The 144,179-nt window shown below is 39.0% G+C and overlaps 1 non-coding gene across 1 annotated transcript; it reads left to right on the top strand.

The window, feature by feature from the left end:
* On the top strand, nucleotides 106,244–106,316 carry TRNAC-GCA. The gene has a single exon. It is a non-coding gene; the product is annotated as a tRNA-Cys (tRNA).

Raw genomic sequence — 144,179 nt, 5'->3', positions numbered from 1 at the left:
ATGGCCAGCTGACCCTGGGTTGTCTTTTGAACCAAGTTTCCAATGTTAAATTAATTTTATCAAATTTATGAAGTTTAACTTGAGTTTCTAAGTGTATGCTTATACAGAAAGTCAGAATTCCTGACTTTAATGGGATTTTCATAATGATCTATTTGGTATCACCAAATATACACAGAGCTATGGAGAATTTAGCCTGGGAATTTAGATTATAAAGGGATCAACTTGGAAACTAATATTTGACCCAGATTGAACAAAGGCTATATGATGCCTTAAACTTCCATAGGCCATTTCTATCTTACTGCCAAGATAGAAAGATGCCAAGATGGGCAAACATGCTAAAAATGAACTGTTTTTAAATTCAGTTTAGTTCTGAAGTGTAAGGTAGTCCAGATGAGAGTGGGTTCAAATGACTCAACCTAATGTCCCTTTACTAGTGGTGGCAGGAACATGCGATCCATCAAGGATCGTGGCACTTTATAATGGGAGATGATATTAATTTCTATTTATAAACTCAAAGTATACATTTTTCCTCTGATAGAGAGAGTAAACATTCAAGATACAAGCAGAGAACACAGTAAGCTACAGAAAATAAAGAGAACACCCAAGTTAGAGAGACATATACAGAACTATAGTGCTTTTCAGAAATGCAGATTACCTGGTTAAACTGGCAGCTAGATTTTGCAGAGTATATTGTTAAGGAGCAAAGCTTCCTTACAAATCAGTGGGTAAGAGATGGTGTTTTGAGAGAGTGTGTGCAAAGATGAAACCCCAAAGAAATTCTAATCCCTACACTGACCAAGGGAGAAGGGGATGGTGACCCACTCCAGTATTCATGCCTGGGAAACCCCGTGGACAGAGGAGCAAGGCAGGTTATTGTCCATGAGACTGAAGAGTCGGACATGACTGAGCAACAAACACACTGACCGGGGGGGGGGGGGGGTGCGGTGGGGAAGACAAAGTGTTTAGAGAACAGGACCCACCAGAGAACATCTGTGTTTGGAAGAAGGGGTGACATCCTGCTTGGGTACTGCAGGGGTTGGCAGCACAGCTTATCCTGCGGGGGCTACAGAGAGGTGCAAGTTTTGCACAGTGTGTGATGATGTGGTTGGTCTGAGACACGTTCACTGGACAAAGTAGAGGAGAGCTCCAGGACCCGGTCAAGCTCTCCAGAAAGTGATCAGTGGAGACGCGATGATGATGAAAGTCAGGAGCAGGTAACAGAAACCACACAATGATGAGCTCTTCAAGAGAAAGCCAAGAAATTAGCAGAATTCCAGGGGTGGCAAACGAAGGAGAGCTCAAGTGGCAGGCTGAGAAGCGGCGTGAAAGGTAAGGAATGCGGAACAAGAGGGAATAAAAGAGTCCAGGTAAGATCATCTAGGCTGCTCTAAGGCATCAAGTTCTGCAAGGATTACAAATATTTATAATCTGGCCTGGAATAGACTAGAAAATATTAATTTGAAGTAGCAAGTTAAAGGCGATTTGCAAAGTGATTTCATTGCAGTGGTAGAGTCAGTTGCCAAACAGTATTGGTGAAAAAAGGGAACTGCCAAAGGCAAGATTTCATGGAGTTAATGACAAGATGATTAAATTTAGCTACAACTTTTTAGCCCTCTTCCTGAGGTCCTCTCTGATGACATAGTTTAGTTTAGGTTTTGAGAGGTAGTATACACAGAAGAACCATACAAAAAAGATCTTAACAACCCAGATAACTACGATGGTGTGATCACTCACCTAGAGCCAGTCATAGAGTGCAAAGTCAAAGTGGGCCTTAGGAGCACCACTACGAACAAAGCTAGTGGATGTGATGGAATTCCAGTTGAGCTATTTCAAATCCTAAAAGATGATGCTGGGAAAGGGCTGCATTCAATATGTCAGCAAATTTGGAAAACTCAGCAGTGGCCATAGGACTGGAAAAGGTCAGTTTTCATTCCAGTCCCAAAGAAGGGCGATGCCAAAGAATGCTCAAACTACCGCACAATTGCACTCATCTTACATGCTAGCAGTGACTTCCTTGTCACAGGGCTTCCCTCGTAGCTTAGTCAGTAAAGAATTCGCCTGCAATGCAGGAGACCTGAGTTCGATTCCAGGGTTGGGAAGATCCCCTGGAAAAGGAAATGGCAACCCACTCCAGTATTCTTGCCTGGAGAATCCCATTGACAGAGAAGCCTGGCAGGCTACAGTCCATGGGATTGCAAGATTCAGACACAGCTTAGTGACATGCTAGCAAGGTAATGCTCAAAATTCTCCAAATGAGGCTTCAACAGTATGTGAAATGACAACTCCCAGATGTTCAAGCTGGATTTAGAAAACGCAGAAGAACCAGAGATCAAATTTACAACATCCTTTGGATCATAGAAAAAGCAAGAGAATTCCAGAAAAAAAGCCTTTGTGTGGATCATGACAAACTATTGGAACACTCTTAAAGAGATGGGATACCAGACCCCTTACCTGCGTCCTGAGAAATCTGTATGAAGGTCAAGAAGCAAGAGTTAGAACTGTACATGGAACAATGGACTGTGTCCAAATTGGGAAAGGAGTATGTCAAGGCTGTATATTGTCACCCTGCTTATTTAACTTACATGCAGAGTACATCATACGAAATGCCGGACTGGATGAAGGACAAGCTGGAATCAAGATTGCTGGGAGAAATATCAATAATTTTAGATATGCAGATGACACCACCCTTACGGCGGAAAGCAGAGAGGAACTAAAGAGCCTCTTGATGAAAGTGAAAGAGGAGAGTGAAAAATATGGCTTAACATTCGACATTCAAAAGACATGTTATCCAGTTGCAACACTTCATGGCAAATAGATGGGGAAACAATGGAAACAGTGACAGAATTTATTTTCTTGGGCTCCAAAATCACTGCATATGGTGACTGCAGCCATGAAATTAAAAGATGCTTGCTCTTCAGAAGAAAAGCAAAGACAAGCCTAGACAGTGTATTCAAAAGCAGCGACATTACTTTGCTGACAAATGTCCGTATTGTCAAAGCTATGGTTTTTCCAGTAGTCATGTATGGTTGTGAGAGTTGGACCGTAAAGAAGGCTGGGTGCCGAAGAATTGATTCTTTTGAACTGTAGTGTAGAGAAGACTCTGGAGAGTCTCTTGGACTGCAAGGAGTTCAAACCAGTCAATCTTAAAGGAAATCAGTCCTGAATATTCATTGGCAGGACTGATGTTGAAGCTGAAGCTGAAGCTGTAATACTCTGGCTTCCTGATGTGAACAGGATTGAGCAACTGAGCACACACACAAAGGATATGAAGGAACTAGATTTCAAGGTTTTTAACTCTTGATATATCTGTATAATAACATACAATAATGTATTTGGAATATGTACAATTACATGTTGAGTTTTACTAGAAAACTGTCTCATGTAGGGAAAATTATATTAGAAAGTAAAAAATGTAAATAATATAACTATGCTACCAGTGGGCTCCCCAGGTGGCTCAGTGGTAAAGAATCCACCTGTTCCTGCAAGGAGACTCAGGAGATGCAGTTTTGATCCCTGGGTTGGGAAGATTCCCCTGGAGGAGGAAATGGCAACTCACTCCAGTATTCTTGCTTGGAATGGAGCCAGGCGGGCCACAGTCCATGGGGTCGCAGAAGAGTCAGACATGACTGAGCAACTGAGCGTGAGTATATGCACACACACACAGCACCAATACTTGGTGTTCAGTTTGGGAGGACCATATACATATATGCAATTTCAAAGGAAATGGTTTTGTGGCACTTTTAACAAGACTGAGGAAATATTTGTTGAATAACTTAGTACTTAAATAGCCTCCATGAAGTACACTGTAACACATCTTATATTTAAATATTCTGGAATCCACATAAGTTTAAAAGTATAATGTTGCTTCCAATGGTGAGGTTAAGTGATTGTTTACTCAGGTTTGAACTAGGATACCTAACCCCCCATTTCAGGATATTAGTTTTACTTGTTGCTTTTGAGTTTTCTCAGATAAGAATCTTTTATCAATCAATTTATGAAGAAGTTTAGCCCTATCATTCATTATGCTCCGCAAAATCCTCTTTGACATACTTCTATTTTCTGATACTGTAAATAAGGCAGAGTTGAATAATTTGCTCTTTTGGCACTTTAGCAAAGGGATATAGTATTTCATTACAAAAGTCATAGCTTCTTCTCAAACACGGGTGAGAAAGTCTTTTTTAGGGCAGAATTCAGTTCAGTTCAGTCACTCAGTTGTGTCCAAAGCTTTGTGACCCCAAGAACTGCAGCACGTCAGGCTTGTCTGTCCATCACCAACTCCTGGAGCCTACTCAAATGCATGCCTATCAAATTGGTGATGCCACCCAAGGATCTCATCCTCTATTGCCCTCTTCTCCTCCTGCCTTCAATCTGTCCCAGCATCAGAGTCTTTTCTAATGAGTCAGTTCTTTGCATCAGGTGACCAGAGTATTGGAGCTTCAGCATCAGACCTGCCAATGAATATTCAGGGTTGATTTCCTTTAGGAGTGACTGATTTGATCTTCTTGCAGTCCAGTTCAGTTCAGTCCAGTCGCTCAGTCATGTCTGACTCTGCGACCCCATGGGCTGCATCACGCCAGGCCTCCCTGTCCATCACCAACTCCCAGAGTTTACCCAAACTCATGTTCATTGAGTCAGTGATGCCATCCAACCATCTTACCTTCTGTCGTCCCCTTCTCCTCCCGCCTTCAATCTTTCCCAACATCAGGGTTTTTTCGAGTGAGTCAGCTCTTCGCATCATGTGGCCAAAGTATTAGAGTCCAATGGGCTCTCAAAAGTCTTCTCCAACACCATAGTTCAAAAGAATCAATGCTTCAGTTCTTAGCTTTCTTTATGGTCCAACTCTGACATCCATACATGACTACTGGAAAAAACATAGCTTTGAATAGATGGACCTAATAGACAAAGTAATGTTTCTGTTTTTTAATATGCTGTCTGGGTTGTTCATCACTTTCTTCCAAGGAGCATCTTTTAATTTCATGGCTGCTGTCACCATATGCAGTGATTTTGGGGCCCAAGAAAATAAAGTCTGTCACTGTTTCCATGTTTCCCCATCTATTTGCCATGAAATGATGGGGCTGGATGCCATGATCTTCATTTTTTGAATGTTGAGTTTTAAGCCAGATTTTTCACTCCCCTTTTCAATTTAATCAGGAGGCTTTTTAGTGCCTCTCTGCTTTCTGCCATAAGGGTGATTCTTGGTTCACATCCTGTTGAAGCCTCCTTTGGGAGAATTTTGAGCATTACCTTGCTACCATGTGAGATGAATGAAATTGTGTGGTAGCTTGAACATTCTTTGGCATTGCGTTGCCTTTCTTTGGAATGAATTGGTATGAATATTGACCTTTTTCAGTCCTGTGGACACTGCTGAGTTTTCCAAATTTGATGACATTTTGAGTGCAGCACTTTCACAACATCTTCTTTCAGAATTTGAACTAGCTCAGTTGGAATTCCATCACCTCCACTTGCTTTGTTCGTAGTGATGCTTCCTAAGGCCCACTTGCCTGTGCACTCCAGGTTGTCTGGCTCTAGGTGAGTAATCACGCAATCGTGGTTATCTGGCTCATTAAGTTTTTTTGTGTAGTTCTTCTGTGTATTTTGCCACTTCCTGTTAATATCTTCTGCTTCTGCTAGGTCCATACCACTTCTGTCCTTTATTGTGCTCATTTTTGCATGAAATATTCCATTGGTATCTTCAACTTTCTTGAAGAGATCTATAATCTTTCCCATTCTACTCTTTTCTTCAATTTCTTTGCATTGGTCCCTTAGGAAAGCTTTCTTAAAATCTTCCCTTGCTATTCTTTGGAATTCTGCATTCAGATGGGTATATCTTTAAATAATTTCTCGTTTCTCAGCTATTTGTAAGGCCTCCTCAGACAATCATTTTGCCTTTTTGCATTTATTTTCTTGGGACGGTTTTGAGTACCATCCTGTACAATGTCACGAACCTCTGTCCATAGTTCTTCAGGCACTCTGTCTATTAGATCTAATTCCTTGAATCTATTTGTCACTTCCACTGTAGAATCATAAGGGATTTGATTTAGGTCACATGTGAATGGTCTAGTGGTTTTCCCTACTTTCTTCATCTTAAGTCTGAATTTTGCAATAAGGAGGTCATAATCTGAGCCACAGTCAGCTCTCCCAGTCTTGTTTTTGCCAACTGTATAAAGCTTCTCCTTCTTCTACTGCAAAGAATACAATCAATCTGATTTTGGTATTGACCATCTGGTGATATCCATATGTAGAGTTGTCTCTTGTGTTGTTGGAAGAGGGTGTTTGCTATGATCAGTGCATTCTCTTGGCAAAACTCTATTAGCCTTTGACCTGCTTCATTTTGTATTCCAAGGCTAGACTTGTCTGTTACTCTAGGTATGTCTTGACTTCCTAGTTTTGCATTCCAGTCCCCTATGATGAAAAGGACATCACTTTTTTGGGTGTTATTTCTAGAAGTTCTTGTAGAACTGTTTGACTTCAGCTTCTTTGGCATTAGTAGTTGGGGCATAGACTTGGATTACTGTGATAATGAATGAACAGAGATCATTCTGTCATTTTTGAGATTGCACTGAAGTACGGCATTTTGGACTCTTTTCTTGACTATGAGGGCTACTCCATTTCTTCTAAGGGATTCTTGTCCACAGTAGTAAACATAATGGTCACCTGAATTAAATTCACTCATTCCGGTCCATTTTAGTTCACTGATTCCTAAAATGTCAATGTTTACTCTTGCCATCTCCTGCTTGACCACTTCCAATTTACCATGATTCATGGACCTAACATTCCAGGTTCTGATGCAGTATTGCTCTTTACAGCGCTGGACTTTACTTCCATCACCAGTCGTATCCACAACTGGGTGTTGTTTTCACTTTGGCTCCATCTCTTTCTTTCTGGAGTTATTTCTCCACTCTTCTCCAATAGGGCAGAATTATTTTTTTTCCTCAAATCATGATTTGCTGTATTTATCAGAATTGACATAATTCTCATGTTTAAGTTGTAGGGAGAAAAATCAAAAGAATTATACAGTGGGAAAATAGATTTGAATCCTGAAAATATTCTTTAGTCTTTTTTTTCTGTAATAATTTAACGCTTTCATTTAATTAAAAGCCAATTCAAACTTGGTGATAACAGGTACATGTTTTCCTGGATTTTGTGCTAATTTATACAATTAATTTTGTTTATTTTGCTCCATAGGGTGCAGGATGTTGAGATTTTATTATTTATATAGATAACAGTTGAACAATTGATACTTATGGTCTTTTGTTCCTTCTTCATTTTTTGTGCTATCACATATACTATCCGGAATTTCTGTTTTTTGCCAAGTATAGTCCAATATATATTATTGGGGAGAAAAAACAAACAATAAAATAAACAAACAAAATAAAGCTAACTATCCCTGTGCTCACTATTGTGAAAAGAAAATGTTTTACTCTATAATCTTGGTGGGAAGAATAGCCAGTGTATTGCCAAGTACATTTATTTGTATATTTTATTTTCCAAATGGTTCTGTCAACTGCAGACATGATGCACTTAAATGATCATGTGTCAAGAGTGCACTGAAAAATGTTGCCATGATAATCCATGTGCAACTTGCCAAGAGTTTTGTGTTTCACCTTAGAACCAATAGGAAGTCACTGATAGTATTTTATGCAGGAGCAAGTCATATTTATCCATGTATTCCTGAAAGATATGTCTACTAGCAGTACTTAAAACTGGCTAAAATGGTGAGAATGTCTTCAGTAGTATTATTACCCTGATAAAGTTTTACCTTGCTTTGTTGAAAAAGGATGTAAGGTACTTTAAGGGAAAACATAATTTGATCATTAAAAAATAAAATTAAATGATCTAGAGGAGAGGAAAAAAATAACAGTACAGAAAAAAATCAGAAATTAAGCGAAAAAAGATACTATAATGTTCTATACCCTTGGTAGAAGTAAGCTGCAATTTGATTCTAAGTTTTCCAAACAATGTGAAATAGAAAACACAGTCAGCTTCATGTGTCATCCTGCGTGAGATAAAAACAAACCAGTTGTTTAGGAGAAATACAGGTCTTTGAGATGGGAAACTAGATGGGCATTTCTCTCATAGGTTTTCAGAGAGAGGTCTCAGCATGGTGTATGAAACAGCTTTCTCAACACAAACATTTATATTTTATGTACAATGGGCCTGCCTTTGCCTACAAAAAAGACAAACTTCTTATATCAAAGCTCAAAGTGATTATAATTTTTAGCTGAAAAATAATCCAGTGCTCTACCTTGGCCCTAAAAACAACTTAGAAAAGTATAGTAAGGAATTAACTCATCAATAAAGCAAATATCAAGCACCTTACTTAAGGAAATTTCCAGATAGCTCAGTGGGTAAAGAGCCCACCTGCAATACAGGGGACATAAGAGATGCAGGTTCAGTCCCTGGAAGAGGAAATAGCAACCCACTCCAGTATTCTTGCCTGAAAAATCCCATGGACAGAGGAGTCTGGCAGATTACAGTCCAAAGAGCAGTAAAGAGTTGAACATGATTGAATGACTAACCACACACATAAGCACCTACTTTACACCCAGTTTTGACCTGGTCACTAAAGATTCAGTGAGGAACAAGACAATATTTATGTGTAGACTGTTGGGGATGAAGACTAGTTAAAAGACAATTGCTGTCCTGAGGGATGCGTATAAGAATGAGGGAAGTAAAGTAGAAAGTAAAACAAAAAAAGGTGAGCTCCAGCTGAAACCTATGAGAACATGGCTTCCAAGGGGGAAGTGGCATCTGTGTAGCATCCTGAAGAAACTAAGAAGGGACTAGAGAAATGGGAATCAATGAAATCGCCACAATCACAAGGAACAAAGAAGTGGACAACTTTTTTCAAATGAAATAAAAATTTTAATCACAGTACCTAGAAGAGAGAAATCTTAACATATTCTTAAGTAAAAACAATTTTAAACAACTGTTCAGAGAATAACCGTTGCTTAAGATGTTCTTATTATTCAGTCACTCGGTCGTGTCTGACTCTTTGCAACCCCATGGACTGCAGCATGCCAGACTTCCCTGTTCATCACCAACTCCCAGAGCCTGCTCAAACTCATGTCCATTGAGTTGGTGATGCCATCCAATCATCTCATCCTTTGTTGTCCACTTGCCTTCCTATCTTCAATCATTCCCAGCATCAGGGGCTTTTCCAATGACTTAGTTCTTCACATCAGGTGGCCAAAGTATTGGAGTTTCAATACAGCATCCTACCAATGAATACTCAGGGCTAATTTCCTTTAGGATGGACAGGTTTGATCTTCTTGCAGTCCAAGGGACTCTCAAGAGTCTTCTCTAAAACCACAGTTCAAAAGCATCAGTTCTTCAGCACTCAGCTTTCTTTGTGGTCCAACTTTCACATTCATATATGACTACTGGAAAAGCGATAGTTTGAAAGAGACAGACCTTTGATGGCAAAGTTATGTCTCTCCTTTTTAACATGCTGTCTAGGTTGGTCACCACTTTCTTCCAACGAGCAAGCATCTCTTAATTTCATGGCTCCAGTCACCTTATGAAGTGATTATGGAGCCCAAGAAAATAAAGTCTGTTACTGTTTCCATTGTTTCTCCATCTATTTGCCATGAAGTGATGGGACCGGATGCCATAATCTTCATTTTTTGAATGTTGAGTTTTAAGCCAGCTTTTTCACTCTCCTCTTTCATTTTCATCAAGAGGCTCTTTAGTTTCCCTTAACTTTCTGCCACAAGGATGATATCATCTGCATATCTGAAGTTATTGACATTTCTCCCGGCAATCTTGATTCCAGCTTGTGCTTCATCCAGCCCGGCATTTTGCATGATGTATTTTGCATATAAGTTAAGTAAGCAGGCTGAAATATACAGCTTGATGTACTCCTTTCCCAATTTGGAAACAGTCCATTGTTCCATGTCTGGTTCTAACTGTTGCTTCTTGACCTGCATACACATTTCTTAGGAGGCAGGTTGGGTGGTCCACTATTCCCATCTCTAAAAATTTTCCATAGTTTGTTATGATGCACACAGTCAAAGGCTTTGGCATAGTCAATAAAGCATAAGTAGAAGTTCTTCTGGAATTCTCTTGCTTTTTTAATTATCCAACAGATGTTGACAATTTGATCTCTGGTTCCTCTGCCTTTTCTAAATCCAACTTGCGCATCTGAGAGATTTCATTTCACATACTGTTGAAGCTCTGTGTGGAGAAGTTTTGAGCGTTACTTTGCTAGCATGTAAGGTGAGTGCAAATGTGTGGTAGTTTGAACATCCTTTGGCATTGACTTTCTTTGGGATTTGAATGAATACTGACCCTTTTCAGTCCTGTGGACACTGCTGAGACTTCCAAATTTGATGACATTTTGAGTGTAGCACTTCAACAGCATCATCTTTTAGGATTTGAAACAGCACAGTTAGAATTTTATCACCTCCACTTGCTTTGTCTGTACTGATGCTTCTTGAGGCCCACTGGACTTCACACTCTAAGATGTCTGGTTCTAGGTGAGTGAACATACCATCATGGTTATCTGGCTCATTAAAATCTTTTTTATATAGTTCTTCTTTGTATTTTGCCACCTCTTCTTAATATCCTCTGCTTTTATTAGGTCCATACCATTTCTGTCCTTTATTTCGCCCGGCTTTGCATGAAATAATCCCTTGGTATCTTTAATTTTCTTGAAAAGATCTCTAGTTTTTCCCATTCTACTGTTTTCCTCTATTTCTTTGCATCAATTGCTTAGGAAGGCTTTCTTATCTCTCCTTGCTATTTTTTGGAACTCTCCATTCAAATGGGTATATCTTTCCTTTTCTCCTTTGCCTTTCATTTCTCTTCATTTTTCAGGTATTTGTAAGGCCTCCTCAGGCAAACATTTTGCCTTTTGAAAACCAGAATCACACAAAAGTAACCAAACTGATCATGTGGACCACAGCTTTGTCTAACTCAATGAAATTATGAGCCATGTGATGAAGGGCCACCCAAGATGGATGGGTCATAGTGGAGAGTTCTGACAAAACATACTCCACTGGACAAGACAATGGCAAACCACTTCAGTATTCTTGCCTTGAGAACCCCATGAACAGTATGAAAAGGCAAAATGATAGGATACAGAAAGAGGAACTCCCCAGGTTGGTAGGTGCCCAATATGCTACTGGAGAGGAGTGGAGAAATAACCCCAGAAAGGATGAAGAGACAGAGCCAGAGCAAAAACAACCCCCAGTTGTGGATGTGTCTGGTGATGGAAGTTAAGTTCAAGGCTGTAAAGAACAATATTGCATCGGAACCTGGACTGTTAAGTCTATGAATCAAGGTAAATTGGAAGCGGTCAAACAGGAGATGGCAAGAGTAAACATTGACATTTTAGGAATCAGTGAACTAAAATGGATCAGAATGAGTGAATTTAACACAGATGACCATTATGTTTCTACTGTGGACAAGAATCCCTTAGAAGAAATGGAGTAGCCCTCATAGTCAAGAAAAGAGTCCAAAATGCGGTACTTCAGTGCAATCTCAAAAGTGACAGAATGATCTCTGTTTGTTTCCAAGGCAAACCATTCAGTATCACAGTAATCCAAGTCTATGCCCCAAATACTAATGCTGAAGAAGCTGAAGTGGAACAGTTCTATGAAGATCTACAAGACCTTCTAGAACTAACACCAATAAAAAAATGATGTCCTTTTCATCGTACGGGATTGGAATGCCAAAAGAGGAAGTCAAGAGATACTGGAGTAACTGGCATGTTTGGCTTTGAAGTACAAAATAAAGCAGGGCAAAGGCTAATAGAGTTTTTCCAAGAGAATGCACTGGTCATAGCAAACACCCTCTTCCAACAATACAAGAGACGACTCTGCACATGGACATCACCAGATGGTTAATACCAAAATCAGATTAATTATATTCTTTGCAGCTGAAGGAGAAGCTCTATACAGTCAGCAAAAACAAGACTGGGAGCTGACTGTGGCTCAGATTATGAACTCCTTATTGCAAAATTCAGACTTAAATTGATTAATATAGTTAATGTCATTTACCTGTAATATTGCTTTTTTTTCCTCATTAATATCTTTATTTATTTTTTTTACAACTTAATTTTTTTTTAATTTCAAAACTTTAACAAATATGATCACTCTCAAAATACAAGAATGAAATTTCCTCATGTATCCACGTTTCAAATCTTTTGAAAAGATTATACCCTAAATATATTTTTTTAATTTTAAAATCTTTAATTCTTACATGTGTTCCCAAACATGAACCCCCCTCCCACCTCCCTCCCCATAACATCTCTCTGGGTCATCCCCATGCACCAGCCCCAAGCACGCTGTATCCTGCATCAGACATTGACTGGCGATTTGATTCTTACATGATGGTATACATGTTAGAATGCCATTCTCCCAAATCATCCCATCCTCTCCCTCTCCCTCTGAGTCCAAAAGTCCGTTATACACATCTGTGGCTTTTTTGCTGTCTTGCATACAGGGTCGTCATTGCCATCTTTCTAAATTCCATATATATGTGTTAGTATACTGTATTGGTGTTTTTCTTTCTGGCTTACTTCACTCTCTATAATCGGCTCCAGTTTCATCCATCTCATCAGAACTGATTCAAATGAATTCTTTTTAACAGCTGAGTAATACTCCATTGTGTATATGTACCACAGCTTTCTTATCCATTCATCTGCTGATGGACATCTAGGTTGTTTCCATGTCCTGGCTATTATAAACAGTGTTGCAATGAACATTGGGGTACATGTGTCTCTTTCAATTCTGGTATCCTCGGTGTGTATGCCCAGCAGTGGGATTGCTGGGTCATAAGGTAGTTCTATTTGCAATTTTTTAAGGAATCTCCACACTGTTCTCCATAGTGGTTGTACTAGTTTGCATTCGGAAACAATTCCATTCACCATTGCAACGAAAAGAATAAAATACTTAGGAATATATCTACCTAAAGAAACTAAAGACCTATATATAGAAAACTATAAAACACTGATGAAAGAAATCAAAGAGGACACTAATAGATGGAGAAATATACCATGTTCATGGATCGGAAGAATCAATATAGTGAAAATGAGTATACTACCCAAAGCAATTTACAAATTCAATGCAATCCCTATCAAGCTACCAGCCATATTTTTCACAGAACTTGAACAAATAATTTCAAGATTTGTATGGAAATACAAAAAACCTCGAATTGCCAAAGCAATCTTGAGAAAGAAGAATGGAACTGGAGGAATCAACTTGCCTGACTTCAGGCTCTACTACAAAGCCACAGTCATCAAGACAGTATGGTACTGGCACAAAGACAGACATATAGATCAATGGAACAAAATAGAAAGCCCAGAGATAAATCCACACACATATGGACACCTTGTCTTTGACAAAGGAGGCAAGAATATACAATGGAGTAAAGACAATCTCTTTAACAAGTGGTGCTGGGAAAACTGGTTAACCACTTGTAAAGGAATGAAACTAGATCACTTTCTAACACTGCACACAAAAATAAACTCAAAATGGATTAAAGATCTAAATGTAAGACCAGAAACTATAAAACTCCTAGAGGAGAACATAGGCAAAACACTCTCCGACATAAATCACAGCAGGATCCTCTATGATCCACCTCCCAGAATTCTGGAAATAAAAACAAAAATAAACAAATGGGATCTAATTAAAATCAAAAGCTTCTGCACAACAAAGGAAAATATAAGCAAGGTGAAAAGACAGCCTTCTGAATGGGAGAAAATAATAGCAAATGAAGCAACTGACAGACAACTAATCTCAAAAATGTAATATTGCTTTTAATGCACACACCTTGTATTTAATGTATTTGCATTAGAATCAGGAGTAAGACAAGAATGATTTCTATTATCCTTGTTTTTCAATATTTTCTTGCAGAGTCAAGCCAGTACAATTAGACAAGAGGGAAATAAATAAGCAATATTTATTTTGAGAAGGAAGAGACAAAATTATAGTTAGTCATTTCTTTTTTCAGATGACATATTTATGTGTATAGAAAATTCAAGAGGCTTTTTATGTAAATGGTTATAATCACCAGTAGATCATTTAGGTTACTGATACAAAATAAATTCACAAAATTCAAGAATATCTCTAACTTAAGCAATAAAAATTTAGTGGGAAACACAACTCTCCATATACTTGGAACAAAACTGAATTCTTGAAAGATAGAGTTCACAAAAGATAGGCAAGATCTTGGGCTTACCTGGTGGCTCAGATGGTAAACGCAGAGGGCTGGGTTTGATCTTTGGGTTAGGAAGATCCTCTGGAGAAAAGGATGGCTACCCACTCCAGTATTCTTGCCCCAAGAATTCCATGGACAGAGGAGCCTGGCAGGCTACAGTCCATAGTGTTGCAAAGAGTCAGACATGACTGAGCAACTAATACTATCACACTATGCAAGATCTTCTTGGACAAAATTATTACCTTCTATTGAATATTACTGAAATAATAATACTGGAATAACATGGGATATGAATGTCTTAATGACATAACATTATAGAGAGCCAATTTTACTCAAATTAATCTATAAATACAAAGCAATTTCAATCAAAATGTGACAGTTTAGAACCAAAGGAAGATCTACAATGCTTTGCTTGAGCTGTATACCAATCTCCTCTGTAAAATAAAGGTTTCCATTTCAAAATCTTTAAATAATCTTATCACATTTAAATGCATTAATGAGGAAAATGTTAATGCTAATAGACATATTAATAAATTAAAAATATCAACTAATAGCTTCAACAGTGTCAAAATTTATTTAAAAAGAGAGACAGTAATCCCTATAGTAAACATTTAAACAAATATGCTCAAAACTATAGAGACGTAAAAGAAAGAACAGCCCTCAAAAAGAAAAATCTGTGTATTTCCCCCTTCTCGGGAGCAGTGTTCTGTCTGGACCAAGATCAGATTCTGAGTATTTACATGCCCAGGATAGAAAACCACCTATGAGGAATCAGCATTATTTACGCTTACTCCTTGGAAGGAAAGTTATGACCAACCTAGACAGCATATTAAAAAGCAGAGACATTACTTTGCCAACAAAGGTCCATCTAGTCAAGGCTATGATTTTTCCAGTGGTCATATATGGATGTGAGAGTTGGACTGTGAAGAAAGCTGAGTGCTGAAGAATTGATGCTTTTGAACCATGGTTTTGGAGAAGACTCTTGAGAGTCCCTTGGACTGCAAGGAGATCAAACCAGTCCATCCTGAAGGAGACCAGTCCCGGGTGTTCATTGGAAGGACTGATGCTGAAGCTGAAACTCCAGTACTTTGGCCACCTCATGTGAAGAGTTGACTCATTGGAAAAGACTCTGATGCTGGGAGGGATTGGGGGCAGGAGGAGAAGGGGACGACAGAGGATGAGATGGCTGGATGGCATCACTGCTCGATGGACATAAGTCTGAGTGAACTCCAGGAGTTGGTGATGGACAGGGAGGCCTGGCATGTGGCGATTCATGGGGTCGCAAAGAGTCACACTGAGTGACTGAACTGAACTGACTGAATCCTTATTGCATCTACATGCCTATGGTGTGTATAAATATTCTATTTTTAGAATGCATCTGGTTTTTCACATTTTTCTCAATATGAGGTTGTTGTCTTACGGACACTTCCATCCTGTCTTTCTTAAAATATAATGTTATTTCTTCTTAGTTTTTACTTTTATATAAATAATATCATGCTGTACTTGTTCTTCTGAAATTTGTTGTTTCACTAAATGTTAGATTTCTAGCAAGCATGTCAATGTTGTAGCTGCAGATAATGAAGAGTTACTTATGTGGACTATCCCATTGTTAATTCAACATAAATTATTTTTTCACTGTTCAGTTGATAGGTTTTTGGGTTATTTATAAATTTTTGTCTGTTTCGTTTTGGTTACTATAAAATTGTGCATATTATATGCCATCTGCTGCGCATTTCTGGTTGTTTTTCTGACATGAAAAGTATATGCTCTCTGTTATTTATTTCTTTTAGTTTATAAACATTATACACCAAGCATTATATTATTGGTTACAAATCTCATAAATACGTACTTCCATGTCTACAATAGAGTAAACAGATAATTGCAATAACCATAGCAAGATGACAGTAAGGCAACAAAATCCCAGATCCCTCAGGAATGAAAGTATTGGTACCCCTCACCTAGCATGCAACCTAGATTGGCTGAAATATTGGTTGAGAGCAGGGAATTGAAACAAATATATCAGAAGGTAAGAATAAAGAGAACAAATGAGGAGTGATATTTGGAGGAGTAATTAATGAAAATTTCCCATTAATTCACGATGAGAAACATAAAGCAACAACTTCAGGAAACATCTAAAAACTGAATAAAAAGAAATCTACATTGATACATAAGGAAGAGAAAAAGATGTTGGGGGTGTTTTTTAAAGCATTCAGTTTCTAGCTACTGTGAAAGAACTAACTATTGGACTTACCTTCCTGTCATGAATAACTATAAAACTGGGTAAAATATAAGAAATAATCATGCCCAGATATTAAACCATAGAAAGCTCAAGATGGTCATCCCTGAGAAAAGGGAAACATGAGACGTTAGCAGCATATTCACCCCAGCTCCTAACCTAGGAAGAGATTCCTAAATGCAGCAAAGAAAAGTAGAGCTAAAGCAGAACATCTTAGTCTCATTGACACGAGAAGACTGAGAACACATTTCAAGGCTGTGCAAGCAGCTCAGATTTGCAGGACAGGTTGCCAGAAGGGAGGAGGCAAAGGGGAGTGGGACTCCTGAGTATGTCTTCCTTGCTTAAAGTGAGGGAGAAATTCCACGTTGTCTAGCAGAGAGTGACTGCTACAAGGTTGAAAGAGGAACCAAGAGACTGTACAGTTTTAGGAGAGGCTGGTGTTCTGATCCAATCATAATGCAAGGACATTGTTAATACCTGGGGCATTCAGCTAATATACTAGTGTGGTTACACTTTAGAAGTAACATCATATCCAAAAGTTACTGCAATATTCCTTACAAAACCCATAACTGAACTTCCACAAAATCAAGTTAGAGATGTCAGTTAATTAACTTGCTACTGTAAAAAAAATTAACGCTCTTTTAAAAAAGACATTCATCTAGTCTTATTACAACTGATTACACATATTAACCAGCTTTCTTGCATATTCTCTAGATATTAGAATAGGCCTCATATGTGTGTGTGTGGGTATGTTTTACCCAAAAGAAGGCAAGAAAAGAGAAAAGAATAGGACAACAATAAATGAAACAAATAGAAAGCAAATAGAAATATGGTAGAATTAATTCCAAATATATCACTAACTTTGGTCACCTGATGTGAAGAGCTGACTTGTTGGAAAAGACCCTGATGCTGGGAAAGATTGAGGGCAAGGGGAGAAGGGGGCGACAGAGGATGAGATGATTGGATGGCATCACTGACTCAATAGACATGAGTTCGAGCAAACCCATGGAGATAGTGAAGGACAGAGAAGCCTTTGTGCTGTAGTTCATGGGGCTGCAAACAGTCAGACATGACCTAGTGACTGAACAACAATATCAATAAATACATTAAATGTAAATGAATCAAACATTCCAATTAAAAAGCAGAGGTTATCAGGTTGTATAAAAAGAACCAACAAAATGCAATCTATGAGATTCACTTTAAAACATAAGACAATTCGGTTTGAAGTAAAATGATACAGAGGTGTATGATATAAATGTTAAGTTTATGAAGACCACTGAAAATATGAAAATATATGACAAGCTAAACACATATAAAACTAAGATTTTCAGATAAGAAGTAATAGCAAATATAGAAGGGGGAATTTTATACTGATAAAGGATAATCTCAACAGGAAAACATAATTTTAAACATGTATGTACTTAATAACAGAATTTCCCCCAAATGAAGCAAAACAGACAGAACTAAAGAGAGAAAGAGACCAAATTCAAAGATAAAGTTGAAGATTTTGACTCTTCCTACAGAAATAGTTTGAACAAGCAGACACAAAAATCTATAAGGATATAGATGATCTGTCCTCAGAACATTATACCCAGTAACTGAAGAATGCACTTGTTTTTTTCAAGGGCACATGAAGCAGTCACAGCTATATAGTATCCTGGGCCAAAAATCAATAAAATTTAAAAGATAGGTGGTTCAGGATTGGGAACACGTGTACACCCGTGGTGAATTCATGTTGATGTATGGCAAAACCAATACAGTATTGTAAAGTAAAATAAAGTAAAATAAAAAAAAAGAAAAAATAGAAACAAATGACCAGCATCAGGAGTAGAAGAGGAAGTATTGCTACATACTGTCCAGATCCTGTAAGAATAAGGGAACATTATCTAAAACTGCAGATCAGTAAGAAATCAGGTAAAAATTTATACATTCCTTGAAAGCTTGTATTTATCTGTCACCAAGAAAAACCCAGAACACCTGAAAACTATTTATTTATTAAAATAACTAGATTTATAATACTATATCTTTCTGCAAAGTCCAAACCCAGATACACTGGTGAATCATCAAGTGAATAATACCCGTTTTTACACAAAGTGTTTTGAAAATGGAGGAGGATAAAGTCTGGCATGGACATTAGAAGAAAAGAAATGTACAGTCTAAAATCTACTATGAGTTAAAGGTATACATACCCAATTGCTCTGTGGTTGAATTCCCAGGAATTTAACCCAAAGAAACAAAAAGAGAGATACTACGAAAGACTGAATGATGTAACTACCGGTGCTACACTTTTATCTTACTGTATCTTTTCCATTATATAAGTAAAAATAACATTCAGTATTTTAAATAAAAGTTTCAAAATTTGTATACACATTTAAAAAGTTTTAGAAACAGAATTTATAAAATAATCAGAGTTCTTTGGGTGATTCACAATTATTTTGATTTGGATTATTGTTTCATGTTGTTTTAAAATTCTTTTTCATTGACCTCTCATCTTGTTATTTAAAGTTAAGAACATTATTTCCATATGTGTAAGCCTGAAGGATGATTTTTGTGATGAGAGCATTAGTGGATGTTATTATCTAGCCATTTTTTAGTCTATTTAAGAGACACTCTGCATAATCACACATATGCACACAAAGAGCTGTATATGTGTTTGGTGTAATGTGATTTTATCTTTCTTAAGCTAGATGTCTAAAGGGCTTATTTTTTCTTGGGTTATTTGGCCTCCCTGATAGGTAATATACGTTAATTATTTCTTTTGCTTTGATATGATTTCTTTCTTTGTATAGAGGAAGAAGACCTGATTTATCTTTTGTGGCTCCCATTACTGAGAGTTTCTTTTCTCTTTTGTTAGCTTCTCTCCTCTTTAACAATTTCTCTTGACAGAGAATGACACACCTACCATTTTAGCGATCAATAACTGGGATTATAAATCTTCATTCTTTTCCAGTGTTTTGCCAATGGAGTAATTTATTTCTGCCATGCATGTGGTCATGCCTTAAGGGATATCACACAGTGTCTACACAATAAAATTATCTGGCGTAAAATTCACTACAGATTTTCTTCCCCTGAAAAACAAAAATCCTCCTGGTTTTAATGCATTAGCACTGCAGTTATCTTTGCTTAAGACTTTAAAAAAAATGATTAGAAAAGCAATCAGGAGGAAGAAAGCACAACTCTGATTTCTGTTACTTCTCCATGGGAGCATGTTGTTAAGAACTTGTTATCTTTCACTTGAGAAGTTAAATAAAACTGAATATTTTTTCTACTACAACTAATTTGGAGCCTTCAATGCAAAAGGTGATATTATCAATCCTCAGATCCATTCTGTTTAACAAAAACTTGTTGAACAAAATGGTTAGAACTCAAATAGCTTGTCTTTTAAGCTTTAAGTATAGGACATAGAATAAGAATCTGGGTGTCAGTGCCAACTGCCCCATTGGAAAATTCTTTTGTGCAAATCACCCCATTTCTCGTAGAGTGTGTATTAGAAGGAACTGGCAGAAGTTTCTAACACATTCTTCTGTTACCATTACATTTTTTTCCTGGTTATGAAGTGGATATTAAGGTCATGCTTTTACATTTTTCATAGGTATATATAGCCAAAAGGAAAGTTATACTGCCTACTCATGGCTTTGAAGACTTTAAGAAGTAAACATTACTATGCAAAGCTTAAATCCTTAAAAAGATCTCAGTGTTGGGTGAGTTTTAAGTCAAGTCCCTTTCACAGATCAGCACATGAAACCTGTTTGAGATGCGAAGGAGATAAGAGAAAAGTAAAAGAAAATATGGGTTTATGATAAATTCATGTTGGATATAGTGTTTTTTAGTGGAAACTACAGTTTTCTAGAAAAAGTCAAAGGTCTCAGAGGTCTTAAATAATTTATTAGCTGAGTGATATAAAAACTAAAGACAGTTTTCTCTTATGTAAAATGAAGAAATTAATGAAGATCCCCTGGAGAAGGAAATGGCAACCCACTCCAGTACTCTTGCCTGGAGAATCCCATGGAGGGAGGAGCCTGGTAGGCTACAGTCCATGGGGTCACAAAGAGTCAGACACGACTGAGCGACTTCACTTATCCACTTAAAATGAAGAAATTAGGCCAGGTGATTGTTAGGGTTCTGTCCTGTTACAATATTCCATGTGCCTTTTACTATCTTAATACCCCTTGAGGCTGTGTTCTATCTGTTGGGATATTTGAGTGCCTAGGTCATCTTCTTTGAGATTTTCTTGTTGACACAAACAGATTAGGCTGTTGGCCCTAACAGAAATAACTTAAAGAACTGTGTTAGAAATTGCAGCTTATGTAATTCCCAATAGTTCTTTGGAAATTTTCACTCAAATTATATTCTTTGAATCAAGCCATGGCATCAAATTATAAGCTATTATTTCAGCATAAAACTTTATCTTCTATTATACAAAGAGACAGATCTGCTCTGAAGCTCTAAAGAAATGCTGGTATAACTAAGATGCTCAGGCTGGAAATTCCTGTGCATTCTGCATTTCTAATAGACTTACTTCATTCAAACATATCCCTTTAGGAACATGACCTATTATCACACATTTTCAGACATAACCAACATGGCATCTATATAAGGAAATAGTCTACTGTATTAATTGGGAGAATTTTAGCTGCTTTAATGAATAACAAATTTTCAGTAGCTCAGTTCTACTGAGGTTTATTTCTCACTCAAGTAGCAATGGAATGTGGATGTTTCTGGACTCTGGAAAACTTTCTTCTGCGCTGTGATATAGAGACCTCTTTCTCACTTGGAGCTATATCAGTCTTCAGGCTTGTAGAGTCCTCTGCTTCCAACCAATAGCCAGGGGGAAAAAGTACAGAGAAAGCATACCATTTCTTAACCCCTTTAGACTGGAGGCACACACATCACTTCTGTTCTCATTTCTGGCCATAATGAAGGGGAAATGCCAATTCCTGGCTGGGTAGTTTCTTTCCAGAGTGACTGTGTGCTATGAAGGAAAAGAATGGATGTTGACAGCTATCTTTGCCCCACCTAATATATCAATTAATCTTAGAAGGCTTGTGTTTAGAGCTGCCCTTTAGAGCTCAGGTCACTATGTGTCTTTGTTAAGTGACCACCCACACATGAACTTTTACCAACTTTCATTAAACCACAAACTGGATTTTTGGCTGAGTCCTGTCCCAAGCTTGATGGTAGTATTCCTCCATTTATGACTTGTATTTCTCCCATTACACTCATTACTAAAATACAAAGGCATGCCAGAAGGAAAGTGGTTATCAGATAAAGCAGTCCTGGATGAACTTTTATGAAAATGTCTTCCTCAGCAGATTTTTTACCCTTTTTGATTACTAACTCTGAGTACCTGTTTGATAATTCTCCTTGACAATAAGAGAATGCTTCCTTTTCCCTTTTGAATGCTTCCTTTTTTGACTTTGGTTTCCTTCATCGCAAAATGAAGAGCTTAGATGGAATGACCTTCACGTTCTCTTTGTGCTCTAAAATTACTGAAGAGTTTGATGGGAGCCTCTCATATTGCTTACACATCTTTTGCTGTCATTGTTGTTAGGTCACTAAGTCATGTCCACCTCTTTGTGACCCCATGGGCTGCAGTATGCCAGGCTCCTCTGTCCTTCAATATCTTCTGGAGTGTGCTTAGATTCATGTCCATTAAGTCAGTGATGCCATCCAACCATCTCATCCTTTGTTGCCCTCTTTTCCTCCTGCCCTCAACTTTTCCCAGCTTCAGGGTCTTTTCCAATGAGTTGGCTCTTTCCATCAGGTGACCAAAGTATTGGAGCTTCAGCTTCAGCATCAGTCCTTCCAATGAATAGTCCGGGTTGATTTCCTTTAGGGTTGATTGATTTGATCTTGCAGTCCATAGGACTCTTTAGCATCTTCTCTAGCACCACAATTCAAAAGCATTAACTCTTTAGCACTCAGCCTTCTGTATGGTCCAACTCTCACATCTGTACATCAGTTCAGTTCAGTTGCTCAGTCGTGTTCGACTCTTTGCAACCCCATGAATCGCCACACGCCAGGCCTCCCTGTCCATCACCAACTCCCAGAGTTCACTCAGACTCATGTCCATCGAGACCGTGATGCCAGCCATCTCATCCTCTGTTGTCCCCTTCTTCTCCTGCCCCCAGTCCCTCCCAGCATCAGAGTCATTTCCAATGAGTCAACTCTTCGCACGAGGTGGCCAAAGTACTGGAGCTTCAGCTTTAGCATCATTCCTTCCAAAGAAATCCCAGGGTTGATCTCCTTCAGAATGGACTGGTTGGATCTCCTTGCAGTCCAAGGGACTCTCAAGAGTCTTCTCCAACATCACAGTTCAAAAGCATCAATTCTTCGGTGCTCAGCCTTCTTCACAGTCCAACTCTCACATCCATACATGACCACAGGAAAAACCATAGCCTTGACTAGATGGACCTTAGTCGGCAAAGTAATGTCTCTGCTTTTGGAAAAAATATAGCTTTGACTATATGACCTTTGTCAGCAAGGTGATGTCTCTGTTTTCTAATATACTGTTTAGGTTTGTCATAAGCTTTCCTTTCAAGGAGCAAGAATCTTAATTTCATGGTTTCAGTCACCCTCCACAGTGATGTGGGAGCCCTAGAACATAAAATCTGTCATTATTTCCACTTTTTCCCCTTGTATTTTCCATGAAGTGATGGGACTGGATGCCATAATCTTAGTTTTTTTAATGCTGAGTTTTAAGCCTGCTTTTTCACTCTCTTCTTTCACCCTCATCAAGAGGCTCATCAATTCTTCTTCACTTCCTGCCACTAGATTAGCTTCATCTGCATATCTGAAGTTATTGATATTTCTCCCTGCAATCTTGATTCCAGCTTGTGATTCATTCAGCTCAGCATCCTGTTCTCCTGTCCAGTTGTCATTCACACTGATGTGCTTTACACACTGACTCTGGTCATGTCTGACTCTGTTGGCCAGTGTGAACTATCAAGCACTTCCTAGTCCCTAGGAACTCTATTGTAGAGTTTCAGATCATGAAGCATCCTTTCCTGTTACCATTTTAATATCTGGAATCTGGCCTATATCCTCAAATTTACAGTCAGTTTCTCAAAGCTTTATGTCTGAGCTTATGATAACTGAACTACTTAACCCTTTAAACATTTCCCCAGCAGATATAATTTTTTTTCTCTCTGAATCTAATTTAATGCCCATGAACGTGATCCATTTGATGGGACCATCTGTTTTTTTTTATCCTTCTGCCAAAGACACTCTGAATATTTTGGCAGCTTCCCTAAGTGTACTAATAACTCGTGCCAAGTACAGTTGGAATGCTTCATGAGTCCAGACTCAGAAAGCAACTGAATCAAGTAGTGTTCATCTTAAAATGATGGCTGATTTGCGGTGAGTCAAGAAACACTGGACTGTATATCTTAAGGTCTGGAAGGGTAAAAGGATAAGCTAATGTGATAGTTATCCTCAAATGGCACTGAAAAGGCTGCTTAAGTTATAGGATAGTGACATTTATGGATTTTATTCTCAGAGGTCAATGCCTCAATTTTTGGATTTATAATCTCTATCCATGTAAGTACCAATGTGGTCCCTTTGTACACATAACACTGTGCATACATAGACGCAGTTGACTGGTTCTGAAGAGGGTGTCTGACTCATGCTGGCTCAAGCTCAGTTCTTTCAGGAGGTAGGTGGATGTAGAACCCAGATGGTGTCTTTACGAAAAACAGCTTGGGTGTTAGAGGTCATCATAAGTTTGTCATATGAACTAGAAAATGAAAGGAAGCATTCTTTTTAGGGGAGGGAGGGAAAGAGAAAGAGAGGGAGAGAGAGAAAGATGGATATGGAAGAAGGGAGGGGTGGAGAGGGAAAGGGAGGGATGGAGAGAAATGGATAGAAGGAAAAATAGAGAGGAACAGAAATGGTAAGATAAAAACTGAGTTCTGATACCATTTGTGATTCTGGTTTTTCATTGGTTCAGATGTATTTCTCTTCTCAAATTCCATGAGGTATCAAACAATTTCAAAAATTAACCGCACCCTTTTTTGCATAAGCAGGCCTTATTACTTGCAAATTAAATATTAATGTTTATGTATGAGGGAAAAAATTAGCTTTTTCCCAGTCAACATGAGGGAGGCTTGACGCAAATATTAATTGTGGCAGAAGAATTCAGATTAAAAATAAAATTTCAATCACCTGGAGGTTTTTTCTTTTTTTCAGTTCAGTTCAGTTGCTCAGTCGTGTCTGACTCTGCAACCCCATGAATCGCAGCACGCCAGGCCTCCCTGTCCATCACTATCTCCCAGAGTTCACTCAAACTCACGTCCATTGAGTCAGTGATGCCATCCAGCCATTTCATCCTCTGTCGTCCCCTTCTCCTCCTGCCCCCGATCCCTCCCAGCATCAGAGTCTTTTCCAGTGAGTCAACTCTTCACATGAGGTGGCCAAAGTACTGGAGTTTCAGCTTTAGTATCATTCCTTCCAAAAAACACCCAGGGCTGATCTCCTTTAGAATGGAATGGTTGGATCTCTTTGCAGTCCAAGGGACTCTCAAGAGTCTTCTCCAACATCACAGTTCAAAAACATCAATTCTTCAGTGCTCAGCTTTCTTCACAGTCCAGCTCTCACATCCATACATGACCACTGGAAAAACTATAGCCTTGACTAGATGGACCTTTGTTGGCAAAGTAATGTCTCTGCTTTTTAATATGCTGTCTAGGATAGGTCATAACTTTTCTTCCAAGGAGTAAGCATCTTTTAATTTCATAGCTGCAGTCACCATCTGCAGTGATTTTGGAGCCCCCCAAAATAAAGTCTGACACTGTTTCCGCTGTTTCCCCATCTATTTCCCATGAAGTGATGGGACCAGATGCTATTATCTTTGTTTTCTGAATATTGAACTTTAAGCCAACTTTTTCACTCTCCTCTTTCACTTTCATCAAGAGGTTTTTTTTAGCTCCTCTTCACATTCTGCCATTCTTTCTTTAGAAATGGCTATTCAAATGATGACAATTTTCATAATTTACCTGTTATCTAAATAGTACATATTTTCCATATATTTAGATTCTGGAGAGTGAATCATGAAAAATATTTTCATCTTTAAACTGGGCTTTGGGTATTTCATTGGATAAGAGATTGGTATGCATTTGATATATATATTTTTCTGTTTTAATATAAACTAATGTCAAACTTTCTGAAAAGAATCTTACAATTCTTATTAGTTACTTTTACCCAAAAATTTTGTTATGGTTTTCTTTTTGTATCCCAGAAAAACTCACAACAAAATTCAGAATGAAATGCAAGAATGTTGTGAGAAATGAGCTTAAAATAAAGCTTTAGTGATTGCCTATGCCTTTATTAAATGTTTCTTTTTTTTTCTTCCATTAAATTCACCTTATTTTAAATTGTAGATCCCTTTTAAGGGAATATGACCTTACTCAGATGTGTTAACTCAGGATCTCTTTCATCCAGGTGGTAGTACAAGGCAATGAATGGTCTCTACTTTTGGAACTCAGTCTTAAGAAACTACTATTTATTTATCTTTTGGTATATCATTTAACCTCTTCAAATCTTATTTTGCTCATCTGCAATATATATGATGGTAGTAAAATTTGACATGAAATGTGGTTGTAGAATTAAAGGACACAAAACACTAGATACACAGTAGGCAATAAATAAACAGTTTCAATTATTAGTCATTGTTATCTTCAACCAGAATAGGAATTCTCTTTGCTTCCCACAAAAGTTTTCATAAGTGAATTGGTTCATTTCATTCTTAATATCCAAGAGCATTACTCCTTCAGTGAAAATAGAAGAAACTTTTTTCTCCTTCCCCAAATATTTCCATCAAATCAGTGATTTGCATTATGAGTGATCATCTTTTCATGTGTATCTATCATTTGGAGAGCAGAGGACATAGAGAGATGGAGCCTCTCCTTTTTAAAGTGGTACTACTAAAGAAGGCTTCATCAAAAGGCTCCTATCTTCTGATTTCCTGTAGAGATTTGCTGAAAGTCACCCAAACACTTGCTTTCCTTCTAAAAACATCCTCTGTCAGCAGGGTTGAATTCTTTGATTTATTATCTGTCTTGACTTTCTATTACTGCTGCTGCTGCTAAGTCACTTCAGTTGTGTGCAACCCGGTAAATGGCAGCCCTCTAGGCTCCCCCATCCCTGTTAATAAGCAAGTATCTTAGCCCATTCCAGTTGCCATAACAGAATACCATGCACTGAGTGGCTTAAACAACAGCCAATTATTTTTCACAGTTTTGGAGACTAGAAGTCCAAGATCAATGCTCCAGCAGATGTGGTCTCTCCTGGTTCAGAGACAGTGTCTTTCCCCTGTGCCCTCACATGGTGAAAGAGAAGGGGAGCTCTGTGGGGTCTTGTGGTGGTGGTGGTTTCATCTTTGAATCCTATCTGACTCTTTGCGACCCCTTGGACGGTACACCATTAGGGCCCTCTGCCCATGAGATTTCCTAGGCAAGAATACTGGAGTGGGTTGTCATTTCCTTCTCCAGAGGATCTTCCTCACCCAGGAATTGAACATGGGTCTCCTGTACTCCAGTACTCTTTACCAACTTTTTACCAACTCTTTACCAACTTTACCAAATTTTTTATCAGGTGATTGTTTATGGGACTTCTTTAAATTAATCTCAACTAATTTGCATGATTGTAAAATATTTATACTACTCATTTCATCCTCAGATTCCCTACCTACAAAGGAAGCCCATGGTGTCTCACATAAGGGCATTAATCCCATTCATGACGGCTCCACCCTCAAGATCTGGTCACCTCCTGAAGGACCATCTCCTAATAGCATCATCTTGGGGGTTAGTGTTTCAACATATGAATTTTGAGGGGACATAACATTCAGTGTATATACTAGGAAAGAAATATGATAGGACTATATAGCATTTTTCCCCTCTCAAAAAATGAAAGATATAAAAAACATCATATTTTCATTTGGTCAGTCAGAAAGTAGAAAAACCACACATGCAATTTTAAAGAAGACTTTTCTATTCTTTCCTTTTCCTTACCAAAAAAAAAAAAAGCTGTTTAAAAAGAAAGTACATTCTAAATTGATGAATGAAAATAGCCTTTGAATGATGGATTAGAAAATGTATTGCATTCATTCCATAAAAAAATAGTCTCATGGTAGAAAATAAATTTGCTCAATACCAAGGTTTTCAATTATTATCAAATAAAACATTTGAGTCATGTCTTTCACTATTAAAGTCAAAGAAGGCCTTGGTGTCCTGTTGTGATTCATAGTGAGTTTAGCAGATTCGTGATGGCTGACTTTATTCAAACTTATCATCAAGCATTCTAAAACAATTTGAAGACAAATTTTCTATTTCATATTACAAATCAGTACAAGCAAATCATCATGAATTTTAAAGGCTCATGCATTCATTTTAAATATCCATTCTGCACATTTTAATTTTATTATTCATTGGAGACTTAATCCTTATTTTGCTCACTAAGAGTTTGCCAGTCTACAACAATGACAAGCAAGGAGCAAGAACTCAAAATAATTTATTTTTATATTAGAAATGTATATTGTGAAGTTCAGCATTTGACAACATCTCCACAGAATGTATCAGTTGGTTTAGTTATGATATTTACTTGCTTGCTTCACTAAATTCTAACCAAGAGGGTAGTGAACAAAAGGTAGATGCAACCAAGAGAAGGAGAGAATAAATAGGCTTGCATATTATTTCCCAAATAATATATACCAGTGATCAAGTATCATAAAATGTTTATTTTCTCTATTCATTCAATACATAAATTTTTTATCAGGTGATTGTTTATGGGACTTCTTTAAATTAATCCCAACTAATTTGCATGACTGTAAAATATTTGTACTATTCATTTCATCCTCATAATCCCTACCAACCTGCATTCCTACTTTACTGCACTTTCCCTTTCTTTCTTTTTGGTTTCTCTGACTCATATAATATGATATCATGTTTCATTTCATTTATAAAAAGGCTTTTCTCACCAACAACTTAAAGATCTTGTAGATATCAGCATGCTACATTAAACATAACCAATAGTTGCCTTATTGTAAGTCAGTAATGTGTTATAACAATGAAGAGGCATGAAAAAGATAAAGTATTTAAAATGCAATTTTATGGTATTATGAGAGCTCTTCAAATGCATATTCACATGGCCATTTTACCCTTTGCCCCACTGCTGGAAGGGCTGGGGCATTAAAATAGAAAGCAAGAAGTGTCAGAGATAAAGGTATGTGGTTTCCAGGGGGCAGGCACTTCACAGAGGCATTGTCCTTGGAAGTTATTCATTCTTATGAAAAACAAAAGGAAGGGGTAAATTATTCCACCTGGTATATGGCAGCAGAGACACAATCATGCTGTTATGGTCATAGTAAGAAAGGAGGGTGGATCTAGAGAAACTGCATTGCTTGGTGACCAGAGCCGTGGTTGCTAACTTTCATAGGTCTTCTATCACCCAGTCACTATAACAGAGTCAGTCCTACCATGAGAGAAACCTGTTTTTGCTTTTTAAAGAATGATCATGTTTGGGAATGCATGTACACCCATGGGGATTCATGTCAATGTATGGCAAAACCATACAGTATTGTAAAGTAAAATAAAGTAAAAATAAAAGACAAAAAAAAAGAAAAAAAAAGAATGATCAGTATAAAGTACATTTATGCAATTTTTGTTAATGCCTCAATAATGGCTAAGTAAATTCTGTCATACTTTGTGCACTATTACCACTTCACTCAAAAAAAAAAAAAAAGAATCATGCAGGATAAGTCACATTGTTTGTCAATCTCTTACTACATTTCGAACCCATCCAGAAAACCCAGGGTGAAGTTCAAGTCAGCCCACAGTTAATCTGCAGGAAATCCACCCCAAGTGACTTTCCCCTACCCCTACCACTTCATGTCCCATAACTGGAGAATCACTGTCAAGAGATATATTGGGTCCTCAGGAGTGAGTATCTTAAATTCCACTTTGGCCAGGGCAACTGATCAAACAAGGGAAGTCTTGAGAAAGGTTTCAATGGGATCACGTGAAACATTAATTCCATGTGGGAAATGGGTACTATCACAGATGGATGCAGTGCCCCAAAAGTGAAGTGTGAAAGACGAAAAGAGTAACATAAGTTTTCCTAATTAGAGACAGATATGAAGAGACAGATAGAGCAGGCAGACTAATAGTATTAACATAGCAGTAATTGTAACAGCAGTAACTGTTAAAGTGCGAAGCCCCAGAAATAAGGAATCTGAGTGTGTCTGTGAACTTCCTTTAGTTAGGATCTTTTCAGAAATCCTATGGGAAGAAGACAGCTGACAGGAGGTTGACTGATCCTGAGGTGATCAGAATAAGGACAAAGACTATCTCTCTTACTCAGGACAGATTTTATGAACCTTCAGAATGTGTAACAGGCAGTTCCATTAGAGTGATGTTTATGACTTTAAGTTTGAATTTAGTTTTAGTTAGACTATACATGAAGGACTTCCCGGGTGGCTCAGACGGTAAAGCATCTGCCTACAATGTGGGAGACCCAGGTTTGATCCCTGGATGGGATCCCTCTGGAGAAGGAAATAGCAACCCACTCTAGTACTCTTGCCTGGAAAATCCCATGGACAGAGGAGTCTGATAGGCTGCAGTCCACGGGGCCGCAAAGAGTCAGACACGACTGAGTGACTTTACTTAGACTATACATGTCTCCACAGTGTTGATTTTTTTTTTCTTACCTATATCTTTGTCAAATGATACTTCAAAAATCTGCATTCTGGGGCTTCCCTAGTGGCCCCGTGGTTAAGAATCTGCAGTGCAGGGGACACCAGTTGGATCCCTGGTCCTAGATCCCACATGCTATGGGGTTACTAAGCCCATGAGCCACAACGACTGAGCCTATGAGCTCTAGAGCCTGTGTTCTGCAACAAGAGAAGCCACTACAATGAGCAGCCCACACACTGCAACTAAAGAGTAACCCCCACCATGCCACAACTTGAGAAAACCCTCCTGCAAGCCACAACTCGAGAAAACCCTCCTGCAAGCCACAACTCGAGAAAACCCTCCTGCAACAACAAAGCAAGCTGCACGCAGCTCCTCCCAACACAAACCTGCATTTATAAATTAGAACAGGGATCCTCAACCTCAGGGATCTAATGTTTGATGATCTGAAGTGGGGCTGATGTAATAATAGAAATAAAGTGTACAACAGATGTAATGCACGTGAATCATCCTGAAACTATCACCTGCTCCCCTGGTTTATGGAGAAATTTTCTTCCCCAAAACAGGTCCCTGGTGTCAAAAAGGTTGGGGACCTCTGAGTTAGAAGTTTAAAAAAAAATTGAACTCAGATGCATTTGACTAGTTACATGGTAATAATCTAGGGACTAGGGCAAGTCCACTCTAGCTGAATTTTCAGATGTCTTCCTGGGCACCTGTTATAACTGGAATAGGGAATTTGAGGGGCACAGGCCTTAATATGCTGCCTGTCGTATGCTGCTAGAGACGCATGCACACAGAGAAGCTTTATTACTCTATTTTTTCCTGCACAATTTTGTATTATTTCAGGGGAGAACAACAGTACATACACACACATACACACACAAACACTCATGCACATGAATCTGTCTATATCCCTACTCATTTAAAGCATTTCTTCTTCCTCTTCCTTTGTGGTCTTCTTCATCAGGGAAGAAAATCATGCAGGATAAAGTCACATTGTCAGCTTCTTCCTATATTTGGAATCCATCCAGAAAACCCAGGGGGAAGTTCAAGTCAGCTAAAGTTAATCTGCAGAAAATCCACCCCATGTGACTTTCCCCTACCCCACCACTGCTGATCTTTTCATGTATTCTTTATAAAGAATCCATCGAACTTTAATTAATATGAAAAATTCAGGTTTTCATCTGATTGAAATGTGACTGACATCATGCTGCTACTGAGAGTGAAACAAAGTACAAGCATGGCAAAAATAAAACGTGAAATCTGATGCCTGCCACAGCTTTGTCTTCTCACTGCCAAACCATCTCTCCCATTTCCATGAGACATGAGAGAGAGGTATCAACAGCATTTCCCAGGAATCTTGAGTCCGCGTCCACAAACAGGGACACAATTGAAAGATGTCTATACTCAAGAAAGAACATAATTCATTACCCGTCAGATGAATCAGCCATCTTTAGTTCCAGAAGTCCAAGTTAAAAATGATCCAGTTCTAGATACATGATTCCAGACAGGCCAATGGGTAAAAAGAAGGAAAAAGTCTTTGAAGTGAAAACACACATGTACCTACATCTGTTTGCTGTTTGCCCATGTACATCTTTCTTCTCATATTCAGTCGTTCAGAGAGGCACAGATGTATTCTTGGGAGGGAGCTGTGTAGCACAAGGTGTCTTGCTCTCAGCTCTTACCATTAACATCCTGCTTGCCCTGACCAGGTTGCCCTCGTGTTTATGCATTCTGCTCACACATGTGTGTAACATATGTGCCCTGATATCAATCACACACTGCCTTTACAAAGACTGATGATCCTACATCCTGCTTCCTCCATTGAACCTGCGCTACTGTTGTAGCAATACATAAAGGCTTAAAAAGTGACTGCAAGAGCAAAGTTAGCACGTCTTTCATTTCAGTAAAATAACTTGGGCATTGCTCTTCAAAAATTTATAGCTGTCAGTTAAAAAATGATCAACCCTGCCTTTTGTCTGCTGTCATGGCACGCGTGGTTTGCCCCCTTCTTTTCCATGTCCTCTCATAAGACGTTCAGGCTCAAGCAACTCCTGGCCAAGAAACAGAAGCAGAATTGTCTCATTTCCCCGTGGATCTGAGTGGAAACTGATAATAAAATCAAGTGCAACTCCAAAGGAGACCCTGGAGAAGAACCAAGGTGGCTCTACAAGGAATTCATGCTATACCAGTCACTAGTATTTTACCATGTCAAACTGAAAAGGACCACCATTATCTGGACAGTTGGACGTATTTCACTGAGAAAATAATTATTTTTTCTTTGTTTTTATGTCTCTTTGCTAGTAGATTAACTCAGTAATAGCTGCATGAGATATTTTATTTGAAAACAGAACATTTAAAATATGGGCTTTGTTCTAATTTGGTCTATTGGTTTTGGTCAAACAGTTTTATGGACAGTAAATTCTATTTCCAAATATTGTATATTGGGAACAGCATAGGTCATCTCTCATAATTAACGTAATTATGTAATTACAGTGACAAAGGAGGCAAGACTATACAATAGGGAAAAGAGAATGTCTTCAATGAATGGTGCTTGGAAAATTGGACAGGTAAATGCAAAAGAATAAAACTGGACTAATTTCTTACACCATAAACAAAGATAAAATGGATTAAAGACTTGAACACCTGAAACCCTAAAACTCCTAGAAGAAGGCATAGGGCAGTACACTGCTGACATGGGTCTTAGCAATATGTTTTTGGATAAGTCTCTTCAGGCAAGGGAAAGAAAAGCAAAAATAAACACATTGCCCCATAAACTAAGCACAACAGAGGAAGCTATCAACAAAATGAAAAGGCTAACTACTAAATGGGAGGTGATATTTTCAAACAATATATCTGATATGGGGCTAATATCCAAAATGCACAAAGAATTCATAGAGCTAAATATAAAAAACAACCTGATTGAAGAAATGAACAGAGGGTCTGAATAGACATTTATCGGAAGAAAACATATAGATGGCAATGGACACATGAAAAAATGCTCAACATCACTAATTATAAGAGAAACTCAAAAACCACAGTGAGATACCAACTCAAACCTGTCAGAATGGATATCATCAAAAAGAGAACAAATAACAAGTGTTGGAGAGGATGTAGAGGAAAAGTAGTTCTCATGCACTGTTGGTGAGATTGTAAACTGGTGCAGCAACTATGGAAAACAGTATGAATGATCCTATAAAATTAGAAGCACTACCAAATGCAGTAATTCCACTTTTAGGATATTTTCCCAAAGAAAACAAAAATGCTAATTCAAAAGGACATATTTACCCCTATGCTCACTGTGGCATTATTCACAATAGCCAAGATATGGATGTAAGTTAAGTGCCCACTGAGAGACAAATGTATAAACAAGATGTGGTATGTAGAATATTCAGTTCCGTTCAATTCAGTTCTCAGTCGTGTCCGACTCTTTGCGACCCCATGAATCGCAGCACGCCAGGCCTCCCTGTCCATCACCAACTCCCGGAGTTCACTCAGATTCACGTCCATCGAGTCAGTGATGCCATCCAGCCATCTCATCCTCAGTCGTCCCCTTCTTCTCCTGCCCCCAATCCCTCCCAGCATCAGAGTCTTTTCCAATGAGTCAACTCTTCATGTGAGGTGGCCAAAGTACTGGAGTTTCAGCTTTAGCATCAGTCCTTCCAAAGAAATCCCAGGGTTGATCTCCTTCAGAATGGGCTGGTTGGATCTCCTTGCAGTCCAAGGGACTCTCAGGAGTCTTCTCCAGCACCCCAGTTCAAAAGCATCAAGTCTTCGGCGCTCAGCCTTCTTCACAGTCCAACTCTCACATCCATACACGACCACTGGAAAAACCATAGCCTTGACTAGACGGACCTTAGTCGGCAAAATAATGTCTCTGCTTTTGAATATGCTACCTAGGTTGGTTATAATTTTCCTTCCAAGGAGTAAGTGTCTTTTAATTTCATGGCTGCAGTCACCAGCTATAAAAAAGGGTGGCTTCATGGCATTTGCAGCATCACGGTTTGACCTGGAGTATTTTATGCTAAAGTGAAACAAGTCAGACAGAGAAAGACATACTGTATAATTTTGCTTATATGTGGAATCTAAGAAACCAAAAAATTAACAAACAAAATGAAGCAGAAACAGAGACATAGATACAAAGATAAAACAGGTGGTTGCCAAATGAGAGGAATGAGTAAAATAGTTGAGGGAGGTCAAGTTTCAGTGTCAGAATCAAGGAGCCACAGTGATGAAATATACAGATTGTGGAACAGAGTCAAAAGTAATAACAAAATGATTCTAGATCACTTGCGGGGCTTCCATGGTGGTGCTAGTGGTAAAGAATATTCCTGCCAAAGTAGGAGATGTAAGAGATGTGAGTTCAATCCCTGGGTCAGGAAGATTCCCTGGAGGAGGAAATGGTACCGAACTTGAGTATTCTTGCCTGGAAAATTCCTTGGGCAGAGGAGCCTGGAAGGCTACAGTCCATGGGGGGCCACAAAGACTTGGACATGACTGAGTGACTGAACACACATAGAGATTAATTTTAAACTGCTGAGAGGTTGACTCATAAATATATTTGCAATTTTGGTCAGTTTTTTTGAAGCTTGAAGCCTCTCACCTTATGTTCAGGTAAACCTCAGTTTTTTCCCTTTTCCTTGCAACTTTGAATAGCAAACAAAGGGTACTTTTCCATAAATGTGCAGGCACATGTAAACATGTATTCACATTTGTGTATACACACTTAGTTGCTAAGTCATCTCTGACTCTTTGCGACCCCATGGATTGCAGCATACCCGGCTTCCCTGTCCTTCAGTGTCTCCCAGAGTTTGCTCAAACTCATGTCCATTGAGTCAGTGATACCATCCAGCCATCTCATCCTCTGTCGCTCCTAGTCCTTCTGCCCTCAGTCTTTCCCAGCATCAGGGTGTTTTGCAATGAGTCGGCTCTTCACACCCGGTGGCCAAAGTATTGGAGTTTCAGCTTTAGCATCAGTCCTTCCAATGAATATTCAGGATTTATTTCCTTTAGGATTGACTGGGTTGATCTTGTAGTTCAAAGGACTCTCAAAGGGTCTTCTCCAGCACCACAATTTGAAAGCATCAGTTCTTTGGTGCTCAACCTTCTTTATGGTCCAATTCTCACATCCATACATGACTATTGGAAAAACCATAGTTTTGACTATATGGGCCTTTGTCAGCAAAGCGATGTCTCTGCTTTTTAATATGCTGTCTAGATTGTCATAGTTTTTCTTCCAAGGACCATGTTTACACATGTAAAAACTTTCTAAAACCTGTAGTATAAATGAGTGGCATTGAAGTCATTTGATCTTCAGGTAATTTTTCTTTAAAGAAATATATGCCAGAGATGGCACTGAAAGAGGGCTGATGTCCATCTTTATTGATTAGCTGGGATTTTGTGTTAAAAAAGGTACTCAGTGCTTCTGCCCATTTCCTAGATTCTTTTTATACATGTTTTGGTAAATTCTGTAGACATTTAAGTGCATTTGCTCTAACTTTGTGCTTCTTTCAAAGCATTCCAGAACTGCAAGAACATGGGGATGGTTTAGGAGGCTTGGCTGGCAGACAATTCTTGAATCTCTGGCATTTCTGCTCATCTTTCAGCTAGAAGCACTATCTGTCTTTGTTCTGGAATATCTGTCTGTTCATGGATGTCTGTATGGTGGGTGAACAGCCATGGGCGATAGAGACAAAGTTTCTCTCCAGAGAAAGGGCAGGCACATTTACTGTCTAGTATAATACAGGTCAAGCAGACTTATTGCCTGCTATAAAAGGTCTGAGTTCTCTGAACTCAGGGTTTTCCCCTATAATGCAAAGCACCATGTGTGCAGTTGTTGTCTGGCTCTTTTTGCACTGCCCCATGGGAATTAGGGCACCGGGAACTGACACAAGAAATGCTGATGCTCTAACTTTTCTGTTATAATGGTTTCCTTTGTTTCTGGTCCAGGAATCTCGTGTCTTATGCCAATGTTTTTGAAACAGTGTCAGGTTAACTTATCACTTGCAAGCAGAATAAGACCATCCCCAGACCCCTTATTGCCCTTGACAGCTGGCTGCATAGCCCAGGAGGAATGCTGATTCCTTACCTGTTAAAGTACCATTCCTCTGAACATCAGGGCACAGAAATGTTTTCTTTGGACTGATACATCGGTGAGGCTATGGATCAGAGACTGGAAGATTTCCGCCCACCCATAGGCCAAGACTTTTCGCTTGCTCTTGCAAACAGAGCTTTATCTGAACACAGCCATGCACACTGTTTACATGTCGTCTAGGCTTGCTCTCATGCTATCAGCAGAACTGAGTAGTTGCAACAGAGACCCTGTGGCTTACAAAGATGGAAATGTTTACTATCTGGCTTTTTAGAGAAAAAGCTTGTTGACATCTGTTATAGACCAAAGAAGGCAGCCAAATGTTTTGGCCATCATCAGTTGATTTAGTAATATTTGGGGTACAAAGAAGAAAATAGATATCACATGACAGGATACAAGGGAGCCTAACAGTTAACTACAAGCAAACATACTGACTGCCTATGCCTCTCTTCTGCAGTGTATTCATCAAACATGAAAGCCACAATCACATACCCAAATCTTTCAAAATTCAGCTTCCTCTCTAGCTAAGAAACTTACCCTGATTCTTCATTAGGAAATTTACTTTTTCTCCTCTGAGCTTCCATAGCACTTTATCTAAGCCACAAGATTAATTTTTTTTTACCATATGTAATATGTACATATACATGATTTATTCTACTAAAATATATGCTTAACATGAAATCCATATTTGTAAACAGATTAATGAACTGTAATTTTCGTGATCCAACTTTCTGGATAATGACCCACCTAGGGACCTAGAAATTGACTTGATCATGCCCCCATTTAAAAGTTGGAATCAGTAAAATGGGATTTCCCCCCCGTAAGTCTAAATAATAAATTATGCCCTTACATTAAAAAAAATATGTTCCAATGCACTGTCTTTGTAGGTTTCCTCTTCTAATTTTATTTCTTAAAGTAACTACATTTCTTTAGCCAGTTTTAACTTAATAAAGAAGGAAGGTGACAGAATAGAATCATTCCTGTTGGTAATGGAAAACATGAATGCATATGACTCTTCTTGAGAAGGTGATGTTGGATGAGATACAGGAGACATTGCTCCAAGAAAAACATAAGTGACTCTTGGAAACAGAGAAAAAGGTGAGCCCATAGGTTTATTACAAATCCCATGTCCCACAGTCATGGTAGCAGGATTCAGGAAGGAGTGAGAGGAGGGCCAGAGGATGATAGGATGGACACACAAGAGTAGGTTCTTGAAGAAGGAAGATTCATCAATGTGTGAAGAGCTTATTGAGCTGAGCCACTAGGGGAAACATTTCATGGAGAGATGGCTGAACACCCTATAAAAAACATAGGATATGTCATAACAAGAATAGCAACAATACTGAGTGCTTACAAAGGGCCAGGCACTCTGCTCAGCAATTCAAATGTATTATCATTTAATCATGACAAATATTTATAAAGCAGGACTGATCTTTACTCTTACCTTGTAGATAAGTACAACATGGCTTAAACTACTCCATTAGGTAATGCTTAAGTCACACAACTCTTCTGGGCATGTATCTGGATAAAACCATAATTCAAAAAAGATACATGCACCCCAATGTTCACTGAAGCACTGTTTACAATAGCCAGGACATGGGAGCAACCTAAGTGTCCATTGGCAGAGAAATGCATAAAGAAGGCATGGTACATGTATACAGAGGAATTTTAATCAGCCATAAAAAAAGGAATAAAATAATGCCATTTGCAGCAACATGGATACGTCTAGAGATAATTATAGTACATGAAGTCAGAAAGAGAAAGGACAAATATCGTACGATATTACTTATATGTGAAATCTAAAAAAATGGCACAGTGAACTTTTTTACAAAACAGAAACAGATTCACAAATTTTGAAATCAAACTTATGGTTACCAAAGGAAAACCATGGATAAACCAAAGGATGGGCTTCCCTCATAGCTCAGTTGGTAAAGAATCTGCCTGCAGTGCAGGAGACTCCAGTTCGATTCCTGGGTTGGGAAGATCCACTGGAGAAGGGATAGGCTACTCACTCCAGTATTTTGGGGGTTCCCTTGTGGCTCAGCTGGTAAAGAATCTGTCTGCAGTATGGGAGACGTGGGTTCAATCCCTGGGTTGGGAAGACCATGGGAAATGCCAAATTGTTGGGAACATCATGTGAAATGCCAGGCTGGATGAAGCACAAGCTGGAATCAAGATTGCCAGGAGAAATATCAATAACCTGAGATATGCAGATAGCACCACCTTAATGGCAGAAAGTAAAGAGGAACTGAAGAGCCTCTGATGAAAGTGAAAGAGGGGAGTGAAAAAGCTGGCTTAAAACTCAACTTTCAAAAAACAAAGATCATGGGATCCAGTCTCATCACTTCATGACAAATAGATGGGGAAACAATGGAAACAGTGAGAAACTTTATTTTCTTGGGCTCCAGAATCACTGCAGATGGTGACTGCAGCCATGAAATTAAAAGAGGCTTGCTCCTTTGAAGAAAAGCTATGGCAAACTAGACAGTATATTAAAAAGCTGACAAAGGTCTGTCTAGTCAAAGCTATGGTTTTTCCAGTAGTCATGTATGGATGTGAGAGTTAGACCATAAAGAAGGCTGAGCATCAAAGAATTGATGCTTTTGAACCATGGTGTTGGAGAAGACTCTTGAGAGTCCCTTGGACTGCAAGGAGATCCAACCAGTCCATCCTAAAGGAAAGCAGTCCTTAATGTTCATTGGAAGGACTGAGGCTGAAGTTGAAACTCCAATATTTTGGTCACCTGATGTGAAGAACTGACTCATTGGAAAAGACCATGATGCTGGGAAAGATTGAAGGCAGGAGAAGGGGATGATAGAGGATGAAATGGTTGGATGGCATCAGTGGCTCAATGGACATGAGTTTGAGCAAACTCCAGGAGTTGGTGATGGGCAGGGAAGACTGGTGCTGCAGTACATGGGGTCACAAAGAGCTGGACACCACTGAGCAACTGAACTGAACTGAAATCAAAGGATAAACGTGGTGAGAACTGATAAATTAAGGAGATTGGGATTAGCATACACACACTGATGCTGCTGCTGCTGCTGCTGCTGTGTCGCTTCAGTCATGTCCTACTCTGCGTGACCCCGTAGACAGCAGCCCACCAGGCTCCCCCGTCCCTGGGATTCTCCAGGTAAGAATACTGGAGTGGGTTGCCATTTCCTCCTTCAGTGCATGAAAGTGAAAAGAGAAAGTAAAGTTGCTCAGTCGTGTCCGACTTGTAGTGACCCCATGGACTGCAGCCTACTCTTCCGTCCATGGGATTTTCCAGGCAAGAGTACTGGAGAAGGGTGCCATTGCCTACTCCCATACATACACTACTATATACAAAATAGATAACTAACAAGGACCTACTGTGTAGCACAGAGAACTCTACTCACTATTCTGTAATAACCTACATGAGACAGGAATCTGAAAATATACATATATATAATTATATATATAAATATACATATATTATTGTATATTAATACATGTATTAAATTATATATATATATATATATATATATATATATATATATATATATGATTCCTTTTACTACACACCTGAAATTAACACAACATTGTAAGTTAACTTACTCCAAAAAGAGGTCACATAGATAGTAGGGAACAAGTGAAGTTTGATTCAAGTTCACTTCATCTCACTTCAGAACACTGTTTTTTACCAGTCATATTCCACTGCTTTCAGATGGGCCAAGCTCTTTCTATTAGATCTTATAGGTCTTATGAAGGAAAGCCTTCACAATCTACAACTTCACTGGAAAACCTCAAGAAGATGGGGGTATTTAAATGTAGGGGGTGATCTACACAGCTTTAGGAATGACTGACTTCTGAAGCCCCAGAGGCCCCTGAGAGATGGCCTGCTGTTCTCAGTTCAGCTATCAGGGATTGGTCCTTTTCGCTTTCCATCCAATTCCACTTGCTGGTAATGGCACCACATATGTTCACAGCTCAGATGCTCTTACTTCCAGTCGTCTATTTCTGGGCCATTCACACTGGCAGGAAGAGTATTCTCTTTTTATGGCAAGCCACGCCATTCACATATTTAGCACTTGAGAATAAGGAGAGGCAAACCTTGATCTAAATCTTTAAGATGTGCTGCTAATAATTTTTCTGGCAAATCTCATTATTTCTCAACACTCACAGAACCGTCCAACTCTAAACTAATTATGACATATGCCAGCTGCTTGTCCAGAGCTCTAGGGTCTCAAACAAAGGCTGGAACCTCTTCAGAGAAACCAGCAGCTTGAAGGAGGACGACAGGCACGGTGGGAGGAGAGCCCTCAGTAACTGGCACGTGTCCTGGCTTTGTCTTTTCACTGTGAATCATTTATTTTCACTCTGGCCTTAACAAAAGTCTAACTGAAAGAAAAGTAAAACTTGTATTGCCAACAGGACAGGAAGTTACACATGTCTGAGAGAGACAAACCAAAGTGAAAATTCAAGAATATTGAAGCATACAAAGTAGAAACTCAAGAATATTGAGGCAGTGTGCCTTACACATAGAACAGAAATTAGAGGTTAAGGTAGAGAGAACTTGTCAGGCTTTCTGTGTTTGGCAGATTCAGACCTACAATAATCAGAGGCTAGAACAGTTCACAGTGGATTACTGTTTAAACTCTGAAGATATGCCCAGAAGTTTGAAACATGATTTTTTGACTCTGGCATCCAAAGGCTACCATCAACTTGATGGAGGTAAGTGTTTAAGTTCGCAAGTGTTTCTTCCTATTCTATAGTGACAAGGTTTGTTTTTTGGCTTTTTAACTGATCCTTATCCATCTACAAATTCTACCAGAGTAAAACTATTTGCAAGGAAAAAGCAAAAGGCCTATGCATATCTTATGAGGCTTCTAGCACTTTGCACATGTGCTCTGCGGTGTCCAACTCTCTGTGACTCCACGGACTGTAGCCCACCATGCTCCTCTGTTCATGGAATTTTCCAAGAATACTGGAGTGGGTTGCCATTTCCTCCTCTGGGGATCTTCCAGAATGAGGGGTAGAACCTGCATCTCTTGCGACTCCTTCATTGGCAGACAGATTCTTTACCTGCTGAGCCATCAGGGAAGCCCTCAAGCACTTTAGGTTTAGATAAAAATGCGGTGTCAATGGGAAACCAGTGATTGTGTTTTTCCTGACAAGTCTAACCAAACTATCAGTTACTTACATTCAGGACGATGTTCTTTTTTTTTTTTTTTGCAACCCCTCCCTCACCTTTAAAAGTCCCTATAACAACCAGTCACATATCATTCCTATATATGTCATTCAGTACTTACTAAATTGAGTCAGTAGCATCATTTTCCCCCTTCATGGATCACTGCCTTGTCATGGCAAAGGTACTTGCATAACTCAGTGAAGCTATGAGTCATGCCATGTAGGGCCACCCAAGACAGACAGATCAAAGTGGAGACTTCTGACAAAATGCGGTCCACTGGAGGAGGGAATGACAAACCACCCCAGCGTGCTCACTGGAAGGCATGCTTATCGGAAGCACTGATGCTGAACCTCCCGTATTTTGGACACCTGATGCAAAAAGCTGACTCACTGGAAAAGTCCCTGATGCTGGGAAAGATTGAGGGCAGAAGCAAAAGAAGGCTATATGGCATCATTAATGCAATGGACATGAACTAGGCCAAGCTCCAGGAGACTGTGAGGGAAAGGGAGGCCTGGCGTGCTGCAGTCCAGAGAATAACAAAAAGTCAGATATGACTGATTGAATAACAATAGCATCATTTTTATAAGTGATGGGGATTGATGCAACTATGGTAATAAATATTCATAAACCTTCGGGCAGGATAGGGCTTCTCCAGTGGGTCAGCAGTAAAGAATCCTCCTGCAACACAGGAGATGCACGTACAATCCCTGAGTTGGGAAATCCTCTGGAGGAGGGCATGGCAACCCATTTTAGTATACTTGCCTGGAGAATTCCAGGGACAGAGGAGCCTGGCAGGGTGTGGTCCACGGGGTCGCAAAAGAGTTGGACATGACTGAAGTGACTTAACAAGCATGAACACACAAATGGACAGGATAAGAATTATTCTGACTTTTTCTACACTTACTCTTCCATGTAATGGCCACAAAACAGACTCAATTAACTGTATTGTTATTACTTTCACATGATGTGTATGTCTTAGTAGGAAGTCAAAATTAGGCCAATAAATGGATGTCTGCTCTTACCATGAAATTGTTGTTAGGCTAATGCCAATTCTCTTTTGAACACTAACTGTACAGCCATAAATTTTGTTAGGACATTGGCATAATTTATTTCATTAATCAAACCATTCATATTCCAAACAAGTATCACCTACCTCCTGAAACTTGCTCTCCCTGCATGTTGTGTGTTGAATTTCAACAGCATCTCCCAGTTCAAAACAGCAAATTCTGAGTCAGATTAGACATCCACCTCTTCTTTACCATTTATACCTGCTCCATTCCAAAGTTTATGCATTTCACCTTTATTAAGCTTTTTGATTCTATCACCTCCTTTTAATTCCCTCTGCTACCACCCTATTTTCAACTATCTATAGTTATGATTTGAGCCACAGTGATAACTGTGGAATTGGCCTTGTGGAATTTGGACTCTGCCCAGTTGGCCTTGTGGAATTTGGACTCTGCCCTCTCCAGTAACAACAGTCTCTGCTCTACATATCTTCCATATGTGTCCCGTGTCCAAAAGCAATTCAATGACTCTCATCTGTCTAGTAAATACAGCCTACTCTTCACATATATTTAAGGAGGGCTTCTAAAATTCATTCTAACTTCTATCAAGACCCATCACCTCTCTGAGTCCCATTTCCTTGATTTAAAGATGAAGTGAATTAAACTGCTTCCTTTTTGGTTTGTTGTTTATAAGATAAAACGTGTATTGCATATTATGTCTAATTTCTTGCTATTCCCATAACATGATATAACCAGTGAGCTCCTAAGCATTTTTAAAATGTGAACCCTTTATAAGATTTTGATGAAAACTGGGGACCTTTCCACAGAAGAACTATGTACAGAATTTCATGGGATGATTGTGTGGACCCTCTGATGATATATGGAATTACCCTATACCTTCTTTCCTTAACATGTGTTTTTTCAGACCATTCTGTGATTTACATTTTCCAATGTACCTCAGGCCGCTTTTTGAGATCAGATTTAAATATGACACTCTCCATTGTCTTCTTCAGTGTCACTAACTGGATATGAATGACCCATTCGCTAAACCCCATAGCAGTCTGTGTGCACATTTCACATAAGATGTGTGACATCCTGCCTCATTTTAACTCTTTATTTTCTCCTCTAATTCTCTCTACTACATTGCAGGAGCCTTGTGAACAGAAATAGTGTCTTTCTTCTTTCCTTTTTTCTTCCTTTTTTACCCTTTAGCCTTCTCTCGTTGCTCTGATATAGACCTGGAACTTTAAAGACATTCAGTGAACCAATGAATAAATGAAGAGTTAGGGAAGCAGCTTAAAAAGTTCTAATCTCTTTATTTGCCTGTGTATTTATTTGCTCTTAGATAAAGGTAACTTTTAAAATATCCAACACTAAATAACTGGAAATCAATGTTGACATTGGACCAACCGGCGGTAAAACAGCTGAAGAATTTCATGGAATATATCTGAGAGTGGCTAGATTTTGTCAAGATTCTATGGTAAAATAATTTTGTCCCCTATGATACACAGGTCAACTTTTATAACCATGAGTTCTGTGCAATATCTGCAATTCAAAATATTCAACGTTGGAGGATCTTTTTTTTTTTTTCAAACTTGGAGAAAATAAATAAAATTCATGTTCTTGCTTCCTCAAAGTGATACTTTAAAGATGAGAAAACATTTACAGAGTACTTTGCAAAAGCACCATCTTCTTAGCAAGGCAGTGGTTTGTGTGCTGCTAACTAACTAAATAACCCTTTCTTACTATGCATTTAGTCCTCCAAAGAAAATAGTCTTAATACAATTCTTCCTATTAGATTATCCTCTTATTCATAGTGTAGTTATCTAAGAGTTAAGTTTCTTAACTTTTAAATGACATTAATGACTAAATGACAATAGTGTTCCTCATGTCCTGATCTTCAGGTCACTTCTCCCCTTGGGCACTGGACATATCTCACCTTACAGACTCTCCATTTTGATTCATTTAAATTAACCTGTCCACATATTCATGACTATGGGAATACAACATTCTACACTAGGTAGGAGCCTTAGCTAAAATTCCTAGTCTTACATGCCTTTTGAATAAGATGAAAATGCTAATCATTACATGACTCATGCATGCAATCTCAAATATAGTCACTGCCTCCATATATCCTTTAGACATATTTTTAATAGTATATTTCTGTGCTAAATCAATGCGGGGAACTAATCTAGATACTCCCCTTCAACTGGAGATGGATGGGGATGTGAGTGAGTCATATATGGAATAAAAATAATCTCATCAGAGCTCATACCTCCAGTCCCGATGTCAAGGGAAAAGCTACTGACAAGAACGTGGTGGTTCTTTGAAGTAAAGCAGGCCCAGAAAAGAATCAATACTCCTTAGCATTATGCTGCTCTACTTTCTGTTTTGAAGAAGCTAGTGTCATGCTAACAGGAGGGATAGACTTGTCTCAAGTGAGACCAGGCTGTGCTGTCTCTGAAGAAATACATCACTGGCTTTCCTGAGGTGTACACTGGCTCCCTAGGTCAGCTAAGGAGTTAATGAGCCCTGGGCTTGCTGCAGTGAAACCTGGAGAGCACAAAGGAGATCTCAAGTCCATAAAGCAGACACCTGAGGGGTGGAGGGAGAAAGGGTCTTGGTGGAGAGGAGGAGCATTTAGGCACATCCTTCCACAGACCAAAGAAGAGGGTACCTTTCTTAGAAAACCTAACCCTGTATGAGTTCCTTCTAATGTTTGGTAGAAGGTAATAAACTAAATATAGCTTCTTTAGCTAAAAAATATAAATCACTCTTTTATGCATTGATTGTAAAAGAAAAGTGAAAGTGTTAGTTGCTTAGTTGAATCTGACTCTCTGCAACCCTTTGGACTGAATACTGGAGTGGGTTGCCATTCCCTTCGCCACGGGCTCTTTTCAACCCAGAGACTGAATCTGGGTCTCCTGCTTTGCAGGCAGATTCTTTACAGTCTGAGCCACCAGGAAGTCTATGGACTGATTGCATCCCCCAAAATTTATATGTTGAAATGCTAACTCCAAAGGTGGTGGTATTAGGAGGTGGGGATCTTTGGGAGGTGATTACATCATGAGGTTGGAGCTCTCATGAATGGATTAGTGTCCTTATGAAAGACTCTCCTTCACCCTCTTTCTGCCCTGTAAAGGCACAATGAGAAGACAACTGTCTGTAACTCAGAAGTAGGTCCTCAGCAGACCTGCTGGTGTTGGCTCCCAGATGCCTGACCTCCAGCCTCCAGAGATGTAAGAAATGCGTCTGCATTGTTTATAAGTTACCCAGTCTATGGTACTTTGCTATAGCAGCCTGAACTCTGAGGACTATACATGTATATAGAATAATACACATGTGCATTAATATTATATGATACTCATATCTTACCCCGTATTGCTCTTTAGAGATCTACATGACCACTGACTAGGCAACTCTGTGCCCCCCAGGGGAGTTTGCTTATGTTTAGTCTGAGCAAGACTGTGGCCCATGGTGGAGATGGAGTCGTGGTTATTGCAACAGAAGAGAAATTATTGTGAGAATATCTAGTTGTCTACCTTTCCCTCCTCTATCAGTATTTACTTCCCTGGTGGCACTGTGGTAAAGAACCCACCTGCCAACGCAGGAGATGCAGGTTTGATCCCTGGGTCAGGAAGATACCCTGGAGAAGGGAATGGCAACCTACTCCAGTGTTCTTGCCTGGAGAATCCCATGGACAGAGGAGCCTGGTGGCCATAGTCATGGGGTTGCAAAGAGTCGGACTTGACTGAGCGACTGAACAACAGAAGCATCCATGGACACCTCTACTCTTTGACTTTCCAAGTGCTTTAAGGAATACATTATGTACCAGAAGCGTGCCTGATACTCTCCCAATACTTCTGAATCAACCACTTCCACATTTACTGCATCTCTGAGAGACTGAAATGAACATATGTACCCATAAAAAAATGCGCTGCCTCATCCGCATCTCTCCAGCCTGGAATAATCACTCTCTCTTCTGAACAGCTCTCAGCCCTCATCTTGCACTTGGCATTTGAATTTTTTTTATTTGTCTGCTCTCCCTTAACATCTAGATTGTAATTCTGCTCAATCCAATCCCATTCAGTTTAAAATATCTATTCTGTACCTAGTATACATCAGGGACTATTTGAGATGCTGGTGAGAAATACTCTGGTAAACAGTTTAGTGTATAGATGAGGAGGCTGGCACATAACCCGAGTAGAGGGGGGTAAGTGCAAGCACAGAGTGTGGCCAAGTCATGGGTAGAGGGCAGGAAGGCACAGGACTGAAGGAGAGATGTCAGGAAGTGGTCCTCTGAGATGTGACAACTGTGATGGATTCAGAGATGAGCTGATGTTCCTCAGACAAGGGAAACATAAGGAAAAATGTGTTTTTGGCAGAAGGGATGCATGTGCAAAGGACTAGAGCGTGTAACATTTGGGGCAATGAAAGTAGTTTAGCACCAAAAGAGCATAACGTTTAAATTAGTGGAGATCAGCAGATGATACTTGGTCTCAGATGATTAAAGGTTTCCTGTACTATGCTAAAGATGTGCACAGCAAAGGAAACCATAAACAAAATGAAAGGACAACTCACAGAATGGGAGAAAATATTTGCAAATGATGTGACCGACAAAGGATTTGTCTCCAAAATTTACAAAAGGCTCATGTGGCTTAATATCATCAAAACAAACAATCCAATCAAAAAATGGGCAGAAGACCTAAACAGATATTTCTTCAAAGAAATACAGATGGCCAAGAGGCATATGAAAAGATGTTCAACATCACTAATTATCAGAGAAATGCACATCAAAACTACAATGAGATATCACTTCACCCTAGTCAAAAAGGCTATCATCAACAAATCCACAAACTAATCCGCCCCCAACTAATGAGGGTGTGGGGAGAAGGGAACCCGCCTAGCTGCTGATGGGAATGCTATGTGGTGCTGCCACTATGGAGAACAGCATGGAGGCTCCTTAAGAAACTAAAAATAGAGCTACCTCCTGATCCTGCAGTCTCACTCCTGGGCATGAACTCAGGGAAAACATAGTCCAAAAGGATGCATGCACCCTAATATTAATTGCATCAGTGTTTACAACAGCCAAGACACAGAAGCAGCCTAAATGTCCACTGACCGAGGGACGGATAAAGAAGACGTGGTACATGTATACAATGGAATATTATTCAGCCATTGATAAGAGTGAAACAATGCCATTTGCAGCAACATGGATGTACCTAGGGATGGTCATACTGACTGAAGTAAGTCAGACAAAAAAGGAGAAATATCATATGATATCACTTATATGAGGAAACTGAAACCACGATACAACGAACTTGTTTACAAGATAGAGACAGACTCACAGACTTAGAGAATGAACTTACGGTTACCAGGGGGAAATGGCTGTGGGGAGGGATAGTTAGGGAATCTGAGACTGACATGTCCAGACTGCTATATTATATACAAAATGGATCACCAACAAGGTCCAACAGTATAGCACAGGGAACTCTGCTCAATATTCTATAACAACCTAATTGGGAAAAGGACTTGAAAAAGAATAGATACATGTATACGTATAACTGAATCACTGTATTGTACGCTTGAAACCAACATAAAGTTGTTAATCAATTATACTCCAATGCAAAATAAAAATATAAAAAATAGCTTGGATGTTATCCAAAGGCCAAAGGAAGTTAAACAGTGGTTTATATAGGCTAGCAACAGAAATTATTAGTTTTTGATAAACTGTGGAGAATGGATTGGGGGAGGATGAATTAGAGGTGTATGCTGTAGAGTGAAATTTTATGTCCCCCCAAATTTGTATTGTCCCCCCCCCAAATTTGTATGTTGAAATCTTAACCCCCAGGAGGATTAGGTGCTATTAGGAGGTGGGGCCCTCATGAATAGAATTGATAACTTTATAAAAAGAGACATGTGATTAGGTCAATAAATGTATTCTTGAGTGCTATAATTTGCACTGTGTGGGTCACCGGTTTGCTGGAATAGAGAGAAAAATAAATACATAATACAGCCCCTGGTAGAATGCCTGAAGCAGAAGATTATTAATGTTAGTGGATGATGATGACCTCAGGGAAGCTCTCTTGCCCCTTCTACCAGATGACAATACAGCAAGAATATGTCTGTGAACCAGGAGGTGGGTCTTCATCAGACACAGAAACTGCTAGCACCTTGGTCTTAAGCTTCCCAGCTCAGGAACTGTAAGAAATGTTTGTTATTTAAGCCACTCAGTCTACAGTAGTTTATTTATAGCAGCCTGAATAGGTTAAGACAGTACATACTTGCAGAAAACAATATGAAATGTTGAAGGAGGCAGTAATTGGGTATACAGAACCCTCTTAGTGCCATAAGCTAAAGAACTTGATGAATGAGGCGGATGGGGGTGCTCAGACATCTGAATCATTCCTAAGTGTCTACCTTAGTGAATGCTGGTGCTGATCACAAGGAAAAGGATGAAATAGAAGGTAGAGAGCTTTATGGAAAGGGAAACGAGACGCTTGCTTGGGACTTTTGAAGTTCTGCATGTTTCTGCTCCTGGGATAATTTGAGGAAACTGCCCAGGAGGCCATCAGAAGCGTCGATTCTAGAGCTCCAGGAAGAAGGCTGGCGTGTGTCTCTTCCTCTGTGTGTCCCCCAAGCTTACCACCTGGCCCTGGCACTGCATCTATTCATTCCAGCTCTTTGATGATGGTCGTAATTATGGTGCTAATGATGATGAATCTTTAATCAGATGTGTACTTTATCAGCGTATGACACAGTTTAGGTAAGGGTGAATTTTTTCTGAGGTTGGACTTAAAACAATTTGGATGGCTCCATTAAATTATTTGCTCTCTCTATTTTGTCATTTCCTTTGATGTGTCCTTTGCTTGTAGAGAAGACTCTAACTAGTGTCTCCTGGGAAACCCAGAGTCCACAACATGATCTGATGCTGCCCACAGGGTACCATCACTACAGCTGTCACCGTGAGAAAAACAGCTGTCTCCAGAGCGTTGGGATGGCATGTTTCCTCAAGATTCAGGAAAAAGAAACACATTGCTTTAAACATCATCATCCACTAACATTAATCATCCTCTGCTTCAGGCATTCTACCAGGTGCTGTGTTATGTATTTATTTATTTTTTTCTCTATTCCAGCTAACCAGTGACCCATACAGTTCAAAATGTAGCACTTTCAAGAATACGTGCTGAACATAAGACTATTAATCTGTTGGGATAAACATAAGAAAATTGATTCAAATTTCTCTGAATGCCCAACAATATTTCAGAGAGCCTATGGGCTTCCCAGGTGGTGCAGTAGTAAAGAATCCACCTGCCAATGCAGGAACTGCAGGAAATGAGGGTTTGATCCCTGGGTGGTTGGGAAGATCCCCTGGAATAGGAAATAGCAACACACTCCAGAATTCTTATCTGGAAAATTCCATAGACAGAGGAGCCTGGTGGGCTACAGACCATTGGGCTGCAAAGTCAGACACAACAGAGCACATGTATGCGTGCACGCACGCGCACACACACACACACACACAAAGTGGTAATATGACACCTTGAATTGTTTTTTCAGGCAACTGGCAATCAAAATTAAAAAGGATGTCTCTATGAAGGTAGTCAAGAAATGTCTTGTCTCATGGCACAATGGTTGGGCACTCAAGGAACTAACACGGTTGTAAATTTTGTGGCTGAGAGAAGGATGGAAACACAAATATTCAAAGATCAGGCCACGGCCACAATGATGCATCAGCCTAAACCAGGTGGGGCGGTGAGGAGTGGAGAAAGCAGAACTCACTGTTCTTAACTATTTTTGTCAACTATATTTTATGTTGCTGTTTGGATTTTTGTTTGTTTTTGCCCTACTCATTTCCTACCTTCTTCTTATTTTTCATTCTTTAGAAAATTACAATTAAAACTTATTTTATAGAACAAGTACATTTTCTTGAAATGATTAAGCATTTGTTGGATGCATCTCAAGCTTTTAAGCTGCTGTGTGAGATCAGTGCTGTGTGGACCCAAACTGGTAGTATGCATTGTCTCTACCCTGAATGGGATTTCTAATCTAGGGTGGAACATAGAATACACACATACACAACTGCAATGCCAAGCAGATAGGAAAGAGGTAAAGGTCTGAAAAGTACAGTGGAAGCTCAGAAGCAGAGAGAATTACTCCTAGAGGAAAAAATAAGGACTTCAAAAAGAGTGAGACCATTTTTAGCTGGGCAGTGAACTGTGGTTAGTATTGCAATGGGCAGGCTTCCCCCGTGGCTCGGTGGGTAAAGATTCTGCCTTCAATGCAGGAGACACAGAAGACACGGGTTTGAGCCCTGGGTTGGGAAGATCCCCTGAAGGAAGAAATGGCAATTCACTCCAGTATTCTTGCCTGGAAAACCCCATGGACAGAGGAATCTGGCTGGTTACAGTCCAAAGGGTTGCAAAGAGTCAGACATGACTAAGCACACATTGCAATGGGCAGAACCCTACAGGGAAATGCATAAGCAAAGACCTAGTAGTGGCAAAGTTAATAGCAGATTTAAAGAGATCCTGACAAAACTGACTGGGTAGAATTTTGTAATCTTAAAATCTTCCAGTTTTTTTGTTTCTTTATGTGACTTCTGCACAAGAACTTAACTTTATCATTTTCATTGTTTTCTGAGAAAATACTGAGACAGTCAGTTAGACCTCTATATATTATAAATCTCAGCAAATATTACTTTCAAAAATTTTAAGGTCTGCAAACCATGTGCTATTTGATTGACTTTAGATGATTAAAGTAATATATTTATTTTTTTGCCATGTGAGTTGAGATTTTATTAGACATGATTTCCTACTGCTTGTAAAGGAAACTACTAGACTGACAACACAATATTTTGGCATTCGGAGTCTACCAAGCTAAAATCACAGAACTTAAAAATAACTGTACTACGGAGATTTAGGCTGTTATCCTTGTGAGTGAAGTTGAGGGACAGAGCAGAGAGAAGGCATGCATAGCCCAGTCTACCATTCCGTAAGTTTACTGAATATTAGAGTATCCTACATGAAACTTCTGTAGGACTTTATTATCATAGTCCTTTGGTCATATTTTATACTGGGTTTCTATCATTTTTTTATTGTTTTATAAGATTTCTTTATACAATCTGTACATGAGTCCTTTAAAAGCACATGTATTGCAAGCATTGTCAGTTCTTCTTAGTTGTAATAACTATGTTCTATAAAATCACTGTGAACACTAAATTAGTGAACACTGAACCACTTCTCCTAGGAGAAATACAGGGTTAGTTTCCTGTAGGCCTCTGGTCACATTTTTTTTTTCAACTGATTAGTACATCAACTTATTTTATGCATTTTCTATTTAAAGATACCTGATTTGATGGATAAAGAAATCTGATATATGTATCTTATTTATTTTATACCCAACACTTGGTGCCTCTTAATCCCCTTTCCCTATTTTTCTCTTACCTCTACCTCTATCCCCACTGGTAACCACTAGTTCAGTCTCTGTATCTGGTTTTTTTTTTTAATATTAAATCATTTGTTTTCTTTTTTAGATTCCACATATAAATGAAAGCATACAATATTTGTCTTTCTCTTTAGCACTTATTACTAAGCATAATACTCTCCAGGCTCATTTACGTTGTTGCAAATGGCAAAATTTTATTCTTTTAGATGGCTGAGTAATATTCCATTGTGTGTATACATATATGTGCATATATATGTATATATGTGTATATATGTATATATATGTGTATATGTATGTATATATACGTATGTATATATATACGTGTATATATATGTGTATATGTGTATACATACAATGGAATATTACTCAGCCATGTAAAAGAATAAATTTTGCCATTTGCAACAACATAAATGAGCCTGGGGAGTATTATGCTTAGTAACAAGTGCTAAAGAGAAAGACAAATATTGTATGCTTTCATTTATATGTGGAACCTAAAAAAGAAAACAAATGATTTAATATTAAAAAAAAAAACCAGATACAGAGACTGAGCTAGTGGTTACCAGTGGGGATAGGGGTAGAGGTAAGAGAAAAATAGGGAAAGGGGATTAAGAGGCACAAAGTGTTGGGTATAAAATAAATAAGATACAAGGATGCAATGTACAACACAGGAAATACAGCCAGTAATTTTATGATAACTTTAAATGGAGTATAATCTGTAAGACTATTGCATCACTATGTTGTACACCTGAAACTAATATAACATGTCAGTCAACTGTCCTTCAACTCAAATAATAAAAAAGATACCCATCTGATATACACCACTGACTCATTAACATTAAACTCACAGCTGACAGTCCTGTAACTCATGCCTCTGAAGTTTCTCTAACAGACATATTTTCTCTGAAAGGCACAAAACAGCCTTCTCATGTTTAGATATCTCATGTTTAGATATATTGATAACAACACTTCAACACTATGCTTGGGCACCATTTGAAACAGTGAAATAACCTTCAAAAGTTCAAAAATGCAAATAATTAATACTATTAATGAAGTACTTTAGTAGTGAAGTGAAAGTGAAATCGCTCAGTCGTGTCCGACTGTTTGCGACCCCATGGACTGTAGCCTACCAGGCTCCTCCATCCACGGAATTTTCCAGGCAAGAGTACTGGAGTGGGTTGCCATTTCCTTCTCCAGGGGATCTTCCCAACCCAGAGATCGAACCTGGGTCTCCTGCATTCCAGGCAGATGCTTTAACCTCTGAGCCACCAGGGAAGCAGTACTATACTGCAAAAAGGATTCTCATTTACAGCATAAGAACTGAAACAAGAAGGCCAGTGTCACTTGGCTTGACCTCAGCTGGGAACATCCCCACCTCAGGTGACTCAAGTTTTCTACTATTCTGCACTTCTTTAAACAAATACACAAATGTGAAATCCATGAACAATGAGGATAAAGTGTACCTGATTCATTCTGTGGCCTTCCCCAGTGGCACAAGTGATAAAGAACCCACCTGGGGCTTCATAGGTGCATTCATGGTAAATGCAGAAGAAACAAGAGATGCAGATTTGATCCCTGGGTCAGGAGTATCCCCTAGAGTAGGAAATATCAATCAGCTCCAGCATTGTTGCTTGAAAAATTCCACGGGCAGAGAATACTGGCAGACTACAGTCCATGGGGTCACAAAGAGCCAGACACAACTGAGCAACAGAGTGCACTCCCACACACACATGCTCATTCTATAGTTTGCTATTTTTCTTATTGTTTTCTTTAGAACAGAAACTATTAATTTTAATATATTCCTTTTTATCAAGTTTTTCTCTTTCATGATTCATGTTTTATGTCTTGTTTAAGAACTCTTTGTCAACCTCAGAATGATGAAGAGATTGTCCCATATTTTCTTCTAGAACTGTAATATTTTTCTGTTTCACATTTGGATATATAATCTATCTGGAACTGATTTTTTTTGTTTATGGTAGGAAGCAGGGATCATAATATTCTTCCCAGATGGGAAATATCCAACTGATCCATACCCTCATGGTAAAGATTATCCTTCCTTATCACACTGTGGTGACAACTTGCCACAAATTAATTAACTATATATTTGCCTCAACTTGTGAACTCTGTTTCATGTGTCTAGGTATGTGTCCTTGCCCCGGTAATACACTGTAATTTAAATTCTGTAGTTTAAAAATCAGTTTTGGCAGCTATTAGCATAACACTTTCGTATTTGTCTTTCTTCTTCAAGATCTTCTTTGAAATTCTTTGCTTTTTGCACTTACATGTGAATTTTAGAATACACATCAATTTTCACATTATGAGAAAAAAGAGAGAAAGATAAATAAAAGAAATATTCTGGTGCTGATCAGGATTCCGTTACATCTGTAGATAAATTTGGGAAGAATTTGAGATATTTAGTTTGCCAATCCACAAACATAGTACTGAAGGTATTTATTTAGATTTTCTTGAAATGTACTCAGCGATGTTTTCCAATTTTAGTGGAGAATTTTTGCACATGTTTTATGTTTATTTAATGTTTTTGTAGCTGCTATAAATTGAATCTTAAAAAATTATTTGGCTTGCTTCTATATAAAAATTTTTTTGTATACGGTCTGCATATTTGATAACCTCGTGAATTTCAGTTATAAATCCTAACATTTCATTTGTAGATTTTTTAATTAATAGTAAAATGTATTTTAATAAATTTTGAATCTATTTTGCTACACTTCTAGTGTGCCATAAGATATGGTTTTCATGGTTTATACCACCAATGCTCATTCAGAGTTACTAGCAAACTTATCATTTTCTTTGTTCTTATCATGAAAGGAATATCATTTCTTTGTTCTTATCATGTTTCTTTGTTATATATTCTTACATCTCATATTATTTACCTGGAACATATCACTTCTAATCTGTATTTATAATTTTTTTCATGACTTCATTTAGTGATAAACTCAGTTTTCACTTGCCTGGAAAAATTTCTTTTCTTTCATCCTCTCATGGTTGAAAGCTTTTTTAAAATCTAGTATTGAATTCTAGATGGGTGTTTTTCCCCAGGCCTTTGAAGACAGGAATCTCCTGACTTCTGATTTTCATTGTTGCTGCTGTGAAGTCAGCCAGTAATCTGCCTTTTAAATCCTTTTCCTATTAACACGTGTTCTTTTTTGTGTTCCTGCTTCTCTTCTCTTTTAGGGGCTCACCTCATTACATCAGCATCTCCCTTCCCTTTGTGATAATCTACCCTCTGAGCAACTCAAAGTCAAATGACTAGGGACTCTCATGACATCTGCAAACTCTCTTTTGCCATACTAAGTACTATAGTCAAGTGAATGATGTCCCATCATAGTCATAAATTCTGCTCACCCTGAAGGGGAGAGGGTTACCCAAAGGTATAAGTCACTGAGGTCATCTGAGGACTCTACCTATAACACTAAACCAACTGAAAAAGTAAGTTCCTTGAAACAAAGTGCAAAATTCCAATCTAGTAGGCATTAATAAACAGAAAAAAGAGGAAAAAATTGTTCTTAAAAAGAAAGCAGAAAAGGAGAATTAAAGAGCAAATACTGAACAGGTGGGGAAAGAAAACTAAGCACAAATCCAAAACTATCATTAATTATATTAAATGGCAATGGATTGAGTACTTTAATTAAAGAAAACCAAAGATTCTTTAGGCTGAAAAACAAAACAGCAATAAATAAGATCTGACTACATATGCCTTACCAGAGACAAATCTAAAATACACAAAAAGGTTGAATTAAAAGGTTAGAGAAAGACATACTAGATTAATTCTTCTGAAAAGAAGCTAGTTGCAGGCAAAGGCATTATTAGGCATAAAAAAGATTAGTTCATAATGGTAAAAAGCCTAATTTACCAGAAAACTATAATTTTAAATTTATAAGCCTCTAATACACAGACTCTAAATATGTGAAAAAAACATGGCAGGACTACCAGGATAAAAAGAGAAATTCACAGACACAATTGGAAATTTTAATACAACTCTCAGTAATTGACAGAACAAGTAGACAAAAATAAGCAAGAATACAGAAAATGTGAATATCATAATTGTCAAACCTGATCTATGACTACATGGAGTTCTGTACATAAAAACTGCAGAATATATTAATACATTTCTTTCAAGTTCACATGAAAGATGTAAGGGATCTGATCATATGCTGGGTTACAAACCAAGTCTCAACAAATTTAAAGGAATTAAATAAGATAGAGCATATTTTCTGATCTTGATGCAATTAAGTAAAGTTCAAAAGGGTAACAAAAATTATGTTTGGAAACTGCAAGACACATGTCTAAGTAAATAATGAGTCATAAAAAATAACACTGAAAATTAGAAAATATTTTGAAATTAACAGTGATAAAATGCCACATGTAAAGGTTTTAGAAGCATAAACATTTTCATTAGAGAAAAAAAGAAAGATGAAAAAAGATCTAAGTTTCAAACTCAAGAAGGTAGGAAAAGAATAGAAAAATGAATCCAAAGAAAGTTTAGACAAAAATATTGAAGCAAGGGTAGAAACTGATAAAAGAAATCAGCAAAACTGATAAAAGAAATCAACAACAACAAAAAATACTAATTATTTGTGGGGAAAAAACAGAAGGGACAAGGTGGAAATAAAAGATGACACCTTCCTCTATAGATATTGGGAACACTGAAAAGATTATAAGATTACATGATACATAATTACTTGCCAATAGATTTGAAAATCAGGTGAATTGGACTGTTTCCCAGGAAAATAGAGCTCCAATTAGATGTAGCGTTGAATATATCATTGGTTATGAGATAAGAGCAGATTTAGTGGATTGGTAAGAAATCTTGGAGCTTCCCTGGTAGCTCAGAAGGTAAAGAATCCATCTGCCAATGCTGGAGAGGCAGGTTGGATCTCTGGGTCAGGAGAAGGATATGGCAACCCATTCCAGTACTCTTGCCTGGGAAATCTGGCAGACAGAGGAGCCTGGCAAGCTACAGTTCATGGATTCACAAAAGAGTCAGACATGACTTAGTGACTAAACAACAAGAAGAAATCTTGATTCAAAGGCATTTAAGGGAGGTTAGAAGGAGAGAAACTGAGGTAAAAAGTGCTTTTGAATAATTTTGTGGTGTAGGAATAAGGGGTACGTGGAGAGAGAAATGAGGTCAAGAGAAGATACTTCTTTAAGATAGTGGAAGTAGCATTGTATGCATACACCGGAGGGAATAATCTGGTAGGGATATAGGACAGAATGACCAGAGGGATGTGCTTGATGAGATAAAGAGTGAAAAATCTTCAGGACTGACTTCAGATGGGGACATGGATAGCTCATTGACAGCAGCGCAAAGAGTAAACTGATGCAGACATCAGCAGTGAATAGATGTGTTGTCTGGAGTCTATGAAAATTCTCTTCTGATTCTATAGTAACAGGTGAAAGTGAAAGTCACTCAGTTGTGTCCGACTCTTTGGGACTCCATGGGCTGTAGGCTCCCAGGCTGCTCTGTCCATGGAATTCTCCAGGCCAGAATACTGGAGTGGGTAGCTTTTCCCTTGTCCAGGGGTCTTCCCAAACCAGGGAGTGAACCCAGGTCTCTGGCATTGCAGGTGGATTCTTTACCATCTGAGCCGCCAGGGAAGCCCATATTAACAGGTAGGAAAACTAAATACTGTGTAGATGTAAGCTCACTCAAAGTTAGTCTATAATTTAAATGCAATTTAAGGTAAAATCCTTACTGAATTTTAGTGGAATTTGACCATCTGATTTTAAATTCACTTGACAAAACAAATACCAACCAATTGTGAAGAGAGAGGTGCATGAGTGTATGTGTTTTACTATCATGTAACATTTATTTTAATGCCATAGCAATTAAGATAGTTGAGTATGCACGTAGGCATGGACAAACAGACAAATGACACCTGATGGGAAAATGGGTCTGAGCTTACATAGGTACTTAATAAGCTACAGGTACTACTGTGCATTACTGGGAAAATGGAGTCATTTCATAAAAGATTTGGGATAGTCACCTACATAAAGTTACTTTAAAATACTTTAAAATAGATTATCATACCACAGCATTCACAAGCATAAATGCCACATGGATAAAAAGCCTAAATGTAAAATATTAAAATTCAAGACCTACAGAAGAAATAGACATTAACTATTTTCTAAAATCTTCATATGAATACCTTTTTCCCAGAAAAATGTCTCACTCTCTGAACTTTCATTGCTCAGTCTCTAAATTGATTTGAATAAAATAGTATCTCTCATGATGGTCTCTCTGATGAAAAACAGTGATCAATGATTAATTGGTAAGAAAAAAACAACAACTAGGATTTATGGTGGCATTCTCTAGTGACTTACTTACTTCTGCTATCCAAGTTTCGCTCAGGTTTTTTTTCCTGAAAAAAGAACATTTCTATTTTATCTATTCTGTATCTGGTACATAGCCATGTATACCTGAATCTTATATTTAATTTAGTTTCCATTAGAAACATATTTTACAAATACATGATGGAGGCTTATATCAGCTGAATGAGCATTCATGTGGGTCAGAAGAAAAAGGTACTCTTTTGTACTAAAATTCATCCACAGAACTTTCCTTTTTCCCTATTCAGCCTTTCTTTCTTCCTGTCTTTGGTCCATTCCTCACCTGGGTCCAGGCCCCACAGAGCTGATCCAAGCCTGGTGTGTCTTTGAAATCAATGGGAGCTCTGCAGGGGAGAAGGAGAGGCTGAGAAATGGGAGCTTTGTAATTCTTGCCTCTGCACCTTACGGCATTTGTCAAAATTTTTCGAATAGAGATCCAAACACTTTGCTTTGAGTTCTGTGAGTTCCTTAGATCTCTGCCACAGACATTCTTCTTTACCTACTTCTAGCCAGATAATGATCTCCCGAGACACCCACCTGCTCCAGGGCCACCCATGCCTCAGTGGGACTTGATGCAAGGTGCTGCATGCTTGATCTTTATTTCTGAAACTGAAGTTCCAGCTGAGAAAGATGAAGGGCATGGAATTAGCGTGAGAAGACACATCATCTTCCACACATACTGCTTTTTCTTCTACATAATTCTAATCTAAAGTTGGCTCATTTAAGGAGAAAGGGGACAAGTTTCAATGAAAACAGTGACTGGCTCTCTGTCACCACTCATCTTTTACTCATGGTCCATGAGGCTGATCAGCTGATGTGCCTTTTCTGTCCTTCTCCTTGTGTTGCTCTAAATATCCTTGCTGGATGAAGGATTTTCTCTGTTTGTAAAGTCAGTAATAGGCTGCTTACAAGCATGGTCAGAAAAAGGCCTATGTCTCCCATGTAAAACCAGGAGTTGAGTCAGTTAAAACTAGAATATATTATAATGCCAAGGACGGCAAATTTGAATACTGAAAAAGAGCAATCCAAAAGGGATCATGCCATCAAACTGAGAACAAAGATTTAGGGGTGAGGCAATTCAGTTTATCATGAATAATAGTGGCAAATAACATTTGAGTTATTGACTCCTGAGAAATCTGAATGCAAGTCAACAAGCACGAGTTAGAAACAGACATAGAACAATAGAATGGTTCCAAATTGGAAAAGGAGTACATCAAGGCTGTATATTGTCACCTTGCTTATTTACCTTATATGCAGAGTAGATCATGTGAAATGCTGGACTGGATGAAGCACAAGCTGGAATCAAGATTGCTCAGAGAAATATCAATAACTTCAGATATGTAGATGATGCCACCCTTATGGCAGAAAGCAAAGAGTAACTAAAGAGCTTCTTGATGAGAGTGAAAGAGGAGAGTGAAGCAGGCTTAAAACTCAACATTCAAATAATAAAGATCATGGCATCCAGTCCCATCACTTGATGGCAAATACATGGGGAAAAAATGGAAACAGTGACAGACTTTATTTTCTGGGGCTGCAAAATTACTGCAGATGGTGACTGCAGCCATGAAATTAAAAGACGCTTGCTCCTTGGAAGAAAATCTATGACCAACCTAGACAGCATACTAAAAAGCGGAGAAATTACTTTGCTGACAAAGGTTTATCCAATCAAAGCTATGGTTTTTCCAGTAGTCATGTATGGATGTGAGAGTTGGGCCATAAAGATGAGCGTTGAAGAATTGATGTTTTGAACTGTGGTGTTGGAGAAGACTCTTGAGAGTCCCTTGGACAGCAAGGAGATCAAATCAGTCAATCCTAAAGGAAATCAGTCCTGAATATTCATTGGAAGGACTGATGCTGAAGCTGAATCTAACACGAAGAACTGACTCATTGGAAAAAGACCCTGATGCTGGGAAAGACTGAAGACAGGAGGAGGAGGGGATGACAGAGGATGAGATGGTTGGCATCACCAGAAGATGGCATCACCAACTTGATGAACATTAGTCTGAGCAAGCTCTGGGAGTTGGTGATTTACAGGGAAGCCTGGCATGCTTGAGTCCATGGGGTTGCAAAGAGTTAGACATGACTGAGTGACTGAATTGAACTGAACATTTGAATGTTTAGGGACAAAGATATAAGCAATTAAAGGCTGGAAGTATTGGGATTTAAGCACACACCCTTGAAATACCATAGAGAGAGAGTACTTGATTGGTTTTAATACCTGGGGGCAATAACTGAGGCCTTTTCATTCTCAATGACAAAAACAGGATAACCTTTGTTTATATGGCTTATGTTCTCTCTTGAAAAATTCATTCTACATGGAAAGGGAACTGTGCGTGCGTGTGTCCTCAGTAGTGTCCAGCTCTTTCCAACCCCATGGACTGTAGCCCGCCAGGCTTCTCTGTCCATGGGATTTCCCAGGCGAGAATACTGGAGTGAGTTGCCATTTCATTCTCCAAGGCATATTCCCAACCCAGAGATTGAACATGCATTTCCTGCAAGTCTCCTAAGTTAATATAAATTATTGTCACTTTAATACTACCAATTATTTTTTCTTTGCTGTAAGAGTTAATGGCCAAGAAATCTGCTGAATTTTGAGTATTTAAATGCTGTATGACAGTCCAGAACATTGAGCTGTCAAACCATAAAATCTCATCAGATAGTGAAGTCCCCATCACTGTGGTCAGCTGAAAGTTAAATGGCCATTTGCCAATTAATTTTTTCATTTTCATTGGGTGGAAACTTGAGTCAGATACTATCAGTTAAGTCTATGGGCCAGGTAGGAAATTTTATTACAGTGTTACAACTATCAAAGTGGAATTGCAAAGTAATTCTACTAGTTGAACTAGCTGCTAATTAAGCAGCCTGTGTTAATCTGAAGTTACATGTAGGATGAACTATAGGGAAACACTCTAAACACAGAATACAGTTGTAGTTAATATCTCATCAATAGATACAGTATTTCATTCAGAATACACAATAACTTTGCACTTGAACTTGTAAAGCTCCAACTGTCTGGAATAAAGCAATGCACAGGCAATGCTAAGTTGATTCAGAAACCCATGATTTTCACGTAGATGATACAAAACTTGGCTCTGTTTTTGCTCATCTCAAATCCGTACTCTATCATGGCACCATGGTCATCTTCCTAAAGAGCAAGCGTAAACAGTAATTCCCTCTTGAAACATGACCAATGGTTATAACTTCACAACAGAACGTACAAGATTCTTCATGATAGCTTAGCCACTGGGCTTGAACCACTACTGCTCCCCTCTACATACACAAGGGGCTGTTCCAACATCATCTATTCCCAGGAAATGTTCCGTGACTCCTCCAGGCTGTGACCTCTGCCTTTCGCTTGTTTGTTTTCCTCATTAGACTGTAGGTTCATCCCAGGCAGGAACCACATCATTTGTCTCTGTAACTCTCCTGCTGAGCTCACTGCCAGGAACCTACACTTCAATATATGTTTATTGAATGAATTAAATAATGTGGATGAAAGGTGATATTTAATTGAAGTTTCAAGAGAACTGACATGATCTATCATTTTAGTTTAATAATTAAAGATGAATATACCCCATAATCAATAATAATTGCAATTTAAAAAGTCAGCACTATGCAATTGAAGATATAAAGTACGTTTGCTAACATTTAAGGTGGGCAGTGTATTTGGGAATTTAAAAATGCTATGCTTAATTGCCCTTGTTTTTAAGAATGCATGATAATTTATTTAGACTTGATTTAACTGCCACTGAATTTTAAAATAAAATTGTGTCTGAAGGAAAATCAATAATATCAGACTTCTAAAGAGGTGACATGTGTCATATGATACAATGAAAATTCTGTTTAATCAATATGTTTACAAATCTCTGGTCATTAAGCAGAAAACAAGCTGAAGGCTTTCTTTTCCTACATCATTTCTATATATAAACTTATAAGTATTCTCACTATAAGATACTAAAAATTCTTTACATCTATATTTTTATCCGAACTGTTGTTTAGTAGGAGGAAATAAACATATTTCTCTTTTTTATTTCCCTCTTTCCTTCCTCCTTCATCTTTTCTTTTGAATAAAAGTACTAGCTATGGGAAGAGAATCTGTTGTTTCACAGGCTAGTGATTACATTGATACTTCCATTTTCACTTGACTAATCATTTGTGTGAGTTTGTGGTCTTAGGGTGTTATGAGTCAGGAAAATATGAGTAAGAGGACACAAACGAGGGAGGCAGAGACACGGGGATCCACAAGACTGAGGGTAAAATTCTCCAAGCACATAAGAATGTGACTAGCAGGTCTGAGGAGAAACAGAATTACGAGAAGCCAGCCCTGGAGTAAGGTCAAATCTTCAAGAAACTGGTAGGGAGAAGTCTCAACATCTCCTACGGCCTCCTCCTGGTTCACATGACTTCTCTAACTGGGAGTTGCATCTTCTAATACCTGTTCCACTTGGTGCCACTTTGGCTTCGAGATTTTCTATCCAAAGCTCACTGCTACATTCCCTTATTTTTCTTGCCTCTTCCAATGTTCTTTGATTTTTACCTTATAGTCCTATCAGATATTTCAGTTTTCTACTAAATAGCTTTGACATTTGGGCCCAAGGTCAGACTCATTGCAATCCTGCTTATTCAACAAACATTTAAGAACATCTATTAAATGTCTAGATGTGCTTGGATACCAAGGGAAATAGTATGTATTCCTGCCCTCAAAAAGCTCACAACCTAGGGTCAAATGTGAAAAGCCTGCTTTATAAGAATGAATTCAAATAATGGGCTCATTATAAAAGAAGACGTACCAAGAGCACATTTTAGATAATATTAAATCTCATCAAGACTCTCTCATACCTCACTGAAAACCAGGTGAGAAAATTAAACCCACACAGGCACAAATATATTTTTACTCCTAGGGCACATAGTTTTTAAGTCCACAATATGCTCCTCTTTGTGTAAAGAGCCAAAGAGAGGTAGAGAGGTGTTATTGTTTGTAAAAAGAATGTGCATTAAACATCTGCTTTATGTAAACAAATAAGAAAAGACTCAATAAACAATAGTCTCCCCTGTGGGTACATCAGAAATAAACTCTTATTTTGATGGTGTTTGACTACTCTGTAGCAATTTCGGTATCCAACCAAGCTTGGTAAAATAGAAATTTTACCTGAAATGGATTTCAAGCTAATATGTCTATTATGCCATGTCTAATATAGCGTGTTCTTCTGTTATATGAAATATAATAAGACAGGATTATTTTCACAGAAGTCGGAAGTATGCTTATATTCTGTAATAGTCTTTGTGATTGCAGAAATGTACACACACATCTTCAGAATTACTAATTTATTTTTATAAAAAACTGATACTGTCTCAATGACATGTGGCTTTTCAGGTGACTTGCCTGCCAATACAGGAGACACAGAGACGAGTGTTCGATCCCTGGGTCAGGAAGCTCCCCTGGAGTAGGAAATGCCAACCCATTCCAGTATTTTTGCCTGGAAAATTCCCCGGACATATGAGACTGGCAGGCTACAGTCCACAAGGTCACAAAAGAGTTGGACAAGACAACATGCCCTCACTTGCACTCAGTGACACAAGATGAGTGTAGTTGAAATTATATCATGGAAAAGAAGAATTTGGGCTGAAATATAAGTGATCAGCTACTTAATTTAGTGTAGAATTGCTCTAGACTTATGCTCTCTGACATCAGAGAGATTGTTATCACTTATGCCACAGAGACTCAGTTATATATAACAGTAGGGAGAATAGAAATGACATATGATGCTAATTTTTTATTTTATAATATTTTAATATGATGAATGGCATCATGCCTGGGGTTGCCATTCACATTCAGTTCAGTTCAGTCACTCAGTCGTGTCCGACTCTTGCGACTGCAGCATGCCAAGCCTCCCTGTCCATCACCAACTCCTGGAGTTTATCCAAACTCATGTCCATCAAGTGGGTGATGCCATCCAACCATCTCATCCTCTGTTGTCCCTTTCTCCTTCTGCCCTCAATCTTTCCCAGTATCAGGGTCTTTTCAAATGAGTCAGCTCTTCACATCAGGTGGCCAAAATATTGGAGTTTCAGCTTCAACATCACTCCTTCCAATGAACACCCAGGACTGATTTCCTTTAGGATGGACTGGTTGGATATCTTTGCAGTCCAAGGGACTCTCAAGAGTCTTCTCCAGCACCACAGTTCAAAAGCATCAATTCTTCTGCACTCGGCTTTCTTTATAGTCCAACTCTCACATTCATACATGACTACTGGAAAAACCATAGCCTTGGCTAGACAGACCTTACTAACACTCAAATATATCACTGAAGCTAGACAATACAGCTCCTTTGCAGTGTCCACAGCTGGTCTGACTGTGGACATCACAGACACTGGCAAATGTTATAATCTGGACATTTTTGAGGAAAGTCTGATTGTTAAGTGTTTACCAGGAACCACTCCCCAACCCTCAGAATTTCAAGAGATTAGGGATTAAGTTAGATGGCTCAGGATGTGTTGGAGGAGAGATTACAGGAGGAATAAAAATCTCAAGGTGCCAGGGAACCCCTGGATAAAGTCTAAGTTCCATGTGAATTTCATGACCTCACTCCGCACTTTTGTCCACAGCACCTGAATACTGGATACACAGCTAGAAGTCTGTGCTCTCAGTGTCACATAAACACAAGTCCAGATTCTACTGAAATGCCACATTTCTAAATTTGACTTCTATTTTGGAAATGAAATAACACATTATTTTCATCCCTTCCTGAGTCAATTCAGTGATGCTCAGACACACTATATTTTTGACAAAGGAAATGATAAATCTCTGTAACTACATTATTTTATGGTATTTTAAAAACTTTCTCATAGATTTATTTATTTTTTTTTTATCATTTCCTAACTTTATAAGGCAATGGCACCCGACTCCAGTACTCTCGCCTGGAAAATCCCATGGACAGAGGAGCCTGGTAGGCCACAGTCCATGGGGTCATGAAGAGTCGGACACGACTGAGCGACTTCACTTTTACTTTTCACTTTCATGCATTGGAGACGGAAATGGCAACCCACTCCAGTGTTCCTGCCTGGAGAATCCCAGGGACGGGGGAGCCTGGTGGGCTGCCGTCTATGGGGTCGCACAGAGTCGGACATGACAGAAGCGACTTAGCAGCAACCTTATATTACATTCCTAAATTCATGCTTACTGGTATAATCTTTGTGGACTATCTTAGCCAAATCAGATAATATAAGAGCTCCTTTTTTACAAGTGTTAGCCGCTCAGTCATGTCCTGCTCTTTGCGATCCCGTGGACTGTAGCCCACCAGTCCATGGAATTCTCCAGACAAGAATACTGGAGTGGGTTGCCATTCCTTTCTCCAGGGGATCTTCCCCACCCAGGGATCGAATCCAGGTCTCCCACAGTGCAAGGATGTTATATTATTGGAGCTGTTGGGTTCACTCCTACAACGCTTCTCGTCTCCTACCTCCCCAGTACACGCAGCTAAAGTCATGGGTAACTTAAAAGTTGCAGCCTGCACTGTTATCTGAGCTTTCTGGAGAGCAACTTCAGCCTCCTGATACATATATAATTATATACTAAGCAGTTGAATCAATGATGTTATGTAGGGGTGAGGGTATGGACTATGAAGGTAGATGGCTTGGATTTCAATCCTTGCCCTGCCACTGATAACAAGACAACCTTGTATGTCTCTCTCAACCTTCTTGAGGCTTAGCTTCCTCATCTGTAGAATGTGAATAATGATGGCTTCTCCTTCATGGGTGTGTTGGCTTTCCTATGACTTTATAAGAAATCACCGTAGACTTGGTGGCATCAAACAACAGAAATTTATGCTAACAGTTCCGAAGGCCAGAAGCTAAAATTCAGGTGTCAGAACTTCCTCCAGACACTCTAAGGGAGCTTCTGTTCCTTACTACCTTCAATTTCTAGGGGTTACTGGCATCCCTGATGGCTGTCCATATCACTCCACTCCAATCTCTTTCTCCACTGTTACAGCGCCTCCTCTGTATGTCTATTGAAAGGACACAAGTCATTGGATATAGGGCCCACTGGATCATCCAGGAAGACCTCATAGTAAGACGCTTAATTACATCTGCAAAAACCTTCTATTTTTCCCCCAAATAGGATAACATTCACAGGTTCTGGGGATTAGAACCTGATGTATCTTTTCAGAGGCATCTACTCAATCTGCTAGAATGGGCCTGTGGGGATTCAGTGAGTGAATATAGGTAAAATGCCTACAACAGTTCCTTGCACAGAATAAAAGATCATTCAACATTTCTCCTTCTACTTCTGTTTTCTCTCCTCCGACTCTGCCCTCTTCCTTCTCTTTTTCTACCTTTTCCTTCTTTATATTGCTTTTAAATCCACTTCCTGAGTCATATTTATTGTTTTATATTGTTTATATTATATTGTTTTATATTATTTTATATATTTTTTTGTTTTTAAATAATATCTATATTTATTTCTACATCTCATGTTTCAGTTTCCATATATGTCCTTCCCTACTTTCCAGCCAAAGTGAAGCTCAGCTGTGATATTGGGGTTTCTGGAGCAGATTTCTTCAACTTGAGTTCAAAGGAGGAACTGTCCTTGTCCTGGTTACAGAGCACCTGCCTGAGAGCTGCCTAAACACTCCTGTCTCCTATGCCTTGGCTCTCCTGTTCTTTCCACTTTCCAGGCCCTGGAAAACTAACCCAGCCTCAAACACATGAGTCATACTTCTGAATGCTTCCAGCAAAGATCATGATTCTGAAGAGCTGCACACTTTGTATTAGGCACACTTAATCTGCTGGTTTCCTTTGCTAGAACTGATCTTCCAGATGTTTCTGCTCGCCTGACTTAAAGATTCCAATGATGACCATGTCCTGAGGCAACTGTCTACCATGCATTATGTATTTTGCCCTCCTGGCTTCTCTGCTATCAGTTCCAAAAGGGGAAAACAGCTAATTTAGTTCCTGATTCATCCTACTAGGTGAGTCTAGGAAACTCCATGTTCTCTGCCCGCCTCATACCCAGGGGCGTAATATGGAGGAGCCCTGAATACACTTGAGGTACCATGGACTATGAGCAGCTGGGCTAATTTGCAAAAATAAAGTTGAGCATTTTAAATAGAGTAGTTAAAATTTTTCTCAATATTTTGTAAGGGGGTTATGTTCATAATGAGAAGCAAGAAGAAAATGGCTTAGAACTGAGAATATTTATATGTCCAGTTATTTGAAGAGTCATTCATGAGCTAAAACTCAGAACATGATTAGAAGCCAGTTAAATTTGACAGTTCCCAAATTCACAAAATTAAGAAAAAATACCCTTCACCCCAAATTTAAGATATCTCTTTTTTTTCCAAAGAAATGGGAAAGGTACACATTGCTATACTTTAAAATTGCACTAGCATTGTACAACCTGTTTGCTAATCTAAAAAGAACCCCACCATATTTTTGTTTTATGCTTTCACTAATTCTTTTTTTTTTTTAATTTTAAAATCTTTAATTCTTACATGCGTTCCCTTTTGCACACTGAGAATTTAATGTGGATGAGTTCTAAATTTTCAGAGGTTATCTAGAAACTTTACCTGACATTCATTTTGCTTCAAAAAAAAGGACTCTCAAGGGATCACTCTTCACTCTACAGAAATGACTAAACTTTAAAATAAAAGGTACATTTTCTGAGGACTATGATGCATTAAAAGGGATTCTAGTAACAAGAAAAAAATCTGGTAGGATTAACTCATGATAATACCATATTGCACAATATTTTCAAGTTTAATCATACTACACTACATTGAACTTTTGAGTTTATTGATTTTCTGTACATTCTTGTTAAGATGGTGTAATGGCAGTTCAGAAAAGCTCTAAATTAAAAACCTAAAGCTAGGAAAGTTACTTTTAAATGTCTATTAATTAAATGTCTTTTCACTGGGAGGTAGTTTCCTCCATTCTGTATTAATTTTCTGGTCTTTTAGGAAGTTAATACAACTTGTTTAATGAACAGAGAAGTGTGATTCACTTTCTGCATCTGGAAGACAGCTTCAAAAGAAGTCTTTCCAACTTCCCCTATCATGATATCAGCAGGAATTTTATTTTCCCTGTAAACTAAACAGTAATAAAATCCTCAAAGTCCTGCCAGGACTTCAGAAATTACCATAAGATGTCTATTTTCTCCTCCTGAAGCCATATTCTAGTTGTGATAACTTTATATATCATGTTCATATCAGCAACATCTCCTAGAAATCAAGATTTGAAATATAGACTTTCTTCCTCATTGATGTAACATATAAGATATGGTTCAGTTCTGAGTGATGCAAAACCTGGAGATAAACAGTAGCTGAATGCAAATAAAGTTTTTTTTTTTCTCATGTTCTAGAAATCTGGAATCAGGAAATGCAGGCTAGAATGGCCTCCATGGTATTGGGAACCAAGTTTCTTTCTATCTGTTATATCACCCCCATCTTCTATATCGTTTTTGTTTCATGGTCTTGGTTAACTACTCATGATCAAGACATCATATCTGCATTCTAGAAGAAGGAAGGAGCAAAGAAAAGACATGGCCTAGTTTCTAATTTTGCAAGTAAGGAGCTTGAAAGTCACCATTGTGTCCCACTAACAAGTAAAAAGCTGAACAGGCTGAAAAATCAACATCCCTTCTTGAATCCATTAGATGGGGAAGAGTGCAGGCAAACCATGGCTCCCAGTATTAGAGAGACAGACAAGTGATTTTGGCTTATCAAGTAGTGCTTAATAAGCAAAAACTACTGTGGGGACCAGGCCAGTGTAGGAAAACCTTAACGGTAACTGAAAAATTACTGGAGGTTTAGTGTGGACAAGTCTGAGAGTTAAAAAATAATCCAGGAGGACCCAGTCATAGGGGCACCCCTGAAATACTGTGAGATTTACCTCTAGGAGCTTAACCAGGTTCTCACAATAAATATTGGACAAAAATTTCCTCATTCTTCTATGGGAGTGGGTAGAAAAGAACAACTTTGGATTACAGAATGTGTCCTTCTCAACAAGGCCTGCTGTCAAGGGAAATTAGTTAACCAGAGCCTACCTGCTGAGTGATTATCGGAGCCTAATGAGCCTGGAAAATCCCCTGGACGGAGGAGCCTGGTGGGCTGCAGTCCATGGGGTCGCTAAGAGTCGGACACCACTGAGCGACTTCACTTTTACTTTTCACTTTCATGCATTGGAGAAGGAAATGGCAACCCACTCCAGTGTTCTTGCTTGGAGAATCCCAGGGACAGGGGAGCCTGGTGGGCTGCCGTCTATGGGGTTGCACAGAGTCAGACACGATTGAAGCGACTTAGCAGCAGCAGCAGCAATGAGCCTGGGGGGAAGGGAAGCACCCAAGCCCAGCCCCCTCCAGCCTTTCATGTGGGAGAAAAGAGATGGCCAACTCTACCCTACTCTAGTCATCCTGTTCTACCTAAGAAGGGAGAGAAATCTCTGAGAAACCCTACTAAAGTCCGTAGTCCAGAAGTATCAGTTCACTAACAGACTGAGACCTAACAATAAGCCACAGAACACGTCCCCTCCATCCACACGTCACCACAGCATTGCCGAGGCCCTATTTACAGCAGTTCCTTTACCCAGTGCATCATATCCAACTATTGATAAAAAGTTACAAGACACACAAAAAGCAAAAAAGACAAACTGAAGTGATAGAGCAAGCATCAGAAATATAAAATGTATGTTATGTTTATACAGTAAAATGAGGGACAGTCATGACACAAAAGACAATTGGGCAGAATTTTCATTATTTCGTCATTATAAGGTGCTCACACGACTCATGACATGGTGTAGAGCTATTTGAAAGTAGACCTGAATTGGCTGAAAATGTATTATACAGACTTTTATGTAATCATTGAAAAAAGTAAAAAAAAAAAAAGTGAAACTTATATACTAAGAAAGGAGAGAAAATAAAATCATATGAAAGGCTCAATTGAAAACAAAAAGACAGAAAAAAGTGGAAGACAAATTAGAAACAAAACACAAGAGCAATCAGTAGAAAGCAGTAACAAATATTATACACATTAACCCAATAATACCAATATATAGTTACTTTAAATGTCAATGGTCCAAATTTATGAATTGAAAGACAGATATGTCCGTGTCAATCAATAAACAAGATATAAATATATGCTGTTTTTAAAAAAACACATACAGATTAAAAATGAGTGAATAAAAACATACCACAATAATATTAATTTTTAAAAGCACATGTAGCTATTTTAACTAGACAGTAGACTTCAAGATAAGAAAAGTTATCAAGGATTAAAAGGGGCATTATATCATGATAAAGGGGTCAATATTCAAGGAAGACATAACAATCCTTAGTGTCTATGTGCCCCAAAATAAAATGTGTGCAGAAGGCAAAAACTGATAGACTAGCAAAGAGAAATAGATAAATCTGCTATCATTTTGGAGATTCACTACACTTCTCTCAGAAATGGACAGATCTAGCAGGCACAGAATCAGCAAGAATGTAGCTGAACTCAACACCAACACCAATCAACTGGATATAACCGACATCAATAGTCTACATCATCCCAAACAGCAGAACATGCAGGCATACTTTGTTTCATTGTATTTCACATTACTGCATTTCACATTTATTATAAATTAAACGTTTTTGGCAATCCTGTGTTGAAAAATTTTCTCATTTCATGTCTCTATGTCATATTTTGGTAATTCTCACATTTCAAACTTCTTCATTATTATTACATCTGTTATGGAGATCTGTGATCAGTCCTCTTTAATGTCATTATGATAAAGATGATTACTTTCTGAAGGCTCAGATGATGGTTAGCATTTTTTAGCAATAAGTATTTTTAATTAAGGTATGTACATTGTTTTTTTAAGATCTAATGCTATGGCATACTTAATAGACTACAATGTAGTATAAATATAACTTTTAAATGTACTGGGAAGTAAAAAATATATGCAACATGCTTTACTGCCTCTGCAATTTTTGCTTTGTTGTGATGGTCTAGAACCAAATGTGCAATATCTCTGAGGTATGACTGCATATTCTTCTCAAGTTCACATGGAACATTCACCAAGATAGACCACATTCTGAGCCATGAAGTGCACCTTAAAAAATGTAAAATATTAGAGATCACACAATGTTTGTTCTCAGAGCACTCTGAGCTCAAGCTAGAAATCAAGAGTAGAAAGATAATTGAAAACCACCCGCATTCTTGGAGATTAAATATCATACTTCTAAATAACATATAATTTAAAAATTTTCTATAGAAATTCAAAAATATTTTGAACTAGTTGAAAGCAAAAACACCACTTGTCAGAATTTGTGAGATGCAGTAAAAGCAGTGCTAAGAGGGAAATTTATAGTCTTGGATGTATATATTAGAACATATTGTCTATAAATAATCTAAGTTTCTGCCTCAGAAAACCAGAGAAAGAGAAAAAAGATTTTTTGCTAGAAAATCCAAAATAAGAAGCAAAGAAATAATAGAGTAGGAATCAAGGAAATTGATGGAAAAAAGATCAATGGAAACAAACATTGCTTATTAAAAAGATCAATAAAATTGATAAGCCTCTAGCCATGCTGCTTAAGAGAAAAAGGGAAAGGACATTAATTAATGCTATCAAAAATAAAACAGGGTATATCAGTACAGATACTGCTGACACTGATACTGCTGGTAATAAAAGAATACTATGAACAATTCAATGCCCACAAATTTGATGACCTAGATGAAATGCATCGATTCTTTGAAAGACAAAATCTATCAAAACTCACCCAAGAAGAAAACAATCTGAATAGTACAATAGCAATGATAGAAAATATATCAATAAGTATGATAACCTTCCAAAACAGAGATCCTCAGTCCTAGATGGGTTCACAAGTAAATTTTACCAGTGATTTAAGAAAGAAATTATACCGATTTTCAGAAAAGAGAAGCAGAAGGAATACTCCCTAACTCATTCCATGAGATCAGCATCACTCTAATACCAGAACAAGGCAAAGACATTGCAATAAAAGAAAACTACAGACCAGCATCTCTCAAGAGCACAGATGCAAAAATCCTTAAAAAAAATTAGCAAATAGAATTTAACACCATGTATAAGGAGCATCATATATTTATTATGACAAAATGAGTCTTATTCCAGGTATGCAAGGCTGGTTAAACAACACTACTAACCCATCACATCAATGGGATAAAGAATACAAAATCACATGATCATATCAAGAGATTCAGAAAAAGCAATTAACAAAATCCAACACCTATTCATGGTAAAAACCCTCAGTAATCTGAAATAGAGGGGACGTACTCAACCTGCTTTGTGCTTGGACGCTCAGTCACGTCTGACTCTCTGCGACTCAATGGACTGTAGCCTGTCAGGCTTCTCTGTCTATGCGAATTCTCCAGGCTAGAATACTGGAGTGGGTTGCCATGCCTTCCTCACTAAAGAACATCTTAAAAAAAAAAAACAACAACAAACAGGTAATATCATGCAACAGGGAAGAATATTTGTATTCTCTTACGAGTTATGGCCCTCTCTGGGAACCCTGCCTCCCAGGTAATGAGCATGAAGTTAAAATACCTTTGCTTAGCTCACAGGAAACATCCTGACCAGGCCCATTGGTGAATGACTATAAGGAGGAAGCAATTAACACCTCTCCTTCAGGGGCTGATGGGAAACAGGAAAACTTTGACTTTAGTCCCACCCCTTTTGGTATAAAAAAGCCTGAATTCTAACTCAAGCAATGGTTCTTTGGGGTCCAAGCCTACTATTTTATCAGTTTTCTGGCTTTCCAAATAAAGTCACTATTTCTTGCCCCAACAATTCCTCACTTGATTATTGGCCTGTCATGTGGTGAGTTGTGTGAGCTTGGACTCAGTAACAGGTTTGGGAAGCCATCAAGGAGTCTTGCTGCTCATGGCCAACAGGCCCCAGTTGAGGAATTTTCACACAAAGCCCTAGCGGCTGCCAGGACTATTTGTCCCGAGGACCTTCCCTTCAAACTTCCCAGAAGCAGTACCCATTGCCCCAGAGCTTGCCAGTTGGAGCAAAGAATCCCCATTGGGAGCTACCATCCAGTAGGGTAAGTCGCTGTAGTGTGTATAGCTGGAAACTTTATTTCCTCTCCATTTGGAGCTTTTTCTTGAGAATAAGCCAATTTGTTTTGTATTTGAGTAGGGTACCTTATTGGAGAGAGCAAAGTGTTATTGGACTTCTACTCAGCTTGTGGCTGGATGGCATCACGGACTCGATGGACGTGAGTCTGAGTGAACTCTGGGAGATGGTGATGGACAGGGAGGCCTGGCGTGCTGCGATTCATGGGGTCACAAAGAGTCGGACGTGACTGAGCTGAACTGAACTGTGAACCAAACGATGCTAGCATTTGTACGTGTCATTTGTGTGTTTGTCTTGAATTTATATCTTTAAAAACGGGGAATGTTTCAACCAGCCCTCAAGAAAGTCTTCTGCCACATATTTTGGATGAGGGATCTGATTACATCTATGAACCCATGGGTAAGAGGAATAAACTATTTTATAGTAACAAGGTGTGACCACAGTAGCTGTTAGGATCTCCCCAGGGGGGTTAGGCAAGGTTATCTCAGGACCCCAAAACCCATAGCTGCTATTCTTGTTGTGTTAATTATGTTGTTTAAGGTCTCCTGTGTCTTTGGTATATGTAAGACCTCAAGACCAAACTTGAATGTTTATTTAGGATTTTCTGTTTGCTCTTTTGAGTTTTTGTTTCATTTTCTTTGGTGCCGTTTCTCCATTTACAGCCAATTAGCTTTGTGATACTTGAAACATTTACTGATGTCAAATGGAATAAAGGAATAGGAACAAAACCTGTCTGTTCCTGACCAAGAGTGGGACATTCTGAGGAAGAAGATAAAAGTTCTACTTAGTTCCAAAATCATCAAAAGCTACAAAGAGAAATAGAAGTATGTTTTTCCATAAATATTAGCAAAAAGCGGTTAGCTATCTAGACAGGTGACCTTGATTTGTCCCATCTGCCAGAAACCCCCATTTGAATACAACTTCTTGTAACTGATGGGCTTTACATTGTTGTACCTGCTTCATAGCTAAAATTTCTGAATGGGAACTATGAGGTCCCTGTTTGTATTTGTACATGTGTTATACATGAGTGGCATTGCCAAGATTAGTCTGTACAAGAGCTTAATTTCATTCGCTCTGAAGGGTCCCTGAAACCCCTCAAATTATTTGTTTTTCTCCATCACAGAGAGGGGACAATTAAACTAACTGGGCTCATTTGTCATATTGAATTTTATGGGAGGCTTTGTCAAATAAGTGGTGATAAAACTTAGATGCTATCATATGGTAAATGTCATTAATACACATTCTATAAATTACATGGAACTCCTAAAATTCTGACATAATCTTGTAAATGATATCAGTCATAATTTTAGTAATTATCTTAAATTGTTACAACAGTAATCAAGTTTCTGTTCAATTGCATTGTAATCCCAGTTGCTTGATACCAAAGCAAAAAGGCATCCTTACAATGATTAGATGATTCACTGCTATGTATGGTTTTACGGTGGCTTTTGAATACTCTAGCTATTTTGTGAAGAAGCAAGGAAGAGTGATAATATGTTATTATGCAAGCATTTGTACTACTATCAGGGAGATAAGAAAAGGAAGGGAATGAAAATGACAATATATGGCTTCAAATCTTAAAAACTCTGGCTGAGCAAGCTGCCCCAGACTCTCTGGACACTTATGCCAGTATGTCCACCCCCTCTACCACCTTCTGTTCTTATTCTGCCTCAGTTTTTGACCCTGGGTTCTGGACGTCCCCTCCTTACAGAGATCAATTAGAAAATCCTCTGTTAGCTCTCTAATAATGCAATTTGAAACCAGACAGGGCACCCAGTTTGGGTCAGGAGCCTCTTTCGGGCCAAGGCAAGTTCCCTTCTACCAACAAATCACTGGTTGGGTTTCTCAGATTTGTTTAATTGGAAAGGTTGGGATTAAATGGGGACCCCAGTGAGGGAAGAAGGCCCTTATTAGAGCACTTTTTATTGGTGCATCTTGGCAGAACTTTGAAAAGGGAAACCAAAGCAAGAAAGTCTGAACAGTATTCAAGAAATCGAGCAAAACAAATGAAGAACTTTCTGAATTTTTGGAAAGGATTTATCAGGCTTACACACATCATACTAACGCAGATCTCAAGGTTCCTGACAATATTAAAATGGTGAATTTGACTTTCAGGCCAAGTACCTCAGATATCAGGAGAAAGTTGCAAAGAGTTAGACAGTACATTTGGAATGACCTTTTCTCAATTGGTAGATGTTGCTTTTAAAGTATTCAACAGGGAGCAACAGCAGGAAAAAGAAGATGCAAAGCAAAGTGTCATTTATTTGGCATTGGCTTCCTGGAAGGCAAGTAACTTGAAAGCAGGTAAGTCACCATTGGGAAAGGAACAACATGCTTACTGTAAGGAGGAGGAAGATTGGAAAACAGCTTGCCCTCTGAGACAGATGAATAGAGCCTCTAATATGGCAGAAAGAGGAACACTTTGAGGAGGTCCAGGGACTCCCTTGGACATGAGATGCCAAATTCCTGACAAGAGCCCTGAGTAAAATTGACAGTGGAGAGTGAACTGATTAAGTTCTGACAGATCTCCCCCTGAAATTTTACACCAGAACAGCTTGATAACAGAGTCCCACAAGAACATGCTTAAGCCTCAGATGGCTCTCATGCAAACCCCAGAAAAGAAGACACAGCTCTTTCCCACAAGGTCTTAAGAATAACCCAAAGACCATATCAGACCTCCCCAGATGGGGTGTCACCACAGAGGAACGTGCCCTACTGAGGACTGAAAAACAGACTTTATTCAAATGCCTTGACCTGCAAGAGATTTCAGATAACCTGCTAATGTTTGTGTGGACACTTTTCCAGGGTGTTTTTGTTGTTCCGTTGCTCAGTCATGGCCGACTCTTTGTGACCCTGTGGACTGCAGCACCCCAGGTTTCCCTGTCCTTCACTATCTCCCAGAATTTGCTCAAACTCATGTCCATTGAGTCAGTGATGCCATCCAACCATCTTATCTTCTGTTGTCTCCTTCTCCTCCTGCCCTCAAACTTTCCCAGCATCAGGGTCTTTTCCAATGAGTCAACTCTTCTATTCAGGTGGCCAAAGTATTTTCAGGATGAGTGGAAACAAATCCTACCTGATCAGAAACTTTCTGAAGCAGTTAAAGCCCTCTATTAGGGAAATCATCCCCTGATTTGGATGAAGACATTAAAATTACATTCATCTACATTCACCTAGAAGGACTCATACCTTCAAAGGAATGTCACTTTTGAATATTAAGAGATTAATTTAACTTGGGATAAGGCCTTGCCAGCTGGCCGGCTACAGATCAGTGGCTCCCAGAAGCAGGATTCAATTAGGCCCCTTTAAAACATTGTATGGTAAAGGCCATTCCAGGTGTCTTCCCAGGCAGGAGAATGTATAAATGCAAAAAGACCTAGCAGATGCCAAATTGCATTAAATCTTTGGGCACTATGCATGTGTGTGTGCATGCTAAGTTGCTTCAGTCTTGTCTCTTTGTGATGCTATGGATTATAGCCTACCAGGTTCCTCTGTCCAGGGGATTCTCCAGGCAAGAATACTGGAGTGGATTGCCATTTCCTTCTCCAGGGAATTTTCCTGACCCAAGGATCGTGCCCACATCTCTTATGTCTCCTGGGTTGGCAGGCAGTTTCTTCACCACTACCTCCACCTTGGAAAGACCCTTGGGCACTATACTAACCTCTGAACATGGGTTTGCCTACAACAGGTCTGCCTATCCAACTGAAGTAATTCCACTGTAGCCTCAGAAGGGTCAACTGATTTGCTTAATTTTGTCCAAATAAAAAGCACAGGAATTTAGTATACATATTGGCAACTGAAACAAAAACCCCAAGTTTAGTTATGAATTAGACAGCGAAGTGCTAAGAGGTTTCAAATAGTTGGAACTGGGTTCAAATAGTTGTAGATAAAAAAGGAATGACTAGAGATTCTAAGGAATATTCATCACCTCTTTTCATCAGGGAGTAGCCAGCCAGAGTGGTCTTGTCCCTTTTCCCATAAGACTGTAGAATGGGCATTGAAAGTGGGGATCTGTAATGTGGAACAACTTTTTGTATTCTATTATAAAACAATTCAGTCACTAAAGGGATGTTGTCTATAAGCTTAAATTATACATAGCAGCCCATCAGTGGGAACCCTGCCTCCCAGGCAATAAGCATTAAGCTAAAATACATTTTAAGCTCAGAGAAAATGTAAAGGCCAGCCCCACCTGTACAGGGAGGAAGAAATGAACACATCCTCTCTGGAGGCTGACCAAAAACAGAAATGCTTGACTTCACACTCTTCTCTTTAATATAAAAGAAGCTTGAATTCTAACTCAGGCAAGATGGCTCTTTGGGGGTAAGAGTCCACCATCTTCTGGGTTTGCTAGCATTCTGAATAAAGTTGATATTCCTTGCCCCAATAACTCATTTCTTGATTTATTGGCCTGTTGTGCAGCAAGCAGTAGGAGCTTGGACTAAGTAACTATTAGACTTAATGGTGAGAAATTTGAAGCTTCCTTACTAAGATTAGGAACAAGGCAAGGATTTTTCTTTTTACCACTGCTTTTCAACCTCATACTGGAAGTCCTAGCTAATGCATTAAGACAAAAATAGGAAATAAAAGGTGTACAAATTGGGAAGAAAGACTAAAACTGTCTTTGTTCACATAGTACATGATCATCATATGGAAAAAAAAAATGAATTGACAAAATTCGTAACTAATTTACAATTTTAGCAAGTTTGCAAGACGCAAGGTTAAAATGCAAAAATCAATTGTTTTTCTGTATACAAGTAATGAACATGTATATGTTAAAATTAGAAACACATTGTCAATTATACTGCTGCTGCTGCTGCTGCTGCTGCTGCTGCTGGGTGGCTTCAGTCGTGTCCAACTCTGTGAGACCCCATAGACGGCAGCCCACTAGGCTCCTCTGTCCCTGGGATGCTCCAGGCAAGAACACTGAAGTGGGTTGCCATTTCCTTCTCCAATGCATGAAAGTGAAAAGAGAAAGTGAAGTCGCTCAGTCTTGCCCGACTCTTAGCGACCCCATGGACTACAGACTACCAGGCTCCTCTGTCCATGGGATTTTCCAGGCAAGAGTACCGGAGTGGGGTGCCATTGCCTTCTCTGCCAATTATACTAAGATCCCTCAAAAAATGAAATCTCTGTGTGCTTAGTCATGTGTGACTCTTTGGGACCCCATGAACTGTGGCCTGCAAGGCTTCTCTGTCCATGGAATTCTCCAGGCAAGAATACTAAAGTGAGCTGCAATCTCCTACTTCAAGGGATCTTCCCAACCAAGGGATTGAACTTATGTCTTTTGCGTCTCAAGCATTGGTAAGTGGATTCTTTACCACTGTGCTGCCAGGGAATACATTAGTATAAACCTAACAAAGTATGATCTATATGAGGAAAAATTCAAAAATGTGAACAAAATATCTAACCACAATCAAAAAAATAAATGGAGAAAGAGCTCATGTTAGTGGATAAAAACACAATATTTTCAACATGTCAGTTCTCCCCAACTTGATCTATAGTTTCAATTCACTCCCAATAAAAACCTCATTATTGTGTGGATATTGATAAACTGATTCTAAAGTTTATATGGTTAGGCAAAAGGCAGAATACTAAACACAATGTTGAAGGAAAAGAACCAAGTTAGGGAACAGATACCACTTGACTACAAGACTTTCTATAAAAGTTACAGTAATCGAGACTGTGGCATATGCAACTGCTGCTGCTAAGTCGCTTCAGTCGTGTCCAACTCTGTGTGACCCCATAGACAGCAGCCCACCAGCCTCCCCCGTCCCTGGGATTCTCCAGGCAAGAACACTGAAGTAGGTTGCCATTTCCTTCTCCAATGCATGAAAGCGAAAAGTGAAAGTGAAGTCCCTCAGTCTTGTCTGACTCTTAGCGACCCCATGGACTGCAGCCCCCCAGCTCCTCCATCCATGGGATTTTGCAGGCAAGAGTACTGGAGTGGGGTGCCATTGCCTTCTCTGGTGGCATGTGCAAAGGAAGAAACAAATAGATGGAGGGAACAGAATAGAGAGTATACACAAAGACCAAATAAACACAGCTGCTTGATAAAGGAGCAAAGGCAATACTATAAAGCCAAGGTGGTGCTTTTCACAAATCGTACTAGGACAGGTAGACATCTACCTACAATTAATCTAGACAAAGACACTACAGTCTTCACAAAATGAGCATAAATTAAATCATAGACCTAAATGTAAAACACAGATCTATAAAGCTCCCAGAAGATGACACAGGAAAAAAGCACCTAATTGTGGTTCTCAAAGTGTGGTTCCTAGACCAATGGCAAGAACATAAACAGAAAGAAAGAAAGTGAAATCGCTCAGTCATGTCCGACTCTTTGTAATCCCATGGACTGCAGCCCACCAGGCTCCTCTGTCCATGGAATTCTCTAGGCAAGAATACTGGAGTGGGTTGCCATTTCCTTAGCTTGTTGAAAATGCAAATTCTAGACCTACTGATTGAGAAACTCTTGGTATGGCCCAGTAATCTGAGTCTTAAAAAGACTTTTACATGATTTGAGCCATGTCAACTTTTGAGAACCACTTTCCAAATCAGAGGATCTCAGGCTTACTTACACATTGGGATTATCTGAGGAGGTTTAAAAAAATATTGTTGCCTGGGTCTTAACCACAGAAGTCCTGAGTTAATTAGTCCAAGGTGAGGCCAGAGAATTGGGAATTGTACTAGCTCCCCTAGTGATTCTAAAGTGCAACCAGTGTTGAGAACTGCTGCTCTAAATCATTTATAACTTCACATTATATTTGCCAACTCTGAGTTCCTGGAGCGTTTTTCTTTCCCTAAGGAGCTGTGCCATATGAGTACACAGTGAGGCTACAGTGAATTAAATACTACCTTGTTCTGAGTGGATTTAGATATTAAATGAAATGTGACACTGCATCTCATCATTTCCTTTGGTTTTGTTTATCATACATGATGAGTCTTTGAACTTGAAACCGAATTAATTTAATGCAATGTTTCCTTTTGAATCTATTGGATTTTATGTGCATTGGGGTGACACGCAAAACGAACATCTAAATGTTCTTCCTGTGATCTTTGGGAAAAGCACCAGAGGAGAAAGAGTGTCCACGGTACATTAACCATGTAAAGTGAGTTTAATCAGATGGAATTGATTTGTTTAAGTTACACTTACATGTACAAGAAATGTCCTAGATTAAATAAATTCAGTACTAAAACTGCATTCACGCTCCATACCTAACCAATTTTATTACCATATACACTACCAGTTAGATGCTACTTGGGAAGGAAAATGGGATTCTTCAGCTAGCAAATGAAGAGAGATAGTAAGAAGTAACTTCTTCACGGTTTCAGTGGGGAGCATATGTTAAGACCCTTTCTCTTCATTATGCCAGACATGGATTAGAAGCGCTCCCAACTCATTTTGTAATGGACAATGAATCGCTTTCTCCTTAGGCTGTCAAGTGTTTTACTCTTATTTTTGTAAAACAAACACCAGCCTCTTTTGATTGCCAATCTTATTTTACATGTGGAAAAAGTTTAATGGGGAATCGGGACTATCGTCTGTAAGTCCACCTTGACAGTGGAAGAAGCTGCTTTGAAAGTGGGTTTCCTTGTGCTTTTGAGATAAGAGGATTCTAGAATATTCAAACCCAAGTAACAGCATTTAACCATTGGAAGTAAGTTGGATATAAACACTGTAATATAGAGCAAAACTAGATTGACAACCAGGGGGTCTTGACTTGCAAAGACCTATGGTGTGAGATAACTAGGCCAGCAGCAAGGATATGACTTGATTTTATAACACTGACAAGAGATCAAGAGCAAGGAAACAGAAGGCAGATGTCAACTGCTGCTATGGAAAAATCATGACGCCTTCCTTCCATTCCAGACCTAAGCAAGTTCACAGACCCAGAGCCCATCTATTGAAAGTGAATCTGGCCCCCAACAGAAGTGCCACATTTCTGAAATGTCACAGAAAGTATACATGGTTACAGGTGCACATTTCTCAGTCTTCTTCTAAGGCCATTTAATAGCATATACTCAGGAAAGGGGAATACCAAGATCATTTGAGCCTTGTTGGATAGATGATCTGAATTGACACTGATACAAAATGTCATCATGGTCCTCCTCATGAGAAATGCCAGTCTGGATGAGTTACAAGCTGGAATCAAGCTAGGCACGAGAAACTTCAACAGCCTCAGATATGCTGGTGATACCACTCTAATGGCAGAAAGCAAAGAGGAACTAAAGAGCTTCTTGGTGAGGATGAACAAGGAGAGTGAAAGAGCTGGCTTAAAACTAAATATTAAAACCAAGATAATGGCATCGGGACCCATCACTTAATGGCAAATAGAAGCGGAAAAGGTGGAAGCAGTGACAGATTTCCTCTTCTTGGGCTCTAAAATCAATGCAGAGGGTGACTGCAGCCATGAGATCAGAAGATGGTTGCTTCTGGGAAAGAAAGCTATGACAAGCCTAGACAGTGTGTTGAAAAGCAGAGACATTACTCTGCTGACAAAGGTCCATACAGTCAAGGTTATGGTCTTCCAAGTAGACATATACAGTTGTGTGAGTTGGACTGTAAAGAAGGCAGAACACCAAAGAATCGATGCCTTGGAAGTGTGGTGCTGAAGAAGACTCCTGAAAGTCCCTTGGACAACAAGGAGATCAAACCCGTTAATCTTAAGGGAAATCAACCCTGAATACTCATTGGAAGGACTGATACAGAAGCTCCAGTATTTCGGTTGTCTGATGCGGACAGCTGACTCATTGGAAAAGACCCTGATGCTGGGAAAGACTGAGGGCAGAAGGAGAAGAGAGCATCAGAGAATGAGATGGCTGGATGGCATCACCAATGCAATGGACATGAACGTGGGCAAACTTCGGGAGATGGTGATGGACTGGGAGCCCTGGTGTGCTGTAGTCCATGGGGTCACAAAGAGTCAGACATGACTGGGTGACTGAAAAACAACAACAACACTCTTATAGTCAAAGTATGTAGGGATGGTGTTCCCTGACACAAAAATTTAATTTACTGGTATTGCCCCACCATAAACCATTGTGTATGATCATATAAAATTAACCAATCATACTTATCCAAAATAGTTGCCATGTCAAATGTATTTTTACCAGGATGGATAAATACAGCCTTTAGAACTTGGTGTGTGGCTATTCATCCTGATGGGAATGTAAGGTGTAGTCACTATGGAAAACTGTGTGGTGGTACCTTAAAAATTAAGAATAGCACTACCATCTGGTCCAGCAATTCCACTTCTGGGTATGATTTTGAAGACAAAATCATTAACTTGAAATGATATTTGCATCCACATATTTGTTTCAGCATTATTCACAACAGCCAAGACAAAGAAACAATGGAAGTGTCCATGGCTGGATGAATGGATAAAGAAAATGTGATATATGTAATCACTGGAATATTACTCAGCCATAAGAAAGCATGAAATCTAGCGCTTGCATCAGCGTGGATGTACCCTGAAGGCATTGTCCAAGTGAAATAAGATAGACAAAGACAGACAAATACCATATGATCTCACTTCTTTTGTGGAATCTTAAGAAAAAAATAGCAAGCACACAGATAAAGAGAACAGAGTGACAGGCTGGTGGTTTCTAGAGGTAAGGGGTGGTAGGAGTTGGAAATAGATAAGGGTAGTCAAAAGGTACAGACTTCCAGATACAGAATAACTCAGGGCTGTAACGTACAGCATGGTGACTACAGTTAATAACACGGTATTTTTAATGTGAAAGTCACTAAGAAAATAGGTCTGAAGTTGTCTCATCACACCGAAAAATTTGCTGGGTAACCATCTGTGGTGCTGGATGTTAACTAGATTTATTGTGAACACTGCTCAATCTATACAAATACTGAATCATTATGCTGTACACCTGAAACTACTGTTATATGTCAATTATATATATAGAGAAGAATGCATCTGCGACCAAAAAATAGCTCATACTATCGTGGTAGGTTTAATTAGCTAGGAGGTAAGAAGATACACCATGAATTCATTAACTGGATGGCATAAAATCCAATGAGACCGTGGTGGGAATGAGAGATTGAAAGAAGGTATACAGAAATTCCTAAATAGAGAGCTGTCATAGCTCAGTCAGTAAAGAATCTGCCTTCAGTGCAGGAGACCTGAGTTCAATCCCTGGGTATGGAAGATCCCCTGGAGAAGGAAACGGCAGCCCTCTCCAGTATTCTTGCCTGGAAAATCCCATTGACAGAAGAACCTGGTGGGCAACACTCCATGGGGTCACAAGAGTCAGACACGATTTAGCAACTAAACTACCACCATGCAGAAATACACTCCTGAAAGAGAAATTCCTGCCATTCTTTATCTACTCTCTTCATGTAACAGTGTATGAGATCTTACTCCATGCCTGGGGAAAGACAGAAAAAAAAAATTATAAGGGAGAAGACAGGAAGGATGCCTAAGGTTACTCCAGCTGGACCAAACCACATTTTCAAAGGCAAGAATGTTTAATAAGATCCTCTAAAATATCCTCCACAATCAACAAGCACTTTAGGAAAAGGTAGTAATGAGGTTACTTTTTGGATTTTAGTATATTAGATGCTACTGATACATACCTGATACTTTTAACCAGTTTATATGACCACCGATTTTGATTTTTTTCTTAGAGATAAAAATGCTGAGAATCAGCTGTCCTTTGGCCAAAGACACTGTGGGATTCCCAGCACTGTGTGATAAATGACCAACATTCCCAGATGGGTTTAGTCACCTGCAGCCTGCTATGTCAGCACAGCTGACCATTTATGAACCAGTGGGGGTTTGTTACAAGTCTGTTTATCTTTCAGTAGAACCACCTGCCTGGAGTCGAATTGTCTGAGCTATAAATAGAGAAACAGTACCCAGGATAGTTTCATGATTAAAAAGAAGAGCATTAGATGGGGTGGAGGGAGCACAAAGTCCATTTCACTGCCTTATAGGAACCTGAGTAGGGTTTTATCCAGTCAACTGTGTGACTGGGAAAGAAAACAACAATACCAGCATATTTAAAGATGTGAAATCTGCTGAATTTCATTTTATAATCTCTCAAGGTCAGGGAAAGAACCCGTGGTGGGATATTAGCCTTGTCAATCCCAATAACAGATACACAGTAAAGCAAACCATTGTAGTAACCTCCTGAGGTGACTAGCAGGTGGAACATAACCAGTTCTGCAAAAACTAGCTGGGATACAGGTCACAGCATTCATAAATTCTTAAAAAAATTATGCATTATATTAAAATTATATTATTGAAAGGGACAAAGATGTCTCAATCAGTGCACATTTCTCTAATAATGACAAACTCGTGGCCTCATTTTTCCTGAAATATGCAGGAGGCTACCCTCACAATACTTTGGCCACCTGATGTGAAGAACTAACTTATTGGAAAAGACCCTGATGCTAGGATAGATTGAAGGCAGGAGGCGAAAGGGATGACAGAAGATGAGATGGATGGTTGGCATCACCAACTCGATGGACATTAGTGTGAGCAAGCTCCAGGAGTTGATGATAGACAGGGAGGCCTGGTGTGCTGCAATCCTTGGGGTCTCAAAGAGTTGGACCCAACTGAGTGACTGAACTGAACTGAACCCTCACAATATCATGATGTAATTGAAATGAAAGATCAGGAATTTTTAATTAAATCTGCTTTACCAATGATGTATATCTAAATAACTAGGCTAAAGCAGTATAACTTTGTTTCCTGCGACACTGAGTGAAGAGAAATTGATGTTTATTTAAAAATTTTTTTGAGATTTTAATATTTTATCATTAGTATCTTTGAATATTGTTTGAACATTTTTATTGTGGTAAAATATACAAAACATAAAACTCTCTTAACTATTTTCTCAGTGTACAGTTCCTGGTACAATATACATTAATAATGTTCTGCAGCCATCACCACCACCCATCTCCATAACTCATGTCATCTTATAAAACTGAAACTGTGTACCTATTTAACAGTACCCTGGAGGAGGAAATGGCATCCCACTCCAGTATTCTTGCTGGGAGAATCCCATGGACAAAGGAGCCTGACAGGCTATGGTCCACAGGGTCTCAAAGAGTCGAACAGAACTGAAGTGACTTAGTATGCATTAAACAATAACTCCCCATTCTTCTCATCCTTTAGGTCTCACACAGATCTTATTTTTAAGGAATTTCTGCAGTCAAATATTTTCCTATCAGTTTATCTATCTCTTTACATATTTTATTTTTTTCACTCTGATCAAATTTGAACATTGACACATTAAGATGCTCTGAGTGATACTCACCTCACGTTAATTTATTTTTGTATGTCTGTCAGAACATAAGTTTTCATTTTGCTAGGGTAAATTTTAAGAAGTAGCATCACTGGGTCATATAGCAAATGTATGTTTAGCTTTATGAGAAACTGTCAAGCCATTTTCTAAAGCTATGGTACCATTCTACATTTCCACCATCAGTGTATAGAGTTCCTCTTGCTCCAAATCTTTGTCAGCATTTGGTATTGTCAGTGTTTCTCAATAAAAGCTGTTTTAATATGTTTATCATGGTATCTTACTGTGGTTTTAATGTATATTTCCCAAATGACTAATGATTTTGAGCATCTGCTTATGAGCTCATTTGCCATCTGTATATCTTCTTTGGTGAAGTGTCTGTTCAAATATTTTACCATTTTTTAAAACTGGAACTTTTGTTTGGTGTTTTCTTATTGAATTTTAAGAGTTCCCCATGTATTCTGGAGACCAATTCTCTGTCAGAAGTTGTTTACACTATTTTAATTTCTTTGCCTTTCTACAAAAATTTTAGAATTAGCTCATGGTATTCACAAAAAGCCCTAGTAGCATTTTAATTGGTATTGAGTTAAACCAAGTCCTCAGTCTGGTGAGAATTGACATTTTAACAATATTGAGTCTTCTGTTTCTTAAGGTATGTCTCTACGATTATTTAGGTCATCTTCGTTGATTTCTTTAATTGGTGTTTTATACTTTTCAGCACATAGATTCTACATGTATTTTTTAGATTTATACCTAAGTTTTACTTTGTTTTGGTGCTATTGTAAATGTAACTTTGAAATTAATGAATTCCAATTTCTCAATGGGCTTCCCTGTTGATTCAGTTGTAAAGAATTCACCTGTCAATGCCAGAGGCTCAGGTCTGATCCCAGAGTCAGAAAGATCCCCTGTAGGAGGAGATGGCAACCCACTCCAGTATTCATGCTTGGAATATTCCACGATAGAGGAGCCTGGTGGGCTACAGTCCATGGAATCGCACAGAGTTGGACATGACTGAGAGATTAACATTATTGATTTTTATATATTGTCACATGTCACCTTGTGCCCTGTGACTTTTCTAAAATCACTTGTTCTGTTTTGTAGATTCTTTTAGAACTTTTAAATTTGCCTTATTGCACTGTCTAGGGATCCCAGTTTGATGTTGAATAGAAGTGTTAAGAGGAGTTTTTGTCCTTTTCCTGATCTTAGAGGAAATTGCTCAGTATTTGCCCATTAAGTATGTGTTAGCTATAGATTGTTTTAAAAATAAATGCCCTTTATCAGGTGGGCTGCGGTCTATGGGATCGCACAGAGTCGGACACGACTGAAGCAACTTAGCAGCAGCAGCAGCAGATGAAGGAAATTCCTTTCTATTTCTGGTTTGCTGAGAGATTTTCAAGACATGTTCAGATGAGTTCTTTCCCTTTAACTCTGTTTTTATAGTAAATAACAATTGAACTTTAAATAGTGAATCAGCTTTATATTCCCAATGGGATAATTTAATTAAAATTTTTTTGTCTGCACTAACTTTTCTTTTATAAAATTGGGAATATATATAATCTAGGATTTACAAAGGACTCAGGGATCACAACTAATATATTTAATTTAATTTTCCCATTCAGGAGGCCACTCTCTCATCTACCCAATCAACCTTGGCTGTGTTTGATCCCACAAGTGATTGTTATTCATGTATACTAATTAATCTTTTCAATGTTAATTTGTTGAACACATTATTATTAGAAATGTAGGGACGACTCAAATAATAAAGGTGCAACTTGTTAATGAATTTGCCCAGGACTGAAATAGAAACAAGATGTTCTGGAAGTGTAGAGAAAAAGCATCTAAATCAGATTGCACTTCTTAGAAGAGGAAAAGTCTCTCTACATATAAATATGGAACATACTCTTTACCATTTTCTCATTTTAATTATCATTGTCCACCCAAAGTAAGACCCTAGTGAGGATGAAGCAGGCTATGTAGGTCACCCACCACAGTTCAGTTGATAGGATTAGAGGTTTGCCACATTTGGATCACATGTTTGCCAATGTAATCAATCAGCTTGCTAAGATGAGGCATATTATTCTCTCCCCAGTATCTGAAAGAGGAGGATTGCAGGACTGTCCAGTTTTGGTACAGGGTTTTTCGCGTGTGTAGGATATTAGGTAGACAGGTTATGTTAGAGATAATGAGTTGGCTGTCACCCTAAACCACGTGAAAGTTAGAGATTAAGCAAGAAAAGACAGTCTTCAATGAGAGGAGGAAAATAAGCAAGACAGAGACCCTACAGGAAATGGAGAAAGTGGGACCCTCAGAATCCAGTTGTTACGGTTGTTCAATTGCTCAGTCATGTCCAACTCTTTGCGACCACATGGACTGCAGCACGCCAGGCTTCCCTGTCCTTCACTATCTCCTGGAGTTTACTTAAACACATGTTGATGATGCCATCGAACTGTCTCAAATTCTGTCACCCCCTTCTCCTCCTGCCCTCAATCTTTCCCAGCATCAGGGTTTTCTAATTCTTATAGGGTCCAGTTAAACTTTGCTTCTGTAAGCCTACTTTATGATGTTCTCAAAAATTTTGACTTTCCATTAGAGCTAGTTGGAGACAACTTCTATTATATCTGAGTTTTATAGGAAGGGTAGAACAGACAGACCCTTGAGACACGTGGCATTGAGGTGGAATGGACTTGCTGAGGTGTTAACTGATGATTAGGCTAGATACCCACTCCAGTACTCTTGCCTGGAAACTCCCATGGATGGAGGAGCCTGGTAGGGTGCAGTCCACGGGGTCGTGAAGAGTCGGACACAACTGAGTGACTTCACTTTTCTCACATTGGAGAAGGAAATGGCAACCCATTCCAGTGTTCTTGCCTGGAGAATCCCAGGGATGGGGGAGCCTGGTGAGCTGCTGTCTATGGGGTCGCACAGAGTCGGACACGACTGAAGCGACTTAGCCATAGCAGCAGCAGGCTAGATACAAACAAAGGTTTCAATCTTCTATATCTTTTAAACCATGAATAGCAAATATTTAACTTTTCTGATTCTCTTTTACTCTTGACTTCAAGCAAGGAATCTTCATTTAATTTGATTCCCAAATATTTGCCTGTTCATCATGTCTTCTTTAGTCTTTAGATCAGAGGTCAGAAAATTCTCTCCAGGGAGCCCAGATATCAATATTTTAAGTCTTATGTGCCATATTCTATTAGCCCTCAACTTTCTCTTGTGGTATGAAAGCAGTCCAGGTAATAAGTAAACAAATGAGCACAGCAGTGTCCCCAAAAAATCTTTACTGACATTGAAATTTGAATCTCATATTTTCATGAAATTTGAAGAAATAATACTTTCTTGGTATTTTTCAATCTTTAAAAATCATTTGTTCAGGGGTTGTACAACAAAAATGGTAGGTCATAGTTTGCTCACTTCTGTTTCAGAGGTTCAACAGGTACCCCATTTTCACTTCCTCAAAAATTCTGTTTCCTCCCAGTCCAAGAACCCATTTTTGTTCTTCTGATTAGCTTTTCTATCTCATGACTGCCTTTCCAATCCAGAAGTCAATATAAATTTATAGTGAATGTGTTGATTCTCTTGGTCTTCAGATCTTGTTCATTATCTACTCATGCCATATTTTCTTAGACCATGTGCAAACTTATTCTAATTCTTTAGCTGCAACTTATTACTGATTCCAGCATCTTATGACTTTTTAATAAAAATCACTTTCAACCTGAATTCTCCTCTTCTAAGACACTCTTGGCCCATTGCTAAATTTTTCTTTTCCACCATGCCACATGTTCAAATCTTTCTCTTCTTCACCATGACTTTAGGCTCTATATTTCAGTTCAATTTTATGTAAAATGCATTTAAAAAAGCAAAATACCATATAGGCAATGTCGATTATAGTTGTCTTAGAGAAGCAGATAATTTAGGTATTTCAAAAATACAGTAATACCATACTTCTTGGGCTTAGTTAATGAAAACTTTTTGATGAAAGTATTTCCATGATAATATTAATATGTGATAACTACATAATAAATAAAATATTATCCCATAATGACAAATATGAAGAACTAAAAAGCCTTTTGATGAAGGTGAAAGAAGAGAGTGAAAAAGGTGGCTTTAATATCAGCATTCAAAAAACTAAGATCATGGCATCCAGTCCCATCATTTCATGGCAAATAGATGGGGAAACAATGGAAACAGTGACAGACTTTATTTTCTTGGGCTTCAAAATCACTGTGGATGGTGACTGCAGCCATGAAATTAAAAGATGCTATGAAATTAAAGAAGAAAAGCTATGACCAACCTAGACAGTATATTAAAAAGCAGAGACATTACGTTGCTGACAAAGGTCCATATAGTCAAAGTTATGATTTTTCCAGTAGTCATGTATGGATGTGAGAGTTGAACCATAAAGAAAGCTGAGCACTGAAGAATTGATGCTTTTGAACTATGGTGTTGGAGAAAACTCTTGAGAGTCTCTTGGACTGCAAGGAGATCAAACCAGTCAATCCTAAAGGAAATCAACCCTGAATATTCATTGGAAGGACTGATGCTGAAGCTGAAGCCCCAATCCTTTGGCCACCTGATATGAAGAGCCAGCTCACTGGAAAAGATCTTGATGCTGGGAAAGACTGAAGGCAGAAGGAGCAGGGGACAACAGAGGATGAGACATTTGGATGGCATCATCGACTCAATGGACATGAGTTTGAGCAAACTCTGGGAGATGGTGAAGGACAGGGAAGCCTGGTATGCTGCAGTCCAAAGGGTTGGTCGCAAAGAGTTGGACATGACTGAGCAACTAAACAACAACAATGACAAATACAGTGTATACTATAATCTTTCAAATCACTCGTGTGTTTCGGACATTTTGGGCATTGGTGTTTTTTCACATTTACTAACTGCTTTGTTGAAAAACCTAGTGACTGCATCTTTGCACATATCTATGATTATTTATCTATTTAATTAGAATATGCTCCTAGAACTGAACTGCTACTTCAAAATATTTTCATAAAGGCTGTCCATTCATATTCAAAATTACTCTCTAAAAAAGTTTGTTTTTACATATCCTTGAGTAATCTATTCAATGGTCATTTTTTCATGGACAGATCAATACTGGACATTAGTAATTTTTATAATTGCCAAATTAATAGGTGAGAAAGCAGTGTCCTATTTTAAAATTAAAATAAGATAAAAATTAAGGGCTTTAAAACTTTTACTAACATACACTTCCAGTTATTGACATTTTCTCAGTTTGTGGAATCCTTTTCAATTTTATGATTTATCATGTTGCAGAAGTTTCTAAAATTTTCATGGACTCAGTACTTCATATTTCACTTTTTTTCCTCATTTGTTTTCAGCTTAGATGTCACTTTAGAATGATTTTTTGCTTTCTTGTTACATTTTCACTTGTTGTTTTCTGGAATTTGTTGTCATATTTTGTGTTTAAATATTTGTTATAGTAAGTGGTTAGCTGGTGGTTCACAATATTTTTGTAAAATATTACAGTTCTTACTAACTTGAAATGCTAACTCTTCTTTACAATAAAACACCACTTGGGGAATATTTTGTACTGTCAATTTTTTTCTATTGATATTTCTGTATTTTTTATCATAACTTTAAAATATTATAATTATATATTTTAATATGTAAGGGTAACTTTCCATATTATTCTACTTTCTTTTGAGTTTTGACTTTGCATGCAAGCTTAGAATGAATGGATCATTCTAGGACAAATTATCTTATTGCCCAGACAGCCTTATCTGGAGTCATAGAAACTCTAGGCTGAGTTTCCTTTCTGTGTTCCACAGCAACTTCACGGCACTACTGAACCTTCCTGGTATCTCCACATCAGGATGTGAGCATCTCAGATCAAGTGTCATGTCTCACTCATCCCTGATTCCTTCTTGCCCAGCTGAGTGCTGGTACCTTGTCTAAGTCCCTGATAACATGAGGTTAGGGAATTGCCCAGAAGCACACTGCAAGTGAATAAGCAGAGAAAAGATTAGTTCTAAGATTTGCTGACTTTCAATTCAGTGGGTTTTGTTTTGATTTTGTATTTTAGTTCACTTGTATTTCTTGTTTGCCTCTGTAGCTTCCATGTTTCCTATTGAGTCTTCAACATTAAAAGAAAAAAAAGAAATATTTATTTCCTTACACTGATTATCATTGTAAAATATATGATGTCTGGTTTTGCTTACTTGTCACATGGCTGCTTATTTTCAAGGAATAAACTAATATAATTTAATCTGGGAATTTAAATCTATTTACTCTAAAATAAGTTTTTAGTGAAGTTATATTTTTAGATATAGATATATTTTTAAAGTTTTATAGTAGTTTCAAGATTATCATACTTTTTTTAAGCTTAAGTTTCATAAAAGTGAATGCCTGAGGCATCAAATCTGAATCTAGTTAGTGTCTAATATATAACAGAAGTTCAGTAAGTGCAACGTAACTGAACTCTCATTATCTAATCATGCTACTGCTTAGGATTTTTTCACAAGCATAAATTTTAAAGTATTAATACATAATGGATATTGTTTGTGTATTTGTTAGACATTAGCTCAGTTATATATATATGTGTTGATTTTTTAGATTAAAATGTCCTATAAGGTAAGACTCATTCTCCATGATTTTATTTGGTCATTTTCTCTCTCTCTGACTCCCCTCCTTCCATCTACCCTCAAAATATTGCTTGATGCCTTCAGTGTAAATTAGTTCATTCTTCTCTGTTCCTATGATTTGTTTATGTTTCTCCTCCTGGCAGTTATACTTATCTGGTATGTGACTGTCTAGATTATTAAATTAGCATAGATGCTAAATTTAGAAAGCTGTCAGAAATATTTGTTGATGAATGAATGTATGTACAACGTACTTAACTGAGAGCCAGTCTAGGACTCAGGCAGATGAGTGGATTATCAATGGCTTTCAAATTTGAAGTCTCTCTTAAAAAAACAGATATTTACAGAATTTAATAAACAGTTGAAGCATAAATATCCTGTTAGGAATATTTTCCAATCTTCTTTAAAAATAATAGTGATCAATTCACTTCTTGCACCACGTGTATAGTTCATGTCCAACAAACTAAATGCCAAGACCCAGATCTGACAGCATCTTTCTCTTTGCCGGGATGATAGTACAGAATAGCTACAAAGGAGCATGTCCTAGAATCTCTGAATTTGAAGTCAACCCCAAGTATACAGTGTTGTATATACAGAGACATATATCAGAAGGATGAAAATGCATTTAGAAATGTTCATGTCCTTTCTCAATATATAAAATATGTTAGTTACCATGGCAACAGTGGATACAGATTCACTTATTCTCTCTTTATTATAAGAAAAATAAGCAGAAGCTGAAATATTTTACAATAAACTTTTCCATAGATGTCTTGAAGAATATTTTTGCAATCATCTAAAACATTTGAAAGAATATGCTAAAATGGGAATGGAAGACTTTTTCTTAATAAAAAGTCATTGAAATATTCACAAAAACCATCAAATGACATAAACTTCCAAATAATATGAAACCTTACATTGTATGATGAATAATATTTTGTTTTTGCTATTTGACTCTGAAAAGGAATCGGGTTTATTTTAAGAGAACCCTATCTGAAACGTAGGAAGCTGAACATTACCTTTTGAATGTTGAATGCTTTCCTTTTTTAATATATAACATATAGTCACAAATGAGAATGTTTCATATTTTTAAATAAATAAGTAGTTAATGGCTAAACATTACATCACTGCAGAAAAATGTTAACCATTGAAAAAAATAAGAAAGAAACCCTCAAAGAAACAAAAGAATCATAGCTCCTGAAATAGCCATACCACCAATATACTAGTTAGAATGGAGAGTTTAGGTTGGTTCTTAAAACACTGAACCGAAACACACAGGTAATAAATTAGCAGAGTCACTACGCAATAAATGTGTTACAACATTGTTTAAAATCATAAGCTATGCTTTTGAGCTTTAGACAAAGACCTTCTCCTAAATATCCGGTTCTATCTGGATGTTTCACAGGCTCTGCAGCTGAAATGATGATCTCCAACCCACCCCAACTATGTTTCATCCTGGCCTCCCTGTTTCTGTATATGGCAAAACCACCTGCCTAAGGATTTCCATCAGAAACATCATGACTGTTTGATGCTCTCTCCTTTGAGAGTCCATTCTCATTCCTTAAAAAATATCCAACAAACTTCTGACTTATGATGATGTTGCCTCCCGATGATTTCCTGAAACTGTTGCCCCATCTTCTTTCTGATTACAGCCTTCCTAGACAAACCTCTCCTCCCCTCTTATCTGGATGACTGGGTAGTTTCCTCACTGGTTTTCCCAGTCCCCTCAGCTCTCTTTTGCTCTGCTTTTAGTCCTGGCTTCTCACCTCCATCTTCTTCAGAGCAATGGCAGAGCAGAGATGATTGTAGCATCCAACCCCTTCAAAGTCCCCCAGCGACTGAAGATAAAGCTGAAACTCCTGGCCATGAGATCCGCCTGGCTGCTGCTCTGCTGCCTACCCTCACTCTCCCGCATTCTCCAGAGGGCTACTACCTGATAATTCCAGAATGCCTGGCATTCACTGTACGTAGAAACTCTTCACACCTCTGCACTTTGGCCTGGGTGATTCCTCTTTCCTGGAATTTGCTCTCCCACCTGCTCAATCTGATGTATTTCTTCTCTTCCTTTTCATACACAGATGTGCTCTCATCTAGGAAGCTTCCCTGGAACGCCAGGAGAACTCCCATTCTCTTGGTTTCTGCAGTGACTGTTACTAACCTTCATAAACATGCCCATTATCCTATAGAACCCACTCTTTGTCTTCATGCTGTTATGATCATCCTAGGTCAGGAAAACTCTTTCCCACCTTTGACTCCTCAGTCCGTGTGTGTATGTATGTGTGTTAGCCACTCAGTTGTGTCTGACTCTTTGTGACCCTATGGACTGTTGTTTGCCAGGCTCCTCTGTCCATGGGGATTCTCCAGGCAAGAATACTGGAGTGGGTTGCCATGCTCTCCTTCAGGGGATCTTCCTGACCTAGGGATCGAACCAGTGTTCCAGCGTCTTCTTCATTGGCAGGTAGATTCTTTATCTCTGAACCACCTGGGAAGCCCTTGACTCCACAGTGCCTGGCATCAAACCACTATGAGGCAAGAAGGCCAGTCTCTTAACAGTCTTAACTATTAGGCAGTGCAATTAAATATTATGATGATATTGGGGCTTCCCAGATAGCACTAGGGGTAACGAATCTGCCTGACAGCGCAGGAAAGGTAAGAGACATGGGTTCAATCCTTGGGTCAGGAAGATCCCCTGGAGAAAGGCAAGGAAACCTACTCCAGTATACTTGCCTGGAGAATCCAATGGACAGAGGAGCCTGCCAGGCTACAGCCCATAGGATCACGCAGAGTCAGACACAACTGAAGCGACTTAGCATGCACACATGCATGTTGACATTATTTATTCTGGTGTAATTGTCTTCCAACTCTTTTTAAATAAAGGGGATATATTTTTCCAACATTATACGGCATACCTCATTTTGAACCAAACTTAAATCACAAACAAATAGAACATTGGAATGAAAAGGAGTGGAACATTTGAAAGAAGGAGGAGAAATGCCATTGGAAGTTATCTGCCTGTTTCTTGCAGAACAGATAGAGTTTCCGGTGCTATTTCTGTGTACACGTGCATTTCTGAATGGAAGAATTCCATACCAAGTGGGCACATTGAGCCCCAGAATCACATGTCATTAACCAGAAAGCAGTTAACTAGATTTTTTCAGTTTTATAGAAAGAAGTTAAGAAAAAAGACACCTTTATGTTCCATTCTGTCCAGTGATGACCTTGTGATTGGCCAGTCTGTTCTCTGCTCAGGAAATGTGTTCCATCTCTCCTTCATCTCACTGGGTACTATTCGGTGTTGGAACAGAAATGGTCAGGAGTGATGGTTCTATTCTTGTCCAGAATTAGTAAGCCATTGAATTCTAGTAGCTCAGACCAGAGAATTCTAATGGTTCAGACCAGTAAATGTGTCTGGCTGAACACCTCACTTAGCTCGAAGAAATTACATAGGCATTGGGATCCCTCTGTTCATCAACCAATATGGGTTAATAATTGAATGGGTACCTGTGGGTTGAAATGGCCAGTAGCTAGCTATTCAGCCAGGGCCTCCCAAATGACACACATCATATTTAATCTTTGAAAACAGGAGAACAACCAGCTCCTGCACCTGAGGAGGAGTTAAGGTTATCTATTACAGCCCTCCACACACTTTCTTGAAAAATATATTGCTGTGTGTAAAAGGCAGGACTGCATGACTGGCTTTTTAAGGACAAGACCATTCATGCTTCACGAAAGCTACTTAAAAAGAGGTGTTTAAGAGAGTTGGCAGTCTCTAAGACAGTCTTATAAATATCAAGGATGACATTTCCATTAAGAATGGACCAAATACTTCCACTGCATTTTTAAGTAGCTCAGGCTGTAGAAAGAGACCTAGGATGTCTTCCTGTCTGCTCCAAGTCCAGCGGTCACTGTCAAAGGCAAGTATCCAGGTACTTAAAAGATGTGATCTGATTCTATAGACTCTGAGGGATGATTATAGAAATGTCATATTCATTATACTGAAAATGTTTTTATGCCTCAAAATTAACATACACACATATATATTCTCCTATATATTAGTAAATTGCTAATTTGGGGGAGCAGTAGTACTGTGGGTTATCCTTGCTAGTAATAGTAATGAAAGTAATTTATATTTTCATAGCATTTTACAGGCATCACTAATGTCTATGAAATTGTACTTGCCAGCGAGTCAGAGAGTGAACATTGAGGGGAGTGCCCAGAGCTTTCTAATATGATGTTTACCAAGAGTCTGTGAACTAGAGCAGTGACCAAAACCTCTTATTATTTTACAGAATGGGAAATGAGAGGAAAAAGCAATTAAGTAGAAAAGTTAAGGATCTGCACTGAGCTATCTGATGCTTACGGACTGTCTAGTTTTGAGAGTCATAGACCTCTGAGTTAGGCAAAAATTTGGGACAGAAGCTTGGTTAGAAAAAATGTGTATAAATTATTAAAAACTCTCCTATATATTTTTCTCAGTTAGCTAAGAATGTCACAGTTTGACATCTAGGATATATGACAAGGGAGACATCCTATGTTCGATCAAGAGGGCTGAATGAACTGTTTTGAAACTTAAAACAAACATTTCAGTCTGGATATTGGTTCTGGATGATAAACACAACTGGCTGCTTAAAGTGAGAATGGATATAAAACTGGGAAGAAAAAAAAAAGGAGCTCAGTCCAGTCGGCCAAAGAAATATTGTCACTGGGAACCTGGTGCCAAAAGCCTGGAGGGTTTGGGAGTTGTATAGGGTTTTAGTCACCAGGGGACAGTGCAAAAGCTGTGGTCAGAGTTACAATCATAGAAAATCGAAGAGAATAATTAACAGGTGCTAAATTAGCAAACTAGGACCTGGGTTTGATTTTGTAAAGCATTGTTTCTGCCATGTTATTGTACATATGAAGCATATACAGATCTTGTTTAAATATTATATGATATTGCTTATATGTGGAATCTAACATAATGATACAGATGGACTTATATTCAAACTGGAAACAGACTCACAGATTTATAGAATTAATTTATGGTTACAGGGTGGAGGATGGAGGGAAGGGGGTAGGATCAATTGGGAGTTTGAAATTGACTTGTACACACTGATATACTTAAAATAGATAACCACAAGGACCTACTGTATAGCATAGGGAACTCAGCTCAATATTCTGTAATAGCCTAAATGGGAAAATAAGTGGGAAAACAATAGATACACATGTATAAATAACTGAATCTCTTTGCTGTTCACCTGAAACTAACACAATATTGTTAATCCACCATAATACAAAATAAAATTTTTTAAAATGCAGTAGATCTGGGGGAAGGCTAAGCTCCTGCATTAAAAAAATTTAATTTTAGTTGCTCCACAGAATTTTGTGGTTTTGTCATACATCAAGAAGAATCAGCCATAGGTACACCCATGTTCCCTCCCTCCCCACCCAACCCTTCAGCCTGTTGCAGAGAACGTGTTTGAGTTCCCTAAGTCATACAGCAAATTCCCATTGGCTATCTGTTTTACATATGGTATTGTAAATTTCTGTGTTACTCTGTCCGTACATCTCCCCTTCTCCCTCCTCCCCTCCCACCTTGTCCATAGGTCTGTTCTCTATGTCTGTTTCTCCATTGCTGCCCTGAAAATAAATTCATCAGTGCTATCTCTTCAGATTCTGTATATATGTATCAGTATACTACATTTATATGTCTCTTACTCAGTATAAGGGGCTCTAGTTTCATCCACCTCATTAGAACAGATTCAAATGCATTCCTTTTTATGGCTGAGCAATATTCCATTGTATATATGTACCACAGCTTCTTTATCCACTCATCTGCTGATGGACATCTAGGTTGCTTCCATGTTCTAGCTATTATAAATGGTGCTGCAGCAAACACTGGGGTACATGTGTCTTTTTTAGTTTTGATTTCCTCAGGGTATTATGCCTAGAAGTGGGATTGCTGGGTCATATGGTGGTTTTATTTCTAGCTTTTTAAGGAGTCTCCATACCATCTTCTATAGTGGCTGTATCAGTTTACGTTCCCACCAGCAATGCAAGAGTGTTCCCTTTTCTCCACACCCTCTCCAGCATTTATTGTTTGTAGACTTTTTGACGGCAGCCATTCTGACTGGTGTGGAATGGTAACTCATTGTGGCTTTAATTTGCATTTCTCTGATAATGAGTGATGTTGAGCATCTTTTCATGTGTTTGTTAGCCATCTGTATGTCTTCTTTGGAGAAATGTCTCTTCAGGTCCCTTCCCCACTTTTTGATTGGGTTGTTTGCTTTTCTGGTATTGAGTTGTATAAGCTGCTTGTATATTTTGGAAATTAATTCTTCATTAGTTGTTTATCTTGCTATTATTTTCTCCCATTCTGAGGGTTGTCTTTTCACTTTGTTTGCAGTTTCCTTTGCTGTGCAAAAGCTTCTAAGTTTCATTAGGTCCCACTTGTTTATTTTTGTTTTTATATCCATTGCTCAAGGAGGTGGGCCATGGAAGATCTTTTGATTTATGTCATTGAGTGTTCTGCCTATGTTCTCCTCCAGGAGTTTAATAGTTTCTGGTCTTACATTTAGGTCTTTAATCCATTTTTAGTTTATCTCTGTGTATGGCATTAGGTAGTGATCTAATGTCATTCTTTTGCACATAGTTGTCTAGTTTTCCCAGCACCAATTACTGAAGAGGCTATCTTTGCCCCATTGTATATTCCTGCCTTTGTCAAAAATAAGGTACCCATAGGTGTGTGGGTTCATCTCTGGGTTCTCTATCTTGTTCCATTGGTCTATATTTCTGTTTTTGTGCCAGTACCATACTGTCTTGATGACTGTAGCTTTGTAGTATAGTCTGAAGTCAGGAAGGTTGGTTCCTCCAGCTCCATTCTTCTTTCTCCAAGACTGCTTTGGCTATTCAGGGTCTTTTGTGTTTCCATATGAATTGTGAATTTTTTTGTTCTAGTTCTGTGCAAAGAGCCATTGGTAATTTGATAGGGATAGCATTGAATCTGTAGATTGCATTTGGTAGTATAATCATTTTCACAATGTTGATTCTTCCTACCCAGGAACATGGAATATCTCTCCATCTGTTTATGTCATCTTTGATTTCTTTAATCAGTGTCTTATAGTTTTCCCATATACAAGTCTTGTGTTTCCTTATGTAGGTTTATTCCTAGATATCTTATTCTTTTTATTGCAATGGTGAATGGTATTGCTTCCTTAATTTCTCTTTCTGATTTTTCATTATTAGTGCAAGTGATTTCTGTATATTGACCTTGTATCCCGTGACTTTGCTGAATTCACTGATTAGCACTAGTAATTTTCTGATAGTTTCCTTTGGGTTTTCTATGTAAAATATCATGTTATCTGCAAAGAGTGAGGGTTTTACTTATTCTTTTCCCATCTGGATTCCTTTTTTCTTTTCTTTTTCTTCTCTAATTGCCATAGCTAGGACTTCCAAAACTATGTTGAATACTAGTGATGAGAGTGGACACCCTTGTCTTGTTCCCAATCTTAGTGGGAAAGCTTTTAGTTTTTCACCATTGAGAATAACGTTTGCTGTGGGCTTTTCATATATGGCCTTTACTATGTTGAGGTAGGTTCCTTCTATGCCCATTTTTTGAAGCATTTTTATCATAAACGGATGCTAGATTTTGTCAAAGGCTTTTTCTGCATCTATAGAGATGATCATATGGTTTTTATCTTTCAATTTGTTGATATGGTGCATCACCTTGATTGATTTGCATATATTGATGAATCCTTGCATCCCTGGAATAAACCCAATTTGATCATGGTGTCTGAGATTTATAATGTTTTTTTTTTTAACTTTTTATTTTTAATTTATTTTACTTTACAATACTGTATTGGTTTTGCCATACATTAGCTTTATAATGTGTTATTAGATTCTGTTTGCTAGAATTTTGTTGAGGATTTTTGCATCTATGTTCATCATTGATATTGGCCTGTAATTTTCTTTTTTCACGTTGTCTCTTCCTGGTTTTGGTATCAGAGTGATTGTGGCCTCGTAGAATGAGTTTGGAAGTGTTCCTTCCTCTGCAATTCTTTGGAAGAGTTTCAGAAAAATAGGCATTATCTCTTCTCTAAATGTTTGATAGAATTCCCCTGTGAAGCCATCTGGCCCTGGGCTTTTGTTTTGTGGGAGATTTTTGATCACTGCTTCAATTTCAGTGTTTGTAACTGGGTTGTTCATAATTTCTATTTCTTCGTGGTTCAGTCTTTGGAGGCTGATCTTTTCTAAATATCTATTTCCTCTAGGTTGTCCATTTTATTAGCACATAGTTGCTCATAATATTCTCTTATGATCCTTTGTATTTCTGTGTCATCTGTTGTAATCTCTCCTTTTACATTTCTAATTTTATTGATTTGATTTTTCTCCCCCCTTTTTTTCTCTTTCTGAGTCTGGTTAGTGGTTTGTCAATTTTATTTATCATCTCAAAGAACCAGCTTTTAGTTATATTAATCTTTGCTATTTTTTGCTTCACTTCTTTTTCATTTATTTCTGCTCTGATTCTTATGATCTTCCTTCTGCTGACTCTGTGGGTTTTTTGTTCTTCTTTTTCCAGCTGCTTTAGATGTAGAGTTAGGCTGTCTACTTGATGCTTTTCTTGCTTCTTGAGGTATGATTGTATCGCTGTAAACCTCCCTCTTAGAATTGCTTTTGCTGAGTCCCATAGGTTTTGGGTTGTCATGCTTTCATTGTCATTTGTTTCTAGAAATCTTTTGATTTCTTTTCTTATTTCTTCAGTAACATCTTTGTCATTTAGCAATGTATTGTTTAACCTCCATGAGTTTGTGTTTTTTTGCTGTTTTTTTCCTGTGGTTGATATCTAGTCTCATAGCATTGTGATCAGAGAAGATACTTGATACAATTTCAATTTTCTTAAATTTACTGAGGCTTAATTTGTGGCCCAACATGTAGTCTATCCTGGAGAATATTTAGGTGCCCTTGAGAAGAAAGTGTATTCTTCTGCATTTGGATGGAAAGTCCTGAAGATATCAATTAGGTCCATTTGGTCTAATGTTTCATTTAATTTTTGTGTTTCCTTATTGATGATCTGTCCATTGGTGAAAGTGGGATGCTAATGTCCCCTACTATTATTGGTTGCTGTCCATTTCTCCTCTTATGCCTGTTAGTGTTTGTCTTACGTACTGAGTTGCTCCTATGTTGGGTGCATAGACATTTACAACTGTTATGTCTTCTTCTTGGATTGATCCTTTGATCATTATGTAGTGTCCTTCTTTGTCTCTTATGATATTCTTTATTTTAAAGGCTATTTTGTCTGAAATAAGGATTGCCATTCCAGCTTTCTTTTGGTTTCAATTTGTATGGAATATCTTTTTTCACCCTTTTACTTTCAGTCTGCATGTGTCTTTAGATCTGAGCTGGGTCCCCTGTAGGCAGCATATATATAGGTCTTGTTTTTGTACCCATTCAGTTAGTCTGTATCTTTTGGTTGGTGCATTTAATCCATTTACATTTAAGGTAATTATTGATACATCTGTTCCTATTAGTATTTTCTCGATTGTTTTGGGTTTGTTTTTGTAGGTCTTTCCTTTCACTTGTGTTTACTGGCTATGTAAACATAGCCTTTAGTATTTGTGGCAAGGCTGGTTTGCTTGTGCTAAATTCTCTTAACTTTTGCTTGTCCACAAAGCTTTTGATTTCTCCATCAATTCTGAATGAAATATTTGCTGGGAATAGTAATCATGGTTGTAGGCTTTTCTCTTTCAGTACTTTAAATATACCCTGCCATTCCCTTCTGACCTGTAGAGTTTCTTCTAAAAGATGCACTGTTAATCGTATGGGTTTTCCTTGTATGTTATGTGTTGCTTTTCCCTTGTTGCTTTTAATATTCTTTCTTTGCGCTTAATCTCTACTGGCTTGATTAATATGTGTCTCAATGTGTTTCTCTTTGGGTTTAACCTGTAAGGGAGTCTCTGTGCTTCTTGGACTTGATTGACTATTTCCTTTCCCATGTTGGGAAAGTTTTCAACTATAATTTCTTCAAAAATTTTCTCAGTGCCTTTGTTTTTTGCTTCTTCCTCTGGGACCCCTATAACTCAAATATTGATGCATTTAATATTGTCCCAAATATCTCTGAGGCTTTACTCAATTCTTTTCATTCCTTTTCCTTTATTCTGCTCTTCAGCAGTTATTTCCACCATTCTATCCTCCAGCTCACTTATCTGTTCCTCTGCCTCAGTTATTCTGTTATTGTTTCCTTCTAGAGTATTTTTAATTTCAGTAATTGTGTTATTCATCTCTGTTTGCTTATTCTTCATTTCTTCTATGTTCTTGGTGACTGTATTAACTGTGTTAAATGCTTCTTGCATTTTCTCCATTCTATTTTCAAGTGTTTGGAGCATCTTTGCTATCATGATTCTGAATTCTCTTTCAAGGAGATTACTTATTTCCTCTTCATTTATTTGGTCTTGTGAGTTTCTACCTTGCTGTTTCATTTGGGCTGTATTTCTCTGTCTTTTCATCTTCTTTTTTTTTTTTTTCTAACTTGCTCCACTTGAAGTCTCCTTTTCTCAGGCTTTATTATTTTAGTAGGGTTGCATTACTTCTTCCCTTTGATTTTTGCTCCCTGGGCCTGCCCTACTGTGCTGCAAGGGTTGTGTGCACTGGCTGGGCTTGTATGCCATGCCGCTCTCGGTTCCCTGAGCCCGCTACCTGTTTGGGGCTGCAGTCCATGAGCTGTTAATGGGCTGAGAAGTGCAGCTTTCTCTGTTTACTGCCCTCCAAGTCCCTGCTTTGCCTGGTGTTTCAGAGACGTTGCGCTCCCCTTTGGGCCCGCCTGTGAGGGAGTTTCCCTGTGTACAGGAACTCCTGTTTCAGGGCTCTCTCCCTCCCTTGGGGCACACGTTCCTGCCCAGAAGTTCTCTGTCTTTTCCCTTCTTATGTCTTCCTCCTTTCTCCTACCTCATTTCAGGGAGCTTAACCTGTCCCCGTGGAGGCCTGGGGTCTTCTGCTGTCACCTAGAATTTGTACTTTGTAAGAGTTTTTCCATATCTTGATGAGTTTTTGATGTATCTGCGGGGAGGCTGGTGATCCCCCTGCCTTACTCCTCTACCATCTTCTTCTGTCTCCAAGCTTCTGCATTTTTAACAAGCTCCCAGGTAACACCAATGTGGCTGGTCTGCATACCATCATGGAGTAGGAAAACGATAAAAACCACAGCAGAAATTCAGCCATCTCTACTTCTCAGTTTTATAAATCAAATTACATTCACTGTTCAAGCAGACAAGGCCATATGTGGTTACCATATCTGTGGTTACATACAGAGCTATGCACACCTGGAGCTGGGGTACAGCAACAGGTGTGAAGTAATCCCCAGTATTGCATCCCACCAACTGCTTATCTCCTCTGCAAAAAAATGCATTTTATTATCTACTATTCAGATGCCTTTATAACCCAATGAAGAAAGAGAAATATTAGTTGTAGATGCAGAGGCTATGTATATGCAAATTAAGGCATCTTCTGGAAAACCAAAAAGTAGAACTATAAGAAGTATCAAGTCAAGACATAGAGAAATAAAGCTTCATTCAGCACATGGTCAGTTGGCAAGGATATTCCATGTTAGTTCTTTGATTTGGAGAGACGAGTAGAGACATAGCCTGTGTCAGTAGTAGAATGGCCCCAAGCCTCTGCTTGGAAGCACTCCTGTCTGGATTGGACTGAACTCTTTTCAATTCTACCAACTAGTTCTACTCTTGTTTGAAGATCTTCTGAGATTTTCTCCCCGCAATTGTTGCCTAGAGCCAATCTTCATCATTTCAGATTCTGTATTTGTAAACTGACCTACCCAGTAACTCTGAACCCCTAAATCAATAACTCAGAGTGCTTTCACAGTCACCTGATGACACGTAAAAAGCAGCAAAAAACTGAGTCACCTGATGTGTACATTCTCAGCTGAGGTCTAACAAGGCAACACTCTTCTTGTTTCAGCCCTCATGTCATAAGTAAGGGTCCTTTTTGTGGTCTATTTAATGCCTTGTTTTTCTTGCAATTTTGTGCACTTTTTGGGGTGATTTTGCTGTTTAAAATGGCACCCAAGTAGCACTGAAATGCTGACTTGTTCCTAAACATAAGCAGACTGTGCTGTGCCTTACAGAGAAAATAGGTGTGTGAGAAAAGCTTGTTTAGGCATGAGCTATAATACTGTTGACTGTGAGTTCAATGTTAATGAATCTTCAATATCTATAAAGTGTGCTGTCTTTAAACAGAAACCCACATAAACCAGGGTTGTGTATTGAGGGGTTATATATTGATGGATGAAATGTTGTGACCAAAGGCTCGCAGGAACCCAACCCTATATTTCCCTTGGGAGTAGTCAGTTGGTATTTGCTAATTCAGTGTTGACAGTAACGTATAGGACAGAACTACTGCAGATAATAAGACTGGACTGCAGTTGTGTGTATTACAAACAAATAAAACTTAGAGTTAAGCACACAGGCTCTAGAACAAGATAATATGAGTTCAAATTCTAGGCCTACCACGTACCACATGGGAGAGTTTGTGCTTCAGTTTCTTCTCTTGCCAAAGGACCTCATTCATGATTGTGGTGTCATTTAAAAAAAAATCGGTACACCCATGCATACACAGAAAACACTTAGAATTATATCTTGCAGACAGCAAGCACTCAGCTATATTAGGTGTCATAAGTGTCTATTATTTTTGTAGGGCACGGAAGCTCCTGAAAGTGTACGAAATCACACAATCAGGTGCTGAGCTGAGATAGGAACATTGTTCCTCTAACACCCAACTCACAGGGGAGACTATCCAAGTGGAGTGAGAAGTGTTTGGAGCCAGCATGGACGTCTGGTCATTGCCCTAAATATAGAGTTGTGGGCTGTGTATTGAAAGGCGCAATGGGATGGGGTCAATCAGCAAGAGATAGGAAAAGGGGTGCCTTTGAGTGATTGCAGCCATTTCAGGTGTCAGATCTCAGACCCCATGGTTTTGCAGCTTTTTATAGAATGCCTGTGGAAACATAATGGCAGACAGGGGTGACTACGGTTCAGCGTTTCAGACATATCATCTTTTCTCTATCGTGCTGCAGGGGTTATGCTACAAATTGAAAGATCCAGCTACATGAAAAGGAACTGACACATTGAGCCAGGAAGTCTTTTCTTGTGCAGAAAGCTCTGATCTTCTGGTTAGCCAATGTGCAAGAAGTATATTTGACAAGAATAATTTCAAAGAAGTTTGCACTTGCAGAGATGGCAAGTATAACAAGGGAATTAGGACCACATCTGTGTTTGATGGAATAAAAAATAATCCAAATGTGAAACTAGGATAAGGATGTCAAAAAAAAAATTGAACACAGAACACCCCCATAGCTTCACAGCCCTGTGGGCAGGATAACTTCATGCTTGGAATGAAGAGAGGGCTCCTTAGGGCATGGGTGCTTAGAAGACACCTCTCTGCATCTCCACGCCCCATACCAAAGTACAACACGGTTTCTTCACCACCTGCCATCCTAACCCAGTGAGCAGATACACTCCTTCCCTTTTGGAAGCAGCCTCTTAAAAGATTCATCCCGCATTGTAAGGGTGCTGGAGCTGGAGGGTACATTGCTTGTCTTCTTTCATTCTAAGATTTGCGTCATTGAAGAAACAGATTTCCCTAAGAATGAGAGAAGAAAGAAAGAAAGAAAGAGAAGTGGCTCAGTCATGTCCGACTCTTTGTGACCCCATGGACTGTAGCCTATGAGGCTCCTCCATCCATGGGATTTTCCAGGCAAGAGTACTAGAGTGGGTTGCCATTTGCTTCTCCAGGGGATCTTCCCAACCCGGGGATCGAACCTGGGTCTCCTGCATTGCAGGCAGACGCTTTACTGTCTGAGCCACCAGGGAAGCCCTCAGGAATGAGAGAAGGAGACAGTATGATGGGAGGAGATTATGAATCGGTCTTTTAGTATACAATGGGGAGTTAAAATGAAAGTAACAGTTAATAAAGTTTTATAAAATAAACATGCTGAAGGAAGGGAGGGTCTTATGTATTATTATTATTGTCAGGTGGGCATGGCACCAGACATGGCACACAACCCTCAATTGGTAAATACCCCAACTGGTTTGGGAGGCAGTGATTTTCCTCATCTTACAAAAAGGGAAATGGGTTCACTGGAGTTTTAACATCTACTCAAGGTCACATTAGGGCTTCCCTAGTGGCTCAGATGGTAAAGCGTCTGCCTGCAATGCAGGAGACCCAGGTTCGATCCCTGGGCTGGGAAGATCCTCTGGAGAAGGAAATGGCAACCCACTCCAATACTCTTGCCTGGAAAATTCCATGGACAGAGGAGCCTGGTAGCTTACAGTCCATGGGGTTGCAAAGAGTCAGACATGACTGAGCGATTTCACTTCACTTCACTTCAAGGTCACATAGGCAATGAATAGTGGATATGAGATTCAAACATCTGTCTGTAGAATTATAACACTTGAGCACCTTGCAACCCCAAAAATACAGTGACATTAGTAAATGAATATTTTGGAGTACCTCCTACAGACTGTACATGCATGAACTAATTTAATCTTCATGAACTTATGATTTATGTATAGTTGTACCCATTTCACAGATGTAGAAACCGAGGCTGAGAGAAGTTAAACGACTGGCCTAAGTTCTCCAATTAATCCTTTCAGCGCTCTGAAAGGAGATACATCTGACAGAAGTTTGTAGAACTAATGAGAGAAACTTACTAACATTTGCACTTTTATATAAGCAAAGCCCCAGTGTGGGTGGAGGGGGAGCAGTGAAGCAGGTGGTGGCCCAAGATGCAGGAAATAGACACCTGACCAGGGTTTGGTGCCAGGACTCCTGTGCCTTCCATGGCTCAGAGAAAATGAGGGAGGAGCTGGCCCAGAGCAGAAGAATTGGGAGGACAGTCCCAAATAAAGGAAGGAAGCAAACTAGAACTGGATGGATGATGAGGGTGATGGAAAGATGAGGAGAAGAAGAGAGATTATCTTAGCCCAGGGGCTGGCTCAGCTTGGTACCATGGGGTAGAACACTTGCTGTCAGCCAGAGAAAAGTCAGAAGCAAGAAGCAGTATCAGGGATGCTGTCTTACTGTGAAGCCAAAGTTGATCTGAGGTCTAGGAGACCATTCAGGCTGGCCTGAAGGCTTTGGACAAGTAGAAGGCGCCCTGGCCTCTGGGACTGGGCAGAGGGACCTTGAAATCCAGGACCATAAGGAGGGCCTGGAAGCACGCCCCCCTGCCGCCCCCCGGCCCTGCTGAATGAAATTCCTGTTCAGCCAGGGAACAGTGTGAGAAGGATCAGTGACCCCCTCGACCATTTGTCCTGCATCCCGTAAGTGGGTGCCTGGGCTAGCCGAGAGCTGGACCAGAGGGGCTGGTTTTCTTCAGCTGCCAGGGAGGAAAGAGAGGGGGTGGGAGAAAGCTCAGCTCCAATGTACAAACACCAGCAGCAGAGAGAGCTTTGCTTTTTCCTCCAGAAGAGTGACAGCCAAAATGTAATCCTTGCTGCTCCCCCAAAGCAAGATGCTCTCACTTCTTTATTTTACCCAGAATGGCTCTCCTGCTCTCTAAATCCTGACAGACATTCAGAACCTCACTTTTCCCTGTCTCTCAGCTTCTGGGTAGAAGTGCATCTTCTTCTGACGGAGCCCTGCAACTCCAAGTACGATTTATTTTAGGAGGAAATTGCCCACCGTTTAGAGTAAATAAAGTTGAGAGCAGAGCTGAGCAACTTCATTTCCACTTCCCAGTATAGCGACTGAAGAGGGAGCTTCCTTCAACTCCAATTGCTCTCCTCAGAAAGTTTTTATTTAGCTTAATGGAAGAAAACGTGGTTTCTAGACCGAAGAGGACGAAAATAAGACAAGGCAAGGCAAGTAAGTAAAAGACATTTCAGCTCAGACATTAAAAAAAAAAAGAATTTTCCTCTCTTTCTTTTTCTCTTAGTTTGATTTGTATTTTTCACCAATAATCCACTGTAGAATACAATATGAATTATCAAAATAATAGTCAAAGGTGTGAGGTACAAATGACGAGGGAAAAGACGAGAGATGGGATAAAATGAACTGAAATATACATCCAAAGCCATTGTGGTAAATGATATATCTTATAAGAAATGTCCACAGGGGAGCTGGTATATAAATAGCATCTCAGTGTGAAATAAGGACTGTGCCTTATTTCTTGTAGAAGCTGCTGTTTCTGTGCCAATGAGCAAAGATGCTAACAAGAGAACAAGCTAAGAGATGCCCCATCAATGTCTTTCCTTCCTGTGGCATTCGGTGTGTTATGTAAGGGGCAAGGGCAAGTGTGCTCACTTTGCCCACCTACATGCTTGATTTTTTTAAAAAGATTAAAGGACACCATTCTATATGCAGCTGTCACACGTTACTCAGTGTGGGCTGACATGAACCGTAGTGAGATGAACCCAAGTGGGTTGAATCTGAAGGGAGAATGAAGATACTGTACTCACAGGAAGTTTAAATAATGGAATATCAGTGATTTATTTCCCAGGCTGTAATCCAAATAGCCAACAGGACAAGAAAAATCAAACAATAAAAGGCTGTGCATTGCACTTGGTGTGGTAAAGGTGTATCCACCTAATGAGTCTCCTGGATACCTAGTTTGCGTCTGAATATCACCAGGGGTGATTATAGCTTGCAAAAGTAGACCAGAGAAAGGCATACCTTCCCATGTCTCAGGCTGTAATTAAAGCCACGAGCCATCAGATACTGAAGAGGCCAGATGCAGCCCTTCAAACCTTTAGTACCCCAGCATTAAAAATAGATTACAGCACAAAATATGTACCAAAAATAATCCCAATAAAAAATTTGCACATTTGATTACTATAATTGATTTTTTCTTCTAGATATGAATAAATGACCCAGGCTAAATGCCAGTTCCTTGCAAAGAATTTCATTTAAGCTTCACTGAATTGAAAAGGCTCAACCAGACTCAACATTTCCAACTTCCTAGCAAGTAGCAGAAAATCTACCTGACAGTTGCTATGGCAACATGAACAGGAAGAGTGAACCACCAGCCTATAAATCCACAGAGAAACCTTTCTTAATTGGAAGGCCTTTAACCCACACATTTTTCTCATAGCTGCAGAGCTTATTTCTAAAGAGATTATTAAATTCCTCAATTGACTTATGAAGGATGCTTCCCACTATATTACTCTGCTTTGGGTTGCTCATTCTTTATATCTGTTTCCAAAACTACAAAGCGGACTGGGGATAATAAAAGTTAACACAGATGTTTCAATGAAAAATCCATATGATATCCCAAAAATAACTTCAGTGCTGAACAAAAAGGATTCCAAAGCAAGATCCAAGATGGTGTAGCCATGTTTGTTTCAAGAGCCACACTGAAGTCACTAAACTTCACCATCCCCCTTCTCTCCAATTTCAACAGATTAATATGAAATCTTGAGAGCATTTACCAATATTCAAAAGCAGTGACCAAATCAAAAAGAAAAAATGAATAAATGAAGTGGTGGAATATGTTAATCTTATGCTCATTGTTGATTTTTTAAAACTCTCTTTACAATTGAAAGTAAATACAAACTAGTATGTGACTGACTAAACAAGCAAATAAATAACTCAGTGTGTCTGGGAATCTCAATTGGATTGTGGTAGCTTGGATTGACTATAGTAAGTCCACTATATCTGAACAAGTTCCCTTCTGAGAGCACATTCGTTAAGTCCAATTTGTTGGTAAATCTGACAAAGTTAGCCTAGGTACCCAGCTAAATCAACTGGCTGTATAGCACTGTACTGTAATAGGTTTTCAGTACTTTTTCACTCATTGGAAAAGACCCTGATGTGGGATAGTTTGAAGGCAGGAGGAGAAGGGGATGACAGAGGATGAGATGGTTTGATGGCATCATGGATTCAATGGACATGAGTTTGAGTAAGCCCTGGGAGTTGGTGATGGACAGGGATGCCTGACGTGCTGCAGTCCATGGGGTCTCAAAGAGTCAGACACGACTGAGAGACTGAACTGAACTGAATACATAAAAAACAAGCACAAAAATCTTTTTTAATCTTACTGTACAGTACCCTGAAAAGTACAGTAGTATAGTCCAACAGCTGGCACACAGGGGCTGGCATCGAGTGAACAGGCAAGAAGAGTCACTGACTGGAGTGGGGAGAGGAGGTGAGAGATGGTAGAGCTGAAGGATCGTCAGCAATAGGATGCGGAGGGCAAGCTGCAATTTCACTCACCCCTGATGTTGATGGAATGTCTATCTGCATCTTTGAAAGCTCACAACCTGCAGGTTCATAGTAGGGGACTTACTGGAGTTCATTACTTGGTTTAATCCTGTAATACAGAGGACTCGGAGTCACAGAGGAGAATGTGGAATATGCAAACCCACCCACATCCAGAGGCAATCTTTGCTCCTTCTGTCTTGCTCTGTGAAAGAAACATTACTCCTTCCAGCCCAAGCTGGCCCTGCTGGGGTTCAGCTCCCACCCTCTTCATAGACCCTGGGTATATCATTTTATGGTCTCATGCATACACATCCATAAAATCTCCAGGCCCAAGGTCCACTTTGGAGTGCCTTCTCTTCCTCCTCTTTCAGCCTGGTGTTTGAGTGAATTCCAGCCTCCTTAGTCACCCTTCTTCCTCACTTCTGTTCTCTCCTCGGTTCCCGGTCCCCACACTGAGTCCGGATGGCCCCGACTTCTCCTCTGGAAGGGAGAGCCACGCCTGCCTTCTTCAGGTGAACTTTCTCCTTGTTCCCATCACACGGTGCTCTCCTGGCCTTTCCTCCATCTTCTCAGCTGTTTATTCTCTGCCTACTCTTTGATATTCCTCAGACTATTTCGGGAACCCTCTTTCTTCCTCCAGCTGCTATCTCCTTTATTTTATTTATTAATTTATTAAGTCACTTCAGTCATGTTTGACTCTTTGTGATGCTATGGATTATAGCCTGCCAGGATCCTCTGTCCATGGGATTCTCTGGGCAACAATACTGGAGTGGGTAGCCATTCCCTTCACCAGGGGATTTTCCCAACCCGGGATCAAACCCACGTCTCTTACATCTCCTGCTTTGGCAGGTGGGTTATGTACTGGAAAGCCCCTCTATTGCCCCCGAGCAACCTCAAACCCTCCCATGGGTTCAGTGGCCATCAACACACTAATGACTCAGAAATGTTTATCTCAACCTTGTTGTAAAAGGGAAGATAAAAAAAATCTACCTCCTCAGGCTGTAGAGAACATTGGAGACAACATTTAAAACTTGTCTGACACATTATCAGCTCTCCATGGAAATGTTAGCTATTATTAGAATGTATCTTAGATGCCTTAAAGATAGCATGTGCAAAGCTGAACTCCCTGTCTTCTCCCACAGTATTTCTTCCCACTGCTTCCTTCTCAGTAAATCCCCTACTCAACTTTTAAGTCCATTTTCATCAACTCCATCAAAAGCTCCCCTTATCCTTCTTGAGTTAGATGCCCCTCTTATGAGCTATCAGGGCTTGCTGCATTATTAATGGTTGTATCCTGTTCCATTGTTATTGCATGAGAAGGCAAAACTGCAGTCTTATTCACTAGTTTATCCCCAACAAATTGGGCTCTGAATGAATGAAACTGGATGACTACATAAAACAAACCATTAACTATAAACAGTTATCTTCATGGTTATGTCATAAGGTTTTAGAAAATTATCCTTAGTTTCATCCGTTCCAATCTCGTTTTATAAAAATCTAGTTTTGCTAGTTAACCATATGGAGGTATCTAGCGTTACTTTCGGAGAAGGCAATGGCAACCCACTCCAGTACTCTTGTCTTGAAAATCCCATGGATGGAGAAGCCTGGTGGGCTGCAGTCCAGGGGGTCGTGGAGAGTCGGACATGACTGAGCGACTTCACTTTCACTTTTCACTTTCATGCATTGGAGAAGGAAATGGCAACCCACTCCAGTGTTCTTGCCTGGAGAATCCCAGGGATGGCAGAGCCTGGTGGGCTGCCGTCTATGGGGTCATACAGAGTCGGACATGACTGAAGCGACTTAGCAGCAGCAGCAGTAGTGTTACTTTGGTTTCAAAATCACCTAGAATGACATGAAATTCTCAGGAAATATTTGGGAAGTGGGGTCAAACAGAAGGGGAGTAAAACCTCCTGAAAAGCTAAGGGCATGGGTGCAAGCAAACATATCCATCCACACAGGCAGTGCTCCCTCTGCATTCAGCTCTCAATCCTTCTTTCCTCTGAAAAACATACTGTTGTCTGTTCTGCCCATTACTGCCTAGAGAAAAGCTGTCCTTGAAATAATTTGTTTAATGATGTGGACAAAACCTTTCTCAGGTTAATGTGTTTAGGAGACATTCACAGACCACAAACTTTGAGGACCCTCTCAGACTGCTCATGCTGGGGAACTGGGCAGAGATTCACGGATTTGAGACAATGTGTTCAGGTGGGATTTAGGGAAAATAAGTTGGGGGACAGGGGAGTCTGTGTGCAGAAACAGATACCCCTGAGGTCAGTATATGTATACAACTATCTCACAAGCAATGCACAGAGTCAAAGCACCACAGCTGGGAGCTGTCCTGATGTACCCAGGTGACCACACATGTACACACTCATGCACTTGGGAGGCTTGTGTCTTACTTTCTTATCCAAAAAAACCCCTCTGTCTTCTGTTTCACATGCTTGCAACTTTCAGAATTTTGAAAGGGTCCATGTGTAGCAACTGGACCAAACATAGGGTGTGTTACTCTGATCTCTTTACCCGGAAGAAACCATTGAGATTTCTGTGATCATCTACTTGGGGAGGCTGATTGCAACAGCAGAGCTTTGATGAGCAAGAGGTTTGATTCCAAATCCAGCTCTGTATCTTGCTGGTCCTGTGACTTTAGGAAAGCTCACTAAATCTCAGTTGCCTGTCTTAGAAAGAAGAGAAAACAGTATCAGCCTCAGAGGATTTTTGATAGTTATATAAGGTAATGTGCACAGGGTCAATAAATGTTCAGTAAAATGTAGCTGAAGAATAGATGACCCAAATGGCTACATGAGGTCATCTCAAGTGAACATTACTGCTAACCCTTCCAGTGCTTTGATCAAAGGGATGGGTGGAGGAATTAGCTCATGTATTGTTTTACCACCTGGAACATCACTTAGGATTTGAACACTAATAGCAGGAGATATCTGTTTAGTTCTGACCCTTTTTGGAACACACAATTTCAAAAATATCCTTTGCAGCAGTAGGGTTTCAACCTACTCTTTAAAATTTAGAAATATAAAATTGAACTTGTTTATTGAAAAACATAAAATGCTGAAATAATTTTAGTGATGTATCTGTATCACGCAGGATAATGACATATTAGATAAAAAAGTAATTCCTTTGTATAGACAGTGGAGTCAAAAAGATTTTTTTGCAGGAGGTGGGGATTCTGCTTTTCTTTCTAAAAAAATACCAAGAGGATATGTCTAACCAAGAGTGAATTTGGAAGTTTGGGTCACTGACCTACTCATCTGCCCTCCAGTCACTGAGATTTCATCCTATGATACTATGGTACCTATTTTCACATCTATTAACTAATTTAATCCTCATGATAACTTTGAAATATATTCAGTTTTTGGATATGATTCCTATTTTATAGATGAAAAGACTAAAACTCAAAAATAATTTCCATAATTATACCAAGAATGGGGCAGAATCAAGATTCACACCCAGCTGTCTGATAACAAAGACCATTGTTTTTCTTTGACATAACCTTCTCTCATGATATAAAGACACGTCACCTTCTTGGTGTCACAGTAGTTTTATCATCCCAGCTTATGATAGTTCTCTATTCTTTATTCCTTACCTTCCTCCCTATTTTTTTTGCACAGGTATATTTCTCCTGCTGGAGTACCTTCCTTTCTACCCAATATTTTGTGATTTATTTAGCATAGTCCTTTACCTGGAAAGATTTTTGAGAGGTGCTTTGGCTGTTTTCCTTCTTTAATTAATAAAAGAAAGAGGATGGGATATATTTATACTTGTGACTGATTCATGTTGTTGTATAGCAGAAACCAATACAACATTGTAAAGCAACTATCCTCCATTAAAAATTAAATTAAAAAAATGAAAGGAGGAAAGATTCTCCTGTAATACAGGAGTGTCACCACTCCAGACTCCTTGACATGGTCCTCTGACCTCTTCCTGCGCAAACTTAAGCAGAAATCCTAAATACAAGGCTGAAAACTCACATGCTTTGTTCCCACTTTTCCTTTCAGTTTTATTTTCATGTCTACTTTATTTAAAGATAAAATAAAATAATCATGGGCCAGAAGGCCTCAAAATTTTAGGAGAGTGAATTTGATCACAAATCCAAATTCTGGTTTATATGATTTAATATCCAATGTTTCATAGTAGAATTTTCCCCAAGCAGTAAAATACGATTAACGTATATGCAGTGCTGTTAAAACTATTTTCTAATACTTGACTAAATAGCTACTTCAAGGGAACAAGTGAAGAGGATTAAAAAATATCATAATACGCAGATTGGAAAGCAACTCTTTGATCAAAAGAGGAGTCACATGGCATAATTATTGGCTTTAACCAATCAAAAATTCATGATATATCCAAATAGAAAAATAATTCTCCTTTTAATTAAACCTCTCACTATCATAATTTTCTTTGTGGCTTATACTTGCCCCCAAACCCACCAATATCTATCTCTCTCTAACTCATTTCTGAAAGAGGACTTAATGAACATGAGAGCAGTTATACAGGCAGCAACATCTTTACTTGCTGTTAAAAATTATTGGTGAAGGCAACTTTTGCCTTCATCTCTCCCTTCTTCTTCCCATGAAGGAGGCAAAGTCCAGTCCAAGAAATGAGAAATAGGGCTATGCAGTGCTGTTTCTAGGACTTAATGAATTAGACTCTTACAGTACACATAGATCCGCTAGAGCAAGCCACTCTGGTATTCTCGCCGGAGAATTCCATGGAGAGAGGAGGCTACCAGGTGACAGTCCTTGGGGTCTCAAAGAGTCGGACACGACTGAGTGACTAACACTTTCACTTCTTTCTTTCACCCACAGTACACATACCTCTCTCACTTGTTTTAGATAATCTAGAGATCTGCATTAATTCTCAGGTCTCTCGTCTCTCCAGTAGTGTTATATTAAATTCAATCTTCTTCACTTGAGGAATGAGAGTAGAAATTACTGTTTTTTGAGAATCACAGCATTCCAAGGAAAGGGCCATTTTCAGAGAGGAGGAACATGAAGCATACAGACAAAGCAACCTGCCTGCAGCCATAGATGTAATCCCAGTTTGAACAGCGATTCAGAGTCAGTTCTTTCCATTGTACCATTCTGTTACTTACAAACAGAATTCTTTTTTTTTTTTAGATAAAATAAATTCATGTTTTAAAATATATCTTTGGGTTCTGATTTTCAGTAATTGCAGAGTAGGTTGCTGCTGCTGCTGCTGCTAAGTCGCTTCAGTCGCGTCCGACTCTGCGCGACCCCATAGACGGCAGCCCACCAGGCTCCCCTGTCCCTGGGATCCTCCAGGCAAGAACACTGGAGTGGGTTGCCATTTCCTTCTCCATGCATGAAAGTGAAAAGTGAAAGTGAAGTCGCTCAGTCGTGCCTGACTCTAGCGACCCCATGGACTGCAGCCCACCAGGCTCCTCCATCCATGGGATTTTCCAAGCAAGAGTACTGGAGTAGGGTGCCATTGCCTTCTCCAGCAGAGTAGGTTGTATTGGATTAATTCTCCTGCTAATAACAACTATCTTCAAAAAGATGTCTGAAAGTACTGGAGAGTGAGCATAATCAGGTAGAAACTCAAGGAGGCTCAACTCATTACAGAGGGAAACCACAGTGGGTGAGATCAAGGTGCTAGAGCTTTTCTCCTGAAGGAAACCACCAGTCCTCCCAGTCATGGATGGATTGGATCAGGCAAAGTGACACTGTTTGATTACCTTGATGTACAAGCAGATAAAGTCTCAGGATGCAGAGAGGCTGGGAATTGAGAGGTGATGATGGTGGGGGGATACCTTAAAAGAATGAAATCACAGAGGGAGAAGTCCCTAAGTTGGCATATAAATTCCCTTCAAATGCTTCAGACCTTGCATGGAGTCCCTGTGAGGCAAGTCACCTAGTACTTCAGGGTGACAGGAGTTTAAAGCACTAGAGGGCTGATGGGGATTCCAGAGCTGCCCATCTTCCACATGGAAGACTGAATTAGGAGTTGGGGTCTCATCAAGTTAGAGAGCCTGGTAAAGACTTTCAGCTTTTTATTGAAACTTCACAAGGCTTGGGAGTACTACTTGAGGACTAAGCCAGTCACACTAGGATTAAGGACAAAACTAAAATAGATCCACCTTAACGAAGTTTAAAAACCAAGCTTCTACCAGTCCAAGTGGATTCACAAGCAATTTAACTACTTATTAGAATAAGACTTTTCTGAGTCCTCAGATATAGGCAATAGAACCCAGAGTCTTAACAAAATATAATCCATATTTGTTTTGAAAATGGAGATAAACAATGAGAAAAATAATTTTGTAAAACCAGGCCTTTTATACCTTTGGTTTTTAACTCTTCCAGTAAAAGCAGAGGAAAGGATGTAAGCATTAGCAGGCAGGGGTTTAAATATTATGATAAATAATCTAGAGGATTATACATATATGAGATATATCTATTATATATATTAAATCATAACAAGAGTATAAAGGAAGGAAGGGGTATAAATGGAGTTATAATGTTGGAAAAATTCTTACATTAATCACTAAGTGGTATAATACTAATATTAATCTCTATACACACATACACATACACACTGAGTCTATATATATTTAGTTCTAGATACTGCTTTTCTATTTTGCTTTTGCCTAAATAATAGCAGAATTCAAGCAGATGACATGTACTCTTATGAAGCTCCCATGGGAAAGCACTTCTCTCCTGCAGCATGGCATGGGGGTGAAGAATGCAAACTCAGCAGCCAGACTGTCACCAGCTGTGGGAGCCTGGGCATGTTAGTTAGCCTCCCTTGTCCCAGTACCAACCTTGCCACGATATGTCAGTATTAAATGATTCCATAATGAAAATTTCTTAGACTGGTGCCTAGCATATAATAGGCACTGTTAAGACTTACTCCTCTGTGATACATCTGGAACGCTGTCTGGCAGAAGTTTACTCATAATATACTCATCATCACTCAGTGCACCACAAGTCATCAATTTAGGCAAACCCCTGGTCTCACAGCATAGACCTCAATTCTTAATGATGTCGTGTTTGGTAAATATAAATTTTAAAATACTTGTCTTCATGTTTGTTTTCTCTACTAAATTAAGAGTTTCTTGAAACCAGGGGCAGGCTTTCCTGGTGGTCCAGTGCTTGAGAATCTGCCTGCCAGTACCAGGGACATGAGTTCAAACCCTGCTCTGGGAAGACCCCCATGTCTCAGAGTAACTAAGCCTGGGAGCCACAGCTACTGAGCCCACGTGCAGCAACTACTGAAGCCTGGACACCTAGAGCCTGTGCTGGGCAACGAGAGAAGCCATCGCAGTGAGAATCCCGCACCCAGCAATGAAGAGCAGTCCACGCTCTCTGCAACTAGAGAGAAGCCCGCGCCCAGCAATGAGGAGCAGTCCACGCTCTCTGCAACTAGAGAGAAGCCCGCGCCCAGCAATGAAGAGCAGTCCATGCTCTCTGCAACTAGAGAGAAGCCCGCGCCCAGCAATGAGGAGCAGTCCACGCTCTCTGCAACTAGAGAGAAGCCCGCGCCCAGCAATGAAGAGCAGTCCATGCTCTCTGCAACTAGAGAGAAGCCCGCACACAGCAGCGAAGACCCAGCACTGCCAGGAATACATAAATAAATCTGTTAAAAATATAACAGTTTGAAGTCAAGGACAAGGTCTTAACTAGAACACAACTAAAATATGCTTAATAAAATCTTGGATAAATACTTTTAAGTCAGAGGCAGTCCCTATTCATTTAATTTAAGGATAAAGTAGCAAGTTGTACGAGAATGTGGGCTTTCATTTTATTAAATATAAAAGTCTGGAATCCGTATATCAAGACTATTATAAGGAGATGCCAAATCTGAATCTCAAATTTAAAATTATTATTTTCCATTCCTAAGATTCTATTGTTTCATCTTATATTCCTCAAGCATATGCTTACTGAGCATTTATAATTAACCAAGCATTGTACCCGGCAATGGGGAGACAGCTAAAATGACAAGGAACTTTCAATAGTGAAGAGGAACAAAAGATGAACAATTAAACAGTTCGAACTTCAATAGAGGTAGTTTTGCTTGTCCTACAGGGTAAATTGGGAGATCACCTGAAGCGGTAAGGACTGAAATAAGAACTAAAAGTTGTGGAGCAGCCTGGTGAAATTCCAGACTGTAGAAGGTTTTTCAGGCAGAAGGGTTAGAAAATTCATTCTAATATTAGGTCATGGAAGCTGTGGCTACCACCTTATTTCTCAGAAGAAAAACTAAGATGAATGGAAAAGAGAATGATTTGTTCTAAGGTCATTATTAATGATAGAATCAGGAATGGTATCCAAACTTTTAGTTTCATCTGTATTCTAAATTGGGCTTCCCTGGTGGGTGGCTCAGATGGTAAAGAATTTGCCTGCAACACAGGATATATGGGTTCAATCCCTGGGTGTGGAAGATCCCCTGGAGAAGGAAATGGCAACCTGCTCCAGTCTTCATGGCTGGAGAATCCCACAGACAGAGGAGCCTGGCGGGCTACAGTCCATGAGTCTATTCTAGATAGCTGTGCCTTTCCATAAGCCTGCGATACTTTTAGAGCTGAATTTGTGCCCCTTCTATGATGTAACTCTTTTGTATTGATCGGTCCTCATAATAACAAACAGTAACATAAATTACAATCAGTGTTCTTAATAAAAAGCAACAATTTGAGGGATCTCTGCAGGCCACCAGGAACATTTTAAAGTTCTCTTTCTAACCCACATTCATGTCTAAGCCTTTGCTCATTTTCCCAAAGGACAGTAGTCAGAATGTCCAGATATCTCCATATCACCTCTTCTTTGATGCCTTCTTTTAGGTTAGCCCAGTGGATATGAATCTTAAGGTTCATAAGAATTCCACTCCAGGTCTGCATGCAAACAAACATGCCACATGCTATTTTATAGGCGATTTAGAAAATTTGAGTTTTAATTTGACTATACAATTTTTATGTTATGAGTTGGCTTTAGAATGAAACCTTCATATGAGATGTTTCTCTACTCTCTTATTATGATTACAAACTTATCTGATGCTCTTTAGTGATCCACTTCTATTTTGAAGCTGATTAGTTTCATTTAATCTTAAAAGAGAAAATAATCACAGGGTTATAGTGCTTGTCTGCAACTCCTCCCCCCGCCCCCTTTTCCTGCAAATACCTCTGAAAAAACCCCTAGAAAGACCACTTTCTTGATACTGGTGCACCAAGAAGGCCATTATTGGTGGGTATGACAGTTAAATTCATCTTTTTCAGCCATGATAAACACTCCAAAAGTCACCACCACGATTTCAGGAATAGGGCCAACTTGGAGAGAAGCAGACGTTACAAAACAAGAAGGATGGCTTCTGGACTCCTCTTCGTGTCCACATGAGGACAGGGGCCCCTCAGACCTGCATGGGTTCGTTTCACCCCCACACCATCTTTCCCTTAAGAGAGCAGAGTTTCCCTCCCTTGTTTCTTGGAATCAGACTGTAAGATCAGGACCATCTGGGATTTTCAGTGGCAGTTTGGCAGAGACTATGAACTTGCTCATTCATTCGGTACACACTGTGGTCGCCTCCTAGTACACAGAGGCTGACAAGCTAAAACCTCTATTTCTAGCACTCTCCTTGCAGCTAGGGCTCCCAGGCATGCTTTAGGTCCTGACAAACAGATTCTCTCTTTTGAGGCCTGCATGTGAAGGAGTCAGATGAGGACGGAGGCAGGACTCAGTCATGCATTTAGAGTGGACTGTAGCCGAGGCAATGTCATTCTGGACCCAGAAGTTGTTCTCAATGCCTTCCTGATTCTACCGCTTTCTGTCAATAGAAGCAGTAGCGCTCTGATGACCCAGTTTGTAATGTGGCCTTAGGAGTCATTCCTGGAAACTCAGACTACAGTTTGTTTCTTTACCCTGTGGACTAGTTTTAGATTGTTTAACACCATTTCTGCACAAACTTCATTCAATAATAAGTGTCTGTTTAAACTATGAATAAGATGGATTTTTTCATTAGAAATTGAAGCCTTCCTAATAAATTCTGAAAAGGGCCTAAAAGCAGACCTCCAATTTGACAACTCCTGAAGGGGCAGAGTCCTGAAAATTCTGTATTCTTTTACTGAAAATTTAGCAGTGCTCCTCGTGCTTTTTTGAGAGCTGAACACTTTCACTTAGGTCTGAAATCCCGTAAGGCTGGGATGGCTCATAGGTTTGGTGAAGAGTTATCTGGTTCAGGAAGAATCAATGCTTTCAGCAATCCTCATCTCTGTTCAGTACAGTGAAATCATTTCACTGACATCTCTAGTCACCAACTTCACAGGTTTAGGGGTAGAATGTGGGACTCTCTTGCCCTAAAACGGGTTCTGGAGATACAAAATCCCCTCTTCTAACCAAGACCACCCCCTAGCAAGGTTTCTTGCTCACACATATAGTTCAGATGCTCCACACATTAGTGGGTGAATCTAGTTTTCAAAAATGATTGAAGCTGTAATACATTATTTTAAATATCTCTCCATAGTTTTCCTGTACCATTTATCTCATTATTCTTTCAGCTGGGCAGTTTTCCCTAAATACCCTTGATGCAGTTTTATGTCCATTCTTTCTTATCTAGAACTCATTAGTATAAGCTAAGGTGATTTGGGTTGTGTATAAGTCAATTAAATTTGCATAATGAGCCCCAGTGCCTCTCTGGAATGAACAAAGAACTGAGGAAAATTTTGACAGCTTCAAGAGAGCCATACAATTCATTCTTTTGGGGAAGGGGGATCCCTTTATAATCTTTTAATTAGGGTTTGAAGACAATGTACATTCGAACTATCAGGAAAGACCAAGTCAATGACCCTTGATTAGAGCTGCACAGAAGTTCCCTCCAGCAGGGACAAGATGTCAACTTTGTAGTGAAAACAGGTCTTCATTTAACATATGATATTTGAGAAGCCAATGAGCTACATTCTACATAGAGCTCCAAGGGAGAGCTATTTCTAGGGCAGTGTCCAGGAAAAAAGAATGCTTATCCAAAACAGAGGGCATATACCCAAAGAAGAAGACATGCCCAATCAGGTAAATTGCTATTGAAATTACTACCAAATAGCTGTAGTAATATATGCCTTTTTTTTTTTCCCCGCAGTTAACATACAATGATCAAGGTGTCAGTATAAATTACATTCATTACCCTATACTACCCTCACATCCTATGAAGTCAATGTTATTATTACCATCGCCTTACAGATTATAAACTGAGGCTTAGAAATACTCAGTGATTAATCAGCGTAATACAACCTGGTAGAACCAAGATTGCAGCCTACCTAATTTCAGTTTTCTGACCAGTACTTCATACTTGATCTAGTCCTGTGATCTCAGGTGCTCAGAGCTCCATATGGATCATTAAGATCTTTGAGGATATACTCATCAGACAGACCAACACGCCAACTTGACTGTATGGCAAACCAAGTCAGAAGTGCCGACAGCAAAGAAACTGTGCAAGAATGTACCCTAGATGGGCCAGTCCATCAAAAGGCAATGGGACACATGCGTAGTCCGGAGAGATTCTCTATTCAAGAATAATTTAGCCACTCTTGAGGAGCTGTTGAGAAACTATTTTAGAACACATTAACTATTTGTTGTTTATTTTTCTTTCCTTTGATTACACTTCCCTCTAATATAGTTATGGTCATATTGCTTTCAAGTGAAGTCTGCTAAAACTAGGAGGGTGTATTTCCAAGCTGCTGGCTGTGAATTTCTGTCCAAAGTAATGTAAAAGGCTCCCACCTGAGGTAATAACTTTCTGCTACTGATACTGTAATGTGTTCATTAAACATTACATTAAAAGAATGACAGGCGTCATGATTCCCTGATTGGACTATAGCATGAGGTAGCAGAGTGATTGCAGTTTTTAAAATTAGGCAATTCTGTGTTTACATGTTTGCTCCATTCTATACTAGCTTTTTGAACTGTAGTAAGTCACTAAAAGGGCTTCCCAGGTGGCGCAATGGTAAAGAATCCGCCTGCCAATGCAGGAGACGCAGGAGGCGAGGTTTGATCCTTGGGTTGAGAAGATCCTCTGGAGGAGGAAATGGCAACCCACTCCAGTACTCTTGCCTGGGAAATTCCATGGACAGAGGAGCTTGGTGGGCTACAGTCCATGGGGTCACAAAGAGTTGGACACGACTGAGCAACTGAACATATCATGCACACCCAAGTCACTACAAGTCTCTGAACTGGAATGTCCTCAACTTTAAAATATTGAGAAAAATAATACCAAGAAGTTTGATAAGAGGATCAGAGGCCATATTATTAAGGTCACTTTCCTACCAATAAAACAACACACTAAAGAGGTGCTCAGAAAATGGTCATCTTCCACTGGGAAACTAACTTTTGCATTATCTTCTTGCTTAAAAGGTCAGAAGGAAAAGCTAGGGATGGAAGGAAATTTCTCTGTTCTACCCCCTCAAAATGTAGGTATGTTTTGTTTCTTAAATGATGAGAACTTTGCCTTCAAGGAATTAATGTTAGCTTGTGCCAGCCGACCCAAAATGGATTAGGCATTACCCAAAAGGCAACCTCCATGCAGACTTTAGATTTAGAGAGAAAAGTCTAGAATTGTAAGACATAGGTGTGTGCCAACTTTAGAAGAGAGAATTTGGAGAACTTCCCCTTCATGGCAAGATTTTGTCAATCCTGGTAGGGACTGTGAGCACCCCCAGAATGTGGCAAGACTTAGACAAGGGTGCACAGAGGCTCCAAGGTTTCTGCAGTACAGTCTGAGGGGCAAGGCTTACTCAGAGCCCCAGTGCCTGCAGATGGTTGGAGCCTCATGCTGCTGGGCGACACTGTAGGTGCAGAGTCTGGCCCTGCCCTGGCCGTATAAGCCCAGAATTCTTCTTTCATAAAAGAAAGGTAGGAATGCAGGCACCTTGATAATGACAAAGTGACATTTTTTTCTTAGCCAGGAAAGTGGAGTCTCCAAGAAGATTAAATTTGGGAGAGAGGAAAACAAAACAGAAAACAAAGAAAGAAAGGGAATATTACAATCCTCAACTGGTGTATTGTAGAATAACTTGTATAATTATTATAGTACCCTCTGCATAGTATCTATGACTTGTAAAAGACATAGTCTATTAAAAATTCTTAACATTGAGTACTCATTTTCTTTTAGTACTGAAAGATTTCATGCCCCCTCATAAAAGTAATGGATAAAGAATTTATTTGAAAAAGTTTAAGAGGGAGAGAGAAAATAAGAAACTGAATCATTAATAGTTTAGATGAGCTTTCAGTCAACAGGACTGAAGGCTTCAACTTCTAGGTATTAAGGCAGGGAGAATAGTAGGAAAGAAGAAAGAAAGAATGGCCAAATACCCTACTGTGTGCCTGGCAGTCTGCTATGTGTTAGGAGGCATAGATAGTACCAGCTTCACTTTTATAGCCATGGTGAGTCTCATAGGAGTTTTAAAATTCGTCTATGTTCATACAGCTCATAAGCAGCAAAGATGAGATTTACGGGAGCACCTTCCCCTACAAACTATTATTCTTTCTGCCATTCCTAGTTGTCTCTGTAAAGTGTCTAGTGTTCCCTGGAGTGGGGTGGGGAGCGGATTTATGAGGCAAGCCTGAAATGCTTCAAGCAAGCTTATTGAAATTGAATGTCACCTGCCTTTTAGCAGGGAAACTCTAATTTTAAATGGGCTGAAGGAGTTTTTTGAAACATACATTTTTAGCTATGACATGAAATTTTAAGGACAAGAGACATGAGTGATTGGAGCCAGGGATCACCCTGAAAAGCATCTGCGGGCTTGACAGCAGCCCCATGCCCAGAGGCAGGTTGTCTTGGGGAATAGTCGGGCCAAGTTTGGATTTTTCATCTCTCTGCTCACCTGCTCATGCTGTTCACACCTGTGACTGAAGGGAGCACCCCCACCCCCACCCCGCTTCCCTTCATTTGGGTGATGGAAAAAGGCTTTAATGTGTTGGGGAAAGGATAAATTCAAAGGATAATTCAGCTGTTGTAAATTACACATATTCCCTCCATGTCATCTCTCACTGAGTAGATTCAGGAATAGGAAGTCCTGTTATGTTTCCTGATTAGAAGTTTCCTTCATTTTCTTGGAAGTAGCATCTGTGCCAAACCAACCACCAGACTTGCCTTCTCAGCCAGGAAATCTAACCAAAGAGCACTTGGAATTTGGGCAACTCACCCATCAGCAGGAAACAAAGCCCACATTTGTCTTAAAGGTTTCTCTTTTTCTGATAACACTTCACACATTAAGAAAAAAAGCAGAACAAATGCGAATTTGAAAAATGCTGGCAAAATGATTACAGTCATTCTTGAAATACCCAGAGAGGCTGGGTGAAACTTCAGAAGGCTTATGTGTGAGGAAGCAAAGTGGCGCAGCTAATTTCAGGACAGGAAGTCTCTCTTCCTTGTCCTGTCCGCTAACCTCAGGAAGCAGTGTTTTCAGCAAGTCAAGTGCAAACAGTAGAGAAGCAGATGAAATAAATAAAATGGGATGGAGTAGATGGCTAGGCTTTGGAGGGCAGCAATATACCCATTCTACATTTTCTGGCCAAGGCCAGAGTGTAAACCAAAGACTAGCGGATGCTTAAGCACGAGAACTGGTGTCTTGGTAAAGAGGGAAGGCTGGCTGAGAAGCTCGGATGTGATGGCGTCCAGAAGAGCCCACGTCGCTCCCATTCATATCAGGTGTATTTCCTTCCTCACAGTTATGAAGATGCTAAAGGACATTTTATGGTATAAAGTAGCCTCCTTTGTTTGAGACATGTCCATGTTTTCCTATCTTTCTGCTTCTTAATCTCTGTTTCCATAAAATGATGTCACCTCAGGGATACTGAATTGAGTAAATAATTTTTCAGGTCTGAATTTGGTATCATTATAAGTCTGTTTTTGTTTGATCTTATTCCCCTCTCCTTTATTTTCAAATTCCTTTCATTCCCCCCTCAAAAGTATATACTCTGTTTTAATTGTATCATACATACACACACACACACGTATATATATATATACATATATGTATGTATATATAAAGTTATATGTAATCATATAAAACGTTATATAAACAAACATGAATATATAAAAAAATATATAAATATCTATTAATATATATGTCTCTCTATAAATACATGTGTGTATATATATATATATAATATATATATAGCTCCCTGTGTGTATGTATGACTTTCAGTTTCCATAAGCAATATAGTACTATGTATCTCATTCTTTCTTATCCTTTTCAGTCAACACTTTTTTTTTTTTTTTAATTTGTGCATGTATCTTAGCCTGTGTTCTTCTGAAGGGGAACTTGAGACAAAAGCTTCTGTGTTGTTGCTGCTAAGTCGCTTCAGTCGTGTCCAACTCTGTGTGACCCCATAGACGGCAGCCCACTAGGCTCCCCCGTCCCTGGGATTCTCCAGGTGGTTTATTTGAGAATGATCCCAGACTGCTGGTGCCAGGGACAGGAAGAGTGAAGAAAGTCAATGCATAGATCTGTTTTTGAGTCATCGTCACTGACCCTATGATGTGCCCATGATCCCTTAGACTTAGAAATTGTATGAAATGCATCTCAGAATTCTCTGTCCAGGGGAGGGAAGTGGGAAGCATGTATTTATCCACTGGCTTTCGTCCTCCATTGGCCAGCTGGAGCCTCATAGGCACTAATTCCCCCACACTTTGGGACTGACCTTGAAGGATTCCCCAAGGCACACCTTCCCGCAGCTTCAGAGAAGCCCCAGGAAACAGTGCTTTTTCATATGGATGAAGATCAGGAACCATCAGGCTGCACCCAAGCAACTCTCTCTGAAGTGGGAAGTTGCTATGGTAGTGACCTAGAGTCCTTCTTGGCGAGACCTACAAACTAGGGAGTAATTCCCCAGATGTATATGATACACCAGGCTGCTGGATGGGCATCTGCTCCTATTTGGGCCACTTTCTATTGCATTGTTATTTTATCTGAACCCTCTAAAACCACAACTGGAGTGAACACCCTCACTCAATAGTAATGATCCTAGCCTTAGGCACAGGGGCTCCTGTCCTGGACTCCAGACTCCAGGCACTGCTGTGCTCTGGAGAACTTTCTTGAAATGCTCTAAGTACCCCTATGGTGCCTGGGACATACCACGTTGGCAGAGCAATTTGGGGGGTGCCCTGATCCTGGACAGTGATCTATGTGGATCCCATTCCCTATTTCTTTCCTTTGGGGCTGTTTCTGACTCTCTACCCTACATGTGGGGCTAATTAATTGCTCTAGGGACCTCTAGTATTCACATCTATAGGTCTCCCCAAGGCCTGTGGGCCCAAGTTCCCTGAAATTGGGTTGCCAGAATGGTGTTGACGCACTAATTTTGGAAGATTCTCTAAGGCAGCAGAAGTGATCGCACCCATCCTTTATTCTCTGCCGTCCCCAGCTCTCTCCCTCCCCCTCTGCACCCAGACTGGTCACTTGACTTCCTCACAGGCTCTTCATGTCATTCAGTCTTCCACGGTTGCCTGGGCCCATCTCCTCCAAGAGCTTTGGAGCTCTAAACTTTTGGTTCACAATTCTAACAGGCCTTTCTAATCTGGATATTCTCTCATCTGCAGTCAATTAGATGGCATCATGTTCTCTGGTCTAAAGCAGTGACAGATGAAGGATGGACATTATTTGAGAGAATGGTACTGGTATAAAATCCTCAAAATGAAATTTAACATGAAAATAGGATAAATTGTCTTTCATATTTTCCTGCCCAATTTAGGTGGTCATTTATTTGTGGTCATTATCAATGAAGTGACACCGAGATAGTCTTTGAAATTCAGTATTCATGGAGAGCAGAATGTATGAGTAATTATGAAACCAGCATTCAGTTCAGTTCAGTTCAGACGCTCAGTCGTGTCCAACTCTTTGCGACCCCATGAATCGCAGCATGCCAGGCCTCCCTGTCCATCACCAACTCCCGGAGTTCACTCAAACTCACGTCCATCGAGTCAGTGATGCCACCCAGCCATCTCATCCTCTGTCGTCCCCTCTTCCACCTGCCCCCAATCCCTCCCAGCATCAGAGTCTTTTCCAATGAGTCAACTCTTTGCATGAGGTGGCCAAACTATTGGAGTTTCAGCTTTAGCATCATTCCTTCCAAAGAACACCCAGGGCTGATCTCCTTTAGAATGGACTGGTTGGATCTCCTTGCAGTCCAAGGGACTCTCAAGAGTCTTCTCCAACACCACAGTTCAAAAGCATCAATTCTTCGGCGTTCAGCTCTCTTCACAGTCCAACTCTCACATCAGCATTAAATAGCTGAAATTATGTAACTGCAGAGGCAAGAAGGTTTTTTTTTAGAAGCTGTTTTTTTTTGTTTGTTTGTTTTAATTCCAAATAGCCATGTGGGTAATGACAATGTTACCCCTCTTCTGTGGCAGGAGGTAAGAAACTGGCCAGAAACAACATATTTGACAATAAGGAACTTGAATAGATTATTGTCAGATCTGACCAAGAAGAAATAGTACTTGGACACCATGAAGAGTATTCACATGCCCTAATTAGAAAATAAACAAATATTTCAGTACCTCTTCTCTACCCATTATTCTGAATAATCAATAAGTTACTATACCTCACATGGACTCCTTGATTTTTAATATTTAAAACATAATTTTAAATTTTAAATATATTTTTCTCCTTTTTATACTTAGCCCAGGGTTCTGCCAAAAATATTTATATGCATCCTACATGCCCTAAGAATAGTCCTGTTTGTGCATGTTTTTCTTTTATGAAATTATTAGAGATTTTCTCTGATCCCACATCATTCTAAATTCCCAGCAGCGCTCCTTGTGACTCTATTTTCCCTATATCTTTACCATTACTTATTATCTGCTTTTCCAATTTTTATGAGGATAACTGGTTTAAAATGATAGCTCATTGCTATAAGTTGTGATTTGTTGATTACTGCTGAAGTTCTAATACTTTGGCCATGTGATACAATGAGCCGACTCACTGGAAAAGACCCTGATCAATGGGAAACATTAAAGGCAAGTGAAGAAGGGGATCACAGAGGAAGGGATGTTTGGATGGCATCACCAACTCAATGGACATTAGTTTGAGCAAACTCCAGGAGATGGTGAAGGACAGGGAAGCCTGGTGTGCTGGAGTCCTGCTGCTGCTAAGTCGCTTCAGTCATGTCCGACTCTGTGACCCCACAGACGGCAGCCCACCATGCTCCCCTGTCCCTGGGATTCTCCAGGCAAGAACACTGGAGTGGGTTGCCATTTCCTTCTCCAATGCATGAAAGTGAAAAGTGAAAGTGAAGTTGCTTAGTCATGTCCAACTCTTAGAGATCCCATGGACTGCAGCCTACCAGGCTCCTCCATCCATGGGATTTTCCAGGCAAGAGTACCGGAGTGGGGTGCCATTGCCTTCTCCAGTGCTGGAGTCCATGGGGTCTCAAAGCATCAGACACACCTTAGCAACTGAACAGCAATCACAGGAAAACATTTATTTTTGATAATTCTAGCCCATTTTCTTTTCATCTATGGCTGCATTCTCCCAACAGGACGTGCCCTCACCCACATCCACTGCTTTAATTACCATCGTGACTCACAATTTTTCCAATTCTATAGCCCCAGATCTTTGTTTTGAAATCCACATTCAAGTAGATTACTGATTGTTTAATAACATTTTTATCTAGATAACTCACAGGACCTTAAACTCAAGGAACCCAGAGCAGAATTCACGATTATTCCTCTCCAAACCTACTTCTGCGGGTTTCCTGTCTTAGTAATTCAATCACCACTCACCTAGTGATTCAAACTAGAGATTTGTATGTTTACATTTAATCAACAGGAAGGTCCCATTGATGTATCACTTTCGTGAGTTTTGAGGCAGAATGCTTTTCTCAATTCCACTTTTCTGCCCAATTCTAAGAAACAAGCACCCTCCCCAATATTATCACAGTTTACTGAATGGTCTTTCTACCACCAGTCCTGCTCCCTGTCAAACCATCTTCCATTCTAGCCAGTGTGGATGGTTAAAAGTGAAAATCTATTTATTTGATCTCTCTATCTGAAATCCTTGAATAGCTTCCTTTCGCATCATTTATTGGCTTCCCAGGTGGCTCAGTGGTAAAGAATCCGCCTGCCCGTGCAGGAGACCTGGGTTCAAACCTTGGGTTAGGAAGATCCCCTGGGGAAGGAAATGGCAACCCACTCTGGTTTTCTTGCCTGGGAAATCACATGGACAGAGGAACCTGGCTGACTACAGTCCATGGGTTCACAAAGAGTCTGACATGGCTTAGCGACTAAAACAAACAACATATCATTTAGAACAAAGTCCCCCAGTCCTGTAGACCATGGATTTTTCTGGGGTAGCCACATCTCATGCTACTCTTTCCCTCACTTTGTGCATTCCAGCTTGCAAACACAATGTTCCTCCTTAGAATTTAGCTAAAAACCCTTTGTTTCACTTTGAATGCCCTCCTCCTTGTGATGGATTAAATATGGCATTTTGTCCCCTTCCTCCCTTCTAGAGGCAGAATTGAAACTGCTGGCATATAAATGCTTTGAACAATCTGAGTTAACTTTGATTTTAAACCTTAAAACCTGGTCACTTTTCCTTTTTATGGTTTTGTGCATCTTGAGCTGCTATCTAAAAAGTAGGACTTCATTCAGAGAACATATGGAAAGGCCACATGAAGAATCAAGACTCTGAAACTGCAGGGAAAGAGAGAGGAGCCTAGCCATCTCCACGGATGCCAGCCTTCCAGACATCCACCACCTAAGTGAAAATCAGATATCCTCCTCTTGCTGAGATGTCCAGTGACTGGAGTACCAACTGACATCACATGGAACAATTACACACTGAGCAATTAATCACACAATCAGAAATGACACTTTTTTGTTAAAAATGATGACTTTTGTGCAACCACTAAGTGTTGAAGTGGTTTGTTAGGCAGCAAATTGGAGTTGCCTTGTCAGAAGCAAGGAGTATTATGACAATGATTAAGGTAGTCTGTAAATTCACAGATGGTGATTTTGGCAGAAATATTTTCAGAAGGGAAGGCAAATCCTAGAGTAAATTCTAGAGTAAGTGACTATTCCAGTGAGAGCAAATCACTTCCTCCTTCATGATGGAAGTGGTCAGAATAATTTTCAAGTGGCTGGCTGGTGACCCCAAGAAATGGTTTTATAATGTACATTTGCTGGCTAAAGAAGATCCTGTGAGCTGATCAAAGTCTTCCCTATGCAAATGTATTAACTGAATCTATGTGTGTAATCTGCTGTAAAATGAGAAATGTGAACACCCTTAGAATATGGCACTTTAGAAGTGAAATCTAGTATATTGTTCTGAACATCTCATTTAAATAAAGCAAATAGTTAACCTCCACATTAGACACTTAAACAGGGCCTCAATAAATCAATTAATTTCCTCATTTATTTTGGACTCTGTTAAAGTGTTCAGCTATAATCTGGCATACATACTTTCAGGATGCCTGGTTATGGAGAATTCTGAACTGTTAAATAAATAAGAGAGTCAACTTATATTTTAAATTCAGCCTTTCAGAATTCTTTTCTTTTCAGTTTTGCTTGAGCAAGAAATGCTTTTACCCCCTTTCATATGGAAATTATTTCCACAATATGCACCATCAATATTCATCAAGTATCACACCAATTAACACACCGTGAATAATCTGGAACAAAAATTTAATGCATGAAAACCCACAAACATCTAGGTGGCTGTTAATAAGGCTATGTTTGAGGTAATCACACACAAATTTAATTTTAAATATACTTCCCTTAAGGAAGGGGTATCAATGTTAATTTAAGAATTTAATTTGTATGTTGTTTTAACAAAATGTCTTTCAAGGAATATGCAAAAGCATCACGCCAGGAACTTTGCTTATGAGCCCAATATTGAATTTTCTTTTATGGAATGGAAATAGACTATTTCTGTTATATTTATATAACTTAATACAACTGCTTTGTGAAGTTCACTTAACCCTATAGTATAAAAGTATGAGACAAGCAATACAAATTCTTTGAATAGATACTTCATAAAATGATTAATTTCAAGATTAGCAGTAAAAGAGCATTTTGTTTTCAAGGAATATTAATATTTATTTAAGGCACTTTGAGACTGATCATTTCTAGAAGTGAGCTTACACTGATTTTAAAATTTATATATAGTCTAATCAGCTTTCCAAACTTGGTGTTTCAAACTGGCAACTGGTAACGTAAGTAATATTTGTCTTTTCTTGTCTGAGCTAGATGACATAGAGAGAAGGGATTGTAACCTCTCTTAAACAATGTGAATGCCTGAGTCCAGATTTATGTAACTTTCAAACAACTAGTGGATGGCAGAACACAGAGCTAGGGCTAGATTATGTTTCCTTATCCTTACTAAGTTTTCCCCCTCATTAAAAGGGTAAAGTCAATAAATGTGGAAGAGACAAAATTATAAAGATACAACCGAAAGTTAATTATATTGAAAATAAAGATATAATGGGAAGATTAGCATGAAAGCTAATCTTTACAAAGACTAATAAAGAAGATAAATCTTTGGCACAACAAACCAAGAATCAAAAAGCAACACGGAAAAAAAAAAAAGCAACACGGATAAAGAATATTAGAAATGTAAGGGAGGATTAAATATAGTTAGGATTGATGATATGTTTTAAATATTACAAGAGAAAATTCAAAAAATATCTTCATAGCAAATTTGAAAATAGACAAAAATTGCCATTTCCTAGAAAATATACCAAAGCATACTGCGGCGGCGGCTGCTGCTGCTAAGTCGCTTCAGTCGCGTCCGACTCTGTGCGACTCCATAGACAGCAGCCCACCAGGCTCCCCCATCCCTGGGATTCTCCAGGCAAGAACACTGGAGTGGGTTGCCATTTCCTTCTCCAGTGCATGAAGGTGAAAAGTGAAAGTGAAGTCGTTCAGTCCTGTCCGACTCTGAGCGACCCCACGGACTGCAGCCACCAGGCTCCTCCGTCCATGGGATTTTCCAGGCAAGAGTACTAGAGTGGGGTGCCACTGCCTTCTTCAAAGGATACTGAAGAAACAGAAAATCTGAAGAGATGTTTCATTATCAAAGATGTCATCCCATAGGTAATAATTTACTGTTTACAAAAAAATCAATGAAAATATAAGCCTGTATAAGTTTTTAGGCCTCTTCTACCAAATATTGAAGGGAGAGATAGTTCCAATGTGATATAAACCCCCAAGAGCAGGGAGAAAAATGGGAGGACCACATCTTCACCTGTTTTAGGTAGCCAGTGTAACTTAGTTAAGGTAAGAAAAATATGAAGAAAGAAAATGACATTCCAGTAATATTCATGGACATGGATAAAAACCAAGTAATCATGAGCAAGCCAAATCTCACAAAATTTATATTTGGAAATATAAATTAGCTATTTTTTATTTTTATTATTTTTTTAAATTAGCTATTTTTTAATCCAAAAAGAACCTTTGTCTTTTCCCTAGAGCATTAAATCCGTTTGCATTTATTTGACTTCTGAATTATTTCTAATATTTTATTAAATAGTTCTTACTTGTCCTGATTTCCTCCCATTTTCTGTCATTCCTTTCCTATGTTCTAACTGAATATTTTTTCATTCTTATGGTTTTCTATTTACTCATCCTTTTTTTTTTTTTTCCTTTTCCTTTTTCTTACCTTTGCTTTCTCATTCTCATTGATTGTGTCAATTTTCTTGTTTGATTTCCCTGCCTTTATGTATCTGGAAGTTGAAGGCCATGATTTTCTAATTTTTAGCACAGTCCGTTTACTCCCCTCTCAGCTAGTTCAGGAACTGTAGAAAGCTTTAGCTCCAATCAACCCCCTTTGTAATTTAAATGATGTTGTGGTCTGGTATTTCAGCTCTCTCCTGTTTTTTTCTTTCTAAAAGAGATTTGTTGTTTGACATAGTCAATGTTTATTTTGAATTCCCTAAAAATTTTCCGACATCTCTATTCACCATTCTTTCTTTGCACTTTAGACTTTCTACCTGAAATCATTTTCTTTGTGCCTACGGTGTTTCCTTTATGAATCCCTTTACTGAAGTTGAAGGTCTGTTGGTAGTAAATATCTCTCAGGTTTCATTGAAATTTGTTTCACTCTCATAGCTGAAACATACAGGCAGACCCTGGAGATATTGTGGGATTGGCTCCAGATCTCCACAATAAAGCAAATATCATAATAAAGAGACTCCTCTCTGTTTATATTTTTTTAGGATTCTATGATTTGAAGTTAAGGGTGTGTGTGTCTGACGCTTTGAGACCCTTTCGACTGTCAGGCTCCTCCGTCCATGGGATGTCCCAGGCAAGAATACAGGAACCAGTTGTCATTTCCTCCTCAAGGGAATTTTCTCAACCTAGGGATTGAAACATCATCTCTTTGTGTCTCCTGCATTGTGGGCAGGTTCTTTACCTGAGCCATCAGGGAAGCACAGGTGAGTTCAACAATTTTAGGCAAATTCCTAGCTACTGTATTTAAAAAATAGTATTGTCCCATGCCTCTTTTAAATTTCCTCTGGCGCACTGATATTATTTTTTAAATTCTGACTTTTTATATCACCTTGCCAACAAAGATCTGTCTAGAAAAACTATAAAAACTACTGGTTTTCCCAGTAGTCATGTATGGATGTGAGAGTGGGACTATAAAGAAAGCTGAGTGCTGAAGAATTGATGCTTCTGAACTATGGGGTTGGAGAAGACTCTTGAGAGTCCCTTGGACTTCAAGGAGATCCAACCAGTCTATCCTAAAGGAAATCAACCCTGATTCATTGGAAGGACTGATGCTGAAGCTGAAACTCCAGTACTTTGGCCATCTGATGTAAAGAACTGACTCATTGGAAAAAACCCTGATGCTGGGAAAGATTGAAGGCAGGAAGAGAAGGGGAAAACAGAGGATGAGATGGTTGGATGGCATCACCGACTTGATGAACATGAGTTTGAGCAAGCTCCGGGAGTTGAGGATGGACAGGAAAGCCTGGCATGCTGCAGTCCATGGGGTCACAAAGAGTCGGACATGAGTGACTGAACTGAACTGATCTGAATTTTTATGTTTTAACCTTTCTTATCTTTCCAGTGTTTTATTTCCCGAGGTTTTTTTTTTTTTTTTTTTTTTGCCATACACTTTTTGGATTACATCCTTCTCTAATTCATTCAGGGGCTTCATTATATATGTTTATCTGGAATTGAATCTAGCCACTGAAATTGTACACTATTCTTTTCCTCCTCAGAGTTTCATTTGCTGCTTTTAAAATGTTTCATAATCCTCTATAGGTTCTATATTTTTAGTCATATTTCCAGCTTGTCTATTATATCTTTATATGTATAAATGTAGTTCTAACTATGTATACTTCTAGTTTTTCAATATATTTTGTTTTTGAATGGCTGTTGGAATTTCTGGATATATTCTAAATGTTACTCATTTCTCTTTCACATTTATGTTTACTGTATAGGAAATGGGCTACATTCTGGGGAAACTATTTGATATTCTAGTTCATTAATTGGTTTTATTGCTGCTTTTTTTTTAGCAATTCAATTCTAATGAGATATTTATTTTGGAAACATTTAAATTTGCACACTCTTAAAGAGATGGGAATACCAGATCAGCTAACCTGGCTCCTGAGAAATCAGTATGCAAGTCAAGAAGCAACAGTTAGAACCAGACATGGAACAGTGGACTGCTTCTAAATTGGGAAAGAAGTACATCAAAGCTGTATATTGTCACTCTGCCTACTTATCTTATATGCAGAGCATATCATGCAAAATGCCGGGCTGGATAAAGCACAAGCTGGAATCAAAATTGCTGGGAAAAATGCCAATAACCTCAGTTATGCAGATGATATCACCCTTATGGCAGAAAGTGAAGAGGAACTAAAGAGCCTCTTGAAGAAAGTCGAAGAGGAGAGTGAAAACCTGGCTTAAAAACTCAATATTCAAAAAACTAAGATCATGGCATCTGATCCCATCACTTCATGCAAATAGATGGGGAAACAATGGAAACAGAGACAGTTTTCTTGGGCTTCAAAATCACTGTGGACGGTGACTGAAATTAAAAGATGCTTGCTCTTTGGAAGAAAAGCTATGACAAACTTAGCATATTAAAAAGCAGAGACTTGACTTTGCCAACAAACGTCCGTCGAGTCAAGGCTATGGTTTTTTCAGCAGTCACATATGGGTGTGAGAGTTGGACTATAAAGAAAGCGGAGCAAAAAAAAAAAAAAGAAAGTGGAGCATCGAAGAACTGATTCTTTTGAACTGTGGTGTTGGAGAAGACTCTTGAGAGTCCCTTGGACTGCAAGGAGATCCAAACAGTCCATCCTAAAGGAGATCAGTCCTGCGTGTTCATTGGAAGGACTGATGTTGAAGCTGAAACTCTAATACTTTGGCCACCTCATGCCAAGATCTGACTCATTTGAAAAGACCCTGATGCTGGGAAAGATTGAGGGCGGGAGGAGAAAGGGGTAACAGAGGATGAGATGGTTGGATGGCATCACTGACTCAATGGACATGAGTTTGGGTGGACTCCAGGAATTGGTGATGGACAGGGAGGCCTGGCATGTTGCAGTCCATGGGGATGCAAAGAGTTGGAAGTGGTTGAGTTACTTAACTGAACTGAACTGAAATTTCCACATTTCACGCACATCTCAGAAGGATATCAAGTAAACTTACTGTGGAGTATTCAGTTTGCAGTAAAAGCATGATTTTCTTGGGTGCCAGTTTGTTACCCCTCTTTAATGGTGTTTGCTTTTTGACTCTTGGTTATCACGTAGTGTTTCTCTGGGAGATCCATCTCCCCAGGTTTAGTTGAGGTTGGTTCTGACTCCAGGAGGCCGCATCTTATGGGCCTGAGGGGAAGCGTGCCTCAGATGCTGCTCCTTCTCCTTCTCTGGAGTCTGGAGTGACCTGGGCACTGCTCTGGACCTCACAGTCACAGCCTGTGCTTGGTTCTCTGTGGACACATTGCCTCCTGCTCAGTCCAAATGGGTAGAGGCTGAATGAATCGATGGCTGATTGTCAGATTACATTTCCCCTTTCTGTTGCAACATGGTTCCTCCTGCTTCTGCTCCAGGTAACTCTGAGATCCCCTGAAACTTCTATGCTACCATGGTTTCTTCCTGAATGAGCTTTGGATTTTCATTTCCTCTGCTCTTGCTTCTCTGTGATTCTGATGTTACTCCATTTCCGGCTCTTAGGAATTCCTCCAAAATTGTCTTTGCCAGCATCTTTCCTTGCTTTCCACTGTGGTTATGACTTTATTTAATTTATTTATTTATAAATTTATTTATTTATTTACCACAATTTATTATGTGGTATTTCACAGTGATTTTAATGGGAAGAGAAATTAGGTACTGGTGTTCACTTTACCATATTTTTCTAATCTCATCCTTTGACTTTTTTTTTTTTCTATTTCTAGTTCCTCTTTGTTTAAACAGAATTATCAACTTAATGACTTCATTAGCATTTGCTGTGTTGCTACACAGTTGTTTACTTACACATTGCCAACCATTTGATTCAACTGTTTTATTGATGTAAATAACACTAGAGAGGGCATATGTAAAGAGATATACATTTTTACACATCCACAATTTAAATACTTCCATAGAAATATGCTGGAAATGGAATTCCTATCTAATATCTTTTAAAAGAAAATGAGAGGGTTGTTTCTACAGTGACCAGCGGATGTCAAATTGAAAGTTTAAGATAATGCTGTGGGGTTTTGCTCAGTCTTCCGTAAAAAGAAGCAGGAGCCTCAGTTCTGGGTGCTTTTGCTGTTGGCCTATCTGTAATGCTGATTAGGAATAAATGGCTGATTTCACCCTGCTAAGTCTAACTAAATTTCACACTAAGAAGAAGTAACACTTCTGCCAGCTGTTTCAAAAACAGCTTATGTGCTATATATAAGGAAAGAGTGAAAGGAGATGTCATCACTTCTATTTTTATACTTGATTCTACTAATGATATTTCTGAATCTATCGTTAGCAGAATATGTAGCTAGAATATGTATAATCTATCTCTCAACACATGTAAACATATATGTATATATGTGTGCTTGTACATGTTTATATTATGGACTGAATGCTCATGTCTCCCCAAAATTCATGTATTGAAGACCTAATTTGGTGGGATTTAGAGATGAAGACTTTGGGAGGTGATTGATTAGATTCAGATAAGGTCACATGGGAGGGACACTCAAGATAGGGTTAGTGCTCCTGTAAAATGAGATACCAGAAACTTTGCTCACTCTCTCTTCCCACTGTATATACAGATCACAGTGAGGAGGCTGCCCTCTACCAGCCAGGAATAGATCTCTCATTAGAATCCACCCATACTTGGGCTTCCAGACTGCAGAGCTGTGAGACATAAACTTAAGCCACTCAATCTATGGCACATTGTGATAGCAACCTGAGCTAAGAGAGATTCTGGTGCTGGGAAGTGGGGTGTTCCTGTAATTATTAACAAAACATGTGGAATTGAGTAATGAAGAGAGACTGGGAGAATTCTGAGTTGCATACTAGAAATATGGATGTTCAGGGTTCTGGTGAGGACTCAAATGTAAATGAGAACCATGTTACTGGAACATGGAGGAAAAGTGATTCTTAATATAAGGTGGCAAAACTTGACCAAACTGTGTTCTAGTCTTTTATGGAAGGTAGCACTTGTGAGTGATGAAATTAGATATTTAGCTGAGAGTATTTCTAAGCAAAGTATTGAAAGTATGGCTTCGTTCCTTCTGATAAGTTAAAATGTGAAAGGAGAGAGATTGAAGAAGAAATTGTTAAGTAAAAAAGAACCAGAACTTGAAGATTTGGAAATATTCAGCTTTTCCATATTACAAAAATATGAGAAAATTTGTTCTAAAGAGGCAGGAAGATTTTCTTAGATGAAATCACAAGTACAGAAGAAACACAGCTTAGGATGGATCAGAAGATTAAGTTTGGAATACAGAACCCAGTTCTCAGTTGGACTCCCGTAATGTACTAGCTATGTAACTTTGAGTGCGATTCCTAAATTTCCTGATTTTAATTCTATGATCTTAGAATGGGAATAGTCACACCACTCCTTGGGGTCATTATGAATATAAAAACACCTTATGTGAAGTCCCTTTGTTGGTCCCAAATCGTGCAGTTTTATTATTATTACTATTACTCCCATTACTATTTTCACCATTGTTTCCATCTCTACCTCCAGTCCTTGCAAAATATGGACCAGTTCTCATATTTATTGCTCTGACGGTCATCAGTTGTCCAGGGCTTTTAGTCTTTGAGAACTGGGCTACTTTCTTTCTTTCATGCTCTGACCATGTAATTATGGAAAAATTGCTCATCCTCTCTGCATCTCAGTTTCTTCTTCTGTGAATAAATGAACAACATCTGCCTTCTACATCACTGTGAGGACTGAATAATGTCAGTATGTGAAAGTATATGAAGCACTGAGAATTGTGCCTCCAAAGTACAGGCTTACAGTGAGCTATAGTTTCTACTAGGAATGCTTAATTTTATTAATTTTATAATGAATTTAAAAAATGAGCAAGAATTCTGGCAAAACTCATTTAAGATACTTAAAACTTCTGGTTTGTCCAATGCTCATATGTAGCACAAGATTCTCTCTCAATTGGCCAAACCCCAAATTATTTTCTTTGCTTGATGCATAAGGGAGAGATGTTATAAGGAGGAAATCAAGCAAATAATGCAAGTAGACAAGGCTGTTAAAATGCACACCCCTGAACGCATTTTTTAAAGTGATACTAAATAACCCATTGTCCCCAAAGAAAAGAAAAGCAAACAGATAAGATCACAACATACACTGTGAAAAAAGCCCCAAAGTGAAAAGGTAGTTATATAAAGAGCTAGTGAACAATATAAGTACTAAAAATACATACATAATTTCATCATTTGCTGTCTCACTGTTAGATGTACACTGTTAGATTGTTATCAGGCATCTGTTCAAGACAAAGCCACTGAGCCTCTTAAATTACTCACACCTCAGAAAAACACACACTTTGGGCTGCAATTTTTTAAAGCAGCTAAATTTTATTTAAATGTGCCTAAAGACAGTTTTATGTTCCTGAATTTGGAAGGAGATAACATATTTCCCCAAACCAAACCACTCTTAAACATTAAAGACTTTATGGAATGCTAATTAAACCTAGAAAATATATTGTAAATAAAAAATAGAATTCCAGATTCATTTACACTTTATCTTTTATTTTAAAAGATAAAAAGAATCTAGCAGGTGACAGTGAAAAATTAACTAGGGAGGGATTATTATTTTGGGTTTATTTACAATATCTAATTTCCAAGGACTTGATAAATTAATCCAAGATGACATTTAATCTCTAAGACTATTAGTATTTCCTGGACCATCGTATATTTTACCATGAGATATTAAAAACTGTTCCTTAATAATTCTAGAGATTACTTGAGTAGTAATACTTCTATATAGCAAATCTACGTTTTTCTTCATATAATCCTACCTCAAAATTTTGTGTGATATTTTCTACTTTTAATAAAGCAATTGCATTATTTTGTACACATTATTTTATTTTTATATACTTTAAAAATAAAGGAGAAGACTGGCTCTGACTTTTCTTTGGGAACTTGGTTGACAAAATAAAAACTATCTGAAAATAGAAGACCGCATATTACATTTTATCCAATAATCTATATACACAAGTGGCATTGGTGAGGATTGTGAGTCATAGATAGTGAATCCCTTGGTATTGTTGGCAAGGGAATTTTCTAATGCTGGTGATGGACCATGGGGAAATTGAGTCTACAGATACAATTCTATAGTTTTGAAGTTTTCAGGAAGAAACAAGAAACACATAGACATTTTTCTCCATAAGGATTGGAAAGAAAACAGAGATGGGATACAGGAGATGGCTACTAGAAGAACAAAAGTAGTATTAAACATCCCTTGTCAATGGAGACAAACTGCAAGATAATTAGAAATTCCAAGTATGAAAATTAATGCCTTCTTTCTAGTAAAATGTACTTTTTATACGCATTGTTTACAATCTATTGAAACCTTACATTGGCCAGAAATAGAAAGAATCTGATGGATTAAGAAAGGGGCACAGTCAGAAAGCTCAGAACCTTAGGATACCTCTGATGATCTCAGAGAAGAGTCATAAGATCACAAGTTGCATTGACCTAAACTTCAGTTTCTCAGCGATATAAATATGATTTTGTTCTTAAAATAAGAGTTTATTTTCAATGAATGGATTATAATCAGTATGTAAGAGACTGATTCATATTCTAGATTGGGCTTTCTCTGATATTCACATTAGTTGAAGAAATTAGACTGAGCCACTTTAAAGCTGATGTCTCATTGTTTGGTGGCAAAACACAGAATTTTAGGTCATGTGTCCAAAAAAATTTACCTTTAAAACCTCATAAGCTGAGATGAGTAACTTCTGGGTAGAGAACACTAGCATTTGTTCATCATTTTCAGTTCAGTTCAGTCACTCAGTCATGTCCAACTCTTTGTGACCCCATGGACTGCAGCAAGCCAGGCCTCCCTTTCCATCACCAACTCCCGGAGTTTGTTCAAACTCACGTCCATCAAGTCAGTGATGCCATCCAACCGTCTCATCCTCTGTCATCCCCTTCTCCTCCTGCCTTCACTCTTTCCCAGCATCAGAGTCTTTTCAAATGAGTCAGTTCTTCATATCAGGTGACAAAAGTATTGGAGCTTCAGCTTCAGCATCTGTCCTTCCAATGAATATTCAGGACTAATTTCCTTTAGGATGGACTGGCTGGATCTCCTTACAGTCCAAGGGACTCTCAAGAGTCTTCTCCAACACCACAGTTCAAAAGCATCAATTCTTTGGCTCTCAGCTTTCTTAAACTCCAACTCTCATATCCCTACACGACTACTAGAAAAACTACAGCTTTGAATAGACGGCCTTTGTTGGCAAAGTAATGTCTCTACTTTTTAATATTCTGTCTTGGGTGGTCATAACATTTCTTCCAAGGAGCAAGTGTCTTTAAATTTCAAGACTGCAGTCACCATCTGAAGTGATTTTGGAGCCCAGAAATATAAAGTCTGTCACTGTTTCTACTGTTTCCCCATCTATTTGCCATGAAGTGATGGGACCAGATGCCATGATCTTAGTTTTCTGAATGCTGAGTTTTAAGCCAACTTTTTCACTCTCCTCTTTCACTTTCACCAAGAGGCTCTTAAGTTCTTCTTCACGTTCAGCCATAAGGGTGGTGTCATCTGCATATCTGAGGTTGTTGATATTTCTCCTGGCAAACTTGATTCTGGCTTGTGCTTCATACAGCCCGGTGTTTCTCATGATGTACCCTGCATATATGTTGAATAAGCAGGGTGACAATATACTTAATGTACTCCTTTCCCAATTTGGAACCAGTCTGTTGTTCGATGTCCAGTACTGAGTGTTGCTTCCTGACCTGCATACAGATTTCTCAAGAGGCAGGGAAGGTGGTCTGGTATTCCCGTCCCTTTTAGAAATTTCCAGAGTTTGTTGTGATTCACACAAAAGGTATGGCATAGCCAATAAGGCAGTAGTAGATGTTTTTCTGAAACCCTCTTGCTTTTTCAATGATCCAATGGATGTTGGCAATTTGATCTCTGGTTTCTTTGCCTTTTCTAAATCCAGCTGGAACATCTGGAAGTTCATGGTTTACGTACTGTTGAAGCCTAGCTTGGAGAATTTTGAGCATTACTTCACTAGCATGTGAGATGAGTGAAATTCATGTAGTCTGAGCATTCTCTGGCATTGCCTTTCTTAGGCATTGGAATGAAAACTGATCTTTTTCAGTCCTGTGGCCACTGCTGAGTTTTCCAAATTTGCTGGCATATTGAGTGCAGCACTTCAACAGCATCATCTTTTAGGATTTGAAATAGCTCAACTGGAATTCCATCACCTCTACTAGCTTTGTTCGTAGTGATGCTTCCTAAGGCCCACTTGAATTTGCATTCCAGGAGGTTGGCTCTAGGATGGTGATCACATCATTGTGATTATCTGGGTCATGAAGATCTTTTCTGTACAGTTCTTCAGTGTATTCTTGCCACCTCTTCTTAATATCTTCTGCTTCTGTCAGCTCCATACCATTTCCCTCCTTTATTGAGCCCATTTTTGCATGAAATATTCCCTTGGTATCTTTAATTTTCTTGAAGAGATCTCTAGTCTTTACCTTTCTATTTTTCCCCTCTATTTGTTTGCATTGATCACTGAGGAAGGCTTTCTTATCTCTCCTTGCTATTCTTTGGAACTCTGCATTCAAATACGTATATCTTTCCTTTTCTCCTTTTTCTTTCACTTCTCTTTTTTTCACAGCTATTTGTAAGGCCTCCTCAGACAACCATTTTGCCTTTTTACATTTGTTTTTCTTGGGGATGGTCTTGATCCCTGCCTCCCGTATAATGTCACGGACCTCTGTCCATAGATCATCAGGCACTCTATCAGATCTAGTCCCTTGAATCTATTTGTCACTTCCACCATATAATCTTAAGGGATTTGATTTAGGTCATACCTGAATGGTTTAGTGGTTTTCCCCATTTTCTTCAACTTAAATCTGAATTTGGCAATAAGGATTTCATGATCTGTGCCACAGTCAGCTCTCGGTCTTGTTTCTGCTGACTCTGTAGAACTTCTCCATCACTGACTGCAAAGAATATAATCAATCTGATTTTGCTATTGACCATCTGGTGATGTCCATGTATAAAATCTTCTCTTGTGTTGTTGGAAAAGGGTGTTTGCTATTACCAGTGTGTTCTCTTGGCAAAGCTCTATTAGCCTTTCATCTGCTTCATTCTGTACTCCTAGGCCAAATTTGCCTGTTACTCCAGGTATCTCCTGACTTCCTACTTTTGCATTCCAGTCCCCTATAATGAAAAGGACATCTTTTTTGATTGTTAGTTCTAAAAGGTCTTATTGGTCTTCATAGAACCATTCAACTTCAGCTTCTTAAGAATAACTCCTCAGGGCATAGACTTGGATTATTCTGATACTGAATGGTTTGCATTGGAAATGAACAGAGATCATTCTGTCATTTTTGAGACTGCATTCAAGTAGTGCATTTCAGACTCTTTTGTTGACTATGATGACTACTCCATTTCTTCTGAGGGATTCCTGCCCACAGTAGCAGATATAATGGTCATTGAGTTAAATTCACCCATTCCAGTCCATTTTAGTTTGCTGGCTCCTAAAAATGTCCATGTTTACTCTTGCCATCTCCTATTTGACCACTTCTAATATGCCTTGATCCATGGACCTAATATTCCAGCTTCCTATGCAATATTGCTCTTTACAGCATTAGACTTTACTTCCATCACCAGACACATCCACAGCTGGGTGGTGTTGTTGCTTTGGGTCAGTCTCTTCAGTCTTTCTGGGGTTATTTCTCCACTGATCTCCAGTAGTGTATTGGGCACCTACCAACCTGGGGAGTTCATCTTTCAGTGTCTTATCTTTTTGCCTTTTCATACTGTTCATGGAGTTCTCAAGGCAAGAATACAGAAAAGGTTTGTCATTCCCTTCTCCAGGGGACTACGTTTGCTCAGAACCCCCCACCATGACCGGTCTGTCTTGGGTGGCCCTACATGTCATGGCTCATAGTTTCATTTAGTTAGACAAGGCTGTGGTCCAGGTGATCAGATTGGTTAGTTTCCTGTGATTGTGGTTTTCATCACTTTAATTTACCCCAAAACCTACTACAGTATCCACAGTGGGGACTTTTTTTTAAAGGCATAGCCTCAAATATTGCCTGAAATAATAAGCCTATTAAACAGAAGTCTTTGGAGAGCAAGAGACTGTTTCAAAAGACTATTATGATAGGGATTCTTCCCTTGGTGCTGTGGACTATGCTAAGTACTTCTTATTGCATTGGGGAAATGGTAGAATGAAAATGAACCCCTCTAGGCAGAGTTAAGAGAATCTTGGGAAGGAAATTCTATGATTATCATAAATTAATCTCTTTTAGCTCCAAGTT

The sequence above is a fragment of the Capra hircus genome, chromosome 13 (genome assembly GCF_001704415.2).
Source record: "Capra hircus breed San Clemente chromosome 13, ASM170441v1, whole genome shotgun sequence".
NCBI classification, from domain to species: domain Eukaryota; kingdom Metazoa; phylum Chordata; class Mammalia; order Artiodactyla; family Bovidae; genus Capra; species Capra hircus.
Note: the sequence above shows the minus strand (reverse complement) of the source record. Positions and strands in the feature narration are given on the sequence as shown.